Here is a 138698-nt window from a genome sequence, read left to right as displayed (position 1 = left end):
TAAAGAATCTAGCTACTATCTTTAGTATTAGCTAGAGGTAGAGTAGCTTAACTTTAGATAAAGTTATATAGAATTTTATTTAAGAAAAAATAGATAAAGTAAGTTTTACTAGTAGTATTCTTATCTCTATTTCTATTTTAAATATTACTTTATATATTAAGTTTTTCTTACTTCTATCTAGTAATAGTATAAAAAAAGATATATAAGTAAGTTTAGAGTTAATTTTTAAACTAGTTATTATAGTAAAGTATTAATATAGAGTAGAGTAATAAAACATAGTTAGTAACTCTATATAGTAATCTTAATATAAGTATATTTTCTAGATACTTTATACTTACTATATTTAGCTATAATTATTAGTAAAACTCTCTCTATAATATTTACTATAAATATAGATAGTAATAATATACTTATAGTAAGTAATAGTAATACTAAAGAGGCTTTTTTAGTTAACTTAGAAGTAAGCTTAAAAGTAGACTTAAAAGTAGTAATAAGTAAGCTATAAAGCTATAGAAATTTTTAAAATCTTTTTAAAAGTTAATATAGAAGCTTTCTAAGAGAAAGCTCTTAGTAAAAAAAGTAGAAGTTTTTCTTTTAGCTATAGAAGTAGATAGAAAGAAGTCTAAGTAGTATAAGTAAACTATAGATTTAGAGTAATATTAAATTATAGTACTATACTATAATAAACTATAAATAATATTTACGTAGATAAACTATAGTATAGAGAATAGTAGTTTAGAGAGAGTTATGTAAACTTTATATATAAAGAATACTTTTTTTTTTTTTTTTTTCTATCTAATAACTTTCTATCTTAAAGAACTTCTTATATCTTAAAGAAATCTAAATACCTAGACTAAATACCTAGCTTAATATCTAGCTAAATACTTAAGTTTAACTTTTAAGCTTAATACTAATACTAATATTACTTTAAAGATATTAACTACTACTTTTCTCTTTATACTTACTACTTAGATAAGTACTTTTAACTCTTTAGTACTTAGTCTAGATAATAGTTACTTAGTACTACTAATAAACTTAGTTTCTTATAAAGTTAGTATTACTAATACTAATATAACTTTTAGTACTTTATATCTTAAAGTATAAATATATAAAGATAATCTTAAAAATATAGTTATAATATTTATAGATATTATTTTACTAAAAGAATTTAGCCTAAATAATAAATTACTATATATCTATTTTTATATAGATATACTTTTTATTATTAAGCTATTTTAGATAAATATACTATTTATATACTATACTATAGAGAAAGGCTATATTATGCTGCGCTCTACCTTCTGCTCTTTTTACTAAGACCTTTCTATTATTACTATTAGCATCTATACTCTAGAAAGCTTATTTCTATATTAAATTCTAGAATTAAGAATATTTTAATATTTTTATAGCCTAACAGCTCTACAGCTCGCCTATTACTACTTCTAAGTCTACTTTTAAGTATACTAGAGAAGCTTCTATTACTATTACTCTCTATAAGTATATTATTATTATTATTATTATTAAAGTACTATATCTATAGTAAATATTAGAGAGAGAGTTTTATTAAATTCTATAGTTGTATATAGTAAGTATAAGGTATTTAGAAAATACACCTATAATAAAATTACTATATAGAGTTACTAACTATATTTTATTACTCTACTCTATATTAATACTTTACTATAATATACTATACTATAAAGAAGAAAAAAGTTAAAGTCTTTGCTTAAAAAAAATTTAAGCATTAAAAAAGAGTAAATATAATATATATTATAATAATAGTACTAGTATAAGTAGTAGTAAAAAGATAAATATATTTAAATAGACTCTATCTTTAGACTTTACTCTAAAAGTTAAAGACGCTTAAAATTATTAGAGAGATAAGAATTAAGCTATAAGCATAAGTATAGTAGTATTAAAGCTAGTAAACTAAGAAATAGTAGTAATAAGTACTCTAAAATAATCTAAGTATTATTATAAAGTCTAGACTATTACTATAAAAGAGCTAGAAAATTATTAGTATAAATAAAGAATAAGTAAGTAAGTAATAGTAAATATTAATAGTAAGTAGTAGTAATATAATAAAGTTAAAGTTATTAAAGCTTATAAGTAATTATATATAGAATATAGACTACTAGTAATTATATAGATATTATATAAGTATTATAAGTTACTTTAGAGAATTTATACTAGCGTAGCTAGACTAATATAGTTTCTTTTTAGTATTACATAATTATATAAGATAAGTACTAGTACTAGTTAATAGTCTAGATAGCTATTAGTAATATATAATAAATATAAAATAGTTAGCCTATTATAATTATATATATAGTAATTATTATAGAGGTAGTATAGATATAAGTATTATAAGTTATAAATCTAGGCTTACGTTAGAGTTTTTTTAAGTTTACTATTAAGAAATATAGTAATATATTATTACGTAATTATAAAATTACATAATTATTTAATTGCTTAATTTTAAAAAAAGTAGGCTATAGGCTCTATCTCTTAGGCCTAGAGAGAAAATAAACTAGTTATAGTTTTACTATTACTAGTAATATATTAAAGAATAAAAAGAAATTATTATAGTAGCTCTTAAAGGAGATTTTATTAGTAAATTAATAATTATATAGTAAGCTAGTTTAAAAAAAGTAAAGTCTATTAGTAATATATAAAAAAAACGCTTTTCTTAAAGAGTTAAAAGTTTTTATTTAGAGGTATAGACGTTACGTTATATAGAGTAAAGCTTAAGTTTTTAGTACTACTACTTTTAGTATAGTAGTTAAATCTTTTAAAACTTTAAGTAGTAAGATAACTTTTCTATAATAAGTATTATCTACCTATACTATAGTACAAAGAATTATAGAATAACTTTATATTTTTAATAACTTATAACTAACTAAGGTATTAATTATAAAGTAATAAAATACTAAAATATTTAGTACATAAAATTAATCTTTACTATATATATACTTTCTATTCTCTATCTCTACTTCTATTACTATTCTCTTTTCTATTCTTATTTTTATTCTATATCTTTAGAAAATAAAATATATAGAAACTTGTTAAAGTAGATATTAGCTTTAATCTAACTCTATAATACTAAATAAGCTTTTAACTATATATCTAATATAGTATATCTTTTTTTAGAGTTTTTCTTATATTAGTAAGTCTAAAGCTAATCTTATTTACTAGTAATATTACTTTACTTACTAAAGCTCTATTAAGCCTTTTATTATTACTATATTAATTCTTTATTCTTTTAAATATAATACTACTTCTATAAAGGCTATTATACACTACTATATTTATACTATACTTAAGACTATTATAAGCGCTCTAAAGCGCTAGTTTACTAGTACTTTAAAGCTATATACTAAATCTATTAATTTTTCTATTAGTTTTATCTTTATTAGTTTAATTTTTATTATCTTTACTATATATATAGTTAGTGTAAGACTTTTTTTTTTTTTTTTTTAGCCTTAGTTCTAGAAAGCTTATTAGTAAACTATTTAAGCTTTTTAGTAGTTATAGTTTTTACTTTAATATAGAAATAAGTTAGAGAGATTATTTTATTAACTTTCTTACTATAAGAATACCTTTAATTACTTATACTATTACTATTCTTAACTAAAGATATAAAGTAGAAAATAAAGTAATACTATTTTTCTTTCTAGCTTTTTATAATACTTAACTTTAGTATAAAAGTACTATAGCTAAAATACTTTATAGAAATAATTAAGAGTAAAATATTTAGAATATAGTATTATTAAATTTAGAGAGTAGTTATAATTACGTAATCTTAGATATATAATTGCTTAGCTTTTAGATATATAGCTAGAGATTTTATTCTAACTTTCTTTAGTAGTATAATAATTATAATATACTTAAATATCTCTAATTATTTATTATCTCTAGCTTTAATAAGTATTTATTATAGTAAAGTATTAATATAAAGTAGAGTAATAAAATATAGCTAGTAACTCTATATAGTAATCTTAAACTAAGTATAATTTTTAATACTTTATACTTACTTTATATAACTATAAGTATTAATTAAACTTACTCTCTAATATTTAATATAAATATAAATAGTAATAATATACTTATAAAAGGTAATAGTAAGAGATGTATTTCTAGTATACTTAAAAGTAGACTTAGAAGTAAACTTAAAAGTAGTAATAAGCTTATAAAGCTATAGAAATATTAAAATATTTATAAAAGATAATATAGAAGCTTTTTAAAAAAGAGCTCTTAGTAGAAAAACTAGAAGTAAAAGGTTAACGCTTTTTTTTTAAGCTATAAAACTAGATAGATAGAAGTTTAAGTAGTATAGATAAACTACTATATAAAGAATAGTAGTCTAAAAGAGATTTATATAAAGGTTTATATAGAAAAAATACTTTTCTTTATTCTTTATCTTTTTTAATATTTCTATATACTTTTAAAAAATCTACTAATATATCTACTAAATATAAAGATCTTTCTATACTAAACTTCTCTTTTAACTATTAATAAAGGCTTTAGTTCTTATAATAATATAATAATACTTAGTATAATAGAATATACTACTTTAGTAAATCTTACTAGTTATACGCGTAGCTTATTTTACTTTCTAGTTCTTTTAAGAAACTTTAAAATAAAAAGCTTATAGTATATAGCTATTAAAATAAAGCTAAAGAAGAGCTACTATTAAAATAAGAAAAAGTAGATAAAAGTAATTACTACTAATAAAAGACGCTTAATAGCTTTATATATTATAAATATATATTATCTTACTTAAATAGCTTTTTTCTATAACTTTATAATAATTCTAAAGAAATAGTTTAATTAGCTTAGTATATTAAATAAAAAGCTAGCAAAGTAAGTAGATATACTAGTAATCTAAAATAAAAATAACTTTATCTAAAATATAGTAAGTAATATTTTTCTTAGCTAAAAATAAATAGTACTTTACTAGCTATATAAAGAAAATATTTATAGTATAGTATTAAGCTATACTAATAAGCGCGTTATAATAGATAGAATAGATAGTTAGTATAGTTAAAAATAGCGTAATATAGCTACTAATATAGCTAGACTTATAAGTAATTATATATAGAATATAAGTTTACTATATAGATATTATATAAGTACATTTAGTTAGTTTAGAGCTTTATACTAGTAGTAGACTTACTAGATTACTTTTAAGAGTTACGTAATTTTATAAAGCTAGTATTAGTACTAGTTAATAGTTTAGATAGCTATTAGTAATATAAAGAATAGATAGGTAACAAGAACTATTCTCTAATAATAGAATATAGCTTTGTTAGAATAAAGTAGTTAAATACTATAATAAATAGTATAACTAATAAAGATTGTAATAAAGTAATTACAGAGTAGATAATAGATAAAAGGTAATAATATTATTACTAGGTAACAAATAACTATATAGAATTACTATTTCTTTTATAGAAAATAGCTACTAGAATAATTATATAAATATCTACCTATTTCTACCTAAAGATAAAGATTTATAACTAAATCTACTTAATTCTTAGATTTATAATCTAAGTCTACTAAATTCTTTTTATCTTCTTAGATTAATAATTTAAACTAGTACTAATTATATTAGTCTATACGTTATATTATATAGACTAATAATTAGTTTATTACTAGATCTTTTAGTAATTATAGAAAGAGAGATAAAAAAGATAAGAGTTATTATCTTATGTAATAATTCTAATAATAGCTAAGCTAAAATAAATAGAGGTGTTTTAGAATCTTCTAGTATAGTAGATTAAAACTAGCTACTAAAATCTTAATTACGTAAGTATTTAGATTTACTAGGAATTTTTCTTATCTATTAAGAAATAATAATAAGTGCAATCTTAACAAAGCTTAATAAAAAGATAATAATAACTAAGTTATTATAATCTTTACAAGTAATATATACTAAAGATAAAGTAGTTAGCCTATTATAAGTACACGTATAGTAACTATTATATTAGTAGTAGTAGTATAAGTATAGGTATTACAGTAAGTTGTAAATTAAAGCTTATATTAAAGATTTTTAAATTTACTATTAAGATTAATTTAGTAATCTGTTATTACGTAATTATATAATTATATTATTATGTTAATATTTAATAAAAGAAAAGTACGCTATATACTCTATCTCTTAGGCCTAGAGAGAGAATATAGTATTTATAGTTTACTTTGTATAGTAAAATACTAGGTATTTAATAGTAGCTATAATAATCTACTATAAAAACCTTTATTAAGATAGAATAGTTATTAGATAATAGTTATAAGTTAGTTAGAGAATATATATTATAAAGTCTATTTAGTAGTAGTATTTCTATTACTAAAATATTATATAGTTTTTAACTACTATATAAACTTAGAAGTTATATAAATAAGTATATAGTCTTAGTCTATATAGAATATTTAGTACTAATAGTAATATATACTAAGTATATTATAATTTTTAAATCTTCTAGTACTTCTAAAATTATATACTAAATATCTTATAATATATTTTAAACTCTATTTAGAAATATATATTATAAGTTACTTTTTAATAGTTTCTTATTTTTTCTACTATAGTAAAGACTCTAAATTAGACTTAAAGTACTATTCTAAGATTTTTATAGATAAGTACTTTACTTTATAGTTAACTAGAATATTATAATAATATCTTAAGTTTTAAAATAGCTTAATATAGAAAGGTATCTATACTAAAAATTCTAGAGATAGTACTATAATACTAGAGTATAGCCTACTCTATAAATAATAATAGAAAAGACTCTATTCTTAGACTTACTTTATATATAAAGTTATAGTAATAAATAGTAATTATAATTTATTAGAGCTAGAGACAATTAATAATTAGAGATAATTAAGTATATTATAATTTTTCTACTACAAAAGAAAGTTAGAATAAAATCTCTAGCTATATACCTAAGAGCTAAGTAATTATATATCTATAATTAGATAATTATAACTACTTTCTAACTTTAATACACTCTCTAGAGTAGTAAGAGTATTAATCTACTCTACTAAAATTAATTCTATTAAATCTACTATAATTAGTATACTCTAGTAGAGTCTAGGCTTAAGAATTTAGAGCGTAGTAGTAGGTTATAGCCTAATTAAGCGTTTAATTATACTTAACACTAATAGTAGTAAGCTCTTACTTATTTAAATAAAGTCTAATAGCTTAGAAATTAACTTTCTTAGTTTAGAAATTACTTTATAATAGCTTAGAATATAGCTAATAGCTATAAAAATTTAGGTATCTAACTAGTAAGAGATAATTCTAATAGTAAGATCTAGGCTTCTAGTCTCTTCTAGGTAAAGTTTATAGCGTAATTAAGAGCTTAATAAGCTACGCTAGCTACCTATATAGGTACACGCTTAGGCTAGAATTAGAGACTTTATAATAATAAGTTCTCTAATTCTTCTCTTTTTTACTATAATTATCTACTTTTATATTATTAAGACGTTTAAGCTAATAAGCTAGTAAGCTATCTATCTAATTAACTCTTCTACTTAAGATTCTTAGCTCTTAAGCCTTAGCGCTCTTAAGTTCTACACTTAATCTTCTACTTCTCTATTACTATAGTAAGTTCTTACTCTTATACTTAAATTAATAGCTAACTATTATAATTTAGTCTAATAATCTAACTTCTAACTCTACTTCTAGCTATAAGTGTTAGCGCTTTAGCTTCTACTATAATAGTGTCTTATACTCTAATTATAATACTTCTAGTAGTAGTAATTATAATATATAAGCTAGTACTTAGCGTAATAGTACTTAGCGTAATAGCGCTTTACTTAATAATACTTTATAATTAAGTACTTAACCTTTCTACTACGCTTAACTTAAAGAGGCTACTAATTAAGTTCTACTTTCTTCTTCTAGAATACTAGTAGCTTATAGTCTATTCTCTAGTAGCTTTATATAAGATAATTAGGCTTCTAATACTTAACTATTCTAAAGCTTTATAAATTCTAATAATTAACTAGATTAGAGCTTTATAGTATCTAGTAACTTACTTAGTAATAATAATCTATATAAAAGTTATAAGTAATTAGAGTTATATATTAAGTATATCTACTTAGGTTATAAAAGCTCTTAGTTTAATAACTTTAATAATAAGAATGTCTAAGAGACTATTAAGCCTATTTCTAAAAGTAGTATCTTTATTACTAATAATACTTTCTAGACTTAGAATTCTAATCTTTAGTAATCTAACTATATTAAGAAATAAAATACTTAAGATTAAGAGAAGTAAGTATCTCTAAGTAAAAGTTATAGTTATAGTTACTTTTCTAAGAACTCTAAAAGTAAGACTTTTATAACTAAAACTCTTCTAAATTATCTATACTTAATATATACTAGTTATCTATATAAGTAAGTTAGATTATTACTTAACTATAATACTTCTTAATATTTCTAGTATAAGCGCTATATTTATTAGTAACTTCTTAATTTTATTCTAGAGTCTAATTACTTTAAGTAGCTCTACTAAGTTATATATTATTTATTCTACTACTTTTATAGCTACTATCTAGCTAATTAAGACTTTTAAGATTACTATATAAGTATAGTAGATTACTATAGTACTAAAGTAAGTTTATAATCTTTTATTCTTTAGCTTTTTTAATTCTTTACTAACTAGATAATAGTGCTAAAGTACTAAGAATACTTAAAAGTATTATAAGTAGCTTTACTAAGATCTTTATACTTATAAGAAGTAGAAGAAAAAAGCTAAAAGTAGTTTTAAAATACTAGCTAAATTATTAAATAGAACTTTTAAGTTCTTAAGTAAGAAGAGCTTAAAGAGTACTTTACTTATAACTTCTTAAGACTCTAATTAACATAGTACTTATAGTAAGTTTATAATACTAAGTAAGAGAATAAAAGAGATTAATATAGATAGTAGTTAGATACCTCTATCTACGCTTTCTACTTAGAGTTATCTACTTATAGCCTTTAATTTATTATTATAATACTTAGAATATTACTACTAGAGCTTATTCTAGTAGCTACTACTACTAACTTTCTAGCTATAAGCTTTTTAATTTTAAAATTAGCTACTATAGAATTAGTAGTAAAATTAGTATAGTTATTATTAGTCTTAGTAGTATAACTATTAGTCTTAGCTATATAATAATTTTTCTTAGTATTATAATTCTTATAATTCTTAGCTACGTAGTTACTAGTCTAATAGCTTTATATCTAGTATTATAAGTAATAAGTTCTATTACTATACTTAGTGTTAGCTAGCTAAGGCTAAGTATTAGAAAGTGTTACTACGTACTAAGTATAATTAGATATAGCTTAAGATTTATATATAAACTTAAGCTACTAAAACTACTTATTTATAAGCTTAGGTTAAGAATTTTAAGAATAGCTAGAATAGTAAGCTAGCCTTTAATAAGAGTAACTATAAAAGTTATAATTAAAGAAATTAGCGCTATAGTAGTTAGTAAGTTAGTAGCTATATAAGTTAATCTAGTAGAAAAGTTTAGTAATTTATCTACTTTATACTTATATTAATTATTAGTAATTACTTCTCTATAACTAAGCGCTAGTTAGAGTAACTAAGATCTAGCTTAGATATAATTAATCTTTATAGTAGTAGTCTAAATAAAGATCTCTTTACTCTATCTACTTCTTAAGAATTAAATATTATAAATCTTATAAGTTAAGTAGCTATTTAAACTTCTTAAACTATTATTAGATAAGTAATTTAGTTAATCTATCTATAGGCATAATTATAGTCTCTAAATACTTAACCTTAAATAATTCTTTAGTATATTTCTACTATAGCTATATATTCTAGATATTAATATATCTAAGCTAAGTATTAATATACTTATTCTTTCTAATAACTAGCTTAATTATCTACTAATAATTATACTAGATAGTCTAAAGTTCTTTAAGATTAAGCGCTAGCTTCTTAAGAAAGCGCCTAAGTACTATAGCTTTCTTAGTAGTATACTTAAGAGTAAGTAGCTTTACTTCTATAGTAGAAGTAGTAACTATACTCTACTTTATAGCTTTCTAAAAAATTACACTTCTATATAATATAGTAATATAGCTATAAGATAATTAGTAAGTCTTTAGATTATTAGTAAAGAATACATCTTTAGTAATTATTAGATTAGGTTTATTATAGTTACTATACTAGATTATATTAAAATAAGTATAGTAGAGATATATAATTACTTACTCTATAGCTTTCTTATACTTATTACTTAAGTTTATAAGAAAGTATAAGAGCTTTAAGGTAGTATATACTATATCTAGTTAGAGTATAATAGCTATATATAGAATAGAGCTAACTATTTTCTAATATTTTTTAATCTTAGGCTTAGTTACTTCTCTAGTATTCTTAATTAGCTTCTCTAATAGTAGAAGTATTAGAGAAAAAGATTTATCTCTAAGCTTAAACTTCTTAAGTATTTTATTTATATATATATTATAAATAAGTATAATTATTTTTAGATATTAGTCTCTAATTATATAAATACCTAGAAACTACTCTATATCTCTTTAATCTTAAATCTTATACTTACTAGAGATCTTAGTTTATATAGCTATTACGTATTACTCTATATTTTTATAATAGAGTAATAGAATATTATTAATATAGAAAAGAATAAAAATCTTATATTCTTAATTAAAGAAAAGGTAGAGCTTTTCTTAAGAAGCTATTATACTAATAACTCTTAGTATTTCTAAAAACTTCTTATACTATAATAGTAGAGAGTTTTATAATCTATAAAGCGCGTAGTTAAGCTATATATATAATCTTAGCTTTCTAAAGCTATCTAGTATTTTATAGATTACTAAGTTCTCTACTATAATCTTTGTATTAAGAAATACTTCTATAATATTAAACTATTTAATCTCTAGATTACTCTAAGTAGTAATTACTATTATAGTATAGAAGAACTTTATAGTAAGTATTACTATATAAGTAGAGTTAATTAAGTTCTTCTTCTAGAGATTACTATAAACTATAATTTAAGCTTTATATTTAAAAAGATAGCTATTCTAATTATACTTATAAGTCTATACCTATTTTAATAGAAGTAGCTAATCTTAGACTTATAACCTATAGATTTCTATCTAGATTCTTTTCTTACTTAGCTAATTAATTTCTCTTTTAAAAGTATTTTTAAAAATTATACATATTAGATACTAGATTAGTTATTTCTATAATCTAGGTAGCTCTTAGAGATTATTATAGTATTAGTAAGTAGCCTTTAGCTTATACTTACTAAGTATAGTAGCTATAATAATAAAGTTTATAGTCTTATAGCTAGCTTAATTATTTTAGTTTTTTTAAAGACTAGAAAGGTAAGTCTTATAAAAGTTAATCTAAGCTTACTTATTAACTAAGTCTATAATTACTATATTTACGCTACTTATATTATTACTCTTTAGTTAATTACTAGGCTAAGTAGACTACTTACTTTTACTTTTAGAGTATCTTAATAGTTAATAAATATTTATAGAAAGAGAGCGCTTAAGCTTTTTATCTATAACTTTTCTACTATAGCGCGTTCTAGAGAATTTAGCTACTAGCTAATTCTATAGCTATATTAATTATTAAGAAAAAGCTACTAATTTAGATAGCTTATCTCTTAGTTTTTTTAGCACTTACTCTAGTTAAGCTAGTTTCTTATTTATTTTTACTAAACTAAAGTCTATTATAATAAGCTTAATAGATAGAGTTAGATCTTCTAATCTATATATAGAAGGCTTTCTACCTCTAGACTCTAATAGGTTAGCTTTCTTAGGCGTATATATTACTCTTTAACTATTAGAAACTCTATAATTACTTTAATTACTAATCTCTAAAAACTTATACTTAGGCATAGATTCTAGAGTAGTAAGTCTAGTAGAAAGCTACTAATTATTAGAAATTTCTAATAGAATACTAGCCTTATACTCTATTTCTATTAAATTAATAGAGCTTTAATTATATTTAATAGGTAGACTAACTTTATTACTTTAATTATAGTCTATATTACTTCTAAAATCTTACTTAGTAGTTAATAGCTCTACTATACTTACTATTTAATTAATAGAAAGAATATTAAACTTCTTTATAAAATTAATAAGCTTACTATTATTAAGTATTTTAATCTACTTAAGTACTTAATCTCTAGTTAGCTTTTCTTTACATTTACCTTAATAGAACTTCTACTTATTAAAAGTAATATTATAAGTTATAATTATCTAATTAATTACTAGTATCTATATATAATATATATTAGAGACTTAATAGCTAATAAGATATTCTATATAGCTATAAAGCTTAACTTTAAAGTCTTAATAGTGCTTTCTAGCTACGTAATTACTATTAAGTAGATACGCTTAATAGCTATAAGTATAGATTCTACTCTAATCTAGGTAAAGATTAGTAGTCTAGTGCTTAATCTTAGGTAGCTAATAATATTAGAAATACTTTCTAAACTACTTATATAATATCTAATCTAGAGATTAATAGCTATAAAGCTATAATAGACTTATTTTATAGAGTTAAGCTACTATATTTATAATTACTAGCTAAAGTCTAGCTAGAAGATTAGCGCTTATACGTATTTTAATTAACTTAGTAATAAGCTCTTAGCTAGCTCTCTTTACTAAGCTATTAGACTTATAAGTATATAGTAGAGGCGTTATAATTATAATTCTCTTCTCTTCTACTTATTTCTTAAATCTTAAGTACTCTTTCTAAGATAATATTATAGTATTATTATTCTAATAGATTTTTATAATCTTCTACTAATAGTAGTACTTAACTATAACTATAAAGCTTATAATAACTTCTATTATAGAGTTTAGCGTCTTATTCTTTAGATTATAATTATATAGCTTATCTAAATAATCTTTCTTAATAATTAGAGTTTATTTATTTAGCGTATAGCTTATAAAGAAGTTAAATAGATTCTATAATACTCTAAAAAAGAGACGTAGTAATAGCTTATAAAGCTAATAAGAGATTCTTTAAGATATATAAATAGTAGTATAATTATTATACTTACTATACTATATACTTATAATCTCTATATTCTAAGTAGCTTTTATAAAAGCCTTAAAGGCTTACTTACCTAGATAGCTAGATCTTTAGTACTAAAGATTAGTGTTACTAGTGCGTAATTATAAAACTTATAAGTAGGTAATAGTATTTATAATAATAGAATTAGAAGAATAGATAGAAAAGTTATATTTAATAAATAAGAGATTAAATCTATACTTAAAAGTTATAAGAATAATAAATACTTCTAGTGTATCTATTCTAATTATATAATTATAGTCTATATACTATATACTACTATTTCTAAGAAGCTTCTCTAAGATAATATTAGTATAGAAACTAAAAATAACCTTAATACTAGTAAGTATAAGATTAGTCTTTCTAAGTTCTTTAGAGGTACTAAGAATAAGATAAAGTATATAATTACTAATACTAATTACTAGAAGAATCTAGCTATCTATCTTAACTATTTCTTTATTAGTCTTAATAAAGAAATTAGGCTTAATTAAAGCTTTATTATTAACTAAGTAGACTATAGCTTTACTATTAAGAATTATACTAGCTAAGAGCGCGTAAGGCTTAAAGTCTATACTAAAGATAGAAGACTTAAACTTAGTAATTAGCTTTTTTAAGTAAATAATTATTAAAACTATATTACTTAGGTACTTAGAAGCTAGAGCGCTTATCTTCTAGCTAGATTACTTAATCTTTTTATATAGGCTACTTTACTTTTTTTTATAATAGTGCTTTTAGATCTTTTACTTATCTTAAGCTAAGAGTTCTATTAGTAAAATGCTTAGTAGTCTAGATCTAGTAATTATAGTCTATAATTAGTAATATAAAATAGACTTCTACTTATACTTTATATTAGGTTTATAAAGGTAAAGCTTAAGTAGTAAGCTTAACTACTTCTTACTTAACTTAGTAGAAGTAGAAAGTTAATTTATAATAGTATTAAAGATTATATTAGCTTTTTTCTTTTTAGTAGTAATTAATATCTTCTAGAAAATAATACTAAATACTTTACTAAGATTACTAAAGCTTAATATATTCTTTCTAAGAGCTATAGTAAATAATTAATTATATTACTACTAGTAGGCCTACTTAGAATTAAACTTCTTAATTATAGTAAGAAAGTTAGTAATTATAAGAGGTTCTTTAACTTCTAAGAGCTTAAAGATCTTTACCTTTTAGTAGATTATTAGCTAGTTATTAAACTACTTTTTAGTAGTTTCTTTTTAAGTCTTTTTAAAATAAGTATAATACTTTATATAAACTATATATTATATAATCTAATTAGTAAAAGTAAGTATAGTCTTAAGAGTCTTTATAAGAGACTAAACTATTCTTTTATTATTACTTATTATTATAAGTAATAGATACTTAGGCGTAATAGTATATATAATCTAGTTCTTAATATTATTAATCTTTTTACTCTTTCTTAACTACTACTTAGAATTATAGTTCTAGTAAACTATAAGTATAGTACTATTCTTAGTTTTATAGTTATAATCTTATAAAAGAGTATTATACTTATAAGTAGCTTTATTATACTTATTTTTTTAATTCTTAGTTAGCTCTATAGAAAGAGAAGCTAAAGCTATAAGCTCTAGAACTAGAAAGTTAGAGAACTTAAGCTTTTAAGTATTTATATATTTAATATCTAGAAAATTAGAATTAATCTCTTTCTAGATACTCTTTTTATTATAGTACTACTTAAGAAGTATAAACTAAGTGTTCTAGTTAGATTACTTTTTAAGAAGTATATCTATAGCTATAATAGCTATATTATAATTACTTATATTTATAGAGTTAGAGCGTAGAATTAATATAGAAATATAAAGAATAATAAAGAAGTAAGTAGTAATTAAGTAATTACGTAAAAGAAGTTCTAATTATAGAATATTTAGAGAGAGTAGAGTAGAATTAAGATTAATTAATCTATCTTCTAGTAAGCTTTAATATATAGTAGAAATTAGTTCTATAATTAAGTAGCTAGGCTTATAACTATTAGAGCTAGAGATAATTAATAATTAGAGATAATTAAGTATATTATAATTTTTCTACTATAAAAGAAAGTTAGAATAAAATCTCTAGCTATATACCTAAGAGCTAAGCGATTACGTATCTATAATTAGATAATTACAACTACTCTTTAACTTTAATATAATTTATAGCTCTTTTCTAGTTAGCTTACTAATAAAATAGTTCTTTACCTAGCTCTTTAAAATATAATAATTGTACCTATATAATATATTATATATCTTTTTAGTAAGCTTTTTATAAATAAAACTAATAGAAAAAACTATAAAAAAATCTACTTTAGCTATATAACTCTTGTAAATAATAAAAGTATTTATTTAAATTTTAATAAAAATATTAATTAAAATATTAATAGCTCTAGAATATATATATTTTAAGTAAAAGATTTAATTTATATCTTTTATTCTATAAATAGTATTTTATACTATAGTTACTAGAATAGCTTCTAAAATATTCTTTCTAATAGATATTCTTCTAATTATAGTAAATATAAAGTAGCTTATAGAATCTTTATAATAATAAAGTAACTTAGTAAAGCTTCTTAGTATATTAGTAAAGTAACGTAACTAGTAAAATAAAATTAAGATATAGCTTTACGTATAGTACTAAAATTCTTTATAAAACTTAGATTAGATATAGACTCTAGAGGTCTACGCTACTAGCTATTACGTAGAGTTTTTTTAGCTATATACCTTACACTATATATAATATATTTACTTCTATCTTATATTATAGATATTATACTTTATACTATACGTAATATATTTACTTTTATCTAGTTAATATAACGTATTATATTAGCTTACTACTATAGTATATATAATTATCTTAAGTTTTAATATTTCTTACTAAGACTTAGGCGCGCTATAGTAGTAAGCTAATATAATACGTTATATTTACTTACTATAGTAGACCTACTATCTAAAGTTTTAATATTTCTTAGTAGCTTATACTACTACACTAAAATATATACTTTTATAATTACCTTATCTTAAATAGCTAATTAGTACTTATACTTCTATTTTATATTAACTACTTATATAACTCTACTTTATAGAGAATTAGTTCTATACTTATATTTACCTAGAAGACTTTTATATTATTTAGACGTATATATTAATATAGTAATATAGTGTTTAGTATTAAATACAAGCTACTTATATTTTTTATTTTTAGAGTACTAAATATTATTTTTATTATTTTACTTATAAAGCTTTTAAAGTTAAAAATTACTAGTAAAAGTATAAGTAGTAATTAGCCTAATTAGAAATACTTCTAATTAGCTATACTTACTAATAGTAATTATAGAGATTAGCGTTTTAGAGCTACTTAAGTAGTAAGCTAATATAATACTTCTATTAAGTTACTTTACTCTAAAACTTTAAGCCTTAGTAAGAGATATTAAAATCTTATATAATTATGTATACTATAAAGTAAAATATAATATATTATATTAATACTCTAGATAGAAGTAAAAAACACTTTAAATAAAAGTAAAATAATTATTTATACTATAGTATAAATTATAATATTCTTAAAGCTTAAATAGCTTAATATCTTAAAGAATATAGTTACTTTCTTTAGTATTAGCTAGAAGTTAAGTAGTATACCTTTACTAGAAGTTACTTTAGATTTTATAAGTATAAAAAATAGAAAAAGTATACTTTTACTAAGATTCTAGTATATATATTTTAACTATAAAGCTTTAAACTATATTACTCTATTAGTTATAAGATTATAAGTATATATAATTATATTATAGTATATTTAAAGTATTTAGTATTAAAATATTTTATAAAGTACTTTAGTATTAGAATAGCTTCTTAGCTAGTTTAAAAAATTTAAAAGCTTTAACTACTTTATAAATAGTAGTACTAAATTTTTAAGCTTTAGCTTATATAATATAATACTTTTAAAAGTAAATAAAAGATTAAGTTATATATTTTTTAAAGTACTAGTAATAGTTTTTATTTCTTTTAAATTAGTAGCTTCTTAAGCTAAAATTATACTATAGCTCTATATATAGTACTAAAATTCTCTACTTCTAGTCTAAAATACTAATATCTTAGTGTAGATTTTATAGTCTACTTAGTAGCTAGCGTATAGACTTTTATTAGCTATAGTGTATACTTTACGCTATATATAATAAATTTACTTCTATTTTATATTATAGATACTATACTTTATACTATATATAATATATTTACTTCTATTTAATTAATATAACGCGTTATATACACTTACTACTATAGTATATATATAATTATTCTAAGTTTTAATATTTCTTACTTACTTATAGTAGTAAGTATATATAATATATTATATTAACCTAATATAGTAAGCTTATAAAATATTAACCTCTATAATTATATTATTTTAAATAGCTAATTAGCTCTTATACTTCTATTCTAAGGTATTTAGATATAAGACTTTGCTTTACAGAGAATAAGTATTACTACTTAAAATTTATATTTCTACTTAATAAATATAAAGATATAGATGCAAAAACTAGCGTAATAGTCTACCTAGAAAAGGTGTAAGCTGCATGCTACGACGCGGTCTATGACTACCTCGGTGACACGGCGTTGAGCGTGATGTCATGAGCGGTCCGTTACCTCTTCTCTGCCTAGCGCCCCGTTGCCGAGTCCGCGGAACGTAATGCTTCGCACCACTTGACAAGGCTTGGTCTGCCGCTCTGCCTACCGCCCACCAACCAGCGCGACCCAGGCTTTCGGATTGCGACGGAGATAGCACTGCGACCCGTGTTCTGCTCAGCCGTTGCAGCAGATGTGGAGACATATGCGGAGAAACCTGGGGATACACTGCCTGAGACGGGCGACATGCCTCGGTTTGTTTGAGACATGACGACGACAGGGTGTGAGTTCTGAGCCGTGTGCCGTCTCCTGTCAATCAGAGCCATCTCTGTGTTGCGATATACCTATCATGCCGCGACCCAGGAAGATATCATCTCCAATCTGCTCTCACCGCCAGCTGCCATCTGGTCCTGCGTTCGCAACTTAACGACATCTACACAAAGAGCCACCTCCTATCATGTCAGAGACAGCAAAGATAGATCACGAGATGACTGAGCACAACGGCGTGAACATCGCAAGCAATGGTGCGCCGTTGAGTCGCCAGGTCACTGTCGCTCTCTCGCCCGAGCAGTACGAGCGTCTCTTCTTCCAGCCATCCGCACCCCGTCGTGGAGATCTCGCAAAGCGGTTCGCCAATCCAACGCTGCTTGGGCTCATCGGATTCTTGGTTCCGTACACCTCAACTATCCTCATTTTGTGCGGGTTCCAAGGAGCCGTCGCGCCGCAGAGCTTGGTCGGCATCAGCGCCGACTACTACTTTTTTGGAGCATTAGCCATGAATCTCGCTGGCATCGCCGAGTTTATCCTAGGTAACAGTACGGTTCACCTGTGTTCATAGGCGCCCTTCTATTGGTACTGACTTGTTGCAGCGTTCCCCTTCGCGGTTTTCATCATCTATGGTAGCCATTGGGGCAGTTTGGCGTACCAGCAAGACCCCATACACCAGACGACCTCCGCCTTCGGTGAGCTCGGAGGCGCGGAAGGCGCAGCCTACAATGCGTCTCAAGGCTTCCATAATGTGTCTATGTGAGTAACACCGGCTCTTGTATGTTGAAAAGCAGTCTCTGATGAGTGTGCAGGGTCCTCGCCAGCTTCGTCTTCTTGATCGGTACCCTTCGCGTCAATCTCTTCTTCACGTTTACGTTCTTCGGGCTCGTCATGCTTTTCGGCTTCATCGCTGCCGCCGACTTCTCCATCGCCTCCGCCACGACTGAAGCCGATCTTGAACACATCAACACGTTGTTGCGATGCGCAGGAGGATTCGGGTTTCTAGGCTTGATCTCTGGCTGGTACCTCGCCATTCTTACCGCTTGCGAAGCCGTGGGAATCCCTTGCCCGCTGCCCGTCTTCGATCTGAGCACCAAGGTTTTCCCGGACAAGTCCAAGAATAGCCACGCTAGTTAAAGCAATGGTTAAATGGCTTACAGCCGTTCTTTGTGGAACGCGGGAAGGAGCCATCTTGCTAGCTAGCTACGCGTCTCGTTTTTCACACAACGCGAAATGACCAGTCGCTTAAAGTTTACCGAGGCACTACCGCCGTTGCAAATCCATGCGAAGTGATGTGATATGACATGCGCGTTATGTTCCGTTGAGCCCGGTGGCTGAATGTCGTTTATTATCGCGGGTCGATCGAGAGACAGCATCATGCAGATCCGGGGCTCGTATACGCGGGCACGCGGGGTAGCACGGTCAACCCTCACTATGGCTTCACGGGAGAGTAAAATAGCGCGTCTTTGGGTACCTGTCCGGCTCAATTCGCATCCTTGTCTGCATGGTGGTCTTGGGCATCTCGAGTCGTGAAAGTCATAAAGAGTCGGGTGCCTCAACGTGACAGTTAAGGGCAGTCTAGCAGCGGCAGTGTACACATCGTACCTGTGTAGCCATGATGCATTCCGCCTCATCTCTTCTCCTTCTTGGCGCCGGTTTGTTGTCGACCACCTACGCTATCGGTCCCGATTGTGTCAATGGTCCATTGAAAGACAACAAGATCTGCGATGTCGATGCCGCGCCCACGGAACGGGCAATGGCCCTCGTTGCGGCTATGGAAAACGAAGAGAAGCTCGACAACTTGATGAGGTAGGCGTTCATGGCGATTTTCTCATTCCAGTAAACTAATTTTCGCAGTAAATCGAGGGGTGTAGCGCGACTGGGCCTTCCTGCCTACAACTGGTGGGGTGAGGCATTGCACGGTGTAGCAGGAGCCCCAGGAATCAACTTCACCGAACCGTTCACGAACGCCACCTCTTTCCCCATGCCATTGCTCATGTCGGCTGCATTTGACGACGATCTTATCTTCAAGATCGCCAACATCATCGGAAATGAAGCGCGTGCCTTTGGCAATGGAGGTGTGGCCCCTGTGGATTACTGGACTCCAGACATCAACCCATTCCGCGATCCTCGCTGGGGTCGGGGCTCAGAGACGCCAGGCGAAGACATTCTGCGCATCAAGGGCTACACAAAGAGTCTGCTCGCTGGACTAGAGGGCGACCAAGCTCAGAGGAAGATCATCGCGACATGCAAACACTATGTTGGCTACGACATGGAGGCTTGGGGCGGCGTCGATCGCCACAACTTTGACGCCAAGATCACTATGCAGGATCTGGCCGAGTACTACATGCCGCCTTTCCAGCAATGCGCGCGAGACTCCAAAGTTGGTTCGTTCATGTGCTCGTATAACGCTGTCAACGGCGTCCCTACATGCGCCGACACGTACGTTCTACAAACCATCTTGCGCGACCACTGGAACTGGACAGAAAGCAACAACTACATCACCAGTGATTGTGAGGCTGTCGCTGACATTTCCGAGAACCACAACTACACAGATACGCTCGCCGAAGGTACAGCAGTCGCCTTCATCGCCGGCATGGACAACAGCTGCGAGTACGAAGGATCTTCCGATATCCCTGGAGCTTGGAGTCAAGGACTCTTGAACGTCACTGTTATTGACAGGGCGCTCACGCGGCAGTACGAGGGTCTCGTTCGTGCTGGCTACTTTGACGGTGCTGGAGCTATATACGCAGACCTCGGTATCGCTGATGTGAATACACCAGAGGCACAGCAGCTTTCTCTCCAAGTCGCATCGGAAGGTCTTGTCATGCTGAAGAATGACCACACGCTCCCTCTAGCTCTCTCCAATGGATCTAATGTCGCTATGATCGGGTTCTGGGCCAACGACTCGTCGAAATTGTCCGGTATCTACAGCGGCCCTGCTCCCTACCTGCGCACCCCCGTGTGGGCTGGTGAACAGCTCGGATTGAACATGTCTATTGCCACTGGCCCTGTTTTGCAGAACTCCAGTGCCCGCGATAACTGGACAACGAACGCGCTCAATGCGGCAGAAGGATCTGACTACATCATCTACTTTGGTGGTCTAGACACTTCAGCAGCGGCAGAAGGTTTCGACCGTACCGACATCAGCTGGCCTAGCGCGCAAGTCGAACTCATCACTAAGCTCGCTCAACTTGGAAAGCCGCTTGTGGTCGTTGTGTTGGGCGACATGGTCGACAACTCTCCCCTGCTGTCGATGGAAGGCGTCAACTCCGTCATCTGGGCTAACTGGCCCGGTCAAGATGGTGGACTGGCCGTCATGAACGTCATCACTGGCGCGCATGCAGTCGCCGGTCGTTTGCCAATCACGCAATACCCCGCAAGCTACACCAATCTCTCGATGCTGAACATGAACCTTCGTCCTGGTGCCATCAGTCCAGGTCGCACCTACCGCTGGTACAACCAATCGGTACAGCCCTTCGGGTTTGGCTTGCACTACACCACCTTTGCTGCGAACTTCAGCAGCAGCGAAGGACTCACCTACGACATCCAGGATATCATGAGCGATTGTTCGCAGATGTATCCTGATTTGTGCGACGTAGCGCCACTGGAGATTGGCGTGACCAATAAGGGTAACACGACTTCCGATTTCGTCGCTCTAGCTTTCATCAAGGGTGAAGCTGGACCAAAGCCATACCCGCTCAAGACATTGGTCTCATACGCGCGATTGCGGGACATTGCTGGTGGTCAGACAAAGATGGCATCACTCTCTCTCACGCTTGGAACGCTGGCGCGGGTCGACCAAACGGGCAACACGGTTGTGTACCCGGGAGAGTACACAATGCTTCTTGACGAGCCTACGCAGGCGGAACTGAAGCTCACGATCACGGGTGAGGAAACAGTGCTGGACAAGTGGCCTCAGCCGCCAGCATCTTCATAGATGATGAGATTGATACCGCTATTGCGTTAGATGAATGTTAAACATCGTTGCAGCCCTGCGCATTGCCGCTTTCTTCTGTGTATGATGTTTCTGATTCTGATTAACAGCGATCGAAGATTTCTTGCTTGAGATCTGTCACCGATTCGGTTCATGCAGTAAATGCTTAGCCGGAGAAGACGTCACCTTGGGCTTAAGTCATTCCCTAGGTAATAAGTATATAGTTGTTTCCTAGGCACAAAGTACTTTTTACCTAAGCATAAAGTACTTTTTACCTAGGTAAAAAGTCTTAGATTTTATACTTAGGTACAAAGGTTTATACCTAAGAAGTATATACATACACTAATGTTATAGTATCTTCTTAGGTAAAAATATTTAGATATTAGAAGATAGGTTTATACCTAGAAATGAGAGTTTGTACCTAAAGAAAAGAGTTTATACCTAAGTAGAAGAGTTTATACCTAGGTAAAAAGTAATTTTTACTTAGGTAAAAACGTTTCTACCTAAACAAAGTCCGCGACTAGGCACAGATTGTCTACTGCGCCGCTCATGCTCGACAAACGGCGCGTGCGGTACGTGCCTCTTGAGTGCATACAGTCACATGATTTGGTGGCGTAGCTTTCGTGACGCAGAAGCCTGCGGAATCTCGCTATTGTTGCAACACCGTCCTCCCGAAAACCTATGTCATATCGCGATCCACACTCGACATCGCAGGGCAGCCTGAATACCAAACTATGATGGAGACAGCCACTCCACTCCAAGTGTCCATGGACAAGTCTCGCGTGGACAGCCTAGTCTACGACGGAGACTTCAAAGTCGACGACAACGTGCTCAGTAAATTCCCAAAGGGTACAAAGGTCATCTCTGCGCACCGCTTTGGAGTATCAACCTGGACTGTGACCGCCCGGCTACATCTTCTATTGCCCAACGGTACCGAGCAACGCTACTTCCTGAAGTCGGCTTCAGCGGCTCATGGTTGCACCTTAATAGAAGGCGAGTTCAACGCGATGTCTGAGCTGTACAAGTGGGCGCCGTCGCTCGTGCCTAAGCCGCACTCCTGGGGACGATACCGAGATGACGAACCAGAGGCGTACTTCTTCCTTTCACAGTACATCGACATGAGCAACCAAATGCCCGATTCTGATCAGCTGTGTGAGAAGCTGGCTCGTCTGCACCGCGAAAGCACCTCATCTACTGGTCAATACGGATTCCATGTAACGACATGCCAGGGTCGCGCGACGCAGTGTGTAGCATGGGAGAGGGATTGGACGGTCTTCTTCATCAAACTCCTGCAACACGTCATCGATGTCGACTTCGAGTTGAACGGAGCTTGGAATGAGCTCGAAAAGGCCGAGAAGCGGCTCATTCAGTTTGTGATTCCGAGACTGCTTGGAGCCCTTACTACGGAAGGTCGTAAGATCAAGCCGAGCTTGATTCATGGTGATCTCTGGGAAGGCAACATCGGTACAGCCCTTGACGGCGTTGATGTGCTTCTTTTCGACTCTGCTGCATTCTATGCACATAGCGAGCTAGAAGTGGCGGATTGGAGACCTTACTACAACAAGATCAGCAACAAGGTATACTTAAAAACCTATTTGGAGTACCAAGAGCCTAGCGAACCGAAGGAGGAGTGGGACGATCGGAATCGACTCTACAGTATCTACTGGAATGTCATCTACTCGGTCAACCACGTTGCCCAGGGTAAAGCGATTCGCCAAGTGTAAGTCGAGCAGGAAGTGATAAGGCATAGCTAACACCCGAAAAGCGCTTACAATGATATGCTCTTTCTCATTGACAGATACGCGCCTTTCCCAGAAGGCGAGAGACCTGCGACACTACTAGAGGCTGAGATGGCTTCTCTGTCATCTGAGCGGGATCATACTGTGTAGGGCGAGCTGCTTGGTGAGTGGTTTGAATGCTAGCACAGAGAAATAGTATTATAATCTGCTCTCATACAAAATCATCCGGAAGCTTATCAGTGATGCCTCAGTTTCCAGCCTTGGTCTCCATCGATGCAATCGGTCCAGAGATCAGGGAGCCGTGCTGAGTTACGCAACCGTTCCGTACTTGTCTCCAATGCATGCCCTTCCATTGTAGCAGGGCGACGCACAGTGCCGACAGTATGCCACTCCACAGACCTAGAGCCGTAAAGTACCATCCTCTACCAGCTGCGTTCAGCAATGGTTGTAAGACTGCAACTCCCGTCGCGGCCATGGCGCAGCGTGTAATGCTCGTGGCAGCTGCGGCAGTACTGGGGCTTTGAGGGAAAGAATCCACCAGCAAGGTGCTGAATGTCGTGTAGCCGTAGCAACCCCAGAAGCCTTGCATGAGCTGTAGGATCAATGGAATAGCTGGATGTGCGTGATACTGTACGCTCCATCCATAGCCGATCATAGTCGCTGTCGATACCATTAGCATGGCGTAGCTGTATCTTGTCCGTGCATGCTCGATTGGAAACTTCAGAAGGTCATCACCAGATACCTTATCGATGGTCCAGCCGATGCTGCGAGCAATGGCACGGTAGTTGTAATCCATCATCTTTCCAGTGAAGTAGGCTCCGGCGATGGTGCCAATACCACGCGGCAGATACGACAAGCCAATGTAAAGCTCATTCCAATTGTATATATCTTTGTAGATGTCCGGGCCCGCTGCGACAAAGGAGTAGTCCACTGTGTAAAACGATCCGTGAACCCATAAGGTGAGGAAGGTGTCCCTATAGAAGATGATGCGAAAGCAGGCGAGCAAGTTAGACAGTCCGTACTTCCGCTTAGTCGTCTGGCATGGAGCTGCCGCTGATGACACTAGAGTCGAACCTCCTTCATTCAGTCTCTTTGCTGCTTTTACCTTCATCCGTTCTCGTAAAAGCCCTACCCAGCTGTACTGCCACCACTTGTATCCAGACTTGTCACTGCCATTGCCGACCATGTTGCGAGCCGTCTCGGGGAGTAGCGCGCCCACGCCTCCGAGCAAGACTCCGCCGACAATAAATAGGGCCCAGAATACCCAATTGATGTCTCCGCTTATGTATGCCACCAAACCTCCTACGACTGGACCTACACAAGTGCCCAGATTCATGGCCATAGAGATGGGGCCTAGCATCTGTCCTCGTTCGCTAGGTACACAGACGTCTGCAACGACACCGAAGCTGATTGCATACGCTGCGCTTGCTCCAAGACTCTGCATCGCACGCAGAACTAAAAGGACAGCATAGTTGCGCTTGTTGAGAGCTAGTCCCAAGTTACCGATGACGTACAGGGCCAGAGTGGCCACGAAGTAGGGTCGCCGGCCATGTACATCAGATAACGGTCCGAATATGACGGGTGAAATGGCTTGGAAGATGATGTAGAGGGTTATTGTAAGATTGATAGCCTGCGCTGTAGTACTGAACTGTGTGCGCAGCAGGGGAAGAAGGGGGAAGTAGATGGTCGCGGTCAAGGGTGACGTGATAGCTGCCAACCCAAGAAGCGGCCGTAGTCGCCGCCGCTGCGACTGCGTGAAGGATGTGTATTCGAGCGGGCTTGGTGCAGGCGCTTCGTCGCACCTGGATTCTTCAGCATCCTTACCCAGTTCCGCATCGCCGAGTCGCGTTGGGGGTGAGGCAGTAATCTCTCCGGACATGACGCCGAGCTGGTGCTTGGGCGAGGCTGGACGCGCGAAGTCTGGCGGGGTAAGGCTTCCGACTGGCGCCTTCCGGCTCGCGGCCATGGCTCGTCACGCGTCCGCCGGCAAACCTCCACCTTCTCCTCACCCCAACCCCAGAATACAAACACCCCATCCCTGTGCGCGCATCTCGTACAGCTGTCGATCACTCCCTTGAGCTGGTGCGCTATGTCAAACGGTGCAGGCCAAGACGTGCAACATGATGCATCGCGACCAATTCCTCCGTCGCCCGCGCCCGTAGCCAGGAAACGCTGCCTGCTGTGAGGTCATCCAGTATGCAGCACAGCGACCACCGGATATTATGAGCCCGTGATGCGAGGTAGAAAACGAGCGCGAAGACTGGTAATGTTCAGCATCCAGCTCTGATCACCATGGCTACCACGATCTTGCTCTCGGCATGCCTTGCCCTACAAGCAGCAGCCAAAACAGTCAGATCACCCACACCTCCCATGGGATGGAACTCGTACAATACCTGGAACTGTCTACCCTCTGAAGAAAAGATTCACGAGAGTGCTCATGGCCTCATCGACCTGGGACTCAGCAACGCTGGCTACAACTTCGTGACAGTCGACTGCGGCTGGAACGCCCATGATCGAGATGACGAGGGGAGACTTCAATGGAACGAGACCCTCTTCCCATCTGGTGGCAAGGCACTTGGAGATTATCTTCATGACCTGGGTCTGGACTTTGGTCTTTACTCTGGCGCTGGGTATCTACAGTGTGGGTCAGAATCGCTACCTGCGAGTCTGGGGTACGAACAACTAGATGCAGAGAGTTTCGCTCAGTGGGGAGGAGATAGCCTTAAGTATGATCACAAGCCTCCTCACTACGCTTTCGCCCCTGCTAACGGTATGCAGGTACGACAACTGCTACTCTACTTCCAACACAACGATGGTCGACTCCAGCTCCGCAGAAGCTCAATCACCAGCACGTTTCCAACACATGGCGGCCGAACTAGACGCGGTAGACCGCGACATACACTACTACGTCTGTCAGTGGGGCATTGGCACTGACGTCGGTGACTGGGCGGCTGAGGTTGGCAACACCTGGCGAATTAGCAACGACATCTACAATGGCTGGCGCAGCATCTGGCGCATTACCAATCAGGTCGTGCCATACTTCAGGCACACCACTGCTGGTGCCTTTGCAGACATGGACATGTTGACGTAAGTAGCGTGATCTGTTTCTGAAGTCGTCGACTGACAAGCCTAGTGTGGGCCTCAATGCCCTTTCTGAAGAGGAAGAGCGCTTCCACTTTGGCATGTGGGCTATCAACAAATCTCCTCTTATTATCGGCGCCGCCCTCGATCCCGAACGCATTAGTCAGAGCTCTCTAGACATCCTCTCGAACAAGGAAGTCATTGCCATCAATCAAGACCCACTTGCCCAGCAAGCCATGTTGGTCCGACGCGATACCGAAAACGAGTGGGATATCTGGATGGGAAAACTCTCGGGATCGAAGCAGGTGCTGGGTATCGCGAACTGGAAGAACGACTCCCAAGCCGTGGACTTTGATCTGGCAACACTGGGCATAGCTTCGGCCGATGTGCGCGATGTCTGGGCTGCGAAAGATCTTGGTACCTTGTCTGGTGCCCAGACGGCTGACTTGGCCGGACATGAGCTGCGACTATGGGTTCTATCCAACATCGTCGCAGCCGCCCCTCTCACCTCCGGCTCGTACCATTCCGTTGCTAATGCGTCGCTTTCCGGACCAGCACACAACTTCTCCTGCGCGTCCGGCGCATGCCTTCCCACTGGCTCGAAGATTGAGTACATCGGCCGCGCCAGCAGCGTCATGTTTGCCAACGTCAGCTCTCAGTCCACTGGCAAGAACCTCATGGGTATCGACTTCGTCAACTACCACTATGCATTCACCACTGCATGGGAATGGGGCGACAACACACGTAACATGACCATCGCAGTCAATGGTGCTGAGGCGAAGCGATGGGCCTTCCCTCTCTCTGGTGGCGATTGGGAGGAGAGTCTACGACTGCAGATAGAGCTCGACGGCTTTGTGGAAGGTACAGAGAACATGATTGAGTTCCGAGGGTACGGAGACAGTTTTGGGCCGGATCTTGTCGGCTTCGAGATCTTGAGCAGCGCTTAGAGTTTCCCCTTGGGTAAATACTTCTTGCTTTGGTACAGTTTATACGATTTTTACCTAGGTATAATCTACAGGCTTTTTACTTAGGTATAAACTATGCTTTGTACTTAGGTATAAACTACATGCTTTTTACTTAGGTACAATCTATGCTTTGTACTTAGGTATAAACTACATGCTTTTTACTTAGATATAAACTATACTTTGTACTTAGGTATTAATTATACTTTTTACTTAGGTATAAACTATTTTTTTTTATTAGTAAACTAATAATTCTATAGTAAGCTAGTTTAAAAAAAGTAAGGTCTATTACTAGTATATAAAAAAATATATTTCTAAAAAAGTTAAAATTCTATATTTAGAAGTATAGGCGTTAAGTAAACTAAAGCTTAAGTTCTTAATACTACTACTTCTAGCGTAGTTAAAGCTTTTAAAATTTAGAGTAGTAAAGTAACTATTTTATAAATACTAACATCTACTTATACTATAGTAGAGAGAATTATAATATAATTATATATTTTTAATAGCTTATAACTAACTAAGCTATAAATTATAAAGTAATAAAATATAAAAATCTTAGCTTATAAAATTCTTATTCTTATTCTTATTTTTATTCTTATTCTATAGCTTATAGTAAATTAGAGATCTAAAGACTTATTAAAAATATAAATAGTAGCTTAAATCTAATACTAAAGCTATACTAATACGTACACTAAATAAGCTCTTAACTATATCTCTACTTATACTTTTTTTATAAGTTCTTCTTACGTTAGTAAGTCTACCTAAAGCTAATCTTATTTACTAGTTTTATTATCTTACTTATTAAAGCTTAATTAAGCTTTTTATTATTACTATATTAATTATTTTTCTCTTAAATATATTACTTTATAAGTTCTTCTAAAGTTATTATTTTAGAAGCTATTATAAAAGCTATTATAAACTACTATATTTATACTATACTAGAGGCTATTATAAGTACTCTAAAAAGCTACTTTACTAGTATAGAGCTATACGCTAGGCCTATTAATATTTCTATTACTTTTATTTTAATTATTTCTATTTTTATTATCTTTATTATCTCTATTATTTTTATTATATATATAGCTAGTATAAAACTTTCTATTATTCTTTATTATAGCTTTACTTTTAAAAAGCTTATTAGTAAAATTAATAAGCTCTTTAGTAGTTATAGTTTCTTATTTATAAGAGAGAGAAACTAGAAAAACTATTTTATTAAATACTATTCTATTAATAATCTTACTAATAAGATACTACTAATTATCTACTATATTATTATCTATAACTAAGTATATAAAGTAAAAGAAATAATAAATTTACTTTTCTTTTTAGCTTTATAGAAAGCTATACTTTTATAAAAAAATACTTTAACTAAAATACTTTATAAAAGTAATAAGAGCTAAGATAGTAAAGATATAGTATTTTTAGATTACTTTATATAGTAAGATACTATTTATTAAATAGTAGCTATAATAGACTACTATAACTTCTATTAAAAGCTAGAAAAATAGTTATTATATTATAGTTATTAGAGAATAGATACTATAAAGCTTAGTATAGTATTTCTATTACTACTATATTATCTTAGTAGTTTTTAACTACTATGTAAAGAGAGTATATAAATATATAGAGTTATAGTCTATATAAGTATTAGTACTAATAGTAATATATACTAAATATCTTAAAATTTTAAAATCTTTTAGCTATTCTAAGATAATAAGCTAGATATCTTTTAATATCTTTTTACTAAATAGAGTCTACAAAATTAGATATAAGACACTAAGATATAAACTATACTTTATACTTAGATAAAATCTAAAGTAAGCTTATTCTAGACTTAAGATACTTTACTTTCTAGCTAATACTAATAAGTATTATTTAGATTTTAGTAAAGCTTAGCTATTATATAAGTCTTAGAGCCTATACTACTTATATTACTTATATCTTATACTACGTATAATTATTTTACTTCTATCTAAAGTTTTTTACTTTTATCTAAAGTATTAATATATTATATCTTACGCTATATACTTATTATATTACTTCTATCTAGTATTTTAGCTTACGTATCTTATAGTGTATATAATTATCTAAAGTTTTAATATTTCTTACTAAGACTTAGACGCTAGCTATAGTAGTAAGCTAATATAATATATTATATTACTTAAAACACTAATATACTATACTTATAGTAATAATTACTATAATTATATTTTATACTTAATTAAATAACTACTTCTAATTTACTAATTAGTAGCTATACTTTTATCTAGTATAAGTTAAGTATATATAGCTCTATAAGTAGAGTAATAAACTATACTTTATACTTAGGTATAAACTATATTTTCTACTTATATATAAACTGCGCTTTTTACCTAGGTATAAACTATTAAGGTGTGCTTTCTACTTAGGTATATATTATACTTTCTTTCTAGGTACAAAGCACACACTATTTACCTAAGGATTAACTACACTTTTTACCTAGCTCTATAGTTTTTACCCAAGTCTGCCGTTTTTACCCAACTCTGTCGTTTTCACCCAACTCTTGTGGTTTTTACCCAATCCTTTACTTCTTACCCAACTCTGTTGTTTTTACCCAACCCTATAGTTTTTACCCAACTTCGTACTTTTTACCCAACTTCGTACTTTTTACCCAACTCTGTACTTTCCACCTAACGCTGCGAGTCTGCGGAAGAGGTGGATGCGAGAGGATGTGACGCAAGCGCATCGTCGCGGCGGGATAAATCGGCCTCTGATGTACATCCGTAAGTATGGCCGTGCCTACGCTTGTGTTGAACGAAGGAAGCTCCGTAGTCGTTGATCAGCGTTTCACCCAAGCATCTTGAGGGGCAGGTACCCCGCATGTGTTTACCCGCGGGTGAACAACCACCGAACGTCCATCATTTAGCTGTCACATCGGTCAGGCTCATCGCTAGTCTACAACTAACGGACAAGATGACGCCTGTTCCGTATACCTCATCGCCGCTAATCACGGGTTGGACGTTCAAGCAGGGCGACCGTTCCTCGACTAACGAATACCTACCGGCCTGCGATGCACCAACTGAAGTCTATCGCGACTTACTCAAACATGACAAGATTCCAGACCCCTTCCATGACCTCAATGAGCTAGCAGTGCGTTGGGTTGGCGATGAGATATGGACATATCGCACGACCTTTGCTGCGCCTTCCGACTATGGAAAGGCGAACGCGGCCACCACCCTTCGACTTGAAGGGCTTGACACATTTGCTTCCGTCTTTCTGAACGACGAGAGGATTCTGGAGTCCGACAACATGTTCATCGAGCACCAAATCGACGTTTCAGGCAAGCTTCAGGCTGAGGACAACGTGCTGGAAATCGTCTTCGAGTCAGCGCGCAAGAAGGGTCTCGAGTTGGTGGAACAGCATCCAGAACATCGCTTCATCGTACACCAGACAGAGATCTCGCGGGGGCCGGTGCGCAAAGCGCAATATCATTGGGGATGGGATTGGGGCCCTATTCTCATGACATGTGGACCTTGGAAGCCAGCATCGATCGAGACGTGGGAATGCCGCCTATCAGCCCTCAATGTGCAGTACGAACTGTCGCAAGACCTGAAGTCTGCAAAATTGAAGATGAGCGTCGAATGGGAGGGTACGACTACGGGTATACTTCTCATGGTCTCGAAGGACGGAGAAGACATTGACGGTATACGGACAACCATCAATAACCGCAAAAGTCCTCTGGAAACTACTATTACCATGGAAAATATCGAGCTCTGGTGGCCGCAAGGCTATGGGCAACAGAGTCTTTACACCATCAGAGCAGAAGCCATTGTGCAGGGTGTCCCGAATCCCATCCACCTCATATCTCAGCAGTTTGGCTTTCGCCGCACTGAGCTGATCAAAGAGTCAGACGCACACGGCACTTCTTTCTACTTCCGCATCAACAATGTCGACATCTTTTGCGGAGGCTCGTGTTGGATACCCGCCGACTCCTTCCTCACACGGCTCAAACCCAATGACTACTGCGAGTGGGTGAAGCTCGCAGCCGACGGTAATCAAACCATGCTGAGGATTTGGGGAGGCGGTATCTACGAAGCGGATGCGCTATACGATGCCGCCGATGAGTATGGCGTGTTGATATGGCAAGACTTCATGTTCGCATGTGCCAACTACCCAACCTACCCCGAGTACTTGAAAAGTGTGGAGATCGAAGCAAGACAGAATGTTAGACGGCTGAGAAACCACCCCAGTTTAGTCGTCTGGGCGGGGAACAACGAAGACTACCAGATCGTCGAACGATACAAACTACAGTACGACCCTGACGACAAGGATCCAGAATCCTGGCTCAAGACCGACTTTCCAGCTCGCTACATCTACGAGCATCTTCTGCCAAAGGTTGTTGGAGAGGAATGTCCAAACATACCCTACCACCCCAGCTCACCCTTCGGCGATGGCAAGTCGACGGTCCTAGGAGTGGATCCTACAATCGGCGATGTTCACCAGTGGAACATGTGGCACGGTACCATGGAGCCGTATCAACGATTGCCGCAGATGGGCGGCCGCTTCGTATCCGAATTTGGCATGGAAGCATATCCTCATGTTTCCACACTTGAGATGTGCATCAACGATCAGCACGACCTCCATCCTGGCTCGATGGCCATGGACTTCCGCAACAAAGCTATTGGTCATGAGCGACGTCTCATCAGCTACGTGTCTGAGAACTTTCGCGTTCAGTACCTTGTCAAAGGCTATACACATCTCACCCAGGTTATGCAAGCGGATGCGATGTCCTGGGCGTACAAGTCCTGGCGCCGCCAATGGGGGTCTGCTGGCGATCGCAAATGCGGAGGCGCGTTGGTTTGGCAGCTGAGCGACTGTTGGCCGACGATTTCATGGGCTGTGGTGGACTACTATAAAGTGCCGAAGCCAGCGTACTATGCCATCAAGCGCGCGATGCAGCCCATCACTATCGGCGTTCAGCGCAAGTCCAACAGTTGGACTGCGCGACCGGCTGATCGATTGTGGCAGCGCGACACTGGGCATATTGATATGCGTAAGCTTTGGCAAGATGTCGAATACGATCTCTGGGTCGCTAACAGCACTCTGATGGAGGCTGAAGTTGATGTTGTGATACGTTACATTTCAATCGGCACAGGAAAGGACATCAGCACTGAAGAGCGCAAGAAGATACGCATTGCGGCGAATGGAACAACCGAGATACTCACTGGCAATGTCGTCAAGGTCGACGACCCACAAGAGCCAGGTGGCCCTTACCGTACATCAAGAGCCGACCCTTTCGTCATCCACGTGTCGTTATTTGAGGATGGTAGGCTTCTTGCTAGCGACGTGTCATGGCCAGAGCCCATCAAATACCTCACTTTTGATAATCCAGGAGTACATGTGCGCTATTCGGAAGACAAGAAGACAGTGTTTGTTTCTTCTGCCAAGCCAGTCAAGGGCTTTGTGTTCGATGAGGATAACGAACACCGTTTGAGTGACAATGGCTTTGACTTGGTACCGGGGGAAACGAAAGAGGTACAGGTGGAAGGTCTTCCGGGAACGATGCTGAAATGGAGATACGTTGAGATGTGAAAGCTATTGTCTGCTCCTTTGTACTTCATTTCAACTAGTACTTCAAGACATATCCCAAAAGCTGTCTTCAGAATCGCTGTCCTCATCTGCAGAATCGACAGGCCTCTCGCTGACCTTCCAGAATGCTGTTGGTCCGGCAGGGCCATGACTAATGTTTACACGAAGTTAGCGCGTGTCTCACATCAGTCCGCACACAGCTATCACTTACGCATCGAAATCCTTGTCAAACCACGTTCCCACAACACCGCGTGGGCAGCGCAACCCGCCAACTTGTATGCCATCGCTGCGCCATCGCTCCTCACCGCTGTCGCAAAGTCAGTAATACTCTGCTCATTGTATGCCCACAACTCTCCGTACTTACCCTTGAAACACCGAGATAGTCTGCCAGCGAACCTCTCCTTCCGCTGTCAGGCTAACCGTACCGCGAATACCAGAGTTGGCATTTGGATCCCAATGCGCATCTACGGACTTCGATTTGCCTCTGAAATGCACAATGGGTAGCTTTGAGTTGTCAAAAGGCCCTGGCGCTGTAACGTCTGTGATGCGCAAGTCCATGATGATGTGTCTGATGGCTTCGTCGGTGTTCAACGCATCTCTAGGCTCGTCGGAAGGAACTTTCATCGCCTCGGTGCTAAAGTTGTAATGGTACAAGTCGTTGTAATCGAGGAAACATACGATCTAAATGTCGTTAGAGAGGATCTGAGCGTCCGGGCGATGTGCAACTTACACGTGACCAGATACCTTCCACTGCGTACGGATCCTTCATGTTGAGGGAAATGTCCGGTTGCTGTACCAACGCTGTATAGTTCCGTTCTGTGCCCATCTGATGATCGTCTTCCGGAATCACCCCATCAAGTGGAGCAAACCATGGTGGCCGAAGTTTATTCGATACTGTATGGGTGCAGTAGCAAGAGTTATAGCCGATGACAATCATGATGCTTTCGATCATCTCCCAATCCACTCGCATGGTGCCATCGTCACGGAAAGGTCCCCACTCGTTGTTATCGGTGTAGTTTCGTAGGTCGTATACACGTGATCTGGCATACGGGTTTGTTGAGAGATCTCTTCTTCCAGCGTTGGATGGCGGGAAGCCGAATAGACTGTGCAACTTTGCGCTGAGTTGTCGACTCTCTTCATCCCCAGCCGGTCTCTGCTTTCCTGTACCGGCACGGTCGAACAGGGAAGATCGGCACATGAAAGCGTCGTGATTCTGTGCGATACGTTGGAACTGGTTGGTCACTAATTGTTTGTTGTGAGTCACGCCATCTTCATCAAGTGACATGGTGGCGATAAGCTCGTCGACGCACGTTGCGACGAATGTGAACTCTTCTCTCTGCTACTGCTTAGCAACATTGCCATTAGATAGAAACTGGAAATATACCTTGAGATCATTGTTGGCAGAATCGAGGATCTTTTGACATCTCACCACCCTCTGCAACGCTCCTACCCATTCTGGCTCAGGATCGGCCGGTCTTCGGCGTCGAGGGTCGTCCTACCACAATATTAGACTGCATGAAATGCGATGAAAGGAAAGGGTATTGCATACAAAGTGCTTCAAGTACAGGGTTTTGTAAAGTCGCTTGTTCTCTTTGATGAATTGGTTGAAGCCCTTTGACGTTTGTGAACATGCCGCGAGATCCGGGGGATCTATCTCCTCCAGGATCCCGATCAGAACATCGTAACACAAATCCAGTAGTTCTATCATGGCTGTTTTCGAAGGGTTTGAACGCTCAAAGCAGTTGGTAGCGAAGGTGGAAAGCGGAGACAGATCAAGGGTCCAAGTGGTGACGATGTGGGGTCCGGAGATAAGGCCTGTCACCGTGTAGTTCGCAGCGGGCCGACGCCACTCTAACAATCCCTCGTTCTTTGAGGATTGCGCGTTACTTGGTGCTTGCTGAGATGCTTGTGTAACATGAGAATGTCTGTGTAACGAATGAAGACGTCACTGTCTCGAGCGGCAAGCTGAACACCCGCAAACGTCACAACGGGCGCTAGCGCAGCTTTTAGTCAGCAAACAGCCGGAACGCCGAAATCCATCAGTTTCTGCCGACTCTCCAACTGATATTACGCATCATGCAATTTGTCAGAACGCAGCTAAAGTTGCACAAGAGAGGTCACAACATCACCCGAGAGGAAGACATGTTGAACATGAAAGCAATGCAATTGGGGTATCTAGGTCAAGCAAGCTACCACTCTAATCGATCATCACACGTCAACCGTACATCCCACCTATCGTCTCCCTTCCAAACTTCACCGCCCTTGTTGTTCTTCGCGACTATCCGCCTAAGATTGCTGATCATACCACCAGGTCCCGAAGCGAACACCTCGGTGCCACCTCGTACAGTGCCGGCAACGAACTCTGACACTATGGTATCTAGATCAGGCCTGGCTTGGATGTGGTTGAGTCCCAACTCCGACTTTGCGACACCGTGAACTGACAGCGCTGACGATGCGTCGGCAGATGAAGAATCAGAGGCGGAATTGATCTCCTTGGAGCACTCGTTGGGCGCGGCCTTCTCTGAGACTGTGAGATCGAGGTTTGCTTCTTCTGCGGCGCGGGTGACGTAGATGTGAATACCGGTTCGCAGGTTGCGGCACTTGCGCTTGAGGGTAGCAAGTTCTGGGCCGACCCAGTCGATGTCGCTCCTTCGGCGTATGCTCCAGATGAGCGTCATGTGGCGGTCAGGCGACTGTGGGCTTGAAGCAAGGTCAAGGAGTACGGGGAGGACGTAAGCGATACCGGTGCCGCCAGCAATGCAGAGGATGTTGGAGTTGGCAGCAAGCCCACGCATGGTGCGCTCGCCGTAGGGTCCGGTCATGACGACAGAAAGGCGAGCATCAGCCATTAGGCTCTCGTGCGATTCTTGGTGGCTTGACATGTTCGCAATGCGCTTCATGGACAGGTCGGCAATCTTCTTCGTCTCTCCGCCCCTTGCGCGGAAAATGTACGAGTGGCGCTGGGAGTCAGCACCGTAGACCGGGCGGCTGATTGGTGTAAATGGGTGGGACTGCCAGATGGAGCTATCCGGGAATGTGAGGTAGAAGTGCTGGCCGACTGCCCAGGCATCCTGAGGGTGGTCGAAGTCTAGACGCACGACATCGCCGTTGACATCGTCCTTAAAAAGCGCAATATTTGCAGAAGCGGCACGGAAGCCCATGTGTCCAGAGGGCAGGAAGTTGTAGTGAAGCAGGGCTGATCTAGCAAGCCGGATAGCGCGGTCGATGAACCAGACCAGAAGTCCGGGGAGGAGGAAGACCTTGAGCTGCGCCCAGTGTCCCCAGCAGGCTCCAATGTACACCATAGCGAGGACGTAGTGGGCCTTGCGGAAGAATTCGTAGCCGGTGAGACGGATACCCCAGGGCGTCGAGAGCAGAACAAGGAGAGTCAGGAGAAGCATTGCGACTACTCCCCAGATCATGTACTCTTGGACAATCCATTCCGCGGCGACAGTGGGCTGCGGCTGGTAGAGACGAATCTCAATGACGCACCAGCCGATGGTGTGAAGAGCGGATTGGGCGAAGATGATGTATCCCAACCAGCGATGGAGGAAGTTGAAGCTCTGGTATGGCAGGCCAGTGACGAGTGACAAGATGGACTCGCGTGTCGAGAGCATAACGGAGAGAGGCGTGAGGGCGTATGCGATGACACCAATGCGGTCGGACCATGGCCCGAGGCTGGTTCGTGTGTTGTAGACGCCGGGCATCTTCTTGACGGGCGTTACCCATTTCTTGTAAACAATGCCGATGAAGGTGAAGATGGTCAGGTAGCCGGTCAGGACAACGAGGGTCAGGACCTGGGTGCGGGTCACCCGTCCGAAGATTGGTCGCGCGGCATCAGGAAGAAGATATCGTCGTGCGTATGAGGGAATCGCCCGTTGAATTCTTTCGAATGCGCTGCGTCTTTGGGGTACTCCTTCTCCTATTTCTTTTGGTAGTTGCACGCCGGATGGTTGCGAGCGTGCAAAGTGTCGGCCCACAGCCCACACCAGCAGGATGGCGCCAATGGTGGCCCAAATGATGCCGCTGTAGTACATGCCAAGGTCATGACTGCGGTAGACAACGTCGAGGTACTCGCAGGAGCCAGGGTCGCTGGTGCAGGGGACGAGGCGATCTGCGTAGCCCCAATGCGGCTCGACAGCGCTCGCCTCGGAGTAGTTCTGGATGTGCGCACGCGCGACGAGCATGTCAGCGGCCATGGTCAAAGCAAGAATTGAAGATGCGATGCGTGCTGCATGTTTCGGGGTGGAGTGCGCCGCATATGTATATGACCTATCGCCGGCCGGGCATTGCACACCGGAAACGTGGTGAGCACGTTTCGCAAAAACGCGGGCCAAGGCTTCGAGAAGTGGGCGGCGACGCTTAGGCGGGTCTTTGGGCGGTTCCCGCTCTCTTGGGGCCATCAAAGTGGCTAGTGCGAGTGTGTTTGAGCAAGTTCCCCCATAATTCGCGGCGCGATTGCCGGCTTGCTTGCTCGGGCCAGACTGTCGTGAGACGGCATCTCGTTCCTACATATCATGGCGTCGCATCTGCAGTCGCAGGGTCTGGTCCGACGTCTGCTATATCAATTTGACAGTCCTGTTCCGTGGTTCAGCCTCTGACATCCATCCAAACTTCGCAGGCCCAAGAACATCATCGCCATCATGCACGGAATGTCAGGAATGGCCGGAATGGCTCCCAACAGCACCTGCGTCACAGAGGTGTGCAATTCATATCTTGTCAATTCGATATCACGACTCACTGTGTTTAGATGCTGTGGAATTGGCGTGTCGAAGACGCCTGCTTCCTCTCCGAATCATGGCACGTGACCAACAACGGCATGATGGCCGCAAGCTGCATCGGCGCAGCTCTCCTAGTCGTCTGCCTCGAATTCCTACGAAGAGTCAGCCACGAATACGATGCTTTACTTCTCCGCCAGTTCCAGCGCCAACTTAACGCACAACGGGCGGCTCTCGCTGCTGCGACACCCACCAACTGCTGCGACGGCCCCACCTCGACTCTCGGTCTCCAACATGCTACCTTCCGAGCCACGGCACTTCAACAACTCGTTCGCGCTTCTATTCATGGCTTAACTCTCGGTCTTGCGTACATCATCATGTTGCTGGTCATGCACTTCAATGGATACATCTTCATCTCCATCATACTGGGTGCTGTCTTGGGCAAGTTCCTGTGCGACTGGATGGTGGTCAGGATACCATATGGTCAGGTCGATGAGAAGGACACAAGACGCTCTTCTATTGAAGCGGCAGGGCCGACTGGTTGCTGTGCGTAGAAGGGAGCATGAGCTGGTTGCGGCGAACTTTGACGATTAGATACCCTATGATTGTGATATTGCGAATAAATTCTTCTTTCTTCTAAACTTCAAACTCATCTCAATCTCTTAAGAGCGTGAACGGTTCCTTCGATTTCTGATACTCATGCTACATGTCCCAACAGCCATCAGAATTCGCTAGGGAACGTACGTCGCTCTTTCCGCGGAAATGTGTAAAACGCACCTGCCAGAACATCAGCTGCAGGGCAACCCCATACAGCCAATATGACCAATCGGAGACCCTCCGTATAGATGATCCACGTGTGTGATTTCGTGGGACGGAGCGCCCGCATTTCCGGATGACAGCCATGGTGGCAACCAAAGTCAAGGCCTTCTCGGCCCTACTATTGATACCGCAATAAACTACCTCTGCAAGTCTCGCCCGGTGGTCTTTGTCGTTGAGCACCTTGTGCATCTTGGCCGCAGAGACCAGGACACAGCTAAGAAAGGGTGGGGTTCAGTGGCTAAACCTTACCCACGCCCCACAATAGTGTGGATATGATATCCAAGAGCGTTCTTTTGCGCAAGTTGTGGCTGTGGGCCAAGTATCGATTGAGGGCTTGGTTCGGAGGTAGTGTCAAGAAAGCGAACGCCAGGTGGCGAGTGACAAGCCGGTACTTTACAGATAACTTAGATTTTCTGTGGGATGGTATGCGCAAGCTATAGCCAAATGTCGAGTGCGGGTCGAGAACCTGGACCGACGAAACCTAGGTAGCGGTCAAGTCTTTTGCACTGGGTTATCATTCAACAAGTGGCTGGTTGCTGCCACTAATAATTCTCTCTTCCAATGGATTTCTCTTCTGAGGTCATGATCTCGCATGAAAGATAAGTTTATGTACTGAGGTCGTTGCGTGATGTCTGCATTGCGCATTGACGCTGGTGCTTGGAAGGAAGTCATTCGGATTTGTTAACTGCCGTTTACGTCCACCGGTGAACATAGCTTTCTTGTCCGCGATCATTCGACGACTTTTCTCATGTCTGGATTGGGAACTGTATCATTAGCGAAGCCAAGGCTTAAGATATATCTAAGTATCCAAGTTGATACGAATAATGTTATCATCGCAGTACTTGCGAGCTTTACGTTGTTATGTTCAAATGCGAACAGCTGTTTGAAGTCTGCATGTCGGTCTTGTTAACCACTGCAGAATACGCCCGCTCAAAGTCACCTGGTCCCCGCCATACGACGAAGTCTCTTTTGATATTTGATGACATGTTCGCATCGAGTATGAAATGTGGTGTGTGAGGGTGACCTCATGTTGGACAGTAAATACACTCTCACTACGTGGAAAGATGAGAGCGCGACGTTCTCTCACCTTACCCGGCGGACGCTGGTATATCAAGACTCAGTTTCTGCTTCCTACTCCCACCTTCTACTTCACCAAACCTTCAACCACTACCGATACCACCAGATATAGCAACAACATGGCGACTGGATCCGCGAATCCGCGAGGCATCGAGCATTGCACTCATGGAGAGGCTGTCTTGAGAAGGTATGTTGCTAATGGAAACCTGTTGACAAGCTATCACTGACTCAAAGTCACATTCAGTACACAAAACGGTACAATTGATAGCATTCTCCATCGACAAACAGGCCGAAAATGGTCGATCCACATGACCCTGGTCGAGAGCGAATGCCAGGCCGGCCGGTTTAAAGAAAACATCTACAAGGACTGCTATATATTGGGCAGTGAGCACGACCCGGCAACATTCGACTTGTTTGTTCAGTGGCTGTATACCCGCAGGTATCAAGAGAAACAAGGACTGGTGGTGTCTTTGGCATATCGAAGCTCTCTAGGATCACCGAAGTCTGATTCGGAGAGCATGGATCTTGAGGGCTGGTTTTTCGGTATGATGGACTGGACCGTCAAAGCAGCGATCCTGTGCTGGCAGCTCGGCGCTAGCCTGGGTGCGAAGGGATTCCAGAACTACGCCATGGAGCGCCTCTTCGAAGCCCTCTCACGTCCACTCTTACAGCCACTGACGGCCAACTTGATCCTACGCACCTGCGACGTCGAAAAGGTGGGGGCTGTCCACGGTACGTCGCCGCTGCAGAGGCTGATACAAGACGTCATCGTTCGTAACTGGGGCGATGATACTATTGTCCAACACGGGGACCAGGAACAATGGTCGGACACGCTCGAGGCTTGTCACTTTTTCCGCATGAACTTTATCGAAGCGACGAGACAGTCACTTGAGAGGAGGCGGGAGCACCAGATGAGCTTGGCGGATTATCTCATTCGTTAGGCCGTCGAGATGTCGACACACCGAAAGTGGGTGAAGAAGATGTATGACGCAATGAGCAGAGCATATGATCGGAGAGGAGGGGTCGGGTTGGAGCGGTACCTAAGAGTTAAGGAATCAGCTTGCTAGAAGGAAGTTATCAAAAGGTCGAAGAACGCAAGGAAACAGACATGGCTATAGCCGACCATGCAACGGAAGGAATCAAATATTGAGTATAACCAACGCTTCAATGTGCCCATAATAGTGTCTCGACAACTACACAGCTCCACTTGATCGGCATGATCATGCGCTCAGGAGCCTTCACTTCATGCGACTTGCTGTTGAACATCAGTGGTGGTCCGAAGGTGTACGTTCCGGTACTCACGACGCCATACATCGTGCCCGGTACGTACAGTGTGATGCAAATGTCGTGGCAATCGCATGCTATAATAACAAGATGCAAAGTAAGTGACAAGCCACCTATCTGGGGCGTACGCGAAACATGCAGTGTCGTGTGCAGGTCGACGTAGACATGTACGCAACCGATCGCAGCTGGCAGGTACGCGACGCGCGCATGTCCGATTGTCGGCCGCTGACATGACTGGTGCGCATCGAAGTTGCACCTCTGCGCGACCACCGACGGACGACGCCATCGCTTCTTCTCTTTCTGCTCCCCGGCATCACACGGAAAGCATCACGTTCGGTTTCCAGGCTGGTGGATGGGTGGATCTGCGCTCAAGAAAGCCTTTCCTGCTGTCGGGACCCGAGGAAGAAGGATTAGCCGCCGTTAGCACGTCTTTCGCACGAGCACCCCAACCGTCAGCCCCACCTACGCCAACCTGCCAGACCCTTGATTTCGTTCATAGCAGCAGCGACGATGGGATGCGATTGGACCCCGACGATGGCAGGAACGGTATGCCTGCAAGCAAAAGCTTCCCGTATTCCAGTTGACCCGTTTGTACCTTTCCTCCCGCTCCATCCCTCCACTTCTATCCTTTCCTATCTATAAGGCCGCCACCACGGTACGAGCAATGAAGCAAATTCTGCAGAAACCCCGAGCAAGCTCCACCACATGCCCGGCGGCTATCGACTATTGGAAGCACCATCGGCAGGTCCGTAGTCGCAGACTAAGTACCATCATCTCCCTCGGTACCCCCGCTTTACGAAGGCATGACGGAGCAGAGGGCAAGCAGTGGAGTGGTACAGGCAGGCGTCGTGGCTTGCGGGTTTTGATCAGATAATGATTAGATCGAAAATTTTCATCTGATAACCCACGCGTCACGCCACCGCTCGCTCCTATTGGCCCGAGATGCCGGCTGATTATCGAGATAAGATTTTGGAGGCTGTCTGGGCCGTGCTTGGGAAGGCTTAATTCCGGGGACCCAACTGCATTCAGGAAAGTCAAGCTTCGGTGCATGATGCTAACAGGGAGCGAGCGCGTGATATTCACAACTATTTCCTTGTTCATGGTGAACGTGAACGGAATTCCCCACCCAGCGACGAGGAGCCGGTAACCGGGCGCGTCTCGGAAAGGTCCTGCGGTGGAACTGCGTGGATCAGTGTTTTCGGTATATGAACCTGAGGCGCGCGCGGTACCTTGTCTTATCAATCTCTTCGTCTCGTCTTCATCACAGCCTCTCTTTTGGTGTGCCTTTACACCTATCGCCAAGATGGGTTTCACTTTCAAGGGATTGACTACCAGTGCATTGGTCTCTGGCAACACCAAAAATGCCGATGCCAATGAGAAGGACATTGCCGACGTGCCTGCTTCTTACCAGGGCCACACCAGCATGGATGCTACTCGTCCTGACGAGAAGGTCGGCAGCCCGAGGGAGTCGGCCAGGAGTCGAGAATCGGATGAGGAACTGAACAAAGTCGACACCACCGCGGAGGCAGGTGTTCAGCATGTACAAGCTGCCTCGCTCCTGTGGAAGAAGCGAGACTTGATCCTCGCGTACATTGCGTAAGTCACTCTCCCCACATTGCTTCAGAACTACACTAACGACAACAGCATGTGGTTCATCCAATTCTTCACTGCCTACGCATCCAGCACCTCAAGCACCCTCGCGCCCTACGTCACCAGCGACTTCCAGCTGCACTCCTTGACCGCCCTGACCAGCGTCATCTCCTCCATCGTCGGCGGTATCTGGAAGCTCCCTTATGCCAAGATCCTCAACATCTGGGGCCGACCTTTCGGTCTCGGTCTGGGTGTAGCCATCTACGTCCTCGGCCTCATCCTGATGGCGAGCTGCAACAACGTCAAGGCCTATTGCGCGGCACAGACCTTCTTCTACGTTGGCTCCAACAGTATCGACTTCTTCATCACGGTCTTCATCGCCGATACATCCAAGTTGAGGAACCGAGCACTGTTCATCGGATATGCGTCCTCTCCATGGCTCATCACCACCTGGATCTACGGATACGGTATCAACAGCATCACCGCTCCTGGCGGCATCGGCTGGCGATGGACGTTCGGTATCTTTGCCATCATTGCGCCTATCGTTACATCACCTCTCATGCTTCTGTTCATCATCTATGAGGGCAAGGCAAAGAAGGAGGGTCTCATCACTCCCCGCCCCAGCCGTGGTAACTTTGCTCAAACGCTAAAGTACTACCTCCGCGAGTTCGATGCCATTGGTCTTCTGCTCCTCGCCGCTGGGCTCTCCCTCTTCCTCCTCGCCTTCAACATCTACTCCTACCAAGCCAAACAGTGGGCTTCACCCCTCATCATCTGCTTCCTCGTTTTCGGCGCCCTCCTCGTCGTCGCATTCGGTCTGTGGGAGAAGTACGGCGCACCCGTCACCTTCATCCCATGGCCGCTGCTCAAGAACCGAACCGTCATCTTCACCTATACCATGGCCGGTTCTTTGTACATCGGCTGGTACTGCTGGGACTCGTACTTCTACTCGCTTCTCGTCGTCTTGTTCGACCAGAGCCCTGTACACGCTACTTGGATTGCCAACATCTACACCATGGGCAGCTGCTTCTGCTCTATCGTTTACGGACTTGTGCTAAGATACTACGGAAAGCTCAAGATCTACTCGTTGTTCTTGGGTGTGCCGCTCACCATGCTTGGTGTTGGTCTCATGATCAAGTTCCGCCAGCCTGACGAGAACATTGGCTACATTGTCATGTGCATGATCTTCATCGCCTTCGGTGGTGGTATTTTGGTCATCTCTGAGCAGACCACCTTGATGGCTGTGTCTAAGCAGCAAGACTTCCCTGCGCTCTTGGCTGTCGAGTCTATGATCATCTCCATCGGAAGCGCTATCGGCTCTACTGTTGCGGGTGCTATCTGGACCGGTGTTTTCCCCGCTCGTCTCATGGCCAATCTGCCTGAGAGCGCCATGGACAACTTCGCTGCTATCTACGGCGACTTCAACGTTCAGGACAGCTACCCTGTCGGCAGCCCCACTCGCGATGCTATCAACCTCAGCTACGGTCAGACACAGAGATACATGCTCATCTCGGCTGTTTGCGTCTACTGCATCACGCTTTTCAGTGTTGGCTTCTGGCAGAATGTCGATGTCAGGACCATGAAGCAGAGGACTATTGGTCTTTTGTAGATTCGCTGTGGTCTTCGATATCATTTCGCATGCATTGCATTGTCGGCGTCTTTTTCTGTTGATGGTTGTTGCATTTACTTGCAAAAGGCTTGGGAACGCCAGTGTATCTTGCATGTCATGATGATAATGGCTTCATAGTAATGAAAGAGTAATGTTCGAATTCCATCCAAGACTTGTGATGAACACCATGTACGCCGTGTGTATATGCTTGTTGTATGCTTCCTCAACTCCTCAACTCGTCTGTTAGATATCTAAACAATGATGCTTGTGATACAAGCTCTCGGAAAGAAATGTAGGGTATGACGCTAGAAGATCACGCGAACGATCTACAAAAAGAAAGCTACACCCAAAGCCAACCCAGACATATAGCCAAAGGTAGCAGTCAGCGAGCTGGCAGCACCCGTAGCGCTAGCCGCTGCAACCTTGGTCGCATCGTCAGTTGTCGTCGCAACAGGTGAAGGGGTAGCGGATCCAGATGGGGTGGCTTGAGGTTTCGCGGGCACACTTGTCGAAGAGGAAGACTGGCTGATTACGGGCTTGCTGGGTTTCGCACTCACATCACCACCTGACTTGGCCATGCCGGATACCCACTTGATGACCTCTTCGTTGTGCATGAAGAAGTAGTTCAGGTGCTCGTTTGTGTCTGGGGGCGAGGATCCAACAGCGCAGATAGGGTCGCCGTAGTGGCAGTAGTCGAGGAGGACGTCGGCGTAGGCGTTTAGTCCTTTGAGGTGTTCTGGGCTGCGCGCACTGGTTCCGTCGTAGTCTACGCCGCGGCCGACGGTGAAGTTCTGGTCACGGGAACGGACGACCGCGCCAAATGTTACTGCTGCGACGACTGGAGCGGAGGAGTTAGTAAATTGGTGTAGAGCGTGACTTCTTTACACGTGCGTACGTACCATTGGAACCAATCGAAGCATCCAGAGCTGGGTTCATGTCTTGCTCACATGCAAAGACTGGACCTCCTCCTCCACCGAGCATGTCCTGTGCGACTGATGCTCCCTGCGAGAAACCCAGTACAATCAACTTGCTGTCTGGGCACTTTTCGCTGTACGCCTTCATCTGTTCCTGTCCGCTCTTCGCACCCTTGCTTGCTGATTCACACCACGCGGTTGCTCCCCATGCTGAGCTCTTTGCAGGATACTCGACATCCTCGTAACCACATTCTGATGATCCTCCAATCGCTGCGCAGATCTTCGAGGTAAGGTTACCTAGGCGGCCAGGGTAGGGTTCGTCGGAACCTCGTGCGACAAATACGTGGAAAGGTTTGCAGTCGTCCGCGTGGTAGGCGAGAATTTCCGTCGAGTTGCAGTATATGCCTGGCGAAGGCGCGTCGCAGCGCTCTTGAGCGAGCACGAGGCTGGCGCCGACGGTGATGGCGAGGAGGGGAAGTTGTGAGACCCTCATATTAGCGTAATTACAAAGTTCGGTATAACGAGTGACTAATGTAGGTAGCCGCGAAAAGAAAGGTAAACTGAGCGTCCTGTCCCCAAGAACGCGTAATTAGTAATAAGTGAGAAAACCCCGGAAGCAGCTTCGACAAAGGCAGGGCAGACGGGAGATATACACGACACCAAGCGGGCACCTGGGGCAGCCCTGAGAAACCTGATACTACGAGGATCAAGAAGTCCCAGGCGATCGACGCCCATGATGTGAGGGCACGGCCCCCACAGATGGCATGCATGGGCTTGAGCCTGCTTTGGCATGTTTGCCTTGGGGCTATCAATGCTATTCGACAGAAAGGCTGCGTTTCGACAGAAAACGTCGATTCCGCCCCGTCGGCTAGCCGCAAGCGGCAAGACCCCACGCGCCAACTCGGATTTCGGCATCCGGCCAAGCCGCCCTGTGCCACAGAAGCCACATCAAGCCGCCTGTCTGCAGGAACAAATCTCGCCCAAATCCTTGGGGCTTGCGCGTCCCGTCATCGAGGCGTCAAAAGGGGGGATTGGTATCGGGGGTTCTGTGGGTGTTGTGCTGGATTACTATTCAAGGCGCGTCGCGATGTACCTAGGTATGTAAGCAGCGCTATCCTGTCAGCCTCAGAGGACTGGCTTTCTTCAGTGAACGCCACACTTGACGTGCAACACCGAGTGCGAAGGACTGGACGTGCGATCGATCCGTACCGCAATACGATGCAAACGCCGGACGCCTGACTGCCCATGGAGTAGGATTTGGTCGAGACTTCTGGTGCCTGAGTCGTGGGCACTATTTTCATTTTGGGGTCCCCACCTGCATTGGTCTGGCTTCTTCTGCATCCTTCATGGCTGCATCTTCACCTCAGTGTGTTGTTTTAGAGGCCCCTGGGCGTCTGGAACAGTTTGAGTGCCGCTGCTTCCGTATCCGTGGACTTGAAGACGCGCGGCAGGTGAGCAAGGGGTCGTCGTCTGGAATCACTCTTCCCTCTGCCTCCGTCTCTCTGGTGTTGACAGATACACCATCTTCACCCCTTCATTCGAGGCTATCAAGATTGATGCATTGAGATGGGAGCGTAAGGGCAGCACGCGGTGTAGAAACGTGGCGTAGAGTCAATGGCGGCTTCCGCTTCGACACAAATGGCAAGTGCATTCCCCGACGTCCTTGATTCGACGTTTGCTGTATCGAAATACTCAGCTCTACCCACAACTTAACCCAAGGTTCTCAATGTCTTTCACTCCTTACACGAGTACCCACACCTCTCTTCCTCCCCTTCACCATCCCATCTTCGCACGTGGCCTTTTGCTTCATCTCTACATGACCCTCACTCCGCATGCTCTCACATTGTTTGTGTTTTCTACTGTGGGGTGTGTAGTACGTTGGATTCAGGCGTCTCAGGGCCGACATTTCACTGCAGCTCCATGGGTGTGGTGTGGAATACCCTTGTGGAGACGACCTCCATGTCAGTCCACACTGTCTTGAACACCATCTCAGCATGCACTGTCTACCAACACCTCTACTCACCCCGACTTCACGATGGCGGAGCATTGTAGCCCGCCTGAACTTTTCTTTGCTGGTAAGACTGTCACAAGGCGCCAATGCCGCCACAGTGAATGCTCGCGCGCAAGAAGGTCAATCTCGAATCACAAGACCCGTTTCCCAGCCTTCTTAACCCTCTCCTTTCCCATTTTTCCTGCCTGTCTGACGTGAATGGCTCTTCTCGCCGCGGTGACTGGCGTTTCGCAGCTGTATTTCCAATCATTTCGTCATAACTCCCCCATTCACTAGTATTCACTTCCGTCAACGACGCCAAGAACCCTACATCGGTTAAGCGCGATTTCATTAGCGTACACCGACCTGGCTGCCTTCCTCTCCTCTAACGAACGTTTCCCCCTCTCGATATCAACTCTTTCCAGTACGAACTGCCTCTGCTGTACATTGACTTCACATCTCGATCGATATCTCCAAGATCCAGACAGCCTAGCAGTCACCCAATCGTCTAAGAGCTTTTTCCCAATCACTTCCACTTACACTTCACTCATCTTATCCACCCCCACCAACTTCGCCGCCATGGCTTCCATCCGCGAGACCATCCGCAACGGCGCAAGCTACCTGGTAGGCGTCATTAGAGAAAAGGCGCAGATCCAGTACGAAGAGGTATACCTGAAGCTCGAAACCCATGCTCGCGTATTCAAGGTTTGTACATCCCATCAGATGGCGTCCAGACTACGACTAACCATGGACATAGCGATCTTTTCAAAGGCCAACCCCCTACATCGTCGCAGCAGGACTCAACAACGTCCGCGACAGCTCTGCGCGTACAGAACTCCGGCCGCGGGTCAAGGTTAGAAGACTTGCTGTTCAGACTAAACGCCATCCGGCTGACACCCCGAAGAAGCAGCAGAACTACCACACCGTCGCCACAGGCCGCATTGCGAAACCCAAGCGGGAACCCCATCCCCGAGAACTGGATCCTAAATGGTACGACATGGCCATGAAGCGGAAGTCCGCAGAAGAGTACCGCGAGCGCGAAATGCGTCTCCGCGAGAACGAGCGGAGGGAGTTGGCGGAGCGCAAGCGACGTCAACAACAAAAGCGTCATGTTCCGTACAAGCGAACCTCAATGGAACGCACAACCGGTATCAAGGACAAGCGTCCCCGGTGGACGTCGCAGCCAGCACTCCCGCCGCCAAAAGCTTTCAGCAACTTACAACACCCGGCCGAGTTCTATGAGAACCAGACCTCCGAGGAGCGCAGGGCGTATGTGCGTGAGAAGCTGATCAACGTCCTCGGCGAGGAAAAGATGAAAGAGCCCATCCTTCCTTCCGGTCACAATCCCATGGAACCTGTGATCGCCGAGCACAACCAGCGCATGGCCACGATCAGCCTTCTCAGCCAGTTCGAAGCTCACAAGGTGGATGTACAGCGCCAGTACGACGAGCAGATTCGCCTGGCTCGCGAAGAAGAGGTCACTCGACTCAAAACACAGATTCTCCTTGGTCACTACAAGGACGTCTACAAGGGCCGTATCAACGTGCTAGCATGGCATACCGGCCACATGCTCGAAGGCATCGACCGACTGGAACATCTGCTCCAAACCGGAGAACAGTGGGAGGTGGCCAGGGTTGTGCAAGTCCTTACTCACCAAGTCTTTGAACCCGTCAAGCGTGTGCTTGAAGAGTTTGACGCTGACATTCCCTTGGATCCGGATGGCGCCCAGAAGCTCAAGGAAGCCTGGCCCATGGCTCGTCTACAGGCACTCTATGACTTCTTACTGGGCAGGTCCAATAATCTGGATTTACAGACTATGCGCATGGCTCAGTGCATTGAGGAAATCCTTCGTCGTCTTAACAACCCGACGGTATTTGTCGACCCTCTTGCGCCCAAGCCGCAGCCGTTCAGCGACCTCTACCAGAGCTTCAGCTCTACAAACGCCAACACGATGGCGAACACTACATCTCAGACCGCCTCTTCCCTCCCTGGCGCAGTCCCACCACCCGCAGGAGGATGGTCCTTCCGTGGCCGCGCCTCCACCTCCGGCCTCGACCCCGACGCCCCCCAATCCACGCTCACCAACGCCACCACCTCCGCACCACCCGGAAGCGGCATCTCAAAACTCTACGCCGCAACCGCCTCGAACGCCGCCTCCAAAGCCGCCGCCCCCCAAATCCCATCCATAACCATCGAGCCCGGCGACAGCGCCGCCCGCACCTCCGTCCTCCAGTACATCAGCACCGACAACATGGTCCTCCAAGCCGAGATGGATGACATGTTCCGGCACGCCGAGCCCAAGAACAGTCACCGCCGCGCTGTGACCGAGTGCATCAAGGGCCTTGTGAATGCTGCGGGTGGTGAGGATAAGGTGCTGGGTACGATGGATGCGTCGTATTATCGCGCGCAGATTGAGGAGTGTGTGAAGAGGATCGATGGGTTGGCGAAGAGGTATAAGGAGGTTAAGGAGACGAAGGCGTTGAGGAAGCTTTGTGGGCTGGCGTTGAAGATTTGGGCGGTGCATGGGTGAATGGGGATTGGAAGAGAGGCCATTGAGGCTCAAGACCGTAAGATGGAGACCACCCGCTCAACCGTCAAGGAGCACAAGGATCTCATCAGGTTTGGATGGTGGGGGCGAGAGATGGAGAAAATAGTCTCTTCGCTGGACGCCATTCCTGAGCTTGACTCTGATGTCTTTCGCTATCATGAGACACCCGGAACGATGGCGGGAAGGGCTAAAGGTGCTCTTCCTCACGAAATCATGAGTTCACGACACTCCGGCCTACGAAGCCACGACGATCATGTCTGCTTTCTCAGCGCTGCATACCGGAGGTATCTAGTCATGCATTTCCAGCGCGCGAGCGAGTTTTGCCTTTCTTGTCTTTTTGATAGTTCTCTTTTCCGATCACATTGTTTCTGTCTTTTAATACCCACCGCGGACCAGAGGTTGATAACTCATACGTCAACTACGGCTACGAGCGAGATAGACGACTGTGAGGGTGTCACAGTTCGCCGCCGCTTCCATACACAGTAATGACAGTCAATGATACATAAGTTCAGATAAATCCTCGGTGCCGAACGACGGTTGTTGACTTGTGGTTCTTCGGTAACCTAATGCTTCATTGCCGTAGCTGTTGCAGGCCTGGGTCTGATAGGCGTGGAGTTGTTGTTTGCCTAGGTGATGCTATGTGTCGAAGACCTTGGAGGCTTCAACAATTCAAGCTGCAACTTGGTGTGATAAGAGTTCTGATCGATGGTGAATTCGAGAAATGCTTATGGGTAGCTCTTCATAGACGGGATGTCGATTGGCACCGTGGGCATGAAGAGGAAGGAAGCGGAATGGGTGCATGCCGCAAGACGATGTGTGGATCACATGTCAGAAGCCTTGATGACCCTGCCATGCACTTCGCTCCGAAATGAGCTCCTGCAAAGTTTCCAATCGCACAATGCTGCATCATGTGACCCCCTAGATTGCTGCTTCTCAGGCACAATATCTTGGACAACGGTTGTGATGAATCGAGGCACATGAGTGCTGCTGATGGGTGGTCGGCTGAAGGCTGCCCAGGTGGTGAAGACGCGCTAGTGACCGGATCCCGGTCGCGTTCCGAAGTAGCTTGAGGGAGCGCCATCCTTCTTCCAACAACTCCATCGCGCCATGAACAGCCATCCTTCGCCCATGGAGCACATGGACGTCGAGAGGAGGTCGTCGTCGCCCAAGCGCAAAAAGGTCCGCCAAAAGTACGCGCCCAAAGCATGTAAGTCGCGACACTCGCTCTGATTCGGCGCATCTCGAGCTTCCTATGCGGCATTCCGATGGTTCCGTAGTGGTTCGACGCAGCTCGCGCGACAGGACGACGAGGACATGCCATCAGCCGGCTGACAGATTGTGCAGGTGTATCATGCAGGCGATCCAAGCTCAAGGTATGTACACTCTCTTGTACATTGGCTGCCTCGACCACTTCCCTCGCGACTGCATCGCGACTTCCTCATGCGCCAGCGTCGCTTCCGCATCTACGAACTATCCCAGCAACAACAATGAGAGTCAACAACTGACGTCAGCAGTGTTCCGGTGAAAACCCATGCCAGCGGTGCATGGACAACGGCAAGCGATGCTTCTTCTCTGAAGACCAGACGGCCGCCGAAGCCCTGCAGAACCTCAGTCGACCCACGCCTGCCCTCCATACACAAGCCTCAAATGCCAGCGCCAACGGCAACAGCCACAACGTACCGAGAAGGAGCTTGATGCCGTCGGACAACGGCACCGAGCGGAGGGCGAGCGACGCCAGCACACGCGGCATGACCATGGAAGCGCGCATGGCCAGGATCGAGGCTATGATGGAAGCTCTCATGCGCGACCGAGGCCTAACCATGACGCCAATGGGCAGTGTCGAGCGCGAAGAGAATGGTAGCGATGCCTTCAGGGGTGACGCCGCCTTGTCTGTCCCACCGCTGGATCCCATCAACCCAGCTCTCGCCTTCATGGGACAACCCTCGCTTTTCTCACAAGAGTCGGCAGACCCAACAATACCCGTCCCTCCAGTCTCGGGCTCCCCCATCAACGGCGACCCATCGCACCTCGTTCAAGTCGGCAACAGGAAGCTACCCTTTCCTAGCCCCGCCGATTACCAACAGTACCTAGCCTCCTTCTTCACCGACATTCACCTGTCTCATCCGTGCATAGATGAACCCGAGTTCCGCAACCGCAGCCAACACATGCTAGCAAGCACGACCATACCATCAGAAGATAGCGAGTTTCTCGCGCTGAACTACACCATCTTCGCATGCTGCGACGTACTCCTCAATGTCGCACCCATCGACACTGGCAAGCCTAAGGGCTGGCGCTGGCTTGAAATGGCTGACGAGCTCGTCGACAAGAGGTCGCTACTAAGCGGAAGCGGCGATCTGACGCTGATACAGTGCGTTCTATTCCAGGTACGTGCCTAAAAGCTCCGAACTTGATGCGCATAGACTGATAGTTGTAGGCCCTCTACTACCAATACGCAGACATGCCCGGTCCAGCTTACAACACCATCGGCGCCGCTGCAACACTCGCTTTCCAGTCCTCCTTACATCAGCAATCCACGTGGACAAACATCACGACGGTTCAAGCATATGAGCGCATCTGCACCTTCTGGAATATATTCGTCCAAGACCGATTTATCTCATTGACGTGTGGAAGACCATACAGGATCCACGAAACCGACATTCAAGTCGAAGCACCTGTAGACCTCTCACAAAGGGTAAGTAAAGTCCACGACTCCTATCCTTCCTCCCGCTGAACACGTCTGGAGACTACATCAAGATGAACATGCAAAGTGGGTGTCTTGACGTCGATGTCGCCTCCAGGGTGTTCAGTTTCTTCCTAGATCAACGTGTCCTCCTCCTCCTGCTACCTCACGCTCACGTTCTATAGGCAAACCTCTACAAAGCCGAGGATAATGATGACCCCAGGCCTTTCATCGATCACTACATCCACTATGTCATACTCTGGGCGCGTTATGCCAGCAATGCTGTCGACGGTCGCAGTCTGGATAGCACAACCCAGGATATCATTGATCGGCAGATCTCCCACTACCTCGATCACGACTTACCAGTACTGGGGATGCCATCATACGCTCAGCGGGATGGTGATGGGGATGTACCACTGACGATGTTCATCAAACAGAAGAAGACAGACTTCGTTCTTTGGGGGCTACGTTCCGTCATAATCTCCCTGCAATACGACGACAATCACGCTGAACACCTCAGCCAACTTGCCTGCGATACCCTCACCAGAATGACCTTCTTTACGCGGCAAGCTCGTCAGCCTTTCAGTCTCAGGCATCGCATGACATCGGCCCTGTCGAATGCACTTCTAGTATTTTGCTCTCTTCTCGTCCGCGACTCTGCTGGAAGGACGCATCCTCACACCGAGGCCCACATCGAGGCCTTCCACCGCGCTAAGGGCATGCTACATGACTTGTCCTCCAGTCAGCCGTATGCGAAACGCGTCTTGTCTGATTTTGAAGGCATTGTGCGTGTGGTGGAAGATTGCCTAGATGGGAAAGATGCTCCCGAGAATGTCGCGGAGCTGTTTCCTTACCAGTCTTCGAGCGCTGACATCCGTGGCGTATTGTGGCTGTAGTGCACAAGGAATGAGGGGGGAGGTGGCGTTTTTACGGTTTTAAATGTACTTTACTCTGTGTACCAACGGCCTGCATAGATACCCATTGCCCTCGTACGGGCTAGGAGATGGCGTTTAGGATCAATCTACTTTCATGATATTACCTGTTGCTCAGATCTCATTGTCATTAGCTGCATACACCATAGTTGTCCATTAGTGACTGGAGAGCAAAGACGAGAGTTGCTGCATACAAGGGTTATATGCTCTGACAACACGCCCGTCAAAAGACAACGAGTAGCTCTCGGTTGTACTGTAGAAGAGACATCTGAAGAATAACGAAGCGCGGTAGTCTCCCAACAACAAAAATGCCATGGTGTGCAGTGCTCATCTCCTGCTCCCAAATGCAGATTGGTGAGCTTCTTCAACACGTTGACGACTAGACCTAGGCGCATTCTCGTTGCGAAGTCGAGAGTAGAAGCACTGGATCGGTGGCGCTGGAAGGAGATACATGCAAGGCTCATCGGCATGAAGAGGGTCTATGAGGGAGATTAATCACGGCGAGTATGTGGGTTGAAGGTCTGAGTAGTTCAAGCAGAGGTGCTAGCTTGTTGTGGTCAGTCTTCACCTGGGCAGTGCGCCTACCCGGTCGATCACGTGCCAGTGCTGCTGCCTGGAGAGATTGAAAGAATAACAAACGGGAGCTAGTGTCACGCTCTTAATTTTCTCAGTTGTGCCGAGACTCTACCCAAATTGCGACACCTTTGGAACCTTTGCGGCGCAGCCCGTCAAGCTCGACCATGGATAGGGATTTCGTCCACCGGTAAGTAAACATGATCGCGGCTGCCAGGCATCCTACTGATTGATTGAATGGCTCTTTGCGAAAAGTGGCACTGACGCGCCACGTTTCCACTCTACTCCAACGCCGCGAAGCAGACGAGCAACGAGCGACTTCCAAAACCCATCTGTACCCATCCAATCAGGGCCTCTCGATGAAAGAGAGGTATCATCTATACACACTCTGGCGCCGCGATCGCCCCAGCGAAGACCCCGAATCAAGGCGCATCGGTCAGGCAGCAGAGAAGCTCGACGACGAACTCAACACGTACATAGCGACCCACGCAAAGCAAGAATGCATGACACTGTCCAAGATGATGCAGAGCAAACTACCACGGGAACTCCGCGATATGGTGTACGCCCATCTACTCTCACGAGAGACTTACACCGTCGAGCGCAAAAAAAATGAACTTTACTGGCTTTGTCCCCTACGGCAGATCAGTTGCGATCATCTCTTCACGCGTGGATACGTTCCGCTTGATACCATGAAAGAGATCGGCGAGATGTGGTACAAGGTATCGACTTTCATAGTCTGCGCCTCTGACATCCCCGAACGAGCTTCAGAAGCCTTGAACTTCCTCCACGATGACACTTGGGGCTTGGACATTGATGTATACCAACATGTCAAGCACATCTATGTCGGCTTCGATTATATCCACGGCGTCGACGAGATTCTTGGTCATCTAAACGCCAATCTCCGGAAACTTCTCTCACTAGGAGCAAATGCGCGCGTCGTTCTATATCTTCAATGTGAACACAAGCCCTGGTCGACGCTGAGAGAGCAACAAATAATAGCTTTTGTGAGGAAGCTTCGGCCAATCTTCCCTGTCCTGGAGGAACTCGTCAAAGAGGGAAAGAGAATTATGGTCAACGTGAAGGGCCATGATGTGTTCGAAGTCAAGGTTGAAACACTGAATGCGCCGAGTTGGATCAGTCAGTTGAGCCAAATGCTCTCAGACAAAGATTTGAATGATATCCCCAGCTATAAGCTGAAGTGAAGCATCGGGACACACTCATAGCTAGCAGCTTGTGCTGAAGAGCAATGAGATTGCGTCACATATGAGTAAAGGTCTACCAGTCTACATTGGTACAAAGCTCGCTAGGATTATTGCATTGTACCATATACGAGCACGCAAAAGTATTGCAGTAGCTGTCTTGCAAATACAAAACAGTTCTCTACATAGCATCCAATACTACCGTCCCCATCACACCCATACTATCACGACGATGTGAAACACACATCCAGACTACGTTGTTCTACAACTTCGCCTCCCTTCTCAGGATCGGATCAACCCACTTCTTCCACCCCTGCTGTACCCCAGCATTCTGCCACGCCTTCTGATTGATAGGCAACTGTTCAACCCATCGCATGATGTTCTCGTATACATTGCCGTCGTACATACCCAGCGCACTGCAGAGACTAGCATCGGAAAAGTCCCACGCGTCTGTCAGAGCGACAGCCTCGGGAAGGAGTTGATCGAGCAAGCCATTGACAAGATGCCGGATGGTGTCGAGCTGTCCCGAAGTGAAGTAAGGAGAACGCTCGTCAGCTGTCTCGATAAAGGATACTGCGTCGACGGTACGTGGGTTTATTATAGTTGACAGGGCGTAGAGGGAGCGCATACGGTTCAAGACGATGCGTAGGTAGTTGCACGTAGAATCAGACAGGCTTGAGATGAAGTCGGTGAATGACTTCAGGATGAAGTACTCGATATGGGCCCGCGAGGCGGAGATGAGCAGCATCATGTGCTCGTTCCACGCATCGGCTGGCAACTTGCTTGATGCGCGAATTGCCGAATGCGCCTTCACGACCATGCGGTGGGCACGGTCGCGATAGATGGCGAGTTGTACTTTGGGGTCGAGAAACTGCGTTGCGGATGCGCAGCATGGAATGTTGGGGTCTTCGATATCGGTCAGGTATTGTACGTGGGGCTCGATTGGCTCGCCATCTTGTAGGCGGTCAAGTTGCTTGAGGAGGTGTCGCCCGAGTTGTTGCCACAGAACATAGTTCTCGCCTTCGAACGTCGCGCCACCGACTAAGGCACCGACAATGTCTGGTAGGCCTGAGATAGACATGTAGCCATGGCCACCACACAGCTTACGTGCGTCTTCGGCCCCATCAGCGGCCTCAGAAGTTACATATGCCTTCATCCCAGCCGTCAGTGCGTGAACAGCCGGCAGAAGAGAATGATCATTCTTGCTCTGCATCTCCCGTAGTTTGTTATACTGTTCGTCGCATACCCGAGAGCCGAAGAACATGGCGTACGTCTTAGCAATCAAGCTCAAAAGACGGAAGTGCTGATGCTTGTAGTGCAGGATGCTTCCTTCGGTCTCAAACGCATCGGCAGGGCCGAGGCCTTGTTGTCGTACAACAGAGTATCGTGTCGCAATCGTCAAAGCTTGGGCTAGCTGGACCGTAAAGACACTGGGCATCCTGCCGCGGACGAGCAGCATGACGGAGTACGAGAGCTTAGCGCGGAGGGGATCCTTGGTGAATGTGCCATCGGATGTGAGCTGGCTGTGAGCCATGAGCATCTGCGATCGAGAGATGCGAACGTTGTCGAAAGAGGCGAAGCCATTGTCAGCTTCGTTGTAGCTGGGTCCTGGTAAGCGACTGAAGTCCTGACGTTCTCTGCGATCTCGTTACTTACCCAAGCTTCAAGCCAACATCGCCCATCTTCACACCAGGCATTGGTGTGCCGTCTTCGATTGATCGAAGTTGTACAAGAAATATATGTGGGCCATGATCCTCGTCGCCAACAATGAGTCTCGCCATGACTGTGCCGTGTGTGGTCGAGAAGCCTAGCCCCGCAGGCCAGAACTTTGTCGACGAGATTGTTGGCGAGTGAACGACGAACTCATCCATATCGGGATCGAAGGTGGCGGTCGTTTCGATACCTCGCACGAAAGAACCATGACCAAGCTCGGTTTGTGCGTACGTACCAAGTATCTTGCCGGATCGAGCGAGCGGGAGCCACTTTGCCTTTTGTTCCTCAGTACCGTTGTGCTCCATCCCGGGCTCGAAGAGGATGGCTTTGTGGCCGAAGGGGCTGTTGGAAGTCAGTTCGTCAGTCGTGGAAGATTCTCCTGACTACCTCAACATACCTGGCGTTCATGAGATTGTATCGCGGCGTAATCCACACAAAGTGCTCATGGTCATGTTCGAGCATATCATCAAGACACGCTTTCCCCATCCCAAGGCCTTGCTCGAATAGATCCTCGCGTGAGGTCTGCGCGTAGCATCGAGGGAGCTTTGCATTGTCGTCGGTGCCGATTGCTTTCTCAACTCGGTTGAAGGCGGCCCGTCGCTCCTTGACAACTTTCTCACTGCAGATGGGTCAACGAGGATGTTACATAGGCTCACAGATTGTACTCACCTTCCCCATAGTATGCACGTCAGCTGAAACGTGTCGAAAGAGGCAGAGTCTCTAGCTTTCTGCAACAGCGCGTTCTGGGCATTGGCTACCATATTGGCCATTGTTGCTCTAAAGGTATAGACAACAAAATGTGAAAATGAGAGGCGAAGATGCGGGGCGAAGACTAGGGTTGAGGGTGATCGATGAATATGACCGTTGGAAGACGTGTTGAGCAAGCCGAGATGTAGCAGTCTATTGCTGGGTGAACTGGGCTTCCCCCATTCATGTTGGTGTGCTTCCCATGGACTCTCTGGGCAGCCACGCAAACCGCGCTTGCCATCCTCCAAGCCATATGTCGCCGTACTTTTACCCAGTATGAACCATATCTGCATTTATGCGGCGTAGAAGTCCAGATCAAAAATTGCGATTGGCCAGACCGTCAAGATGTCCTCACGGAGATATGCATACATGGTCCTTCCGTTCGCCAGATGCGAGTTACGAATCTCCATCTGGAGTTTAGCTGATACGGCTCCTTCACTGTATTGGGCGATCCCTTGATCTCGTGTTTCATAGCTTTGGCTCGTACAGTTGGGACTGAACACGTTCCAGCAATACGAGCCCGTAGCCCCGGCTATGGTCTTCGTTCGACATCCAGCTGAACGTGTTTGATGCTACTCCATATCGCGCGCTTTCCTAGAGGTCGCATGTCGGCCAGTCAATGATATTGGACTCTGGAACCGAAGGACGCGGGCCGTGATTGTAAGGGCGGCCCTTGATGGCGCCGCCACGTGGGGAAAGTCCTCATCTTCCGATGGCATATCGAATCGCGTTCGTTCGACGTTTGATCCTTCCTCGGAAGGGACGCGAACTGAGATGCTATTCGATGAGATTTCTTCGATTAGATAGTAAGGACATGGAGCGCCTGAGAATGACTAGCAAATGATCTGCTCCTCTAGCACGCAGGTGCTTGGCTTTGACTGATGTTGTGAGACGCATTGACATAGTTTGACGGGTCGGAATCCTATTCCGTGGTTGGAATGAGCGGCGTAATGCCTACAGCTGAGGTAGCAGCAATTCTATAGGGGTGCACTCCATTGCGCTACTAGCTCCGCGTCCGCCATTGCGAAAGCTGAGTAATATCTGGGTGATCTGCGCTGGGGTTTCAAGAGATGTCGTTGCGGCTTCTTTGTTGATTAGCCATATCGAATTCAGACGTGCGGAGACTGACGGATGTCTGGAGGCTGAGATCGTGGTGTCCTGCGGTGACATGACGGCGGGCAGAAGCTGGCCAAGCCCTTTCGGGTTAGCACGCCATGCAACTTGCCGAGGCGACACGTGCAGAACCTGTGAAGCAACTGCCGCGCATTTCCATGCGTGCATGCCAACTCTGGCCATCCCTTGCTCTGCAACAACGATAGTCATCGCGCTGCTTTCCGGTTTTGTCTGCAGTATGCCTGACCTGACCCCTGGGATGAAAATTCCCGCTGGCCTTCCCGAAAATCGTCGGCGATACAAGCGAGCCTCTTCGAACTTCTCGTATGCGGCCTGCATGTAATCAGCTCCGCATCACCGACTAGAACTGGTTTGGTTCACGATCACTACGCCAAGCGCGCCTGTAAGCAATGACTACTAATAAGAAGCATTCTCAAGACTTTAGCATTCTTACTCATCAATCGCATGCGGGTCGCACCGTTTCCATCTTTTCTCCGGCATTTGCCCTGCCCATTCTCGGATTTCGGGCTTAACGATTATTGGTTCTAGGCGCATCGTACGGTCCCAGGATGTGTGGCAGCTCTTCAACGTTCATCATGATGACGCAGTGGTGTATCTTTTCCTAACGCTTTTGCGGAGCTTGCGGCATTTTCATTCGTGGATCCAGGTAGACCACGTGCTGGCACGACGATGTACAGGGGTTGCCTGCAGTGCACGTTATGGCAGATCAGTGTAGCCCATGATTAAGTATCAGTCACCTTGAGGTCATGACATAACGCACATGGGCTGGCGCGTCCACTCCACAATGCGACAGTCGCGCGCATTTGTAGGGGGATGCATCCCCAGCCTCATGCTAGATCAAACTTCTCCAACTCCACACTCCGACCATGGCGCCTGCTGAACCCAACGCAAAGCCTTTCGAGCTTTTGACAGCCGAAGAGCCGAATTTCCCAGAAGAGCGAGAAGGATGGAAAGGATACATCGAGTGGGAGAGATACCCAGAAAAGAAGAAGCAGGCGGCGGAAATCCTGGCGAAATATGACTTCCCTGTACCTCCCGAATTCCAGCTGAAACCGCTGCCCGATACCAACCCGGTGCTCGAGGGTGTACGATGGAAATACTACCACTACGCGATGGGCAAGACGCTGAAGGACATGCCGGCCGACTCCTGGGAACACGTTAAGAAAGAAAAGAGCGAGGACATGGTCCATGTACTGCAATTCCCTTACAACGGAGAGCCGGAGCGCAAGCGCCTTGTCGAAACCGAGATAACCAACAACAAAGACCACTTTGTGAGAAACCACGGTGGCATTCCTGAGATCGATCCGGAGAAATACTTCTTCGAAGTCGAGGGTCTTGTCGACAAGCCAAAGAAGATCACGTTGAAGGAGCTACAGGACGAGAGCATCTTCCCACGCATGGAGACCTGCGTTACTCTTCAGTGTAGTGGTACGCGCCGTATTGAGCAGATTCACGACTACCCTGGAGACGGAGACGAACTCATCAATGCGCCGTGGGGAGAAGGCGCCATCGGTACGGCCCGTTACGTGGGCGTCAGTCTCAAGAAGGTGCTCAAGTACTGCGGGCTGAAGCCGGAAGGAAAGCACGTCGAGTTCTTCGGCGCCGACACCTACTTCAAGAAGGGTCACGTATACAACTACGCTGTATCAGTACCGACTCGCAAGGTGAAGATCAACGAGGTCATGCTGGCGTGGGAGATGAACGGAGAGCCACTACCAGCCATCCATGGCTTCCCACTCCGTACTGTCGTAATGGGCTACATCGGCGCCAGAAGCTGCAAATGGCTCACTCGCATTAACGTCATCGACCAGCCGTCTCTGGCTCCCGTTCAAATGAAGGAATATCTCTACTATACTCCGCAGAACGGCAAGCAAAACGTCACATACAGCAACGGTTTCAGTATCCAGACGATGCCTGTTGCGAGTGCTATCATGACGCCTGTCGACAAAGACGTTATTGTGCACGACGGGAAGATCCGCATGACTGGCTGGGCATACAGTGGAAGTGGCTGGCCGGAACGAGTCGAAGTCAGCAACGATGGTGGCGGTGTTTGGTATGAGGTTCCATACGAGAACTTGAGCAAGAAATACTACCATGCCTGGCGCACGTGGTGGGTCGATATTCCAGTCGATGCTGAGGGATGGCTGTAAGTCTATTGTCGTCGGTAGTTCTCCGACAAATGCTAACGTTGCTCAGTGAATTCTGCGTGCGTTGCTGGGATGACGCTTTGAATGTAAGCAAAGTTCGACTTCCGTTGCGAAGGCCCCGCACATCTTACGCGGTGGTTGTCTCAATGTGGCGTGGCAAAGTCTCGCTGTAACTACCAGACGGCATTTGCTGACTTTATTCGCAGACGCAACCGACCTTTGTGCGAAGTGCATGGAACTGGGATCTCCACGTGACATCCTCATGCCAGTAAGTATCTCTCGTTTGAGTGATCTCGTGTGCCCGATAGCAGGAGGCTAACGTTACTGTAGCCGCGTCAAGCTTTACAGCGTCAATCGCACCAAACCCGCCACGATGAAGCGTCTCAAGCAACTCGAAGACCACGGTGCTTCGATTCATCCCATCACCAGGCCTTTGCCATTTGATCTCGAGACCGAGGAGGAATACCTTGAGGAAATGAAGAAGCGTGGAGGTCGCGATCCGGAGGAATAGATTGCTGGAAGAGAGTTGCTTGGCCAAAGTGGCTACGCGAGTCGTGTTCGAGCAAGTTTGACTTGACTGGATAGTTTGGTCGTTTTAATAGCCGGTATATATGATAATGCAATGAGTAATGCCTCTTCTCCGAAAAGCAGCCGTGATTAGTGAGGTACCCGGCGGGTAGAGGTGGACGCAGCGGCAGCATTTCGCCACGTCGTATCACCAGTCTACTTGAGCTTTCCCGGTCTCGGAGTGCATGCAGCAAAATGTGTATGAGGCACAGTAGTTCCGGGGATTGAGTCTAGTCGGTGATGGACTGCGGCGCAGTTGAGACATTGCCCCACTGCGGGCGGGAACATGATCACGAACCCTTTGAAGCGGCTCTCTTATCGTGTCAGTCAACGACAATGCACATTGTTGCTATTGATATCAATGTACTCTTACATCGCGGATTGGTTCAGACGCATTAACGAAGATCTGAAGTTCTCAAGACCGTAGAACAGATCAAGTCCAGTCTGCCTCGCCACGCACGTGCAGCGCAGGGCATTCGGCCCCTGTATTGCATCGCAGGACATCTGCATGAACTATCGGATCGCGCGAAGAAGAGGCAGGAGCGGGCAGATGGGTCAGTTCTCAGTGGACTATGTGGAGTACACACGAGCATAGTATCTGCGCACGTCAGCCGGGCGACATCCGCAAGCGCCTGGGGGCCAGGCATTTTGCTTCTCACGAAGCCGTCATTGGATATGTTTGGGGGGTATATGGGCTTTCGATTCTTCCGCCGGTAGTAGCCTGGATTGAGGGTGTGCGATAGAGCAAGTCGAGCTTGGTATCCTGGGTCGCTATAAGTATGCGGAAGCGTTGCGATAAATCTTAGGCCATCTCCATCGATCTCATCTTCCAGGCATTACTGCCCCTCTTCTTGTCTTTTAAGATGCGATTCTTTATCCGTGCTCTTTCTCTTGCCGTAGCTGCCGCATCGTTCCTTGCTCATGCGGCACCTCTTGCAACTCGCTCAACCAAGGATTCGATCGCGGGCCGATACATCGTACAGCTGAAGCCGGACGTGGACGTCGCGACATTTACCGCTCATCGTGAGAAGGTCCGCAGTATAGTAGCTCGCCATCTCGGACGAAGAGACGACATCGACCTGAACGCAGGGATCGATCAGGAGTACAACTTTGGAGACTTCAAAGGCTATGCCGGGGCCTTCGATCCAGTCGTTGTTGCCGAATTGGAGGCATTAGATGATGTGTTCCTCGTCGAAAAAGACTTCTTGATGTATCCTACGGCTTTCATAACGCGTACGTATAAACATCCTGGAGCCCGCATCGACGTTACGTCACCCACTTTGTCGTTTGCAGACCTGTTCGGGGTTGTTTTCTTGTATGAGGTGTGTGTCGCTAACACTGAGTAGAGACCAGCGCACCATGGGGTCTTGCAAGCGTATCCTCCAGGACCAGAGGAGCTACCAGCTATGTATACGATTCGACAGCTGGCAGCGGCACCTACTCGTATGTACTAGACAGTGGAATCCGAACGACCCATGTCGAGTTCGAAGGCCGCGCTTCCTGGGGATACAACGCAGCCAACACCAACAATGCCGATGTCACCGGTCATGGCACCCACGTAGCTGGTGTAATTGGTTCGAAGACCTACGGCGTTGCCAAGAACACGACTCTCATTGCGGTCAAGGTAATAGGCGATGATAACGTCGCAGCTGGCTCCAGTGTGCTGGCCGGCTTGAACTGGGTGACAAACGATATCGTTACCAAGAGCCGACTGGGTTCAGCCGTGGTGAACTTATCGCTCGGTGGGCCGGCTTCCTCATCCATGGATAACGCTGTGAACGCATTGGCGAACCGAGGTATACTGCCTGTCGTCGCTGCAGGAAACGAAAACCAGCCGGCTGCAAATGTCTCGCCAGCTCGTGCTGCCAACGCACTGTGCGTAGGGAGCGTTCAATCGAACGACGCTCGTTCTTCGACATCGAATTACGGGTCGGCCGTAGACATCTGGGCTCCAGGTGGTGATATCATATCTACCTGGCACACCTCAAATACGGCAACCATGACAGCGAGTGGTACCTCGGCGTCTGCACCTTTCGTGGCTGGTCTGGTATCTTATCTGCGCGGTCTCGAAGGGCAATCGATCGGCCCGGCCGCGAGGGCAAGAGTTTTGGCATTGGCTACTGTAAGTGATTCCACACCGACTGCATGTGAGACCTACACTGACTTCGCAAACCTAAACTTAGCCAAATCGCCTTACAGATGTAGCAGGCGCACCAAACCTACTGGCTTACAATGCAAGAGCTTGAAGGCGATGGTCGCAATCGGCTCGTATTGCGTCGTTATATAGCAATACAGCCTCTATTCAGCTTGATCCATCTTTGACGTTATATCAGCGATGAAGGCTGTGTTCAATGGTGCCTAAGACGCGATACAACGGTCGGCGCGATGATTGGCCTGGTCCACAGGTGTTGCGACACGCGTTCTTCACGGAACTTTAGAAGATGTTGAGGTGTCTCAAAAATGAGGAGTTGATCGCCAAGATCCGTGGTAGCAAAGTAAGTATCTGCTCGGAGTACTTGAAGTCGTAGTCGCGTCCGACGACGAAAAGTGTTGGCGGCTGACAGTGTTCTCAAGGAAGGAGAGCATGCCATCCGGATTAGGCTAAGACTGACTTAGTCATCTGGTGAGTGGGGCCTATCAGGGGTTCGCGACTTCGATGACGTAAACCACCCTTCTGTTCACCCCCAACCTCACCACAGACACCACCAGCATGCCATCTACACATCTCCAAACTGCCGTTAATGCGCTCCGGAGTCCGGATTGCAGCTCTGGGTATGGTGAGGCGCTGGCAATTCCGCGCGTAGCACGGACTACACTTGATCATCATTGACAGTTCTTGCAATGGCGTCTTCCCACGCAGTTGCTTCATTAACAGCAGACACCTTGGTCTCTATGAAGCCGATGCACCTGCATTCCGGTCGCACCGCGGCTTTAGCAGTCTGTCAGGAATCCTCATTGCGATGGAAGCAACATCAAAGTCTCAAGATGCATGGGCGGGTAAGGGATAACCGTCTGAAAATGACATCGGTATACAGGAACCTACGAATAAGACTTCACTTGCTGGAAGCGGCAGTCGCGTCTCATACTTGGCAACGTTACTCATACAGATCCTTTCGACAACCACTACCCAAGAGCTTCAAAGCAACTGCGACCCTACCGCCTGCTCGGGACCTGCGACACGCGATGTGTGCACCTTCGAGACCACAACCACGGCGATCGGCGTGTCGTCAACCCTATCGTTACCTCTGGCTTACAGCCTATCGCAATGGTCATAGTCGTGCTTCCGAGTTGCGGATTAAGAGGGCTGGTCAAATCCTTGCTCTCACCTCAGGTCACGACAAGCCATCACACCGAAACTTCGGCTCCACGATACGTCTGCGCGCGCAAGAAACAGCAAAGTGGAAGAAAGGGACGAACATGCGTTTACCGAGTCAGCGGCGAGCGTACAGGCAACGGCGGACGCAAAGTCAGGCTATATACGAATGTGGAAGGTGTCGATCTCGACGACGACGAGCGGCGGAGTTTCGCTGGGATTCAACGCACTATGCGCTACACCAAGAGCCGTAGCCCAAGGCCGGAGAAACATAACTCCCCTCGGATACCAGACTCTACGGACAAAGAGCGACTGAAGGCCAAGAAGCTCGTGGACAAGGCTCACGATGCAACCGCTGAAGGCTCTGATAGTTGTGTTGAAGGCAATGGGATTGCACCGTCACGAGCCAGACTTCTGAGTGCAAACTCAGACGAAGTGTGGGACGTGCCCAGACATCTCAGATTTGGGGACAATGGGAAGCATATGTTCTGCAAATCGCATAATGGCTCACGCAGCAGGACACGCGATGTCAATCCCCGTGAAGGCTCACAAATCCACAGACGAGAAGAAGCAGGTCGCTTTGGTGAGCCGACTTCGCAAGCCGAAGATCGCGTGCGAAGACGTCGAGACCATTATTGCTCAGGCACGCTGCCGACCCCAGAGCATCGATCAAATAGACCATCCCTGGAGTCAGCACCGATACTTTCTTCAAGAAGATCTCGAACAGTCGCAGCGAACAGTACCATCAAACTTGTCATCAACCCCGAAAAACATACGTCCAAATTGGAAGAACATGAGTCACTCGACGGAGAACAGAACGCATTTGGGGTGTCAGAGGCGCCTGGAAGCCCATTCAGGCAACCCGGGCTGACGCCACAGGAGTCGTCCGACTTAGTCTTCGGAACAATCTCTCAAGTCGAAACGCGGAGACGGGTGCGAGCGGGTCGGGCAGACGATCACATTGCGCCAGACGTGCATGAGTCCGCATCCCAGCTCGCACGCGATCCTTCACTAGGCAAAATACAGCAAAACACGGACGCATACAGCCTGTCTCGAAATCCACCTGCATTAGACCTCGGACACACTGTACTGAAACATGATGAACATGAGACTCTTACAGGATCGCGAGCACCGGCTCTCGTCAGGCTTCCCAGGACAGTGTTGTCAACACAGGGCGACACGCTGGCAACAATGCCACGGTTTCCTCCAGAACAATCCCTACAACCAGTCACTTCAGGTATATCTGGACCAGCCCATGCTCAGGCCGGTGTACCATCTGATCGGTATCTATCAAATGTCACCCCTGGTACCCCACCATATACGCCCGGAAAGGCGACATGATACGGAAAGGATACAGCAGCGTGGAATGGCATATGACGGTCAGCCCGGCCGTCAATACAAGTGTCTGAAAGAGGAACCTTGAATGGAAAACAACAATTGGGGTATTATTAAACGCCGTTTACCGAAGGCAAGATATTAGCCAATCCAATCAATCCACGTCCTCGATCAAATCATCATATCCGCTGTTCATTACGGGTATTGCCTCATTTCCTCCGTCCAACAGATCACTTCCGCTATGTTGGCTGATGTCGTCGTCCAAATCCTGATATTCCTACTTAGCATCAGTTTCGGTGTCGACAACGTTCACGTCTCCTGTGCGACCGGGGTTACGATGATCTTCGCCCCCATGACGGCCGGGGAGTCCGCGTCCTCGATGTCGGGATAGATGTTATTTACCAGAAATTGTCCGACCTGCCACGACTACGACTTTGTTAGCTATCAGCACTCTTATTTGATTGGAGACACGCGACGTACCAGAAGCCCGCCCTCCACATAATGTCTCCACCTCTCTGAAGACCCCAGGTATACCAAGATCTCCCATGGCAATTCCTCGCTATCGAACTCCCAAAACGTCATGTACTGGTACACTGACGCCTTGTCCACTTGTTTGTACTTCTCGTCCTGGATGAGCGAAGCGTGCTCGAGCTTGAAGATGCGCGTGCGAAGCAGTCCAGGACTCTCGAGCATACCGGGCGTGAACTCTTCTCCGAACCACTTTACGAATTCGTCGTGAACCTCCGGGGCGGGCTGCCAAAGGACTACGACCCACATTTGGACATCGCGGGGATCTGACGCAGGGTGTTAGCTTCCATGGTGCATCCTTGTATCGTGATCTTGAGGATGACATACCTCCGCGCCACTCCTCCCCAAACCAGTTCTTATGCTCTGTGTAGAACCGTGTGTCTACCTTCGCCTCATTCGGAAGTTTGTCCAGCGCAGGGCATATCCGCGCATCCAGGTCTTGCGCGCTTGGTTGTTTTGGTAGGTCGTAAATGGTCATGAACCTGCCATCAATCCCAGGTACTTCCTGGAATGGGCTGTCTTCCACTTGCTCTGCATGTCTGGCGGTGGACCTGATCTTCACCAGGGCGTCGGGTATATGCGTGGTTTCGTACCAGTGATAGGCGTCGTTAGCATCCTCGCCTAACTCCGCCCAGGCACAAGCAATTCTCGACATGATTTCTTTTCGCGAGAGTTGGTAATTCGGTTCCGCGGACGTGGTCAAGAAGGATGAATGCAGAAAGGTAGGTGAGACTTGACAGAGCAAGAGAGCAAGGTAACACAGCGGTCAGCATAAGGAGTACGCGCAAACAGAGCACACCTGGACTGTGCCACGAAAGTTTTGCCCTGCATCCCTGAACCATGTGCTCTTCAGCAAGGGTTACTCCGTCGGGGCAAGTAAAGCTGTAAGAATTTCCCCAATCAGTATGGTGTCGTGGCGGCCCGTATCCGCCTGACTGCGGCCATGAGGGTGTGTCCGCAGTACCGCCGGGGAAGTTCGCATTGCCGAAAGCTAATTTCGCGACTACTGCCAATAGTCACGATCAGTGTAGTTCGCGAGCTGATCTCAATCAATGCGAGGCAGACTGCGAATCTAAAATGATGATCCGCTGGTATCAGTCGGAGGCAGAGGTAGGTCGAGTCATGTGAATCACCGATGCGCCGGGAGTCGGACATGGGTCGTACGCAGGAAGACCGAACGGGTGATCACACGTCCGGAAGGAGAAGCGCGCAGACAGGAATCAGGTAAGTTAGCCAGCTGATTAGCATGTATTGGCTCGCTAAGAGTAGATGATGCTTTCGATTTGAGCGGTGCAGGATCGCTTAGACAGCATGAACGCCACGTAGTAAACAAGACATGGCAAGACTGCGCCGTAACCCGAAACCTCCTCGTGCTTATCTCCCACGTGGCGCCCCAGACTGTGCGACATATGACGCAAGTGTTCGCAGCTCTTACAGCGGAATCGTTTTCCGCTGCAATGAGGTTTTTCTTGGGCGCGTCACTCCTAACACTTCCTTCACAATAACATGCCATTCCCAATGTCGATGTGCATCTTCTTCTCATGTACATCTCTCTTGTCTCTGCGCGGAAAACCACGTATCGCGCGTTCGCAGCCCAGAGCTCTGCAGTTGAATCGACGGTCCTCCAGGTGGGATCCTCGGTAATGGCGTCGTAGGTCCGGCATGCGTGTGTACTTCTTGTTGCAGTCGTCATAGGTGCAGATGTAGACCCTCTTGGTTTCGACTCGGTAAGGTATAGTGGTAGCAGTGCCAACGGCCGTTGTATCTTGTTGCCTTGCTGAAGAGCATGTGGATCCTGGAATAGGAGATAGCCGGTACCTACATTTAACCGTGGACTCATCGGCAACATCAGCAAAGTGCAGATGTTGCCGATGGGGCTGATCCATTTGCTGGGGATATCCGATATTTGGCATGCGAATGTGGCAGCCAGAGGTATTGTCGCCTGAGTCCATAGCGTTGTCAAGGATGAGCGGTTCCGGCGTGGCGGGCAGGTTGGGCGTATTCCAGTGGTTGGGAGCGCCTGTAATGACCTCGCCTAGCCAATAGACAGGTTCTTCGAAGATGTCTTTGTGGTCAACGGAGGTGTGCCACGGATAACGTGATCTGTTTATCCTAGATGGGGGCATGATCTTGACTAAAGCTTTTGGGCATTTGGTCGAATTACATACTATGCGCAATAGAAAGTTCTGCTTAGATCAGTGTATATATCGTATTGAACTTGTTCCTATAAGGAGACATCGGTGTAATGAAAGAAAAAGACCATACGCAAGGAAATACATCTTTGGGCATTTTGGGGGAAGCTTTTAGACAGGGACAAATGAGAGTCTAGCCGGAAAGAGTCGTAAAGACATGCCCCCATCCATGAGTGTCAGTCTACCTTCAACGATAAATAGAATTCGAACCAACATACGATGCACAGCTCTGGAGAATCCCACCAGCGGTCATGTACGGGGGCGTCGAAGCTGCAGCTTCCGCCCCTTCGACTAGCGTTCTGCAACTGCAACTCCAGTCGGGCTGCTCCGAAGGCGCCAGGTACCAATCTCTTCGTTCGGTCTGCCTGAAGTGGAATCCGAGTTGAGCTTCATCGTCGGGCAAGGCAGCAGCGTATAAGCTGGGGCGGAGGGCCAACGGAACATCTCGAACGGTGATATCTTCGTTAATATGCGTGTATGAATCCATATCGAAGTAATGGAGCTTGATCCTGAGGATGACAACGGCGAAACTATAGATCTGGAAACAACGAGGATCACGGATGATCATATACCATCTCGAGCAGTGATAGATCAGGCTGTGTTGCCCTTTCATGCAAGCGCCCTTCGGGCTGAGAGGGGCACTAGCACGTGTCCACGTAGGCTACCAATAGTGAGCATTCGTAATGTGTCCTTCAGCTTGTCGTAGCATAGCACGCAAGAGCCAAGAATTGGTAGCGTTTACTACGAAAGACATCATCAATGCGGCCAATGGCTGAGATACATTCCTACATGCGCGTGACGATACGCGAGGCGTCCAAGGATCAGTTGTGCAGGCGGCCATTAATTACCGAAATGCAAAGGGCGTGGAAAGCAGCTTTAGCATAGAAAAATAGCGCGTATTAACTGATGGCCGCAGTTGGCGGCTTAACAAACGAACATGAGGTAGTGATGCTGATGTGTGGTTAGTGCAGGTGCAGCTTGGGATGGTGTGGCAATCACGAAGTGGGGCGGCGCAGTTTACCCCCGCGGAAGGCTGGACGGTCTGGCACCATTTCGCCGTCCTGAACGCGTCCTCTCCAGATCAACCACACATCAACGTCGACCGGTTTGTGCCCTCACGCAACACTCGAATGCTAATGCGAAATTTCATGTCACTTCATACAAAAGCGTATATAAAGGGGAGTTTTCCAGGGCTTTCTTAGAAGCTCGCTCCCTGCGGAAAAATGCTGTACCTGTGCCGTACAGTTCTCTCCGCGGCGACGCTGAAGCCGCGACTCGATACAGGTACAACAAGGGGCGTGTCTCTCGGAACTCCAAGGCCTGTGTCAGCAACGTCTTTACTGCGGAACAACTCACCTACGATGCGTCGTCGTGGACTTGTCCGGTATATTCGGTCGCACATCGATACTCAAAGTCCACTCTTGATCCTTGCTTTGGGTAGGACAGGATGCGGTCTCTGATACGTCTTTGCGAAACTTGGAAGACACTTCGTCGTCGTGATCCAGCATTTCTACGCGCTTCTAACGCGCGTCTCGACCTAGCGCGCATTATTATCCGATGCGCAACCTCCAACACCGGTAGGCAATACCTTCTATATTTGTTCTGTTCTATCAATTTGTTTTCCGGCCGAACTTGGCAGTTCAATGAATCTTCCGAAAATCTCGTAGTAAGCTTCACGCGTGGCTACCAATCAGTTCACCACGGTACCTGCCCAGAACGAGTGATGGCTTTCACGATTACCCTATCGAACTGACCCTTTGCCTTCGACTCACGTCCGACCCATTGTATCGGTAACAAGGATGCTAGTGAACTACATTTCCTTTGTTCCACAATGTTGGAATTGGTGGAGAAGCGGGAAAGACCAAGGGCGCTCCTTAAACTAACAACGGCGACAAGTTGGTGAGGCGCGCAATTCACGCATTTTCACGAAAGTTTGCCGGTATCTGAAGTCCTATAAGATCAAAGTCTACAGTATGGAATTCCGTACTGCATCTGTTGCTCATCGGATCGAACCACAACAATGTTGCGCAACACTCTTTCAACGGCGACCGCCCTAGCGGCCTATGTGGTTACCACTCAGGCTTCGCTAAACATGTCTGATTCATCTTTCAAGCTTTTCAAGTCTTCGTTGAGTCAGCTTGCGGAAGTCTACTTGCCAGGCTCAGAAGAATTTGCCAATGCCACTGTACGATGGGGCGCCGGGCAGACTCCGCACTACGATATGATCGTGAAGGTTGCGACGGAAGAAGATGTTCAGGAGACTGTCAGTAAACTCCTACTATGGTAAACCTCCCTTAGCTAACATCAAGCCAGATACTCTATGCCAATGCCAACGATAAGCCGTTCCACGCCATCTCGGGCGCTCATGCGACGACAACATACCTCAACAACATTACCAACGCCGTTGGAATCTTCATGCGGGGTATGAACGATATCTTCATCGTCGACGATGGCGATACTGCTTTGATTCAGGGCGGTATCCTCAATGGAGACGTCATCGACTTCCTGGGGCTCCATGACAAGCAAACAATGACAACGGCTTGTGCCTGCGTCGGCTACGTCTCCCCTATCCTCGGTGGAGGCCATGGCTGGAACCAAGGACGTTACGGCCTAGCATCCGACCAGCTCGTTTCCGCGCGTATGGTCCTAGCCAACGGTACCGCCATCACCGTCAACGAGAGCAGCCCAGACCTGTTCTGGGCGATACGTGGCGCTGGCCACAACTTTGGTCTAGTGACACAGGCTGAGATCAAGATCTATGACAAGAAGCCAGTTGTGGATGGATGGGCTGTCAGCGGCTACTTCTTCACGCACGACAAGATGGAAGACGTTGTCGCAGTCGCGAATACCTGGATGACTGCTGCTAACAGGTCGGTGAGCTTGGAACATTACGTCGTCTTCTCCTTCGATCCCGAGGTAGACCCAGTGAACGTAAGTATAAATGCCTTCTAGTACTACTCAATTACTAACATCACCAGCCTATCGTCATCATCTGGGTAATTTACCAAGGTGCCGACACCGTCCCAGCCCAATACACCGACCCCTTCGTCGCGATGTCCCCCATCAACACCGAATCAGGCATAACCGACCTCGGCGGCGTCAGCAGATTCACCGGCGCCGACATCGACGGCCCCTCCTGCACCAAAGGCTACACGCGCTCCCTCGTCCCCGTCTCAGCAGACACATACGACGCACCTTCCCTACGCGAAGTCATAGACATCATGACCACCTTCCCAGCCGAGTTCCGCAACTCCGCCGTCCTCCTCGAAAGCTACTCCACCAACCGCGTCGGCGAAATCCCCAGTGACAGCACTGCATACCCCGATCGCGATGGCCAGCTCCTCTTCTCTCCGTTCATGACCTACGACAAGAATGCTAGTCTAGATGCACTCGCGTGGAAATACGCTGGTGAGATTCGCGACACGATGATTAAAGGGACGAACAAGCCGTATGAGTCTTACATCAACTATGCGAGGGGTGACGAGACGACAGAGCAACTGTACGGGTATGAGCCGTGGAGGTTGGAGAAGCTGAGGAAGCTGAAGAAAGAGTATGATCCTTTTGGCAAGTTTAACTTCTTTGCTCCCATTTTGGGTGAGGATGGGCAGCCATTGTAAGGCTGAGCCAAGTGGCTGGGGGGATATTTGGCTGGATACGTTGCCATCGCTCGCTGTATACAAAGGGGAAGTAGTCGCATGCGAGACTGTTACAATAATACATTCATTCGCTTCGCGCCTTGCGTTTTGTCTCGCTTCGGATTGCTTTGTGATGCATATGCGAGTAGCCGCGCGTAGTCAACTCGCGATCTGCGCTTATTCACATGCTTACTGAGAGCTCAACCCGCCACATCCGCACAATGTAATCTTTCCACACCAATCGCTTGAATGATAGAAGATGACTCTGCAGACTTTCCTTGCGCAGGCGATTCACACATCGCATTCTAGTGTATGCGACGTGCCGATAACGGCTGATTTAGACGCCCATGGTGGCTGATACATCTACGACGTGGAACACTCAGGGACATTGTTGGTGGTTATATAGACCTACAGCCCTATGCCTGACAGTATAATGATCTTTTAACCTCGTTCACGAAGCCGCGACGATGTTCAGCCGCCCGTTTGAGTTCGCCGCATCGGGTGAAGACGACCTGATCCCACTCGTTGACCCTTCTTTCTCGACCAAGACGTATACGAAAGAGACGAACCCATTCGACGTTCTGACGGGCGCAATTACGCATGGTGAAGACGCGCTCTTCGACGAGGCCATATCTCCATCTAGCATGTGGTCGGCATCAAGTCGCCCAAACAGCAGCCCGTCCGCAGCACCAGAGACGATGCTGCTAAGCGCCAACATTACAGCTCGTCGCCCGCTCGCTAAATCACACACGTTTCCAAAATACAAAGAGGAATCGCGATCGGAAGTCCAGGGTCGAGGAGAAGCGAAAAAGACAATACTCGACCTTGTGTCCATCGAAGAAGTGCAGACCTTCAGACTAGAGGGCTCTTTCATCTACGCCACCGCGACGCAGAACATCCCGCGATACCAACTGCAACGCGATCGCGACCGCGACGGGTCCGTATCGAAGTTGCGTATCCGCGCGGTCCATGCACGCGAGACGCGGTCATGTTCAGTACCAACCACACATACGGCACGTGACCAACCGATCCCCTACAGTAGCGAGGAAACGTTATATAGCATAGACGAATTCGAGATGCGCGGCAAGAAAGCTGGAACACTCCCCGGAAGCATTCAGATGACTTCTGGGGAGTCATTATGGGGCGGCCAGTGGACGCGTATCTGGCATGTTACTAAATGTAAAGCTCGGCATCATGTGTGCGATTACAGAGGTGTGTGTGAGCCCGAGAAACATCTTTTGTATTGTGTGAAGAAGCGCGTGTGGGAGGATGCTGAGGGTGTGGTTGTTGCACGGGAAGAGACTGGGAGGGAGGGGCTGGGTGCCGCGAACGCGTCTCGATCGTTGATGGGAGTCGAGAAGTATAGAGAGGAACTTGTACTGGAGACGACGGATGGAATCGAGAAAGACGGGAAGAAACGCGATCTGGTAATGGCGTGCTGGGTGATGAAGTTGTGGATGGCGGAGGAACTCCGGTGGGAAGGAAATTGAACGCGGGAAAGACGCCGAAGAGAAGGCAAGGCAAGGCGTCCAGTCTCAGGCCGAAAAATAATTACGGACCTTTAAGGGTTATCTCAACTAATCGGTGAAACATTGCAATCGCGTTGCATGCGTGCAGTGTTCTTGATGCAAAGGAATCATAGTGCGTCACGTGAGTAGGCATTGTGAGCTACGCGCGCCCGCACCACGTGTTGACAGCTGTCAGAAGCCCCTGCATAATACAGTATTGTAGTAGATACGATTCCAAGTCTCCAGTTGTTATTCCAAAAGGAAGCATCTGCGTCAGCATCGAAGACCGAAAAATGGAGTTGGGCAGGTCAAGCGTCGTGATAGCGCGTCTTCCGGCGCGCCTGCTAGACCGAGCGCCACAGCCAAGGGGTGAGAGCCACCGCCTCATCCATCCATCATTCCCGGGATCATCGCTCAGAGGGGCATTCGCGACTTTGGCGATTGCGACCACAATGACTTGATTATTTTCACTCAAAGACTTTGTCTACTTCAATGCCATAAAATTCCCTCAAGCAAACCTCAACTTCCAAGTTTGGCGGTCGAAGCCCTTTCGCCGCGATGCCGCTCATCACCCCCTCACGGCTCGCCATCATCATCGTCTCCTTTTCGCTCTTGACTTTCTTCTGGACTTTTGGCCTGCCGCAACAGACGCCCCAGCCGACGATACCCGTCATCGACCATTACGACCACAAGAATGTGCATACCGAGCCGATAATACCGCCGCCCGTCATCGAGACTCCGCACGCGACATCCACGCCGATAGCACACGGAGATCATCCGAAGGAGACAGATGATCACAGATGGGACGATAAGGGAGCGCAGGGTGGAAAGGGGAAGACAACACCATCCGCGCCTACCGAGACAGGCGTCGCGGAGTACGAGGAAGATGGCGGAAGATGGGAGGATAAAGAAAAGTTGAAAGGTGGTGATAAGCCCAAGAGCATGTTGGCTTCAGGCGCAACGGCCGCACCTACAACACTGGCCACTGAGGCGAAACCTGCATCGAAGACTCCGATTGCGGCCAAGCCGGATGTTGCGCCCACGAAGCCTGCCGAAGCCGCCGTCCCTACACACGCAGTCGAGAAGTTCTGCAGCGACGCCGACGGAGCGAAAGACGTCATGGTCGTCCTCAAGACATCGAAAGCCGAAATCGAAAAGCTCAACAGCCACCTCAGCAATCTGCTAGCCTGCGTTCCCACCTTTGCCATCTTCAGCGACCACACCGGCGAGTTCCAAGGGCACAAAGTACACGATGCGCTCGATTCAATAAGCGGCGAGACCAAGTTCAAGCACAATGAGTTCCAGGAATACCAGCTTATGCATGCTGATGCGGAGCACAAGCCAGACACGAAGAAGCTGGAGGAGCTTGAAAAGTGGAAGTTCTTGCCCATGGTGTACAAGGCATACCACATGAACCCCAGCGCCAAGTTCTTCGTCTTCATTGAAGCCGACACAAGTCTGAGCTGGACGAACCTGTTGCAATGGCTGAACAGGCTGGACTACCGGATACCGTACTACAGCGGAGCGCCCTACTACATCGCGGGCACGCAGGTGGCGCAACGCGGAGCGGGCATCATGATGTCCCAGGGCGCATTACGCCGGTACTCCAAATCTTACGATGAGCTCTACACAACCAAGTGGGAACCGGACAACGGCGAGCAATGCTGCGGCGACTTGATGCTAGCAAAGGCGCTTGGCGACGCACACGTGGAATTCTACGCTTCTTGGCCACTTCTCCAGAGTGAGCAGCCAAGTACACTTGATTACACCAGGAAGCACTGGTGTGCTCCTGCCGTGTCATGGAATCACCTTGGCGGTGACCAACTCACGAGGCAGTGGGATATTGAGAAGAAGTGGACCACCGCGAATGGCTGGAAGAAGCCATATCTGTACCGCGACGCCTATCACGATTCAGTGGAACCGCACATCGAAACGCAAAAGGTGGGCTGGGACAACCTGAGCCAGGACACGAAGATCGTTGCACCAGAAGGACGTCGGCAAAAGCTCAAAGACGACGCTGCGAAGAAGGAGAAGGAGAAGGAGAAGGAGGAGCAAGACGCCGAGAAGAAAGAGAAAGAGAAAGGAGAGCAAGACACTGCCAAGAAAGAGGAAACCCCGAAGGAAGAAGACAAGACCCAGCAAGACGACAAGAAAGAACCCGCAAAACTCAAACTCGACACCGCCCCACCCCCCGACTCCCGCGTCTTCCAAGAAGCCGGCGCCCTCCCCACCTCGAACAGCATCTCCAAACGCGAAGACAAGAAAGGCGACAAAAAGGACGACAAAAAAGGCAAGGAAATGAAGGAAGACAAGAAAGAACCGCCAAACTGGGACAAGCTAGCCGAGAAACACCCCGATGCAGCAGATAGCTCCGAGCGCTGCCAGGCCGTTTGCTCAGAAGTGGAAGACTGTCTGCAATGGCGGTATACGGCGAAGGGGGAGGGAGAGTGCCATCTCAGTAAGGTGATTCGGTTGGGTGGGAAGGTAGGGGATGAGGAGTGGACGAGTGGGTGGGAGGTTGAGAGGATTAATGGGATCAGGAAGGAGTGGGCGTGTAAGGAGGTTAAGTGGAGGTTTTATCAGTGAGATGGGTGAGATGGGTTCGGAGGGTAGATTGAGGAAAAGAATGGCGTTTTTGGTGTTTGTTTGTAGGAAGTGGGATTGAGATGAGAGCTTTTGTATAGTGTTGAGCTACTCTTTATTAGAAGCTCGGAAGCTTTGGAGGACGCGAAGTGGTTGTATATACCCTTGTTTTGTTAATGTATATGGTCATGGCATGATGTCTTTGGGTTCAGGAGCTGAGTGAAGGTCGTACCGCAGACATGAAGTGGGTCTATCTTTCCACAACCACGGCTGTGTTCCGTCGCTACCACGTCACGCATATATAGCCAAACATTATTTCACCATATATGTGTCGCCGCGTATGATATTCACTTTTCGCTTTTCTCAATCACAAACGACATCAAACGGCGCCACTTTCACTCTTCGACAACGACGACTTTTCTGTTCATCAACTTACATTACAAAACTACTTCTCGTTTCTGTCGACACTCCGACGTCACCCAAAAAAAAAGGTACAACCAGTTTGTATAGATACGGAAAGTTTCACTCACAACCTAGTCCTTTCAGAAGTAACGGACGATGCTGCTAGCTCGACTCTTCGGTCATATCCAGATGCGAGCACTCTACGGACGGTTTCCTCCTCCCAGAGGCTCGATAATCTTTGGACTGGCATGCTGCTGGGGCCAATGGAAGATGGACAGGGCACGGTTGGAGAGAAAGAAGGGAAAGATCGCGAGCCTAATGGGCGGGGTGTAGACGATGCCCATGCGGAATTGTCAGTTCAGATCAGCGAGCCCACCATCAAATTCTCTTCAACTCATCAAGATCACCATACAAACGTCGTCAGCCTTCCAAGTATACCCCTGGCGCATATGAGCAAAATCATGCACCCCACCGTTCCTGCCTTCCCGCGCTTGACCTGGAATGGCAGGCGCGATACGCCTTCTTGGCTACTTGCATTCTGCCGGCATATCTATCATAGATGCCGTATCATCGTCAACGTCAGTCAAATCTACTCACGAAACTTACTCTCCTTCTTTACCATCCGCATATCATGGAGTCCACCGCTCTCTCCCAACTCAAGACCCTGCTAGCCGCCGCCCCAACCCTCCGCGCTCAACTCAGCAACACCGAGCGCCTCCAACTCAGCGGTCTAGCCGAAGCGCTTAGGAACGAATTGGAAAGACCAGATGAAGCTGTCTTCCGGGTGACGTTTAATGAGGTACGTCTCATAAGTTATGGTGGTCTTTTCCAGGTTTGCGGGGTTGTGGCTACTGCATCTGGTTGACTAGCGCTAACCACGAACGGAATGCATTCAGCCTGGACATTATCTCGCTATTCGACTCGCTTTGCAATGGGGAGTTTTCGAGGCGTTGGGTGATGTTGGGGAGAAGGGGGTGTCGTGTGAGCAGATTGCTGAGGGTGCGGGGGCGGATGCAAGGTTGGTTGGTATGTGTGCACTATCGCAAACTATAACAAATGCCCTCAAGATTGGCATGCGGAACTATTTGGAGGGACTGGAAATCTTTGTCTCATGAAATGATACTAATGAAGAACGTACAGCACGCTTCCTACGCCATCTAGCAGCAAACGGCACGATCCGTGAAGTCGATCATGATACCTACGCAAGCACTCGGCTCTCAGCTTCTCTGAGGCAGAAGTCGTTCAAAGATGCTGTGCACTTCATGTAAGCCCCAAACTCATACTCTCACGCACATACATACGTCTCAATACTCATACCACACCCACAACAGGTTCGACGACTTTTACAACGTAGGCTGGCGCGTCCCCTCCTTCCTCGACTCAATTTCCCACCAGAATCCATCCGACATCAACAATGGTCCCTTCCAACACGCACATGGTTCCTCTAACAAGTCGCTATACACGTATTTTGACGAAGACGCAGCTATGGGAGAGCGATTCGGCGGTATGATTCAGATGTACAACGCTGGTAAACCTTTCTTTTGGGAGGATGGGTACTATCCATTCAAAGAGCGGTTGGTTGCAGGTGGACCTGTGTCTGACGATGAGGTGCTACTTGTTGACATTGGAGGCGGCGATGCGGGCGATTTGGGGATGTTGAGGAAAGCGCTTGGAGGAGATGTCAAGGGGCGACTCGTGCTGCAGGAATTGAAGCATATTGTGGATAGAAGCGAGCAAGATGGATTTGAAGCACATGTTGGGGACTGGAATGAGGTTCAGCCGATTAAAGGTAAGTTCCTACGGTCATGCCGCAACCCTACTCATACGGCACTAACGGTCCCTAATAGGTGCGAGGGCCTATATGCTCCAACATATTCTCCATGACTTCAGTAGCGATGACGCATGTCGCCGTATCCTGAGCAATATCGTCTCCGCTATGAAGCGCGGGTACTCCAAGCTCCTCATCAAAGAGCTTCTAATACCCGATCGAAACGCACCGTGGGCGTTTACGGCCATGGATGTCAACGTCATGCAGTCACTTTCTGGTCAAGAGCGGATTGAGTCGCAGTTTCGCGAATTACTCGAGTCGGTGGGGCTCAAAATTGAGGGTATTTGGAGTCATGCGAACGCGTTGGACGTTGTTATTGAAGCCTCTCTGCCTTAAAATGACGCCTCTCCCTATCTACACCAGTTCCCAATCGCTACCAGATGCCTCTTTACTCGATATAACATACTTCCTCCATCCCTCCTCCTCCTCCTCACCATTCCCCTCCTCCTCCTTGTCATTCTTGTAGTCGTAATCCCACAACATATCTTCAAACTCAAACATGTACTCGGGATGAGACAGGCCCTGAACCCAGTAAAAGAACTCAGGGTAGAATCCTTCTTCTTCTACGCGCGGAATCTGGACTTGCTCGAGGAATTGGACTAGGTCGGGTGAAAGTGCAGACCGTTCGACTTCGGCTTCCTCGCCGAATACTTGGAACCAAGATTTGCTGTGCGACGCGAGTGTATCTGGGGACCGGTCTGAGCCGACCCAGCCATGTCGTACGATTTCGTTGTGGAGAGAGATGCAGCGTTCGACGTTCATGGGTGATGGGACGATGGGGCATTGAGGGAAGGCAAACAGAGATATCGGAAGCGGGTTACAATACATGTCTGTGCTACCGGCTCTTTGTATGGCAATTGCGATTGATAGCTTTATCGAGAAAGATGCTACGCAAGACTACAGCGCATAGACGAAGACCTAGGCTGCAAAGGAACTAGCAGCCAAGACGGGCGGCTCGGAAGTCAAGTTTAGGAGAAGAGGGTAGCGAATATATGGAAAGCCTAGAATATGTGCGTGTGGTGAAGGCGGCGATGAGCGAAGCGGTGTTCCCGTCTCTCAGGTGAGATTGTCTCGGTCACAAGGTGAATGCTGACCACCAGGCCTCGCATGGCAATATTTTAGCGACAAGGTAAGAATGAGAAGTCATCTCTCTCACTCTTTGGGAGTCTACACCTCGAAGGGCAGGTAAGAGGCAGTGGACTGCAAGTGATTGTTTACTTAAAGTCTTTGGTATTTCTCCTGATTCCTACACTCCATTTCTCCCTACCTCTGCGATCGGATCAACATCAGAGTCAGGCAACAGTATGCCACCCAAGAGATCCCACGCCGAGATGTCGGCTACAGGAAATGAACCGCCTGCGTTGGATGTTTGCCCACAAGGAGAACATCTGGTCGCTTTGTGAGTGGTTACGTTCTTGCTTGAAGTACACTCCACTGACCATCTTCGACAGTGCACAACGAGAGCATGAATTTGTCAAGATATCACTAGGTACCTATGACGCCAAACTCGGTTCCATCTTCCTGCCCCGTAAGAAGTTCGAATCCGTCTATCCCAGTGACCACGACTTTTTCTACCATCAGCGTGGACCCGAAACCGCACCGAAACTGTTGCTTTCCGGAAGGAACTGCCCCGAGGTACTTGGTCTGTTCGTACAATGGCTCTACACTGGAAGATACACTGAGTTGAATGGCCCAGTAAAGAAGCTGGACAGCATTACCAGGACTCCGCGCCTGGACATGTGCAACTCTTACGAAAAAGACACTATGGAGTGGACAGCCAAGGCTGCGGTACTGGCTTGGACTTTGGGTAACGACTTGAGATTACCCGAGTTCCAGAACTATGCTATGAAACGCCTCTTCGCCGCTTTCTCACGCCCTTCCAAAAGACCGCTACTCACACCAGCCTTGTATAAATACGGTCAAAAAGTAGACCAACACTGGTTCTTCGGAAGTCTCGCCTCCAGGAGTAAATGGATGGACAAGGGACAACTGGAGCAGGCGCTGGGCGTAATCATCATTCGAAATTGGGGCGACACGGCTGTTGTTGATCAAGAGGAAATGGAATCGTGGTCCGATTTGCTCAGATCATGCGACGCACTCCGGGACAAGTTCCTTGAAGGATCTTTATTGTCGCTCGAAGAACGTCGTGAGAAGGTCTTGGTGGCAGAAGATTATTTCGAAACAGAAGTCTAGAGGGAGGAGGAGATATTAGGTACGGATGGCGAGTGCGAAAGCCTTTAGTTACCTAGATATCGTACGAGGAGCTCATTGCCGGGCTCACGGAAGGCCACCCCAGGGTTTGGTCAGCAACCAATGCGCGAACCTCAGATTGATTCGTTAATGATTCGTGATGTGCGTATACATGACAACGGTGGCAGTACAGCTTATTAGCAATGCGGAAAGGTGGTGATGGAGTCGTCACCAGGCCGAGCAGTCAGATCGCTCTCCCGCCCCGAACGCGCCAAGACCCAGAACACCTGACCGCGCGCCTTCCCATTCCCATTCCCCCATCACCAACACAAACCTCATCTCTATACCCTGAATCAATTTGCAAAAACAAGCTTCCCTCAACAAACGCATCACCAGGTACTCAATTAAATCAACTCGGTCAACCATTGTTTCGAGACCAGCCTCACCGCCAGTAACGCCGGCATCCCAGCCACTCTGCCAGCATTCCAGCCCCTCGGCCCATGGACGCGACCCAACCACCCACGCGGCGCACGCACTCCGCCACGTCTGTACAAAAGTGCCTGCATGCCACCTGCAGAATGGACTACGACTTGGCTTGCAGATTTCCTCGCTGATATTATTAACTCGATTCCCCTCACACACACTTACCATACACTTGTACTTCGTCACACTTTTCGAGTTCCTTCGTACTACTATCGCTATCCTTGATCATTCGATTGCTTCCAGGATACCATCACTTGACTACTGAGTGTTGCTTGGACGATAGCGAGCTTGGACACCACCACGACCGCGTTATACAAAACCATTGCTTGTTTGCGCTGAGATTACAGTGCGCATACAATCATTGCTCTGTTTACGAAAGGACGATTTACTGACTTTACTACAGAAAACTTGTCGCATCACCCACACCAACACCAACACCAATACCACCACCTCCACCTCAACCACTCCAACCAACGAGACACCCTCGTTCCCACCACCCACAACCGCAACCATGCAGCGCAACATCGTCATCTTCCTCATCATCCTCATCCTCTTCATCCTCATCGCCGCCATCGCATACCTCATCTACTACCTCCAGACGCGCATGGCTGTCGGCGGCACCGCGTCGTCTGTTTCGGATATGACTGAGAACGTGTAAACGTCCCACAGTATACCACGACGCACACCACACCACACAGCGCAACGATACAACAAGAGAAAAGAGGAACAAAAGAGACATTTTAACGACGATATGAAAGATAGTACAACACACCAATAACATATGCATGGCACCGGCGTTTTTAGGCAGTTGCGATTGCATGGCTATGCGACTTGCGCCTTGGAGTTTATTGTACGCGAGAACGAGATAATGCGATTGAAGAAGTCATGTTGATTGGCATGGACTGGGCCGAATTGGGATACCCGAAACGTTATTACGGAGCTTATTGTTATGTTTGTATATACAATTGCGCATGGAATGGAACGAATCACATACTCAAAGTTACTTAAAACCACTTCTCTTGATTATCATGCCCGTGAACTGATTCGACTTGATTTGACTTGAGCCTCTGGTCACAACTTGGGAGAGAGAGAATTTAGTACAGGAAAAGCGCATGCCAACCACAATGGTGTGCTGACATGGACTTGCAAGGCACGCGATCATGTTCACACTGGGCGTTGTAGGTCATATCTTAGGCGTATGTATAAACGTTGTAAATTTTGAACGATACCAGATACACAATGCGAAACTGGAACCGCTTGAACGAAGCCTTGATACTCCAGTATTCCCTTTCCGTACCTATCCAAAGAAGTTCTTATAATACATTTGGTGCCTATACGCCATACCCAGCAGACACATGTGTACCCTTTTGCAGCTGATCAGGGTCCTCCCCAGCCCCCAAGCGCATCAGAGGATTGGAAGAAGAAAACTGCTCCGTGGGTATCAACCGGGACACGGTTGGTGGTTTGCGCAAAGGTGGAGGAGGTGTGATGGGAGATACGGTCGGCGACTGGAGGAACGATAGAAGAGGTGTGATGGGTGACCATGTCGGGGAACGGAAGTTTTTGGGTAGCATCTTCGCGTATGGCATCGCGGGGGCGAAGTCGAATCGAACTTCACCGGAAGGGAATATCTTGATCGGCAATTTCGGTTTCGGGTACTACTCGACTCAAGCGGATTAGTCGTCGTTCATCACTGTGTCGTTGGTGTCGTCACCGTTTAGAGGCTCGTCCACGTTCTCGGTGAAGACTAGGTGGCTTTCGTAGTATTCGAGCATCTGCGAGATGTTAGTATGGTGAATGATATCCAGAAAACATGTTTTGACGCACTTTTTGTGGACACTTTTGGTAGACGTGCTTGAGAGGGTGCTGTGTCTTTTGCTTATTTGTCCACACCAAGTATGCAAACTTCTCCAGTTGGCCCGTCTTGGGGTCCTTCGTTTGCTCCACCGTGTCGATGTGGTCGACGTCGTGTTCCCATGAGCCTGGTGGTGGGCTCCATTCTACCACTTTCTTCTCTGGCTTGTCTGCCTTGGCGCGCTTCGTGGAGGAGGACGGGGTGCCAGACTCGGATTTGATGCCGGCGGTCGACGGTCGTCCCTTCCGCTTCTGGCCCTTGGGTTCTGGTCGGCCTCCGATCTTCTTAAAGTACTCGTTCAGGACATCAATGGCTCCCTCCCTGCGACTGTCAGTCTCAACCCAGTACAGAGCAATATCGCAACGTACATGTTCTCCTCTGCCTCCCATGTCCGGTCCTTGGGGTCGTCGTAGCCTTCCCATTTCACGTCGAATTGGAGGACGCCCTGGTGTTGTCAGTGTTTGCGCGTGGGAAAGAGGTGGTGTTTGCGCGCACCTTTGTGAATCTGTGGCCGTGAATCGCCTCAACGACATATCTGTCGCATTGTCAGCACGATGCGATCCGTATACATATGGGTGTGCGCGTACTCGTCCTCTCCCACCTCACTGTCATCCTCGTCCTCTTCATCGTCTATGGGATCCTCCTGCACCGGCTGCTTTCCCTTTCCCTTTCTTGGCTGCGCGGGGACGTCTTCGGCGTCCGAGGACCCGTGATCGCTAAGAGCAGCTGCGCAAGTTAGCAGCTGGATATTACGCGTATGGTGATTGTTTGGGCGGGCGGGCGCGACTCACGAGGCATGTTGAAACGCGGTCGCTAGAAATGGAGAATGGATATGACGGAGACGTCAAGCTTCGTGGAGCTTGAGGCGATTCGGATAAGCGCGATTGGAAGGCCGCGATGCGCTGGGGATGGGTGTGGTGGCAGCTCGGGGCAGCAAGCGTCAGGGCAGATCGGAGAGTTGGAGCTGGCGGAAGGCGCGTTCGCGACTCGCGGCCGTGCACCCTGATGCCAAGCCCCTCTGGGGAAATTTCAAGACCGACATGGCAGCTGTTTGGACATACCCCACCACCCCTCACTACCAAACATACCCGGGATTCCCTCCTAGTGTGTGTCTGTAGTCTGATACTTCTTCCGAGTCGTGCATTTGTTACTTCAGCGGGCATTTTCACACCGCAAAGATGCGTAAGTGCGGGCAGCAACAGCTCCGAACTCCCCAACCCTCAGTAGTGAGTTGCATACGCTAACGTTATATAATTACAGAGGTCGACCTTTCCAACGGTATGCGTCCGAATCAACTACGAAACGCCCACGAATCAACGACTGACAAAGTGGGGTATAGCGCAGGTGATGAAGGATGAATCGGGCAGGCCATTCATCATTGTCAGAGAGTACGTGGAATATTGTGGAGAAAGCTCAAGGCTCTATAAGAGGCAGCAGCTAATATCCGGGGCAGTCAAGGCAAGAAGCAGAGGCAACACGGCAACGATGCGGTCAAGTCCCACATCCTCGCGGCCAAGACGGTCGCGAACATCGTCAAGAGCTCTCTGGTACGCAGCACCGCTCTAGTGGAAGGAAGTAGGACACAAACTTATGAAACTAGGGACCCCGAGGACTGGACAAGATCCTGATTTCACCCGACGGAGACATCACAGTCACAAACGACGGCGCCACCATTCTTTCCCAGATGGAAATCTCCAACCACGTCGCGAAGCTACTAGTCGAACTATCCAAATCACAAGACGACGAGATTGGTGACGGAACAACTGGTGTCGTAGTCTTGGCGGGCGCGCTTCTCGAACAGGCAGCAGACCTTATCGACAAGGGCATCCACCCCATCAGGATAGCAGACGGGTACGACCAGGCTTGCGAGGTTGCCGTGGCCAAGCTCGACGAGGTCAGCGACGAGATCCACTTCTCCAAGGACAACACCGAAGAGCTATTCAAGGTCGCAAAGACAAGTTTGGGCAGCAAGATCGTTTCCAAGGCGCACGACCAGTTCGCCAAAATCGCCGTAGATGCTGTGCTTTCGGTCGCAGATCTCGAGCGGAAAGACGTCGATTTCGAGCTCATCAAGGTTGACGGCAAGGTCGGTGGATCGCTTGAAGACACATTACTTGTCAAGGGTGTCATAATAGACAAGGACTTTTCGCATCCCCAGATGCCGTCCGAGGTCAAGGACGCCAAACTCGCCATCCTCACATGCGCGTTCGAGCCACCGAAGCCCAAGACCAAGCACAAGTTGGACATTACCACCGTAGAGGAGTTCAAGAAGCTACAAAACTACGAGTCAAACAAGTTCACCGAGATGATTGAGCAGATCAAGAACACGGGCGCCAACGTAGTAATATGTCAGTGGGGTTTCGACGACGAGGCCAACCACCTTCTCCTCACAAACAAGCTGCCCGCTGTACGGTGGGTAGGAGGCCCAGAGATCGAGTTGATCGCCATCGCAACCAACGGACGCATCGTACCCCGTTTCGAGGACCTCAGCGCAGAGAAGCTCGGAAAGGCTGGCATCGTCCGGGAACTGACCTTCGGAACCACTCGCGACAAGATGCTGGTCATTGAGGAGTGTGCGAACACAAGGGCTGTCACTGCCTTCATTCGCGGTAGCAACAAGATGATCATCGACGAGGCCAAGCGGTCACTACACGATGCCCTCTGTGTCGTCCGAAACTTGGTGCGCGACAACCGTATTGTATACGGTGGAGGAGCTGCAGAAATAGCATGCTCGCTCGCAGTTGAGGATGCCGCGGTCAAGGTAAGCGTTACGGAGCTCCGCGATAACAACAACTAACACTTCGCAGAGCCCTGGCCTCGAGCAATACGCGATGCGCGCCTTCGCCGATGCCCTTGACGCCGTCCCCATGGCGCTGGCTGAGAACTCCGGTCTTAGCCCCATCGAAACCCTCGCCAACATCAAGTCCCGACAAGCCAAGGAGGGAAACACCAGGTTAGGTGTTGACTGCATGCAGACGGGAAGCAACGGTAAGTGCACTTCGCTCTTTGTTATCCAACCATCTCCCCACGGCTGTCTCCTTGATTCCCGGCTGCCTCACCGCTATCAAGCATAGCTGCAGTACGGACTATCTCCGGGAGACCCGAGACCCGTGATGCATCCAAGTTCCCGCATTCAGTTCCCGCATCCAACGCCCCCGTGGGGTACGGCACATTACCCCACGCCACGCCACTTGCTGCGCTGGCATGAACGCAACTACAAGTGGAGATGAGCAGGAGTCATCTGAGACCTTTGCTTTGCTGTCATTGTTATGCACAACGTCATGGGCCTCATTGGTGGCTGAATTACCGAAGATTGTGCTAACGTGGCGTTATCACAGATATGAAGGAGCACTTCGTGATCGATCCCTTGATCTCGAAGCGGCAACAACTGTTGCTCGCTACACAGCTGTGCCGTATGGTACTCAAGGTACGTATCGTAACTTTCCCGCCCCTGTTCCGTAACGAATTGTCGTTTGTTGCACCGCACACCCTTGGTGTGACTCCCCTTTCCCGCTATCCCTTCCGCTTCCCTCCCGTCTGTGCAACCTCGCTTTGCTCACTTCCCCTCCCTTGCGTCCGTCTTCTGGATCGATTTGCAAGGCCGGGGAAGCGGGGAAGCCGAAGATAAAGCGTCGCACGGGGGGTGCGCTTTATGCAGGCTGCATTGTTCTCGTTACACGCGAACAAACACCACCCTTCCCTTTTTTCGCTTTGTGTTACCGTTTATCCTCACCGCTGGATCACGGCCTTGTTGCAAACAACTACTGACACCAACGCACAGGTCAACAACGTCATCATTGCTGGAAACGACGACCAGGACTTCTAGACGCTGATAATGTCACCACGCCGTACCTATCACACCGATTGATCTGTGCACTTGTGTTTGTGACTGTGCCTGTGCCTGGTCCTGGGCGCGTCGAGAGCGAGGCGCAAGGGCATGTTGGATGGCAACATCTAGAAGCCATGTCTAAGGCGTTGATACCCATAGACTATTCAAAGTAAAATCAATACAAGCATCTTGGTGCTATCATGTGTGCCTAGCATAATACGAGGATTAAGTGACTCTCGAATAGCGATATGTTGCTGACGATCGATGCCGGCGTCACACTCTGATGCCATGCCGTCTTTACGTATCTGGTGATTCGAGTCGTCTAGCTTTGCGTATCATGTTTGCATCGCTGTGTCTCTCCGCGGCATGAGGCCCAATCCTTTGATCCTACGATCTTCGTTCTTGACACTCATGTCCGGTTCCCCGTAAGCGAATCGAATCCTTTTTACATGATGCGAACGCATACCGCTTATGTGCATAACATAGCATACTCGATCGCGTGTTGATCAGATCGGGAAATTCGACTCCTGATTTTTGTCCTCACCCTCGATTCGCGCCGTCGCGTCGACGCGTCGACGCTGTTCGGTCCGAAATATCTGAAGCTACAATACGCAGGGGATTTGTGTGGTCTCGACACGAGAATCAATTGGTATGCGAGGTGGGTTGTTTGTTGGATATTGGAAGCAATCAATCGTGGGCTGTTTTTTTTTCGCATCGGCGTTTGATGTTTTTATCTTCTCGAGAGAAAATGAAAGTAGGAAAGGAATGAGGGGAAGCTTGAGTGTATGCAATGCCACTACTGGCTTCAGCAGAATAAGATCAGACTTGTTAGATTGGAAATGACTTTTGAGGGGCATAGACGTGGAGTGGAGCATCATTGTGATCTTATCGAAGTGGGAGGAAAGGAGAGTAGTCGCGTATACGCTTGCTGAGATGTACACTGCCAAACATAAACATCGTGAAGGTAGTAAGAAAGACTTGGTGTTCTACTTTTCATGTCGAAATCTCAACAATCTCTTCATTCTATTCGAAGAGAGGCTGATCATCCTAGGGTATACAGTGACATTAGGCTACCCACTTTGAACGTTCTCGTTTGAATGTAAGCTGTAAACCTATTTGATGTTTTCTTCGTGCAATGCGTAGCATCCTCGCTCGCTTGACTGATCCGCCCATATTAAGAGTACTCGTGACCGGACCAGGTAGATGTCGCCGAGAAAACATGCACTTTTAGTTGACCGACAATTCCACGATAAGTCATTTCCTATATCCACATGTCTCAACACACACACTTCGCTTACACTAACACCATAACTATCACATCATCCACGTTGTACTCTACTATCATCCACCCTCGCTCCACCTCGCTTCATCTCGCCTCGACATTTAGCGACCGGGTAAACCCTCCATTCCCACGTTACACACGCTCCTTCGCTGCAGTATTCCTGCATATCCAGAAGCGCTGCACGTCAGTAGCGCAAACAAGCTTAGTTGAAAGGAACCCTTTCCTTGCGGATATGTCCGTCCTGCATACGACAACACGAGGGAAAGGATTAGACTAGCTACTTCGGTGCATATGTTGCTGCAAGGCGTTTATGGGTATAGTGGTATGGTTAGTGGTATGGTGTTGTTGAGGTGGAGGTGGGCTGTGAGAGGTCGGGATGTGGAGATGATTTGGGGAGAGTGGAGAGGAGATGTATTGACGGGTGGAGGGGATTGTGAGTATGGGGGTATTGTTAGGACGGGTGGTAGGCGGGTAGAGAGTGTGGAGTGGAAGGTAGCGGGTAGAGGATAGCCGGTGGAAGATAGTGCTGTTGCGACGACTTATCGATTCGATCGCTGTGTGGAACTATGATGTAGTTCTGAGATAACACTCGCATTCTCTGGTGAGTACTGCAGTCGCATGTTTGGATCGTCGGCAACGTCGAACTCATCCGCAGCAGCTTTGCCATCCAAATCTAGACATGCAATCACCATACCAATCCTTCGAAACGAATTGCTCATTCCAACATTACCATACGGAAGTCGCCGCTCCAGTCGCTCTGATCTCTCTTATCAAAAGATTAGTGCATATAGTCTATATCAAACAAAGACTATGCATTCGCGTAACTATACCGCAGCATTTTCTAAATGCAGCTAAGCGATCGCCCGCAGTATTCAGGCACGCGCCCAATCTTACTATCAGCATGGCATGGCCATTCGCCTTACCGATACCCATACACGAAGGATCGACTATGAGGCGAAGCGGAAGCGCGTGACGAAGATATCCCGGGAGCAGGGCGGGATCTCATGCTAACCTGGTGAATGTGCATGAACGTAACGAGAGTTATTATAACGGCATTGTGATATACTGCGCGTGTCGATGTGGAGATAAACGTGGCATGCAGGGGGCCGAAAATACTCGACGACGGCATGGGTCAAGAGCGGCAATGGAGAGGATCATGTGAGAGCCTTGGAGACGTGTCCGGACGCATGGAGCCTCAGTTGCGACAGGTGACACTTTTCTCCTTGACTGCGCCCGAGGTGTCAGCCCGGATCAAGGCTGTGGCGAGATGAGATCTGGGGCTGATATGCGGGGGTGGAGATGGGGTCTCCAAGTTTCCAGTCTCGCAAATAAAGCATGACATGGACGCTGATGACGCTATCAGGGTAGTTGTGTTGTACAGCGCAAAGTCAAGTCATCTGTCACAGTAAGCAAGAGCCCCGAGCGTGATAAACGCAGGGCAAGTAATATCGCCCTCTCGCCCCGAGCCTTCCCTCCCTCACCGTTGGCCATACAGCCGTCTGCCGTCTGATGTCAGCATCATGTTCCGCCCGAAGTTCGTGTTCCGAAACTCGTCGCGAGATATGGGACCGCGGAAATAGCTTCGCATGTGATGTGACGGCGGATCAACATAGCATAAAGTACAGCCAGATATAATACCCCGATACGAAGGAAGCGCGTAAGCACCGGTGAATGCGTATGCAGAACCGAACCACGCGACGACGTTTGTCTGGGGTAATTGCGCCAGGCATGCGGACGCGGAGGCTACGGAACAGATCCGAAACGGAAGGTATCGACCGAGCATGCGTTCGCTGATGCCGAGAGTCCTGTATAACTACGCCTCGGTTGTCTGTCAGTGGAGGAGAGGTTCTGCCTATTCTTCCAGAATGTGGAATTAGACGTTGCGTTTGATTAAGGTTGGTGTGCTACAGCAGGTAGACTGCGTGATCGAAATCGCGCTTTTGGTGCGACATCCTGCCGGCCACGTATGGGGCTATGGAGGAACCTGCAAAAGATGGGAGCCGAGTTTCTCGCTTGCGTCTATTACCGACTTTGGGAGTGAGTGGTGGTGGCTGGAAATGACATAGGATGCTGGGGGCTTGATAGGCTGGATATTTGTGCTTTATCCATGAACCATGCGAACCGCAACCACGGGATGAAGAGCCATGTCGCTCGGGCCGTGGTAAACCATGGAGGTGTAAGGCTGCCGAAAGTCTTGGTAAGACTCGGGCCGTGTGATAAAGTACCTTGGTATACATGTGGTTGTGTGATGAATTGTCGGGCGTAACGCGTGGGGTCTGCTGAGATGATACGGCAGTTGTGTTATTAGTCTTGAGCTCGTTAGTGATATCTTTGAGTGTTGCACAATCATAGTCTTGTGCGGACTGGCATTGCGATCTTCGTAAGCTATGCGCGGCACTTGAATAACAGAGTCCAAATTCAGCTCCGTTTTCTGGCGGTGAAGGGGTATACGAGCATCCTGCCACAGCATTACAGCACCCCTAGGTAGACTTGTACGACCATAGAGTGAGACCTTGGAATCAGGGTTGGTATCTGGGGTCAGCGCGTCGGTCCCGACAGCACGGTAATACGCTCTCGCTGGCTGAGTGTAATGAATTCAATATGGGAGCGGGTACATCAGCGCAGGCTGACCACCACTCGAGTTGGCACCGTAAGCGCGTTCGGGTAGGACGAGATAGATGAAGACGCGCAGATGACAGTCAGCACGCAGTGTTACCGAACCAGACTTGGAACTGGGAACCATAAGCCCGGGACGGGTGAAAGAGCCTCGCCAACCGCCTCTTTCTGCAACAGCCTGTAACTATCATGTTCGAGGCGTTATATTGGAAACTTTCAAGACGTTTTGTCAGCCGCTTCCATTGAGAAGACCAGTCATACAGGCGTCTGGAAGGGTTGCCAGAGACGGTAAGGTGCCGAGTAATGGGATTGCAACCCGTCTTCAGTCCCACGAGGTCTCCAGACTTTGCTCACGGCTCGACCGATAAGCTAACCAAGGTAGGTGCCGGAAAGAGGGCCCATGCAAGGCGCAGCCTGAATGCAGAAGGTGGAACAAGATGGCCGTTAGCGAAGGAATCTGCCACAATCCTACGGGAAAACATCATCAAATCGACCTATCTCCATTCGCCCGTTACAAAAATCATTGCTAAGATATCAGACGTGCAGTTGCTTTTGCACACTTTTACCCCCATCTTTGGGTTTCAGGTACGGTCTCATGAGCAAAGAGCCGGCCCGTTTGTCGCTGCAGAATCCTGCGGGAGTAGGGCGTTCTACTCGGATAAGCGATGATAAGCTGCACACGTGGGAGCAGTATACACCACACGGCGTTCGCCAAGCAGGGGGCGTGTCCATGTGAACTCGATGCCGGCTGGGGTAATGAGCCTGGAAGACTGTCGTTGGTCTCTTGGGCCCTCGCTCCGAAGTGCGGGATACTAGGTCGACATTGCACCGAAGGCCAACAGATGAATGACTTTGCTTGTGACATTCGGCGGAAAGACCGGCGCCTTGATCCGCTTGATGTCGCGTTGCCATCGGTGACCGGCGAGACGTCCGGATGTCATTTGGTTGGTTATCAGTGCGGAGGTGGACGATGCGACGAGCTCGTGCGTGCACGCGTGGGATGCCTGCGCGTCGGGCCCCACCGCCAGGCACTGGGGAACGTGTCGCTGCTTTGGGCAGCCACAGCACCTCGTTCAGGCAATCGACGATACTGAATGCGCGCCAGAATGGAGACCCGACTCACTGGAAATGAGGAATAATTTCTCCCTTGCTATTTGTTGGGCGCAACGTCCGCTTCCGGGGAACGCACAGGACTACTGCGATTCGTGCAAAATCCCTCATGTCGATTCGTGCAAGACGGCGGAGACCAGCATCAAGTTCCCCCCGTACGCTAGAGATGTGATAGAAGCGCTGTAGCGACAGGAAAGGCAAATCTTGCTATTCTCTGCGATGGTGATGTTTCAGTGGCATTGCGCGGCATTGCACTGACCATCAAAGCCTCGGTTAACTATCGCGACGAGCAGCACATGTGAGGGTGAGCACGTTGTTGCGCATGATTGGACAGTGAGCGCTGAGAACGGCCGGCGCCGCCACAGAAAGGGATTCTGCGATGCGCGAGCCGGGAAAGCACCAGGAAGGAGAAGGAGCTGCGCGACCCAGAGCATGATCACAACGTGACACGGAAAGGTGAGTGTAATGCTATCACGACCAACCGATGTAACAGCCGGTGGTTGCAAGCCAGGCAATTGGTGCACCTTGGTAGCAGCCACGCGACGCCCGCGGGGAGCGGCTGGACGCCCCGGATCCGATACGGTTAGCTCGAACATGGTTTCCAGGCTGTCGGGCTCTTTGCATTCTCCAGTGTCCGGTAGAGTGGCACTGTCAAGCCGCCATCGTGGGTGCAGTATGTATTATCCTATAGTTAGTGTGGGTTGTATGCGAGATCGATGTGTGCGGCTTGATAGCGCAGCTCATATTCGCAGTGCAGAAGAGTTGTTCGTAAAAGGAAAAAACAAAATGTACCGAGATCGTTTGCCGTCGAGCATGTGACGAGTAATCATACAGCGATCGACTCTCCGGCACTTGTCATAACCACGGATGACAGGCTGATGGCTACTCCCGACGCAGATACGAGCCCTCATCTCAGCTGGAAGCTGACGAACTCGATCGCTTCGATTTTGTGCCGAAGAGAGGGCGACGGCAGTGAATGAGTAGAGTCGTCGAAGTTGGGCAGTGCGCAGCCTCGACAGAATGTCGTTCGTATTACGACGTGTGCGCATACCGATCACGTAGGTGCCACCGTCGCCATATGGACGTGCATGCTCGTTGTAGAGCGAAAAGCAACGGCAGACCCGATACCACACTTGCTTGGCAAGCGTCACAGCTTGCTATGTCGTGATCTGGGGTACAGTCATCGTCCTGCTGATGATCAAAGCAACCCGATTTAGGTCATGATACAACATATACGCAGTCTCGGAACGATGAAAGGTGGTTACGACTAATGCGAACATGAAATACACATTTGGCGTATCGCTCAGTCGTACCAGCTTTGGTGGCGGTTCATTCCGTCGCGATAAGCCGATAGATGTGGGAGCTTATGGAAGTTGACGGTTGTATGAAGATCGTGAGAAAAAGCACACGACAACCACGACGGGGCCACGGTCCGGGGAACTAAAGTTCAGCTCCATGTCATGTCACGAGCGAACGACAGACTTTGGGGTGAACATGGCCCCGTCTTTCCCCATGCTGACGTTTGTTCTTTGTACCAAAGAAATCGCTGTGCATAATGATGTGCGATCGATTGCATCGTGAACCGGGTGGCTTTCAGGAGCGACGACCGGTTGGATAAGCAGAGCGACAGGCACTCGACAGTCCAGTGCCACGTAGAGGTAGCTGCCGGTGTACAACTCATGAAACAAGCATCACGCCGCATTCAGCGATAATGTGCGGTCGCACCTGATGCTTTTGCGGCTTTGTGATTCGACAGGCGCCCCAGATGACCTCGAGAAATTGCCGTGTACTGGACTGACGTAGCATAACAGCCAAGTTGGAAGTTACTGGAGGACGAGTGGGCGCACAGTGCACCATGGCAGGGTACCTGTCGCTACCCCAAAGTCTGGAGCGGAATATCTGGGGTAGCTGGCATGTCTCAGAGGCGTCGAGGACAGCACTTTAACCAGGTGGCCACCGGGCTTGTACCTCGTGGCCTGGCACCCTTGCGAATAACCAACGCATCTAGGAACCTAGCGAACAATGGCTTGCCGATTCACAGTGGCAGGTCAGCGTTGGTGGTAGGCGGTAAAATTCGCAATCGCAGAGACAAAGGCGGAGTTGACCACACCGAAAGCAGCCCTGTCACCAGAGCGTGCGAAGGCTGCTCTTGACCGCCACGGAAGAATTGAGGATCCCGTGTTGCCGACCCCAGTGCGGGGGATTTGCGCAGACGATGCAGACGGTGCAAACGACAGAGTGTCGGATGCGGACCTGAAAACAGGGCTGTCGCGACGTTCACGAGTACCTGTCTCGTCGAGGGTGCCAAGTTGCCTGTGAGGCTGTCTAGTTGGTGTGTGTGGATGGGCATGAGGATTGACTCAGGGTCCAAGAGGCACAGCCAAGGGCGCAGCCATTTGGGCAAGGGAAGCACATGGGCTTCAAAGGCTAGACTCGTGCAGGGGGGAATGTCGGAAGAGGCGAGTTAGGGAAAAGAAGCGCCGCGCGGAAGTTTTCAGCTGCTTCCGCGAGCGCTAACGGGATGCGACAAGCAGCATCACATGGCGTGCATAGGTTTTCGAAACCGCTGAGTTAGCGGTATTGTATTACGGCGGCGTAACTTTCTCCCAAGGTTCGCCGGGCAGGTGACTTGTGGTGCAACGGGTCCGCCAGCGACAGCAGACAGTGCTACCAGTCAGCCAGGCAAGCCGACCATGGGCGCCGTAGGAGCAGAGGGTGCCGTGGTCAGCATGGCCCCGATGGGCTCGACGCAGCAGCGCGAGGGATGGGCATGAGTCTTGAGGGAGGCGGTAGAGACAGCGAGTCAGGCAGTGTTCTGGAAGTACCAGCGTGCACGGCCTGTGTTGTTCAGATCATGTGCCTCCCCACGCCCAGGCCGTCACCACGCGGGCGGCGACGCAGAGGTGGCATTCGCTGGCGCAGGTGGCGGCGGCCCTGGATGCGTTGTTTTGGATGAGTGAATGCGGCCATGTCTCTGGGGGGGATGACGATGGGGACGAGGGCCACGAGCGTCGCAGAAACTGACTGAGAGGATCCATGGTAGACTCTGGACTCCGGGCAAAAGAGCGGTAGCCCGAGAAAGGCCGCAAGGGCATGGATCAAGGCTCTGATGGCAATCTGCCGGGGGAAGGAGCGCGTTGCAGGGGTCTCCTGTTAGTGTGGGTGCCCATCGCGCCTTCCATGTCGGCCCAGGTCGTAGGTCGTCGCTGCCCCCCTGCACCTTCTTAGTGGACCTTGCACGCACACCAGTACTTGGGCTTATACATACAAGATCCACTCCCACTTGCATGCCCTCTCTACATACCTCGCCCATAGCATTACACGCCTGCTCCCATTCACCCACTACGCTCTCTTGGACCTCCCCACATATACACCCATTCACTCACCACCGTCTATCCATGTATCTGTCAGCGCTGTAGCATCGCCGGCAACTCCCTCTGCTCGGCAACTCCATTGACGCACCCGGAACCTCATCGTCACTGACGCAAGCGGAACCACCGTTAACGATCTCCCCCTCAACCCCAACACAACGCCTACGATGCCTCTCCGCGCCGAACGGCCCATAGTGCGTGTCGAGCACAGCTCCATGCGCACCATCGAAACCCGCAGCACCGAGAACCTGTTCGGCCTCTGGTCTGGTGAGTGACATGCATGCCGATAGACACATGATACATCGCCATGATAGCATGTGAAGCGCACAACAGCGACTAACCCACCCTCCAGTATTTGCACGATGCTCGCCTGCCATGGAAGACGGCAAACGCTACGAGAACATGGCCTGGCGGTTGTGGTCCCGCGAGACCTTCTGCTGCCAGCCAGACCCCGTGGCTGCTCCCCAGTGGACCTTCCAGCGCCAGTTGTCGGCTAGCGCCGCGGACATGCCCGCGCTGTCTACCAGCGTCGCCTCCGACGACTCCAATGTGGAAAGCGCCATCATCACCACTTCCCGTTCTGATCTCTCGGCCGACCGCCCCGACCTGCGCCGCCACGACTCTGCCACCAGCCAGGCCCGCGGCAAGCACATGACGCCCATCGGTCTCGAGAAGGTCGTTAACTCGATCCAAGAGAAGAAGTTCATTGAGCCTCTCTCACCTCTGCCCGCACAGCTTGCCCCGCCCGTACCCGAGCAGAAGCCCGCCCAACACAACACCTCGCCCCCCACCACCGCCCGCCCCATCCCCGAAGCCTCGACTTCCACTGTAGCCACCACGGTGAACAGCGACATCATGAGCCCCGCCGTCAGCTCCGAAGCGAGCACCTCCACCGACGTGAGCGAGCACAGCGTCGTTCGCGGCTTTGAGCCCGGCCACATCTCCACCTCGGTACGGTCCACCACCAACCTGAACCCCACCCCCATCCTCAAGAAGACGTCCAGCTTTGTCACCAAGCCGCTGCCTGCCAAGGCCGACTCGAGCAAGAAGAAGCAGCCCATGTTCACTCTCGGTGGCTCCTCGGAAGAGGAGAACGGCAGCTCCTTCGAGGCCTACTCTCTCCAGCGCAGCTCGCTCTCGCAGCAGCTGCGCAACGCCGCTCCCATGCGCAAGACGACCTCCTTCAAGAACGAGGTCAGCACCCGCACCTTCCACGACGTCTCCGAGAGCAGCGAGGCGGCCATTGAGACCGACAGCGAGGACGACGTCGACGAGAGCGCCATCGAGGACGAGGACTCCGACGAAGACGAGTGGGAAGACGACGACAATGAGGAGAGCGGCCCCCCCAGCGTTGCTGAGCACCGTCCCCTGTTCTCGCGCGTCGACTCAAAGCCCAACCTCACCTCCCGCCGTTCCCTACTCACCACCGCGCTCCACCAAGGTGACCGCGCATCAGCACTACAGAACGAAGCATCGCGATCATCGCCTGCTATCCGACGCTCCCGCACCAACGCACCCAACGGTCCATCGACCGGCAACTCTCCCCACGAGGACAAGGGTCTGATGATGCGCGAGCCGGCTTCCCGTCCAAAGCCCATCATCATGACCACCTCCAACGTCCACCCACCCGCCATGTCCCCAAAGACATGTCGTCGCAACATGCTGACTTCGTGAGCTTACACTTTACCAACTGCATACATAACATATACTGACTTTTTGTAGTGAGCTCACTGGATCACTCCGTCAGAACCTGCTGTGGGAGAGGCAGCAAAAGAACGCTACAACCAACGCTGTAGCAAAGCGCGCTCAGAGCGCAGTCAACCTACCAGCCCTACGCCGGGCCATGACCACCGGGGACGTAAAAGGCCTCAACACCAACGAGCAACAAGCTCAAATTAGATCCACCACCTTCCGGGACGACAACAAGCCCGACAGCTCATACAACCAGTTCTTCGACGGCGGCGACGCCCAGGAGTACCACCGCTCCGGATGGTAGCACTTCATCATTTCTTCACATTTGCACTTCTAGCGGCATCTATGGTTTGGCATTGAACCACGGCGTTTTGTTTTCCACACTTTAGCGGCCACCATTTTCCAGAGCACTGGTCAGGCGATAATGGGTTATGATCCTCCCAAAATCTTCTGATACCCCCAGGGCATCGGTTATGCCCAATGAGGCTACGAATTTCTTTCATGCAGTTATATCGGACAATGGGTGCTTCTTGGTCTGAAGACGGGTTACGGCTCACGCCTATTTGGTCTGTACTATCACCTGCACTGTACTTGTATCGGACTCTTTGCCCGACCCATTATACCCCGGCATGGGACGGCTCCATGGAGCTGTTGAACCACAGCAACACCTAGCTTGGAAATAGCAGGTGTTTGCCTAGATACCTAATGATAAAAAGCGGATTCTTCACTATCTCACACTCTTACATGATGCCTACAGTGACTGTGGCGGCAAGGTCATGCACTAGGCCGATGTACCTCGAACCCTCCTTGACTCTCTAGCTGTCACCTGTTCCGGGGTTCGAGGTCCCAACAAGACGCATGTTCGATTGTAAAGAGCCACTTGTTTGGCAGGTTCCTTTACCGCTCTTCTGAACCAGTCCAAGCTAGTTGCCCAAGAAGCGCTTATGCACGCCTTGCTGTAGGCTTCATGCAGTGCCGGATCGCACCACCACCAGACTGATTCCCCCCGTTACATCTGCCGCGCCTAGAGGGCACGCTGTCTGTGTCACGATGGCGATCAGCCTGGTCATTGTTTATTGATGATATGGCGAAACTTGGATCTGCAATAGCCGCGACATTGCTCGTCGCTCGTCACAGCCCAAAGTCAAATTGGACTGAGCCGCGCCGCCCTTGCTTCGGCCCGGCTTCCTGTTCACCGTCACGAACTCTGTGTGCCTGACATCCTGCTGCGCCGCTGCTCATCACAGGAGATCACCAAGGGCATGCGGTACTCGAGGGCGCTGCCCCGTGAGGGCCTACCCTTGCGCCATATAGGCCAGGGCGCAGGCAACGTGCATCGTGCATCGTGCGTGCATCGTGGCGAGCACACCCACCCTCCGTCGTGCGTCGTGGGATCGCGGGCGAGACTCGACGGCTGCAGACGCCGCTCAGCCTTATGACTCGAGCTGCGAACTCAACACCAACAGCTGCCCCCGCGCAACGCAATCTCGACGCTCGCAGTTTCAGCAGGGCAGAGCACGAGTCGGACGGCGAGGCTTTTCGCAGACACTGACACTGACAATAGTGAGCGACGCCACTACGTCATGCTAGCTGAAAGCTACCGCACTTCCCCGCGCGCCGTTTTGCTCCTGCTCCAGGCGTCGTCGCCCTCGCCCCTCGCTGCTCAATATGCGTTGCATCAGCATCACTCAACCACCATGCAAGCCTTGCCAGATGACTCCGGGAAGCGGCCTCGCCAATCGTCCCTCGGTCGTCGCTCAGCAATCATCACCACCGGATTGCGCGGGCTCAATCAGCGCAGCGCAACGCGGCCCCGGTCGCTCCAGCAGCTTGCATTGTTGACGCTCACTATTACCACTGATTTCAAAGTCCTCTGATCATCCGGATGCTAAAAACAACATTCATCCCTGAAAACGGCGGAAGGCGACGCTCTATCAGGCACCCGCAGCGCTACCCCGCGACCAAGTCGGTCTGGAGGTCGATGCGTTGGCATGTTAGCGCCTGCGAGTGGTCATCTGAAGCCAGCCTTGACGAGTCAACTTGGAGATGCTTCAGCCTCATGTACGAGGAACTCCGCCACGCCAAAGGGCTCCCTGGCAATATCTGGCTCAACCGCTTACGTCCCTCGTCCTGTGACTGTGATTATCGCTTCCGTTGGCGGCTTCGGTTTAGTATCACTCCAGGCCTCCTGTCTCCGCAGTCTCATTTGCTGCCCCCGTGGGGGTCCCGTCACATGAACACCTATCGTCACACTTTGGTGACGTCCCTTCTCGCCAATGCCGCTGCGTGCAGATCTGATGTCTGCGTCGGCCTACGCGTCGAACGGATCTCGGGATGCTGGTGTCGTTGAGGCGAAGCAGAGACAATCAATTGCCGCTGTGCAGGACGCCATTCTCCGCTGATCAGGTCGGCGAGAGCGCCGTCCAAATGTCGTGCTTGAGGTCGTGGCCGCGGAAGTCTTTCCCATTGCCTGGATGTAGAGTCCCACACGCAGCGCCATCGTTCCGTCAATACTTCCCGCATTACACATACTTTAATCACAATACTCGGCTTGCGCACCTAATGTACGAGAGGATTCGGTCATACCAATGGCTTATTGGCCTTGAATGCAGCCATTGGCACTGCCCATAGTCCAGCAGGGCACATGGGAGTAGCAACACCAGAATCAAGGCACTATGACTTCTCCACGCCAACCTAGGGAAAAACTGAACAGCCTGGAGCCTACCTTGACGTTGGGTCACCTACTTTGCAAGGTTTTGGGTCAACGTAGTCTGCAGACCTGTTCAGTTTTTTTCTTGTATGAGGCGTCTCTGTCGTTGTAGTGACATTCTCTTTGCTTCCTGTCGATTCTCGTCCCTAGTCTTCAGCCGTACCCCGACCCTCTACCTACACATCAGCCTAGCGGTGCACCATCATGCTTCATCCGGTGGTATTCTTTACATCAGGCGCGCGGTGCAAACGGCACCCCACAATCTACTTTTTATCAGTTCAACCGTCATATCACTAACTCGAAATAGTAGGAGCAGACACAGGACTACTCACGCTTTGACTGTTTACAGATGCATCACCTGTCTCCAACACGTTTGAACGCCAGCTATCCCCGCTCAAACCTCGAGTCTTGCCAGCGCATCGCCCAAGCGCGCTCATACCGTCTGTTGACCTTCACGATAGTTGGCTCCTAGTCGGTAAGATCTTCGGCAGTGGCTCTGACTCCGGGACATTGCCCTAGCCTAGCGTCAATTACCCCAGGCTTCGCTGGCATGTTTCAGTCAACACCATCGCGATATGAAAGGGCCGTTTGACGACAATCAGGATATTTACATTCCCGAATGATCGCGATCTCTCGATCGTGTCTGCGATTAACGGGCGCATCAGATTGATCACGATCAGTCTCCTCATGCCAGGGCAGGCTTGCAAAGATCGAGATCAGGCATGCACCATCTTTTTTCCGAAGTCTCGGTAGATGGACACCTGCTCCACTCCATAGAGGCGCCACGGTAGTATGCAGCCCTAAATCACCCACATGTCCATCGCATTCACAGATGTACGTCATTGCTCACCAGCCTCTTTTGTCGCCCTGACTTCTCTAAAGTTATGAATGCAAACGACAACAGCGATCTTGCGGTTTTCGCCGTGCTGATGCATGCTCTAGCCTCCAGCTATTGACATAGCAAGCCGAGGCATTTGCATGACGGCGCTATCGAAGCTCAACCAACTTGGGGTCCAAGAGGCGGGGGAGACATTGCGCTGGACAAGCGGAACAACCCCCGGCCACTCTTCGACAACACCGAGGCTTCTGAAGATACGAGCACATGGACACCGTGCTGCTCCTAGCACTGCCCGTGAGAATGGACGGTCCTCATGCCGCGCAGAGACCTGTTGCGACAAGCTTCGATGCACGCAGCCATGACGATATCGAGAGTACCCCGGACATTTGCTAAAGAAGGTAAGTCGCGATGGCCAACCACCACGAAAAGCAAGATGATCATACGCAACGGTTATCACGAACCAAACAATAACACGGCGATCTTGAGACTTGAGGCAAGCATGATGCAAACCGTTTCTCAGGAACGGCACCCATTGAACCGGTGCTGTGCGTTAAATCTACGATTCGATCGAGCGGCGAGTGAAGACCATGGTACGCTACCGGTAGAACCAAACCTTGGAGACTATCCCCAGACCCCAGATTTACGTAGTATCGGATGGCGCTCCCGGAAACAGCATAACGCTGCCCAGTATTTGTTACACCTCATTTCTTTTGTCTGCTGTTTCATTACACGTCCCTGCAGGGCTCAAGTCTGCCAGAAGGTTCGGGAGTTCGTCGTGGTCAGCTGTCTCCTGATCTTGCAGCGGGCACGTCTTCCCCGCCGTCGTCGCAGGCATGCGCTTGCTGCTTCAGCTCTTCCCACGCGACGCATCCTTGCGTAGCGTGCGCCTCAGCAATAAGCTGCGTGCGGCACCGCTTTGCTCACCCATCAGCTTACAGACATTATCAAGAATCTGGTGACTCACTATGCTGCGCAGCAAGGACGAGCCTACTACCAGAAGTCAGCACACTATCGACAGAGGCCGCCTCGGGTATCTTCGGATACTCAGACGTTCGGCGCAATACAGCTCGGATGAAGCACTTTCCAGAACTCATTTTGCGCATCATGCCTTACTGCCTTACCTCATGATCTCCCTGGTCTGCAGACCCGGCCCCGCACGTGTCAAAACAACGAAGATGGACCGAAGTACCCTGAAAATCAGACAGCAATAGTCGGCGAGAACACCGCTCCATGGCGCGATTGTCCACCAATCCGCGTTCTTGCTATCTCGTGCCGATTATATCGCGGAACGTTGCTTAGCTTCCCCACGAACGCCGCTTACCCCGCAAGGACTCAAGTCGAGCGGTTAGCTAAACAGAACAGGCAATGCCCGCCCAAGCACTGATTCACGACTGACAAACAGAGTTTGGAGCGAAGGTTTTGAGATGTCAGGTGTGCTGTTGAAACTGTGGAACTGGTGGTTACACTTCCCCAGACTGGCAACCCCGGACGTCGCAGGTTGCTCAAATCCATACGTGTCAAGGGTACCACTCCACACGCCCCGTAACTTCGACCCTCGACGCGAAGACCCTTTTCGCATCAGTTGCTTCCATGGTTGTTCGCTGCATCAAAGATGCTGTCATCAATGCGCCTCACTTGCCAGAAGCCGCGAGATCCTGGTCACGAATCTGTTACAATCTGGAGACAATGGGTCGCAACACATCATGGGGTAGAAAGCATATCTCTTTTCTGGGGTGAACCTGCTCGAGCTTCGTCATGGAGTCTGGGATCTATGACGTACACACCGGATCCAATGCAGGTACCAAGGCCCAAGACGTCGATCATGAAGTTACTGGATTGGGTAAACCGGGTCAAACCTCTACCCAGGCAGGCTAAATGCAGAACACTGGTAAATTACAGCGCGAAAAATATGTCTTTGTCAGCCTCAGGGTTGTTCAGCTCCCCAACACAAGACATGTTGCGGCAGGACTTTTGGCTTGCTTCAACAGAGCTGCTCATACGTCACACAAGAAATCCAACAAGATCGCGCTGACGAAATAGCGATGGTAGATTGCTGATTGGCATGGCTAGGCCTCACCACCAATATCGATGTTTCTCTCAACAAGACCTCTGGTGCCCGCAAGTGGTGTGGAGTCGTTATCGCCAGCGCCAACAGCCCCTCCGCTCCACCGGATCGATTGGCTGCCAGCGGATCTCAGCCCTTTTCGCCTTTTGCCATCGTCACACACAAGCGAAGATTTTCTAGAAGCCCCAGAGAATATTACATCGTTTGCGTCTAGAGCTATTTGGCATCGCCGCACAACAAGCTTTTTTATACTTCCGGTGGCCATTAGAGACGAGTTTTCCGTATTCGGCACTCGCGAGGCTGGCGACGCGTTGACGCGCATGCGTGCAGGGTGTTGAATGTATCGATTGAGCTGATTGATGCGTCATTGTGTTCGCATTGGGCATGCAGTATGCACAAATCACACAATCGTATCCATTTTCTCATGAACAGCGTCACTCATGCGCAGCTGTCGACGCTGCAGCACAATCATGTCGGTAAATCCGACGGACGCTGACTTGCGAACGCATGCATGCATGAACCGAGTTTCACGTGCCAAACCTGCGCGGGCGCGCATGTGTGCGGTGCTTGCCGAGCTCCACCGACACGCAAGCAACGCAAGTTCACGAGCGCAGCCAGGGTTATCGTTTCAAGGGAATCAAAATGGCAGGTACGTACCTGCATTGCTACCCAAAGCACTGTTACATCGGACGTGATATCTGCACGAGTCTGAATGAAGAGGAGTTTTTTCTTTTCTTTAGTTGGTTTTGCAAGTCACATTGTCATGATCCTTCCCCATCAAAGTAAAGCTCGCATGCAAAATCTCGGTTTCTACTCGCTCTACAGGGATCAATATCTCCACCTGGGGGGCGTAAATCCTCGCATAGTTCCCGTTGTCTTTTGCTGTCACATGTCTGGCTGTACTCCGCAGTTAAGGGTTGCAGATGCGCGGACGAGAATAATTCTCAATCTCACCCGTACATTTCCGACAAAAAGGTCCACTGTAAAGCGCACAACGAGTAGTTCCCGCGAGTCCAGAACTTCTCGGTTATTTCTGTACATGTGGATATGGCATGGAGTTGAAATGCCATGTTCCATGTCCGCAGCTGACAGCGTCGTGATCCACAACGGTGAATGCTCGGCTCGAGCCTCTCGAGTATCTGAGCCACAGCCATTTTTCACCGCCACGCAAGCGGTGGTTTCGGGGGCAACGTTACACCGGTATCAACTTACTCGCAACGAGTCTAGTTTATCTTTCTGTTCGTTTAGACTGCGATGGATGCTAGTGGGCTACTCCTTCCGGCATGGTAAGACAACGATAGTCTATCCTCGGAGGCTCGGCTCGGTTTCTCCAGTCCCAAGCGAAGTAAAACCCATAGCCCTACAAACCACCGATGCCAGCTAACCTCCGATGCTCTGCCTCCGGCTTACGCCTGCCTACGCTTAGACAACGTGTTCGGCGTATCGAAAACAACGGCAACTACGCGCAAGTTCCCAGCCTATCCCAATCCTCCCGAGAATAATCGCGCAGTAAATCGCATGTGGCATGTATTCTCACGCCCTTCTAGACTCTGCATTAGCGCCGCTTCGAGAAGAAGCATCACCCTCGCATAACGCATACAACACAATTAGGTGGTGTAGAACCTCCGCGCACTAGTTCACCGGCCGGGAATATCGAAGCTTGTAACCTAAGCCTCATCGCGAACCACCGTTGCCATCGCTGTCTCACGTCGACTCCGAGGTGGCTGGACTGTGGATACAGTAAAGTATTTGCCTTCGGGGTCTGGTGCGATGGCACGCTATCGAACGATAGCTGGTGTAAGAACCCTTGCCCGTGCCGACTCCGAACGAATGAAAGGTGAGACGATGGGAATTGGCACTACTGGATATTGGATATGGAGGCGGCTGGTATCGGGGGTCGGAGGAAGGTGTTGAGGCTCTGCGGGTACGTGCATGACCGCCGATGTGGGTCCTGTCGGTGTCGCGAATTGAGCATTCAAGTGTGTTCGCTTGGGTGGTGCGTAGGGTTTTGGGTGTAGTGCTGACGGCCAGCTGTGAACTGTTGAGGTATTGTATTTTTTGATTGTGAACAAGTGCCTTTTTGTTACACGCAGGGGTAAGACTGCGATAGCGAAGGTGGCGTGTGTTGTGATGGGATGTGTATCTGGGCCTGATGCTAGGTGTGGAAGGTGTGCAAGTGGGGTATAGTTGTTGCTACCTCTGCGTTCTACTCGCGCGTCTTGCTCATTCGTAGTATTGCCATGTGTACATGCCATGTGCTCGCATATCAACATGATGTTCGCTCCATGTTGGAATACCTTCCTCAAGTGTAGCCGTACATCGGCCGAAAGAGAAAAAACTTCAACCTACCTTTACCACGCCCAACTTGAACCCCCCACACCAGATGCTACAAGCCTCCTGCGCCCGTACTGTTTCAATCCAACCTTCACAACAGTCAATGAGTACACGTTAATTTTGTCGAAGCCAATATATCAGCCCGGCTAGCTCAATCGGTAGAGCGTGAGACTCTTAGCTTTCACGTCCTAACTAGACTCGATTGGTTCATCTCAAGGTTGTGGGTTCGACCCCCACGTCGGGCTTGCAGTAACTCCCATCGTTCACACGGCGTTGGAGTTGCTTCTTTTTTGAGGTCGTTGGTGATGGTGTTGTATTTTTGGACTTTTTGGAATTCGGTGGATGCCAAGAAGGCGAAGCGAGGGTAGGATAGCATCGAGCGGCGAGAACATGTAGAGGTACTAGAATATGTATGACTGCAGTAGGATAGCAGTGTAGAGAAGGAAGCGGATGCTGGTCGCTGAGTCTGGTACATAATGCGGCATGCATGGTACTGTCTACTTTGTGCGCCGACTACAAGCACCAACAAGTATAGTAAACCACTTGATACTACGCGCTTTCGTAGATCTACTCCTACGGTGTAGTATTTAGAGAATATTAAGAAAACAAATCTCGCTTTACTAGATCGGGCGTTGACGTAGTAATGCTTGTCAGGGTCGACAACATCCACAAGATCCCACAAGATCGCGTCCTCTTGTATTAGGATTCGCCAAAGGTTTCATACTATGTTCGTTCGTGGTTTGTGTACTCTGCGCGTACTCCTTCTTAATTACAACTTAAAAACCTTCCTTCTAGTAGAACGCATATCGCAAATACAACCTCCTGGCAACGTTCCGCGAGTCTATAATACACATGTAAGCCGCCTACTTCCTCTTCTACTAGCACAATAGTAAGTAGGCGATATATTGTAGCGTTCTGAGCACTGCGCGAAGGAACATCTAGCAAACAAGTTCAGTTCAAGTTGGAGTTTTTTAGTGAGCACTCACGGCAGAACAGCGTTTTGTAGAAGAATGGACATTCTTCTACTCTATCTACTATCTACACCCATACCACAACTTCAACCCTCCAACCCTCCAACCATATCAAAACCCCCTCCACCCACCCCATCCACAAAACACTTCATGTCACAATCCCCTCCCACCCACCCCATCCCTCAAGTACATGTCATCACGACTGGCTACCGTTCCCAAGTAGGTGGGACAGATCAGCCAAGATGCGTGAACCCATGTCTTGTCAATCATGCCAACCTTGCTCATTTCTCCGAGTGTGCGAAAGAATGAGCTGGATGGTCATGAAAGCTTCTCCCTATCCCTCCCACCCTCAGCAATGGATCAACAATACCCTGCGAGACGACGCCGTCTCGCAGCTTCTCGCGACTGACGTAGCCGTCAGTAGCCCAAACAGATGAAACGCCGACGCTCCCAAGTGTGTGGAATTGTCAGCCAAGGGATCCGTAGATTCTTGTCTCAGTCAAACCACGCATACCGGCGTAGCACTGCTCGTAGCAGCTTTTGCGTACGCCCCGAGTGTGCAATCGTATGAGCTGAGAGCTCCAAAACAGCTTCTCCGTGGATAAGCGACACCCATAAGGATGTGTAGGTATGGGTTCCGATGAAAGTGTGTCCATTGAACCCCGTAAGGTCGCAAAGCTTGTCCCTAAGGCCAAGCGACCGCCGTAGCGGTATGACCTTGAACAACCTCACTCTCTCACGTCAGCGCGAGGGAGCGAGGAGTAAAACCGCAATTGGGTCGTCTATGCGAACAAGAGCGACGATTGCAGTTTTGCGTTCAAGGTAAGGAAAAGAAAAGAGGTGGGAGGGAGGAGGCAGGCGAGATTATATAGCCAGTGTGGGCGCACGGCGCAGGATTGATCCGGCGCCGGGGCTGAGTAATGGGTGGCGATGACGCGGTTTGGAAATGCCTAGAAGGGCGTGATTGTTCTGTTTGCGGAAGGAGCGCGGCGGATTTGGGGGCACTGGCGTGGTGAAGGTGAGTGACCGGGCAACGCGGGGACGCGCGCAGGGAAAGATCAAGTAAAGGGGATCTTCAGGTTCGTTCAATTTCAGGTAGGAGACGACAATAACACAATACGGTACAAAGAAATAACATTTGGTAGGTGTAGCCGTCTGGCTGCCCTTTTGGGTGTTATGTACTTCGTCTAATCAGGCCTGATAGCCTCCAGCTTCTCCTCCCATATTTGAGAAGTAAGCTCCTCCCTTCGCATTTCGAGCGGCCCCATACTGGAGAACACTACCGATACCCTACACTCCCTATCTAGTAGATCTTGAATCTTCGGGAACATCTCCTTCAGATCTGTTAATACAAATCGCCTGTAATTGTCGTGATACGTGGGAAGTGAGGTAAAGGCTGCATCAAAGTCGAATATGACACGCGTCAGCTTAGGCAGATGTTTGAGATTATCGAGATCGCCGGTCTTGATGTTATATGCCTTCTCTTCTCCCCTGTATATAGAGAGGACACTCTCCGTTGTCGTAATCCTGATGATTTTGATCTTGCGCACCCACTCTCGCGGTGGTACTCCGTAGCCGAAGCGCGGATCGTTGAGGAAGTCAGGGACGAGACGACATTCGACGAAGGAGAACGTTGTATTGCGGTACCAGGCCTCGATAAACTCGGAGTAGAAGAGCTTGCCGGAGTAGTCACGATCCCAGAGGTGCTCGTAGGCAATATTGGTGCGATTTGGGAACCCTGCGGGGCACATGGGTGTGACACCGATTTCGGAACAAAAGAGGAAAGATTTCAGTACCTTCTTATCAATCCTCACGATCGACTCCCCGATGATGTATTGGTATATCATGTCGCGAAGCTCGCGGGGTAATTTGGCGCAGACCGTAGTGCAAATGGGGAGACACTGCGCCGCTGCATAGCGCCTCATACGGTCGTCGATCTCCCTAGCAATATTCCGGGCTTCTTCCTGTAGTCTGAACATCCGTTGGTATCGACCGGGTTCGTGAGAAGGCTCTTTGACTGGACAACTGTTGCGTAGACAGAAGATGTGATTCTCGGCGTTCAATTCTCCGACGCGCGCGTCTATAATTCGCTTGAGAACTTTCAGCTTCTTTAACGCGCTGTTGGAGGTTAGTTGTTGTCCTTCCACAAACAGATGGCGCATACGTTTGAAGATACTTCCGATCTTCGTCTGGAGTGGCGGACACGATATCCCCCCCAGCGACACTGCTATTTGTATGATTCGTTTTAGACGGCTCGGGGTATCTATTGAAATTCATTATCGCTGCTTGCAAAATGTGTTTGACGAACTTACCCTTCTACGGCAGAGGTAAGTCGCGCACCGCTGGGGACTTGAGTTGGCGTTACCTCTGTGACGCTGCTGTCGATGCTCACTGACATGATGTTTTGCTGTCAACTCAAGTGTGAAATTGGAGAAGTGATAAAGAGTGCAGGTGGTAAGTGGTACTGCGGGTCTGCTGTTCGTGAAGAGGTATAAGCGGAAAAGCTGGTGATGCCTAGCGGTGACACGTGCGCACAGCTTTCATTCCATGTCCTACCATCCCCTCCGACGCATTGATGCAAGAGCTTTTCGTTCGATTTCCTGCAAGGAAGCTTGAGCGCGTGGCGACTCGATCGCCTTATGGAACTTCTTGGACCATTCTTCCACGGTAGTCTCCTCCGGTACCACCACGAACTTCAAGTTCAACTCGGCTCGAACTATGAGTTTGAACCGCAAACGATGCAGTGACAGCAACGCTGGAAACATGTATGCGGCGTGTTGAGCGCATGTCTGCGCATCATGACCGTCATACATATTTTCAACGAGATTCTCCAATATAACTGTTACGATCGGGCACGTCCTGTGGAAATGCCTGAGCAACTCAAGTTTCTCCGCGAAGCATTCCTGGTCAAACGTTTCGCCACCGATCCGTACTTTGATCTCAAACCTCTTGATGAATCGGGGCGGGTTCAGATTGGTGGACTATCGCAATCTTCTGAGAGATCTGCAAATGAATTTGGGATGGATAACAAGGAAGGTCGCATTTCGATACCACGCTTTGACCAGTTCGAGCCTGATTGGGTCGTCTTGAGTGAAGTAGCCGGGTGCCAGTAGCCAGGTGTCAGACCGGCACTTTAGGTTAGCTTTGCTAATACCTCTAATGCTCTCGTGTCCGCTGATTTCATGGTCTTCGTCTAATTCGACTCGTTGGCCTTGGAAGAGGAACCCGTATATCGCGTCGCGAAGTTCTTGACAGAATCGCTTGCGTATTTCCTCGAGTAACGCACGGCAGCGCGGCCCCTCGTAAGACCTGATGCAAGTGTCGACTTCGCATTTCGTTTTCTTGATGATGCTCTTAGCGATGCCGTCTGTTTTTCCAAGGACTGTTTGCTGTTCGGTGGTCAAAAGCGCAGGCACGTCTGCGTCGGTTTCTGATAGCCGGACAGCGTATGAAAGCCTTTTAGCATTTTCCAATCGGAACGATGCTCTGGTCGATGTCAATAACTATCTCGATCGCAAAGGAAGCGTATTACATACTCTTTAAGGTAAGTGTTTATCTTATCCTCGGAATCTTCATCATACATGGGGTCCCAGAGATTTGAAGGTTCCATCTGGGCTCTTTTCGCTCGTTAGCTACCAAAATTTGGAGGACTGTCATTGCTACTCACTGTTGCGCCATCTCGTGTCAAGCAGTATAGTCAATCTCTAAGATGTATTGCTGATTCTGTGAACGAGGAAATCTGTGTGTTCATAGCTCGATACACAAAAATATTAGGGGAGTGCGAATTTAAGTAGCAAAAGTGGCGCACTTAAACTCTTTTTTCTTGGCATCCGAAATGACTGTGTTGTACTTTGGTCGTTGAATTGAGATTTTATTGAGAACCATGGTTACGATGCACTGAACTAAGGCTTACACGTTCGACACCTGATGGCATTCGATAGCCTATGGGCCCGGCCTCCAACGAATTGAATTGACAATTTTTAGGTCGGTGCCGATGTTTTTGAGCGGGTCGCGCAATACGAGAACTACGTTCCTCGCGGCTGTTCCAAATGTTACTCTTGTGATTCGTCCGAATCATCCTCTTGTGACCCATTTGAGTCATCCTCTTGCGACCCGTCCGACTTATCCTCTTGTGAACCGTCCGATCCATCCTCTTGTGACTCATCCGAATCTTCTTCTTGTGGATTATCCGAATAGTAGTGCTGCGAGCTATCCGAGATATACTTCTGTGACGCATCCTCCATTTTGTCCCACTCCCCAAAATCTTCACTATACTCCGCCTTCCAGAGCTTTATGCGAGCCTCTTCAACAGCCGCTTCGCATATCTTTGTCTACTCTTCTACAGTAGTCTCTTTAGGCTCGACTAAGAACTCTAGGCCAAATTCAGAACGCACAGTCACCTTGTATCCCCTGCTTCTCAGTTTAACCAATTCTGGGAAGAGATATGCTGCCCTCTGCGCACATGTTCTTATTGACACAACAACTTCTGCGTCTTCAAAATCTGGGTAGTGAATAAGGTTTTCCACATAGATCGTAATGGCTGCTTTGGTATTGAGAAGAAGCAGGGGCTTTAATGATCGTTCTAGTTCGTCGGGCTTATCGTCGGGTTCGTATCTAGTATATGCTACTACGAGGACGTGGCTTAATATTGTGAGTGGTTTCAATCCAGCACTCCACGGAAACTGAAGGAGAGAAGAAGCGATGGTTGAGGGATCCTGGATGCCGAATTTTGAAGTTCGAAACTACATGTAGGCTATCTCTTTCCTTATCTCAGCGTTGTTGATGAAGTAGTCGGGCTCGAGTAGATAGCGGTAAGGGATGCGCGTCCCGGCCTGTAGAGGCAGAGGCAAGGAGTCAGTATATATCTCACACGCGCTTGATACAGCCAGAACTTACCTTTGCCCTAACATAAGTGCGAACGGCGAATCCGAAGTATTCGCGTTCTTCCACTATTAAACACAATGCTGAGTCTTCGAAGATAAACCTATACATCAAATTGCGAATCTCCCTAGTGCTGCTAAAGAAATTCTAAAATTCCTGCAATAGTTAATTGCATAGAGGAGCTTCGTGCTCTATAATCTGCTATTCAACATTAGCCCTAATCCTACAGATCTAGTTTATAATGCTGCAAGCAGCCGTGTAATAGGCGGCGAGTTTATCCTTTGTCGCATCGCCTAGTGCTATCTAGTTAGAGTAGTAGGTAAATCGATAAAGAGATCTTAACTGTTTTAGTAAGATCGGAAGCCGTTTAGATGCTCTACTCAATGTTAACATTGCTAGATTACAACGCAACGCTACTACTTACTTAGCGATACAGCTAAGATAATAACTGCGCGTATTAGAATCGACATCGTTATAATTAGGAATCTCTAGCAATTCTAATTAACGCCTTGTTATTTCTTAGCTGTTAGGATCTATAAAACTGCTATAGCTACTTACTGTTGTGCTATCTTTCGCAACGTAGTACAGTTAACAACTATAGAAGTGTGTTGCTGTTTCTTAGACTGCGAAAGTCACTAGGTGGAAGGTCGATAGAAGTATCCAAAAGGGACACGAGGGTTTAAATATTAAACACCTGCATCCGAAGTTGCTCATATAGCTATACTAATGATAATACCTAGGTAGCTTACCAATCTCTTACTCGTCCGTTGTAGCTCTCTCGTTCGCTTCTATAGTAGCAGAGATTAAGCCGCGCCCATAAGAGCTGTGGAAGAGCAATCACGGCTGGAGGATACCATGGGTTTAATAATCTCAGATATTTGCGTACATACGCCCCCACTTGCATCTAGTTCCCTTCACGTAATCTATCACCCAACCCGGTTTGTCCATTTTCTCCACCTGAGTACTGCTGTCGCTTCCGGAACAGCGTTTTCGAGGTCCATGAATATAGCGTCATGATGTGAGAGCCAATAAGGAAAAAGGCAATCATTATAACCGCGCGGTACCTAGTTTCAAACCGGGCATGCGCTGTTTTCTGGGATGGTATGGACGGATGAGAGCTCCACTACATACAAAGAAAAAGCCAGATAACCGTGACAAGCCAATGTCAGACCCAGAAGTCTACATTGCCTGTACGCAACCCTGTCCTACTCTTTTCAAACTCATGCAGGCCGCAGACATCACTCGTTTTCCCTCAGCCATCTCTCCACCCAACGAACCCCTCGTTCCACCACAATCTCACAATTAAGGTAATTCAAAGGTCGAACTATCATCTTGTATCCTAAACTCCTCATACGCAGTGATACTGGGAATAGACACGCTGCGCGATCCTCGATCTCCTGCATAGTAGGCCATCGAGGGAACATATCCACGACAATCTTGATTATTGTGCCTGGCTTGAGACATTCGAGAGACTCTAGATCTCTGCAGATGGCCTCGCGCATCAAGGGGGCTTCCAGCGGCTTCGTCTTCAGTTCGACCCGTTTGATGAGTTGGACTGGGTCTAGACCAGCGCTCCATGGGTACTTTTCCAAGAAGGGGCGAATAAGTGCGGCATCCGTGATGATGAAGTTTGACGTCCTGAACCATGCCTCGATAAGCTCAGTTCTTATCGCAGAGTCGTGTATATATCCCGGCTTGAGTAGGTGGCTGTAAGGATAGTGTCTTCCAATATCTGACTTCTCACAGACCGGAGTGTCGTCATCGTCATCGGCTTCGGCATCCTTCGCTTCCAACAGGACATACGTGCCCTGGAAAATATATCCAAAGACCATCTCACGAAGCTCCTTCGGCAAACGATCCCGCAAAGTCTGGAACAACGCACGGCACCGTGGACCTTCTTGGATCATGATGCGTTCGTCGATTTCGGCTGGAAGTCGAGCGAGGATATTCGAGAGACTGCGGTCTGCTGCATCGAAGGTTTCACACTCTGTTGGCGTGGCGAATTTAAATTTGCCTGTTAGCTTCGGTGAATAAGCCAGGAATTCTGCACGCCCGCGGTAATCTTCTAGCCATGCGCTTGCACTGAGTTGTGTTAGCATGTGTCTTGACGACAAGGGGATTGTGTTACACACTCCCTAAGATAGTCGTGATACTCTTCCTCTTGAGCATCATCGTAGCCGTTAAAAGAATTGTCCTTATTAAATAGATCTAGGTTGCGTCTTAAGACTTAACAGTGTATTATACTTGCGATTTCTCTTATTTATAAAAGTATTTTTTTATTAAAGTTATTAATATTATAAAAGTTATAAGTAGCTTATTTTACTCTATATTATTATAGTACTATAAAATAAAGTAGATAAAACTAAAAAATAAAATTATATATAAGTATAAGTTAAAAAAGAGAAAAAGTAATAAAAAAGTAACTACTATAAGTACTACTTCTTAAGTATACTATATATATATAACTATAGTTTTTAATACACTTACTATTAATTTAGCTACTAAGCTTAGCTTTTATAGTATATTACTACTATTTAATATTTTAATAATACTTTTATTCTTTATAAAGTTTACTATAGTAAAAAAAAAAAATAGTAAAGCTAAAATTTACTTATTACTATTCTATTATTATTTTTAAACTTATTTTTTTTAAAAATTTTACTACTATACTATTATATTATATAAAAACTTAGAATACTAGAAAGTACTTTTTCTTTTTTAAGAAGATCTAAAGTATATTATATATACTAAAAATATAGATATAGTATATATAGCTAATATCTTATAAGTAATAACTTAGTAGCTAAAAACTTTCTAATTACTAAGAAAGTAGTAGTATTAAATTTAGTTTATTAACTTTAGCTACTAAGCTTTTAGCTAATACTTTATAAGTAAGCTATTTTAAGCGCTATATTTAATAATAAAGTATAATATAAGTAAGTACTAGCTATTTTAGCTAAATATAAAATCTTTATTTAACATTAGTATAAATAAAAGAGGTAGAGAGATATAGTAAAGATAGCTAAGTAGCTATTATAAGTAATAAGTTGTCTAGTTAATTATTTAGATTATCTAGTTTATCTAGTGCTAGTACATTAAATGTAAAGTCTGTCTTGAGACTTGTTAGCTACCATATCTGAAGCAGAGTTATAGCTACTCACTGGTGTGCCATACTGTTCAGCGTAATGTCGTTGTGGAGCTGTGTCGCAGGTTGAAAAGTGGAAGTAAAAGACGCTTTTGTGGGCATGAAAGAAATTTATAAGGCAGAAGTGGAAAAAAGGTACGGCTGTATGCTCTTTGGTCTGGTAACGTTGGGACTGCGAAGCCTGTGAGTGGCTTACAGTCGCCAGAAGCCATTACAGTACCACTGGACGAAGTGGATAGCAACCAATGTATGCGCCAGGGCCCATGGTAGCGACGGTAAATTCGGATTGCGCACTCGTGTCGGTCGCAGGTACGTTGGCAAGCGCATATATTCCAGGGCGCTAGACAGCGGCCTCCCCATCTAATATAACAATATAATACTATCCCAGAGTATTCATCCGCGTCTTGTTCGCCTCGCATCTGAACCCTACTTCCCCCTCCGTGTCCTCAACACCCTTCCCCCTCTACTCGTATCGCTCTCCACAGCACCACCATCCCCACTCTTTGCTTCTCGTCTGGCTCGCCCCTTGTTTCGCACCCTCTCTTCTTTTCTCGAGACCCTGCCGCCTCTACCAGCATTCGCTTCAGGATCCCCACTTTGCTCTTCCTCACCCTCCGTTCCGCGCTTGGCCAGCGCCTCATTCTGGACCCGCTCTTCTATCCTCAACACCTTGATGCGCCATATGCGCTGCTCCATGCTCAACTTTAGTTCTTCTAATTCCCTCTTTTCCGTTGCCGTTGCATTTGTAGGAAGTTCAGCCAGAGAGGCGAGTAGGTTCATAGCTTCGATCTCGGCTTCTTCCGTGGCATTTATCGGTTCGTGCGTTTCACTATCTGGTGCCGGATCTTCGTCATCGTGCGCGTCGGGTATGGTCGCAGCATCCTCTTCGTCCTCTACAGCAGAAATCCCGGGCGGTTGCGTCGGAGTCGGAACATCAAGAGTGATGTTATCGTTATCCAACTGCCAATGCGGTTCTCTAATACGCTGCTGCTCAAGTCTCGATAATCGCTTCTTCCTCTTCCTGCTTTTCTCCCTCGCCTCATTGCCTTCGAGATCTGAGAGGAAACCAGTGTCATCCGGTACCCGGGGGTCGGGGTCCTGGTGCACCAAAGTCGGGAGTTCGACTGCCAGAGGATCTGGCATTGCGTCTTCGTTGGCTTTCCGTCTCTTGCCTCTTGGTGGCGGTTTGGGTCGCGTTGGCTTCTTCACGGCGGATGCATCGGGGTTTAGGTTGACTTTGACGGGTCGGACGCCGGAGAGGTACTGGTATTTCCCGCCAGCGAGTGGTTCAGATGAACCTTCTTCTTCCTCCTCTTCCTCATCGTCGTCGTGGTTCACTGGTGTTTTCGGCATCTGTATACGGGTATTCCGAGTGGTACGGCCACCTTTCCTTTCCTTCGCGTCTGACTCCGGACTTGCTAGCCCAGCTCCCATCTCCTCGGCGTCTCTTTCATATTGCTTCAGAACCGCCTTCAGATCTACAGCTTTGGCCCGGCTCGATCTGCCAGCCGCAGACTTGTTCTTCTGTTGACGCATCTTTACAACTTCCTTCAGTCTCCTAGTGAAGTCTGGGAGAGTAGCGCCAGGTAGTGATGAGATCTCGCTTAAAAGCGTAATGATGTCGGCACCCCATTGAGGGAAAAGGTCCTGGGGCCATAGTGGACGTGGAATGCAGTCTTTAGCGTATTCGAGGTGCCAGTTGGTCATGATGGTGGTGACATGTTGTTTCAAGGACCTTGGAAAGATGCAGGTGAGCTCTGATTGGATGGCTTTCGATAGATCAAAATCTTTGGAAGGGGCCATGTTCGCGTCTGGGGATAAATGTCGTAAATCGTATTGGTGTTATTGAATAGTCGAGTGCGAAACATAAGAATCATGAGATGGGGGAGATGGGTTTCGCAATTCTGGCGCGTGTCGAGGCAGCATCGTGGTTTGGGGTGAAGACATCGAATGAAGCGGCAGGTGCAGTATTTCCAGGGTAAAAAAGGCGGTCAATGCTCATTGCCGTCAGCCACGCTGACTCGAAGAAGCTAGCAGCAACCTGCAGCTGTAGCAGACTTCGTTGAGAGTGGCTTCTTCACGCGTGCGTTCTAGCCTTGGAGGCATTTGCAGTGTCCCAAACGTCGCAGGATGCCGGGGAAGCTCAGAGGATTGTTTACTGAGGAGTGGGTCGGATGATGTCATCAAGATATTTTAGGCGGGTTTTGAGTTTAAACTATTGCGGTAAGCTCGGATTCAATAGATTGGGTGCGCAATAGCTGATGAACATTGAGATGTGTCGTATCTTCTGAATTCCGCACACTCAAGCTTTCGTCTAGAGACGCCTCCAGATGTTGTACAAGTCGTGTCGCGTATATGATACAGATATAGCACAAAGCTGAGGAGAGTGTGAACGCCGCCCGCTGCCGAAACCTGCCTGCGGTATATGCCAAACATCCCAAAAACACCGCTTGCCAAGACATCAGACATGTCGCTGCCCGCCCGTGGCCTGATAACGGTTCGCTCTGAAGAGGTATAAATCGTGAATCGAAAACGTTTTACGCGGCCACAGCCATGCCGCCGCCGCCCGATGGTGCACCCACGTCGGCTGGTGGTGGTGGGGGCGCATCGAGCCTTGTGTTGTCCGCCATCATGCGGTTGAAGCCAATTGAGACACCCTCGATGACGGCCAGCAGAATAGCACATGATATCGCGCCGTTGCGCATCGACCGGTAGCCTCCTCGTACTGCGAGCGATCCACCTGTGAAGAATCCTGCGATGATGGCGTTCCACGGGTCCTCCTTCTTCCGTATTCCCTTGACTGCGCAGTCGTATGTGTTGAAAAGTCCTCCCCAGACACCGAAGTTGCCGCCGAGAACAGGCGCGCGTGCTTTGATCGCTGTGATGGCGCCGATGCGTCGCTCGCCGTAGGGTGAGTTACGGAACTGCAGATTGTAAGCGCAGGTCTTTGTGATGTTGAAAAGATACTTACACCCTTCACACCATGCCATACTGCTCCTCCGACAGCCTAATGCGGTATTAGTATACGGGCCAGAGATGCAGCGCTGGCGGGGACATACACCCATGGCAAAGGCACCGCCAAAGTCATTGAGAATGACCCAGGGACAGGGATCGCGCGAATGATCCATTGTGTATTATTAGAGGATGTGATGTGTTTTGGGCGATTCCGGGGGTGAGGCGAGGGCGTGGGCGAGCTCGTGGTCGGACGGTAGCCACCGGTGACGATGTGCTTCGATGGAATTTCTTGAGGACCCTTGCTGCTTTGGCGCTAGCGGCGAATCTTCGGGACTGGCGCGACCACTTCTGCCGTCAAACCTCCTTCCGTGTCTCGTCACTCACCATCAGAACCATCTATGCGGCGTCATCTTCTCGCTTGTTTGGATTCATATGCTACTTTCTCTGTCATTTGTCAGCCATAGCAGCTCTGTCTAACAGTGCAGCTACGAATCGCTCCTCCGCGCGGCACGCATCATCTGCGACTGCATTCGGCATGGCCAATGAATCCATACTGCAACATCCAGACCAATTGGCGAAGTTTACTACGTCTATTTTGTGTTAGTAGCAGCTCTTCGGCATCTGTGTGACGCTTCTCCTCTCTGTCCTCCTCTTTCTTCCGCCATGAGTCCACAGCTTGTCCATCAACTCTGACTATTGTCGTTTCCATATCTTCAGCATCAATTCCTTGCACTGTTTTCGGGGCTATGTGCATAGCCTCCGAGGTGAGAGTGTGATCTGGACATCACTCTCAGATCACGTACAAAAAAGATGATTTCTCGACGGAGTTCTCAGACCTACATGCAGGTAACGTACAAGCATCTGTCGTCCATCCAACTCATGTCTTCTCCTCGCTGCAAACTGAGCTCATGCGTATCATGCATTCACCGTTCACCGCTCCAGAAATAGTACCAGACTCGCGCTCACTACAACATTTCTGCCCTCTCGTCCTGGAGCTTCTACACTCGTCCAATGGTTTCCGTTTGCGTACTGCTCCTGGACCCTGCTTTGGAGTCTGTGTCACCTCGGATTACTGCCTAGAGTCAAGTCTTGGCGCTCGCGCTCTCGTTGTTGTCAACTTTGCTACCACACTCACCTACTTATCTCTTACCACTACACCATTTGACTTTCTGTACAACCTCTCAAAATGGTGGGCGCTACTCGCCGCGGAGCACTCAAGGAGACCATCAAGCGCCCGGTCACCCCCAGCGATGATGGCACGATTGCCGACGCACCGCTCGACACTCAAAGCAATACTCACCTGCCTGCACAACAACCGGTACTTCACCCCGCGCGCGACGACGTATCGCGACTGAGTGAGGGCCTTGAGCCGCTTCACTTGGTCGGGCAAGATGGTAAGCTACAGACTACAACCCGGAGCTGAGTACTCATTACTTACTACTATCTAGATCCACAGCCCACAGACGACGCATACGCAGCAGCAGAGATTGACCCGCTTGGACAACGAGTAAAAGAAGTGATGGCGACGATCAACCGACTAGAGGGCCTTGGCTTACAGAGGCTGAACATTCCTCTGCCGAAATGTATCGTCCTGGGTACGTCTCGCGTAACAGTATTTGGTTGCTATGTACTAATATCGGCGCCAGGCGAGCAGTCTACCGGCAAATCTTCTGTTATCGAAGGCATCTCCGGCATCAAAACTCCGAGAGCGGATGATACATGCACCAGGTGCCCACTCTACATCAATCTCGAGCCCTCCAAAAATTCCCGTGCCAGCTGGAGCGCAAGCGTTTCCCTGCGCCGCGACTTTGGCTACTATAGTAACAAGAGCGGAGGATCCGAGCACCGATTCCCAGGCTGGGTTGAGCTGCTTCAGCCAAACGTCGTACACTTCGCGAGTACAGAAGACCCTAATGAACTCGAGGAAATAATCGCCCGCGCTCAACTGGCGATCATCAACCCTATGATGGACTTTACGGACTTCCTCGGATCGACCGTTGCCGCGCTCCGAGAGAAGCCGCACTGCGATTTCAGCCCCAACGTCGTCTGCATTTCCATTTCTCATCCAACCCTACCGTCGCTCAGCTTCTACGACTTGCCAGGTATCATCAATCAAGCGGAGACCCAAGACAAGGAGTTCCTGGTAGATTTCGTTCGCAACCTTGTGACGGACTATGTCAAGGACGAAGAATCTCTCATCCTTGTGACCTGCTCGTTAGACACCGACATCGCCAACTCGTCTGCAGGTGGCATTGCGCGGAGGTTGAACGCTACAGACCGGTGCATTGGTAAATATCCTCGCTTCTCATGATAGACATATTGCTAACAAGTTTAGGTGTGCTCACCAAGCCAGATCTTATACCCGAAGGATCCCGTCACGACAAGCTCATGGAGGTTTTCGACGAGAAGCGCTTTGCATTGGGGCATGGCTACTTCGTCGTAAAAAATCTGAACCAGGTTGAGATGGGGCGCGGCCTGACCCATACGCAAGCTCGGCTCAAAGAGCACCAATTTTTCAGTCAAGGAACACCCTGGTCAACAGAGTTCAGCCACTACCAACACCGATTTGGTACACTGAACCTGCAAAGCTTCCTTTCCTGCAAGCTTGCTGAAGAGATGACGAAAAAGCTTCCCATCATTGACCAGGAGATCAATGCCAGGCTGGAACAGGTCCTAGCCGAACTTCGAGAATTCCCAGATCCTCCTACGCACAACGCCCCTAGAATCATCTCGGATGTCGTACTCGACTTCTCGCACAATGTACGTAAGGAGCTTGAGGCCGAATTCCCTTGCAAGGCGTGGCGCAACAACTGGAAGACACTGCAGAAGGGGTTCTTCGATGCCCTGGCTAGCATGAAGCCCACGATGTTTACAAGCGGAAGTAGAGACGCGACGGTCTACATGGACGTCCTCGGAGTTCAGCCTGGCAGCTCCGCTAGTAAGGCTATTGCTGTAGACGACGACGATGATGACGATGAGGACTACGTGGATGACGGAGATCGCGATACACCGATGTCTAGCAATCCTGAGACACCTACAAAGAAGCGCAAGCTCGGCGATACTCCAGGTCCCTCACCAGCTAAGACTCCTAGCCGTCGCGGTCCTCCAAAGACCCCGGAAGGCAAAACAGCAATGCCAAGCACGGACTTTAGCGAGCTGAGGAAGAAGTTCTTCCTTGATCAAGTCACGCAACATCTGGCGGAGAACTCTCAGAGCAAAGTGCCCGGGCAGATCGAACCGCGCGTCGTCGATAACATGATGCTTGAGACGCTTGAACATTGGTCGGAACCGCTTCACGAGTTCTTCAAAACGCTCGAAGGTCAGATCGTCGATCAAATCAAGGTTGTGTTCCACAAGCACTTTTCCAAGTACCAGGGATCGATCTTCTGGCGCACTGCTTGGGAGATCGTTGAACAAATGGTCAGCTTGAACTTTACTGAGCAGCGCAACACCATGGCCAACGAGAGTCTAAACGACGAGAAGGAAGGCCCTTTCATCTTCCATGACGAGCTTTTCGAGCTTGAGAAGGAAGCAGTACTAGAACACTATCGTCAAGCTCGCTTCAAAGCTCGCCTCAACATCTACAAGCGCGATAGATTGAAGCGTACAGGGAAAGAGACTACCCCGCAAGAAGAGGACAGGATGAGGAAGGACGCCAGGGTCATGGCGGTGTTGAACCATGAACCCTACGTCGTCGAGCTCGGAGTTGTGGCGCAGGTTACTACATACTACATGCTAGCAGCCCGCCGCTTCCACGACGCCGTATGTATGAGGATTGAATCCAAGTTCTTCAAGCAGCTTCGCACCCAACTTCGCGACGAACTTGAGGGTGGGCTGGGCATGAACGACGGCAGCCAAGGTAAGCCTCGTTCTCTCTCACTACGTTAGCCTTATACTGACTTCCGCAACGCAGCCTACGACAACGCCGTCCGCCTCCTCTCCGAATCCCCACACCGTTTCAATCTACGCAAGGAGCTCAGCAGTCAGCGTGACTCTTTGCTCAAAGGCCAAGAGATTCTGCGCGACCTCCAGAACAAGAAGTACGGTACCGCCAAGTCTTCTACCGCAACCAACGGTGGCTCGCACACTCGCGGCTCCAGTGCTTCCGGCGGCATACCCACACCGGTGTCGGCAGATATGGAGGATGTCGATATGGCAGGCGTTCCGCGTCATTAGTCTGTTGGTTGTACATCCGTGGCTATAGCCTTGTTCTGGATACGATACGATGCGCGAAGCTTGCGACTTTGGTGGGCAAGGAACACTGTTTGCAGGAAGGTCTCTTTGTTATGCGTACGCGCGGACCAATGGTCAAGCGAAGCAGTTGCATAGCATGAGTATTGTCGCATGATTCATTTCTGGCGGCGTTGACTGACGACTAGCTGTCGAGCTAACACTCATGTATGACGAAGTATACGTAGCGAAAGCTTCTCGTTTCTTCATTATGACTTGCTAATGTGGCATGTGAAACGTAAGTATATGACAACGTCTTGACATTCTAGTATACAGATCTTGAGCTAGGAAGGAGCGCTACTTATGACGTCCGAGACATGGTGTGGATAGACACTCCTGCTACTCTAGGCTGCCCCTCCGTTCTCGTCACCTTCTCCGTTACCCTCTCCTTCCCTAGCGCCCGCTTCATCATCTCCACCCTCCCCAGCTCCACCTTCTCGGTTCTGGTCTCGTCCTTCTTCCACACCTCCGCCATCACCACTCCGTCTCTGCCTGTGCTCACCCCCACCCGGCCCAACCGTCTCACCCACTCTCTGCGGTCTTCCGAGACGCATCGCTCTCCCGTATGCCAGAGAAAGACGATGTTCCTGCTCAGTAACATTTAGTCTGAGGATGTCTTGCTGTAGCGGATCTTCGTTCTGAAGAGCAGCTACCACACGCCGGGCTCGCAATACCCCGAGTGTCGTTTCTTCGATGGATACTTCGTTCCAGGCTAGTCGCAGTGCGAATGATTCAGCCTCGGTACGTGCGGTGAAGCGGGGGTGTAGGGGCTGTTGTCTTTCAACATGCGTTGGGGATTGAGGCGCTTGGGGGCCTGGTTGGGGCGCTGGCTGCACTGGGTCATTTGGAAGGACGGGCTCGGGCTCGGGCTCGTCTTGTTGGATGTTGGGTGATTCTGGAGTTGGCGAAGGTAACCGCTGCTCCAGCTCCAGCTCTTGTAGTGGGCTTGGCCGTCCATCCCGTGGCTCATCTAGGAGAGGAGCTGGTGTCTCGAGAACATCCGAATCAGCAACTTCGCCTCCTTCCTGCTGGACTGCAGACTCTGAGCGTTCCCTAGTCGCGGCCTTTGCCTTGCTGCCCGACTGAGCGGCGCTTGATGCTTCGCCAGCTGTTGGCCCGCCTGTTCCAAGTGCACCGGGGGGTACTTTCAATTTAACTACCAGTGACTGTGAAGAGTTGTTTCCTGCTGATTGAGCCTGTTTACGAGCTTCGGCTGCGACACTCGCTCTAGTTCTGCGCGAGGTGGTTCGCTGACTTTGAGCTCCGTTTGATCTCGTACCGGCTGGCCGCTTCTCGGCATCTTCATCTTCAGCTTCGGCTGCTGGTCCTTCGCCATTGTCCTTGTTGTTCGCTGCAGCTAGCCTTTGGCGTTTTTCTTCGGCCACTTCCTGACGTCGTCTTTCCTTTTCTTCCTTTGCTCGTTTCTCCGCCGCAGTATGATAGTCCTGACCAGTAATTGTTATCCTGCGATGGAGAGACGCCAGGTCATACTCATCCATCTCTCTCAGGTGTGCTTCGAGTTCATCCCTGATCTCTTCACCCTGCGCGTGGGTAGCGCTAACCTCGGACAAGTCGCGAAGCAGCTCGATGACGCTCCATTCGATATCTTTGTCGTCGCTAACATCGTCTTCGTGCAGCCTGGCGTGGAAGTGCCCGTGCAGCGAGCTTATCTGCCAGTTATGATATATCCGTCGAAGCGCAGCATCTCTCTGTGCTTCTGACGTGATACTGGTAGTAGAATATTCGTTTTCGTCGGTCTTTTCTGCATCGTTCGCATTCTTCCCTCCCTTTGTCTTTCGTTTCTCCTTGATTGGTTCTGTCGGGGGTATCTCATCTGGAGATGAGTCGGAAGTTTCCTCATCATCTTCATCAACTGGTTCTTGACGGCTAGCCTTGGTCTTCGCTCTCTTCCGGGGTGTCGTCTTCCGCGCAGCTTTCCCCTTGCGTTTCTTTGGCTTCTTCTCGTTCTCTGGCTTCACCCACTCCCCTTCACGCAGTCTTCTCAAATCCTCGCGCAAGCTCACCTGTTTCTCGTGCCGGAATTTGCCTATAGGCCGCGCGCGTCCTTTGGTCCATCGTATCAGGTAAAACTGTTCGATTTGGTGTCTTATGTCTCGACCTTGACCCTTGGTCAACTCCGACAAGCTTCGGAACCCGCGAATAGTGTCGATCTCACAGTTCTGTTCCGTGAGATTGTCTGTTTTACCCTGGAGCCAGTTGTTGTCTGCTATCCAGTTTCCCATCGTGGCAAAGTCTGGACCCCAGTTTTGGCCTATATCGACGATCGCATCTGCTCGTTCCTGATCTTCCGCTTGTTGTTCAGCAGCCGTTAGGACGGGGGGTGGGGTTTCGGCAGGCGCTGGCTCCTCTGCATCGTTTGCAGAATCGATTGGGGCGTTATCCGGCTGTTCTTCACCACCTGCGTTGTCAGGCGGGTCGCTGAGCATGTCATCCGGCAACTCGTCGAATAAGTCATCAAACTCATCTACCACTCTCTCAGACTCAGAACCATGATTCTCTCCGTCTTCCTCGGCATCACCCCACAATCTCCGCTGCATAGCCAACGCTATTGCCGCGTCCTGAGCGTTTTGAAGCCCAGCAGTATCGTCATCCATTCCCACATCATCCATCTCCCCAAGCGTTTCATCAAGTGACGGCGAGGTAGATTTCTCTTTTCCTTTTGGCGGCATGATTTGAACGACTGTCGGTGAATGTGTCTCAGGTCAATGTAATCGAGACTGCGTTTAGTGAAGTAAAAGGTTCGATAGCTCCTCTATATTCATTCCTCCCCTCCTTTGATGCTCATGTTTGCATCTGAACAAATACACTCTTTGATCTTTCCCGTCCGCATGATCACTGGCCATTAATGCTTTCTCTTACAACAATCTACAATCCAAACAATCGTATCTTAAATGTGCGTCGTCATACTGGGGACGTTGCTGGCCGGCCACATTGAACAGGCAAGGATAGCCCACTGTACCTTCTGAACATACTTAGGAATCTGGTTGAGTCTTTATAGACTTTGATCACATCTATTGATGATTGAACGACTTGATGAAGTCATACTTCTACCATAGGAAGAGTGCGACATGAGAGTATCTTGGTAAACACTGAAAGCAGATCCATCTGCCACTCTACCCTAATTTCCTCCTCCGTCCCCGTTGCCTTCACCACTCCTATCTCCTTCGTCTCCACTCTTGCCACCTTCTCCTGTCTTTTGCCTTTTGTTTCTTTGATGCGGCTCTCCATCTTCTCCTCCCTCTTCATCTCCTCCCGCGTCTACGGCATCTCCCCGACGTATCCGCCGGAGCTCTTCCTCACGCTGCCTCGCAACCTCTCTCCGCCTCTGCATCCCCTCTCTATTTCCCTGAAAGCTATTCGCCTCCATCTCCGCTTCTGCACGTTGTCGTTCCTTTAACGCGACTTCAAGAGAGGCATTTGCTTGAGCATATGCGGATTGTCCTTGGAGAGCAGCGATGTCACGCTGGATTTGCGCTACTCTCACGTCCGCCTCGGAGTTGCGCACTCTGCTTAGAGCTGATACCAATCTGAATGTTATGTCGTTGTCCCTTATGGCGGCAGTGGGGCGCGAGGGTCGCTGCTCAGCAGGCTGTGGTTGAGGTTGCGGAGGTTGAACTTGGCCTTGCGTGTTGTTCGCGCCTGATGACTGACCACGAGCGTTCACGGACTCAGCTTCTCCTCGCGTGGTGCGCTGCTCAGACGGCTGAGCTGTACCTTCGTTCCCAGCGTTGGGTTTAGCCGCAGGGGGTTGCTTTATCTGTGAAGGCTGCGGTGTCGTCGCAATCGCTCTAGATCTGTCAGTCGCTGCTGCTGCTAATAAATCTAAGGCTGGAGCAGCAACAGCTTGCTGACCACCCGCTGGAGGGATTGCGGAAGTGTTGTGGTTACGCGGCGACCTGCGTGTAGTTGGTCCCTCTGTCTGCAGCTGGGCAGCAGCGCTCTGAACTATCGGGTGCCGTGCATGCCCACCAGCTGCTCGAGCTGCATGGTAATAAGGCTCGCCGACTCTCATAATGTGTGCCACGATATCTTCGTTAGTGAAGGTGGCATCTCCCGCCACCTGATCTTCCAGGTCTTGTCTGAAGGCAGCGAGTTCATCTGGCGTACGTATAAAATTGGAGAGATTGCGCAGAGCCGCGACGATTTCGTAAGCCAGGTCTTGATCTTTGGTCGCTTCTACCGGGTGCAGAGCATCTGGCAGGACATGCAAAAGCGAGGTGGTTCGCCAGGTGGTGTAGATGTATTCGAGTGCGGCGTTTCTCTCCTCTTCGTTTTGTATTATGGTGACGGGAGGAGGCTCGTTCGCAGGAGTTTCGTTGTCGGCGGCTTCTGCCTCAGCAGCGTCGGCTTTTGCCTGTGCATTCTTCTTCGGTGGAGCTCGCTTCTTCTTCACTTTCACACCGGCTTCTGCGTTTCTCTTCGTGCCTGGGTCGGTTGAGGGTACCTCGTCAGGGCCGGAGCTAGACTCGTCTTCACTATCTTGTCGTGATTTCGAACGATTTGCACTATTGCCGCCTGGTCTCTTGCTGCTGCCCTTCTTCTTTGCCATCCTCTTCTGATACTCCTCGAAGCTAATCTCTTCTTCCGACTTATACAAGTCGTCGTCGAGATCCACGTCGGAAGACTCATCAGCTTTCGCTTTCTTCTTCTTCTTGGGTTTACCCGACTCTCCATCCTTCTCATCTCGTTCTTTCCGTTTCTTCGTATGCAAGGCCGAGATAACCGTCCTGAGATCATTGCGCAACCGGGGCTCTTTTATGACCCTCTGTGATCCTGTTCTTTTTCCGTGCTCATCGTGCTTTCTATAACGGAGCGTCTTGGCTAGCCTTGACTTTGCATCGTCGAAGTCGTTCCGTGTTAACCGGGATAGGTCTCGGAAAAGGCGGAGGGTGTTTGTATCCCACTCTTCGTCTGTGATATCGGTCTTGCCGGAGAGCCACGTATCTTTGAGCTTTGTCTTGTTCTTCTCGTCGAACCCCGGCTCCATTATACTCCTTAGGCTTGAGATGTTCCAGTTCTTGTTGATCTGATCAAGTAGTTCTTCTTTCGTCTCTTCTGCTTCTTCTTCGCCGTCGTCGTCCCAGTCAATTTCCATGTCGTCGACGGCTTGCTCCGGTACATCTTCAACACCGTCCCCCTCTCCGACCATTGCCTCGTTGTCCTGCTCGTCCGCCTTATCCTCTTCATTGTCAAAACCGAAATCGTCGTCGTTCAACTCTAAGTCTAAGGGTACGTCTGACATTGGGCTTGTGTCTGGTTCTGGTTCTGGTTCAGGGTCTGGTACAACTGGTGCTGCTGCCTTTTTCTCCTGGCTTTTGCTGGGTCTGACGTACTTGATCTTTGCCATGTCGAGATCCGATTCTTCTGTGTTTTGCTTGTCTTTTCCCATAGAAAATGAATAGTAAGATGTGTGAAAGATCCCAACTCACACTCTCCCCTCTTCTTGATAAACACCCACCCGTTGCTCCATCTCCTTCCACGTTTGCTCATTGGACAAACCTCTTTCTTTATCCCTCCCTTCCTGAACGCGCTGGAAGAGCCAGGTCGGTAGAAAAAACAACCTATATGGTAAGACGAGAAGGAAGAGCTTCCTGGCGCTGCCCTATCGTCTGGGAAGAAGACACTTGCGAGATTCAAAAAATTACATTATCTGTAATCCCCCATTCCCCATTCCCATCTTCCAACCGTCAAGCGTAAAAGCCCACCCATCTCATACCATCTGCCCATCCATCCGTCTCTCTATGCCCATCCAGCCTCAACGCCAGCCATCGCTTTAGATATTAAACCCCCAAAATATACATACAAGTAAAGCGAACCCACAAAAGATCAGAGAAAAAAAAGATGAAGAGAAAAGGCGTAGTTAAAAAGGAGGCTGTATATCCCTACTCCGCCCCCTTGCATCTTCCATGCCTCCACCCATCTTTCATTTGATTAACTCATCCACAACCATCCATTTCACTACCACATATCATCATCCCCCCTCTTCCCCCCCTCTTCATCGCTATAATTACTATACCCTCCTCCTCCTCCTCCCCCTCCTATCCCACCACCCCCACCCCCTTTACCAGATTGTCCCAGATAATTCTGCGTATTCGCTACACTATATCCCCCACCACCACCACCGCCTCCACCGCCGCCGTTCGCACTATGATTCGAATGGTGCGAATCACGCGGATTCTGGTTATAAGAATTACCCTGCTGAGATCCGCCTCTTACATGCTGTTGTTGTTGTAATTGTTGTTGCTGGTGTTGGCCGTTTTGTTGTTGTTGTGAGAGGGCGCCGTTGGCTTGTTGTTGGTGTACAGAGGGCCATTCTTGTGAGGATTTTTCGGAGGATTGCTGCTCGTGTTGTTGTTGCTGCTGCGTTCTTCGTTAGTTTCACTCTTCTAAATATTGTTGCCTTTGAGATCTCTTACCTGCTGGTACCGCTGATACTGGGCAAACTCCTCAGGCTGCGACTGTTGCTGTTGTTGCTGCTGCGGTTGCTGCTGCTGAGATTGCTGAGCGGCCTGCTGCTGATGTTGCTGCTGTTGCTGCTCCTTCTTCTGCTGCGCGGCTTGTTGCTGTTGCTGAGCCTGTTGAGCTTGCTTTGCTTGCTTGGAGTTGCCGATGGAAATCTGCGGGTGCATTTGCTGGACCTTGGCGAGGTACGAGTACATGAAGTTGGAAAGCAAGACTTGGGAATAGAGCTCGCGGCGGGGGTTCGCAAGCTTGATGTGGGCCATGCGGTAAATAGCGCGCTCTTCTAGGATCGAAAATCGTGTCCAGTTGTAGTCGATGTCGGGCTTTAAGATGCGTGGCGGGGGCTCGGGCGATAATCCACGTGAGGCGTTCTTCTTGTGAGACGACTCTTTCTCGCCCTTCTTCTTTCCTCCTCCGAAGATGGAGGACAACAGTCCAGGCTCCTTCTCTTTCTTGCCTTCGCTGGATGTTTTTCTGGCGCTCTCCTTCTTTCGCTCTTCTTCCAGCTTGACGCTTTCGCGATCCAGCACTACGCTCTCCCGACCACGACCCCCGCCCTGTATCGATGTCTGCAGGAGGTCCAGTCTCGTGTCATCGTGGCCCTTGTCCTTCTCCTTCTCCTGGGACTTGCTGAGCTTGTTCTTGACCTTCTTCGGGGCTTCTTTTTCTGAGTCTTTGTCTTTTGACTTCTTGTCTTTTTCCTTCTCCTTATCACCGCCAAACCAGCCCCAGCTCGTCTTCCTTTGTCCGCCCTCAGAGCCATCCTTGTCCTTCTTATCTTTGGCCTTCGGTTCGAGCTTCTTCTCTTCTGGTGCGTTCGGGATTATGGACAACGAATCGACCCTGTTGTTCTGGCCGGGCATCGCCGAAGGATGCGCTACTAGATCATCGAAGGATTGCGCGGGCTTGATCGGGGACGACTGAGCAGCTTGTGCATGACGGTTCGGTCGACTTGACGACTGGGGCTGGCGCTGTTGCTGCGGAGGTTGCTGTTGAGGCTGAGGATAATGGCGAGGGCCTGCAGGTTGTTGCTGGGCTTGAGGCGGAGGTTGACGAGAGGAGTGACGTTCGGGTAGCTGAAACTGAGGTGTTCGGTTCTGTTCTTGTGGCGGTGGTGTCTCGATGATCTGGGGTACCTGCTGCGGCGGAGGTGTGTAGCCTGGCAAAGGTGCGGTCGTGCGGCCGTTGGAGGCGATTCTCGAGTGGAACTGCCTGGGCTGCGGCGAACTTCGCTCCTGCTGTGAGATAGGCTCTGTAGAAGCTGACCTGGGGTACTCCTCGGATGAACCAGGTCTCTCGCCGCCATAGCTGGGAGATGCCCGCTTGCCCCCAGGCCGCGAGAAGTTGTTGGACGATCCTTCAAACGCCGAGTTAACGGGTTCCGACTGAACGCGGTTGAGACCTGGGAGAGGAGGGACTTCGGGAATGCTCTCGGTAGAGTGGACGGGCGAGGTGGACGGGGAATCTTCCGTGTCGGTGTCTCCTTGTCGACCAGAAACGAGTCGCCGTGAGAGGGGCGGGCCGCCTTTCCGCAGACTGCCTCGTCTGTACGTAGTGTGTGTTGATCTCTTGAGCGTGCCCAGACCACGCATCTTGCTACCCGGCACAATGGGCATCCCGTCAGAGCCCTCTTCCCCTTCCCCGGCCATGCCCTTTTGATCGATGCTCATCCGTCTTATTAAGGCCACCGGGTCCTCCTGTATGTGCTCGAGCTCCTGGAGGTTCGACAAGCCCCCGTTGGGCTGCGCGCCGGATCGCTTCCTCTCCAGCCTCTCGGCGCCGTCCTTGTAGCCAGAGCCAGTATCAATCTGTCTGGACAGCATGGACTTCTTCCGCCGCAGCCCTCCCCCCGAGCCCTGACGCCCCATGGCGCCATCCGGAGATAGCGAGTCTGAGTCTCCGGAGCGTCGTCTCGTCCTGTCAATCTTGTCTTCAATGAACGTCTTGAACTCCATGGGCGCCAGTTCGGGATGCAGCCGTGCGGGTACCCAGAAGAGTTTCGACTCGTCCTCTTCCGACATGGCCGGTGGGGAGGGCGGTGAGTTTGCGGACTGGAACGAAGGCAGATCGGGATCGGCATTGTTAACGCCCATGGACATCCTCCGTATCGCCTGCAGGTTGCTCAGCTCCTGGGCGAGGCCCGCCGGGCTGTTCTCGTAGTCGAGGTTGTTCAGCGGGAACTGGTGCGACGCCGTGTTGGAATTCGAGCGGGACAGTGGAGGGGACATCTGGCCGCCGTTCGACGGGTGCCGGGCGACCGAGGCCCGCTTCTGGCTCATGGGCGCGGTGCCATTGGGGCTCGTGGGCGTTTGGGGCTTCTCGAAGGACATCTGGGGACGCAGCGGGGACCTCGCGGGGGGCGCGTTGGGGAAGGGGTCGAAGGCCTCGAAGGCGCCAAAGGACTGGATCGAGTCGCCGTTGGGGCTGGGGACGAAGCTTAGGGGTCGCAGGCTGCGGCGGTTGGGGGCGTCGGTGTCGCTGTCGCCGCCGTACATGTCGCCTATGGCCTCGGTGACGTGGTGGCTGTCATCGCTGATGGATATCTGCGGCGCATGCCCCCGGCGCGGGCCTGGGTTTCGCATCTGATATAGGCGGTCCAGCTCTCTGGCTCTGTCGGTTGCCTGTGGGGTACGAGACTTGGTCAGCTTGGGGGCTCCTTGGAACGTCGGGTTGGCGCCGCGGGCCTTTGCCGGGGAATAGGGAAACGAAACAATGGCGACCTCAATTGTCACCACAGTATTTGGTAGATGTTTGCCTGAGGCTACTAGGTAGACATGCGCTACTCACCATTTGCGAACCTCAGAGAGTGCGGAGGTGCGGGTTAGCACGATTGCCACGGCTTGCTTAGGGCGCCGAGGCGGTGCGGGCATCCAAGGGCCCAAGATTTGCGAGGCGGACGGGTCGGGCGTGTTGGTGCTGCGGCGAAGGAGTATCAAGCACCATGGTCTCAGGGAGAAATAGTAGAGGTACACATTCGCGCCGTGATGCACATGTCCAGCCAGCACCCCAACTAACTGCAATGTCACTAGCCCGGAGCGCGCCCAAGATGCACGACTCGGCGCCCTCCAGCTGCTCCGCCACACAGGGGGGCATCACCACAAGCCGAGTGTACGTCTGCCAGCAGCCGCCCTCAACCACGCCAGACAGCCAATCCATGTCCGCCTTACCCAGCCGGGCGACTTGGATGCCGCATCCAGGGTCCTGCTCAAAAACAACAGAGACCGTTTCAACGTCTGCACCCAAAAGGAACCCCTACTGGAGTCTTCACGGTTTCGGCAGCACGCGGGTGTTCACGTTGTCACCGAATGTGATGCGTGCGAGAGACAAGAATAGCCGTCTCGTCTCAGACTACTCGCAGATCCCCGGACTAAGTCACGGAAGTGCACCATGAAGCACGTCGCTAGCCCACACCATTGTCAAGCGAGCTGTCACCCTCCCTCGCTCCCAGCCCAACATCGTGATCCCATGCTAACTCACCGATATCATCTATCCACATATTGGCGCTACTCCCCGTCAGGCCGAAGCGCCAGGGGTAAATGTCCCTGCGTCTACCTATTCGCTCGTGCCGCTGAGACTGGTCTGTTGTACAACGTAGCCGCACGCCAAGGTGATGTCATGCTTAAGCGCTGACCCTCCGCGCCGCTGCCATTATCGTGAGTGCTGCATTGCCATCATCTCCGACGCTTGGGATTTTTCCTATTGCGAGTAGTTTGTCTATAGGGGTGGAAGTGGTGTGCTGCCATGGTATATACAAGAAGCAAAGATTCACATTCATGCCTGGCCCCTGGTCTCAGATCTCAGCACCTCATTCAAGGGAGAAACTGAATACCTAGGAGCCTACGTCGCCGTTAGGCCACCAACTTCGCAAGCTTTTATCTTGACGTAGGCTCTTGGGTGTTCGGTTTTTCCCCTGAATAGGGTGTCAGGTCGATGCGCTGCTGCGTCTCCAGACAAACATCGCCGAGGCCACTGCGCACGTGACGGCTCCGAGCGCTAGGTAAAGATTGAGATAATCGTAGCCGTCCTCTTCCTGCTTGGGGAAGGCTGTCGAGGGGTGGGTGGCGCTTTCAGCCAGCTATACGGTGTTAGCTCGTGGAATTAATCAATGGATGTAGTACGTACGTGAACAAACAGCTCCGATATGCTGTTCCACGTCGTGCTGACGTGCAGTGGCGGTGCCATTCTCAGGGCGCTGGTGTACTCGTCGGGCTGCTGCTCGCATCGCTGCATCGTCTTGTCCTGGTCTGCCTTCAGGGCTGTGTAGACCGCTGGTAGTTGGTCGAGATGGGGGTACTTCTTCCGCAGCTCGACAACATGCGCAAAGCTCGTGGGGTCGCTCGAGTCGTACGTATAACACAACAGATCGCACGCGTCTAGCTTGGCCTGGTTCTCTAAAATCGCGGGTTCGAGTTCACCGAGCTCCTCTAGGATCAGATAGCATTGCTTGCCACCTTTCAATTCCACGCTGTTGACTGCCGAACGCGGTTTTATCGTGGGATGGTAGGTGTGACTGAACGGTCGCTGGAGGAAGGCAGACAGCAACGAGCTCTTTCCACTCCCGCTCGACCCTATGACATAGCATAGGAAGACGTTGCGCTCGACGCGGCCAGGCTTCTTCCGCCGCTTCCTAGCTTTGGTCACCTTGAGTGCGCTGGTTGTCCCTCCGCGCTCGCCGCTCTCAAATCCGAGGTATGCCAGGTACGCTAGAGTCGTCTTAGGCTCTTCAAAGGTAGTCATGCTCCATTGCGCGAGCCAACCTTGTAGTGTGATGTATCCGGCTTCGTTGCGCACTGTACATGATGGGAACGACGAGTCCACCCACGATGTCGGCATGCCGGGGGTCGGTGCGAATAGATTCGCGAGTTCTCTGTCGTTCAGTCCTCCGTCATTGTCCATATCAAACTTCAGGAACAGATCGACGAAGAAGCGGTAGCCGGACGGGCTGAGTTCGGCGGAGGAGAACTGAGGAACGTCGAACTTGGGGTGGAGGAACGTGTCCTGGAGACTGAGACTGTCGGTGTAGTGGAACTTCCGCAGTATGATCCAGATGGTTTCGTGCCGCCCCTTCTCCGCAAAGATCTTGTTCAGAAGTAGGAACCCCTTCTCGTCCATGCCATGCTCGCCAGTTAGACCAGGAGCAAAGCGCTCCATCGACCTCTTTATGTTCATCAAGTCGTCGTCCCCCAACGGTTTCTCGAAGCACTTGATCTGGAAATCGTGGATCTCCTGATCGTTCCAGTACCCATCTTTGTCTGTGTCGCATAGGTGGAAGACGCGTTGCAGTGCAGACACGGCTGCGGGCTTGAGTGCGTTCTCTTTGGAATCGTATAGCGGGGCTATCGGGTGTGTGACGGCCTTTTGGCAGAGAAAGAAGACCTCATTGATGTTGTGGTGGTCCTTGGCGCTGGTGCGGATGCAGGAATCGATCTCCTTGAACTCGTTCATGACGGGCAGCATCTCCTCCGACACGACTTGGGATGTTGTGCCATTCGAGGCTATGTCGGACTTGTTCGCGCACAGCACCACCGGCACGTTGACGCCTAAGGAGCGGAAGTAGGGCATCCAGAACAGCGCCACCCGCTCATAGCTGTAGTGGTCTGAGTATACGAGGAGTATTACGTTCGACTTTCGGAGCTCTGTGCGGAGGGTGTGTCGTTCGTGGGGGAGGGCGGAGGTATCGACGATGGTGGTGGTGACATTGTCGGGCGTCCCAAGCGTGGGCGGGAGCGTCACCTGTGGCAGGACGGGCTGGATTTTGGCTGTGACGAAGACGTCCTTGACAAGAGACGTTATGATGGAGCTCTTGCCGACGCCGTCGTCACCGCAAAGACAAATCCGTACTGCGCATGTTAGTGAGTGCGTTGTCGGGAGGGAGCTCCACATACCGGTCGCCATTTCTCGGCGGCATTATTGATGCATTTGGGCAGGTGTGAGGGATGTAGTGGAGGTAGTGAGTGGTTGGGAAACTGGGTCGGACCTGCCGTGAGAATATTCAGACTTGTGCAATGTTCATAGCACTCCGAGCGATTCGTGGTCAGGGCAGCACCAGTGCTGTCAGAAGGCTTGGCACACGTGGGAGACGATCGCAGCCCTGGAGCTTCCCCGCCAGCAGCCCCGCAAGATTGGCTGCTGGGAGGTGCAATGCGTCGACCGTTGTCGAGTGGCCCTGCAGATACGCCGGACCCATGTCATGTCTCGTCCTCTCCACCAACGGCCAGCGGCATGGCAGGCAATTAATAAGACAGCCCAGTGCACGGAGCCATAAGGCGCCCGTCTCGTCTCCGCTTTCCACTTCCCCAATGGTTCCATGGCCCGCGCTCCCATGCCAGTCCCAGCCTGCCTGCCGCGGGCCACAAGCTTCCTTCTCCGCGCGCGCCCAAATTGACGTATCCTGCCTCTTCACACGCCGATGCCATAGCCGCGGTACTTGCTGGTGCTAATGTCTTACCCTTAACTCTACCCTGTCACTCCTAGCCAGGCACCGCGACTCCACCAGGCCGTATTTAGCCCGCAACTGATTACACTGCAGCAGCTATGTTGTGAGTACCTGTCCTATCTCTGGCTGACCGCCGGTCGCCCACCAATGGCAGCCCTATCGTGCTCCACCCCCATCGGACGCGCGACTGATGTGTGTACAGCGTCCTCCCTCCGCCGCCGCGCTATCCTGTCGGAGGCTACCCGGGCGCGCAGCCGGGCCAGCTTATCGAGACCAACAACACCCTCACCCACCCCAGTGGCCCCGAGCACCAGCTCGTCGTCGGAGAAGGTAGTTAACCAGCCTGGACCCTGCATTCCCTGCCCTCACTGACGCTATGAAAGGTACCTATGTGCTGCGCGACGACCTCCACCTAGCTACGCCCCCGCCGCATCCCTCAGAGGCCCCCATCCACAACCCGAACCCGCTTGCGACGACAGTCTCTCCTCCCACAGCCGGCACCAAGCTCTCGCTGGTCGCCCTTGCGCCCCGCCAGCCCTCGCAGTCGCAACTCCACCGATTCGGCACACGGACGAGCACCCGGTCGCAAGTGCCCCCGAGCATACAAGAGTCGCCGCACGAGAGCAACAGCCAGGCGAGCGATGGTGGGTCATACAGCGCCAATGGCATCGTGTCGTCTCCGCTGGATGGGCTGAAGACACCCGTCTTCGGCGAAGGCAACGCGGCGCTGGCAGTCATCAACGGCAAAGACTCCAAGGATCCTACTAAGAGGCGGAAACCGAAGAGCAACATTGTTAAGAGCAACTCGTCCTTCGTATCCAGAGTCATTCCGCACGAGGCCCTGACCAAGCGATTGCAAGAACACAACCCCAATGGTCTCTATGCTTTCGCAAACATCAACCGCGCATTCCAGTGGCTAGACTTGACATCACCTACCAAAGACGAACATCTGACCAAGATCCTCTTCACGAAAGCGCACGCGCTGTGTCACGACATAAACCAGATCACAAAAGGTCCAAACCACCTCGACATCATCATGGGCTTTTCGACAGGCGACATAATATGGTACGAGCCAATGTCGCAAAAGTACGCGCGCATCAACAAGAACGGCGTCATCAACAAGACCGCCGTGTCGGATATACGGTGGCTGCCAAATAGCGAAAATCTGTTCCTGGCAGCGCACATGGACGGCAGTCTGGTGGTGTATGACAAGGAGAAGGAAGACGCCGTGTTTGTGCCAGAAGAAGCCGTCACATCTCCTAGCGAGAATGGGCTGACGGAGCAGGAGAAGAAGCTGAAGCACCTTTTAACCGTGAAGAAGTCTGTCAACTCGAAGAACCAGAGAACGAACCCCGTGTCCTACTGGCAAGTCTCCAGGTCAAAGGTCAATGCCTTTGAATTTTCGCCCGACCGACGTCATCTTGCGGTTGTGTCCGAGGATGGGTCCTTCAGGATCATGGATTTCCTTCGCGAGAAGCTGCTCCACCACTACATGAGCTATTACGGCGGCATGATGTGCGTGTGCTGGTCGCCTGACGGTCGCTATGTCGTCACAGGAGGACAAGACGATCTCGTCTCGATATGGTCTTTGGAGGACAGCATGCTGGTAGCGCGCTGTCAGGGCCACAATTCGTGGGTGACGGCAGTGCAGTTTGATCCATGGCGATGCGACGAGCGCAATTACCGTATCGGCAGCGTAGGGGAGGACTGCCGCTTGTTGCTGTGGGACTTCAGCGTCGGCATGCTGCACAGACCGCGAGCAGTGAGTGCAGTCGTTGAAAGCGACAGTTGTGATGGCTAACGTTGATGCAGGCGTCTGTGCGACAGCGCGGTAGCATCGCCTCGTCGAACCTCAAGATGCAGCGCACACAAACGGGAGGAAGCTCGGTCAATAGGCTGCGATCGAACTCCAACCTCACATCGGGCAGCATGGCGGACGAGGAAGAAATAGTGGTGCATCCCGTGGAGCCTCGGGCACGCACGGCCATGCTACCTCCAGTGCTGGTGAGTTTGGCTTCAGCTGAAACCTCAACATCAATTTCTAACCGCCAATACCCATAGGCAAAGTCCGTCCACGAGCACCCACTGTGCTGGCTAGGCTTCGAAGAGGACTGCATCCTCACCTCATGCAAGAACGGTGAGTCGCAGCAGCAAGCAAAGTTTTCGTTCAAATCACCTCATATCCACCCGTTACGCGCACGTTGCAGTAGAAACCCGCCCTTATCGCAGATCATGGTGCGGCGCAGGTGGCCGTGCGCAGGAACACCCGTCTTAGTGGCACACAGGGATCCGCCCGACGCATTTGTTGAGTTCGCGATGGGCAAAATTGAGAGATAAGGAAGTGGATCGCTGACAGCTTTGTATTGCAGGCCATATCCGGACTTGGGACCGACCGAAAGAAGGTGCTGGGAATGACGACAGCAGTACGTCTGCGAGTGCAAATGGGAACCATGCATAGGATGCGGGATTTGGATCTGCATAGGACGTTATCGCGCGATTGGGTTTTGGTCGTGGTGGTGGCGGGATCGAGGTCGAGGTCGGAGGTCTTGGTGCGCTCCGAACACTAGCCAGCGTTCAGATGCACTTTGCTGCGTACTCACCACTACAGTCTAGGAAGTAGACGATCTCTATGATAATGTATACTTCTACTGAGAGAGTATAAAATGCAATCTTTAAAACTGTGTATCTCAGAAAACGGCGCGCCACACGAGTTCCATCGGAGGCAGGTTGGACACCTCCGATATATCCCGACATCAGTCTGACACATGCCAGACGCCGTTCAGCCCTACATGCACGTCTGTCTTCCTTGCATGCTGCGCGGGCGAAGAAGCTTACTTTGTTCTAGAACACCCAGTCCATCCATCTGCACACACATATGCGTCACCTAAAATCAAGTTTCCTTATCTCCACCATGCACCCTTTACGGCAAAAATCACGACCATGAGGATACCACTGGGTTTCCGACCGGTAAACTAAATTGACTAGACCATGTCGATTGCGCTCACGATGTCGGAGCTGTGTGTAACTAGGGCGGTGGATACAATGCGGGAATTATGTGTAGTTGAGAAAGCAAGCGATTGTGGGTCTCTATATACTTTAATGTACGTACATACATGTACATGGGACATGGCTATGATGAGGCTCTGCTCGCATTACCCACAGTTGCGGCAATGCAGGTCTAGCCGCAGATTTTCGTGGCCGTGCATGCTCGGACCGAGATTAAGGTAGGGGAAGAGTTGAGTGGTGTAGTGTAGGGGAGGCTGGTGGCTGGTTTCAGCGTGGCGGTCAAGACAGTCGTGACGGCGACGGCGTGGCTGTATCGGCGATGCGTTGAGTTGAGACCTCGAGATGGAGGCAGGGTGAGACGGAAGCAGGAACGATGGTTCACACGAATAACACCGCAACTCAAACCTAGATAACCATACCCCTCCATTGATTGAGCAACGACACGCAATACACATGCATCGCATGCACACCCTCCACCCAATCCCTCCACGTCAGGCGACCCTCGTTCGACTCACAAATGCCAGTCTCGACGATAGTATTCGTCGAACAATGGAACCGGCGAGGTGCATTCGCACGTTTCGGAATTTGAGCTGCAGGTTGGCCGATGCTGCAAGATGGGCGGCAACCATGCCAGGTGTGGCGCAATCGCAGCTACTATCCATGTGCAATGCGTAAGAGGTAGAAAAGCCACTAGAAGGCTGGGTACCATGTGGAGATACTTCGGGAGAGCCGCAAGCAAAACCCTGAAGAGCTTAGGCTTAGTTAGAGCTTGACGGCGATGTGACTCCAAGCGAGGGATATGAGGAAAAGTGGATGTTGTCGGCGGCGGTTTGTTGGATAGGCTGTAAGACGGAGGTATTCATGATTGTATCGCAGTGAATTTCTCTGGACGCGCGTAATCAATGTCTCTGCACATGTGAAGGCTACTTGCACATGCGGCACTGCTATCGCCATGGCCGCCGTTCGCGGTGTCTTCTTATCGGAAGACCTTCTTTGGGACGGCCCCTGCTGCCAGCCCCGGCCTGCCAATGCGACGCCTAATGATTGCGCCAGAAAATTCTAAGACGTGAGCGCAACCCAGGAGCCGCGCTAGACAGGCGACTACAATGATGCGAGCAGGCCTACTGGACTTGTCGCGTCTCCACTTGCAGCCCATGAGCTCATCAGGGTGCAGGCCGCCCTTGCCCGCTTTATCCCACGCGCAGCCAGCTAATGTGGTATATCTAACGCGGTACCTACACGCGGCCGCGGCCAGCTGGGTAGAGTCCTGCCCTTACTTCACTTTGGTTGCATATCTGTGACGTGCGGCGCTTTCTGTGTCTACTTCCTCCCACGCTTCGAATCAGCATCTCTCAGCTTGCTGACTGCATCGCCGTCCACGTTCGCATATTATACCGCCTACGCCTGCTAGAAGTAG

General features: G+C 48.2%; 36 protein-coding genes and 1 non-coding gene across 37 annotated transcripts; 22 read left to right on the top strand and 15 right to left on the bottom strand.

The window, feature by feature from the left end:
• Window positions 1–18137: 18137 nt before the first annotated feature.
• On the top strand, window positions 18138–19084 carry J4E83_010865 (uncharacterized protein; the record flags this gene model as incomplete). Its single annotated transcript, XM_049337743.1, has 3 exons — window positions 18138–18495; window positions 18550–18706; window positions 18760–19084. 3 exons carry the CDS (start codon window positions 18138–18140, stop codon window positions 19082–19084), a joined length of 840 nt encoding a protein of 279 aa, XP_049183184.1.
• A 478-nt stretch (window positions 19085–19562) lies between these two features.
• Window positions 19563–21887, top strand: J4E83_010864 (uncharacterized protein; the record flags this gene model as incomplete). Its single annotated transcript, XM_049337742.1, has 2 exons — window positions 19563–19756; window positions 19805–21887. The coding sequence occupies 2 exons, from the start codon at window positions 19563–19565 to the stop codon at window positions 21885–21887; spliced, it is 2277 nt and encodes a 758-aa protein (XP_049183183.1).
• Window positions 21888–22618: 731 nt separating this feature from the next.
• On the top strand, window positions 22619–23608 carry J4E83_010863 (uncharacterized protein; the record flags this gene model as incomplete). Its single annotated transcript, XM_049337741.1, has 1 exon — window positions 22619–23608. One exon carries the CDS (start codon window positions 22619–22621, stop codon window positions 23606–23608), a length of 990 nt encoding a protein of 329 aa, XP_049183182.1.
• A 262-nt stretch (window positions 23609–23870) lies between these two features.
• J4E83_010862 (uncharacterized protein) lies at window positions 23871–25589 on the bottom strand (the record flags this gene model as incomplete). The annotated part of the gene is made up of 1 exon (XM_049337740.1): window positions 23871–25589. The coding sequence occupies one exon, from the start codon at window positions 25587–25589 to the stop codon at window positions 23871–23873; it is 1719 nt and encodes a 572-aa protein (XP_049183181.1).
• A 404-nt stretch (window positions 25590–25993) lies between these two features.
• J4E83_010861 (uncharacterized protein) lies at window positions 25994–27651 on the top strand (the record flags this gene model as incomplete). The annotated part of the gene is made up of 3 exons (XM_049337739.1): window positions 25994–26349; window positions 26402–26710; window positions 26757–27651. The coding sequence occupies 3 exons, from the start codon at window positions 25994–25996 to the stop codon at window positions 27649–27651; spliced, it is 1560 nt and encodes a 519-aa protein (XP_049183180.1).
• A 2967-nt stretch (window positions 27652–30618) lies between these two features.
• On the top strand, window positions 30619–33237 carry J4E83_010860 (uncharacterized protein; the record flags this gene model as incomplete). The annotated part of the gene is made up of 1 exon (XM_049337738.1): window positions 30619–33237. The coding sequence occupies one exon, from the start codon at window positions 30619–30621 to the stop codon at window positions 33235–33237; it is 2619 nt and encodes an 872-aa protein (XP_049183179.1).
• Window positions 33238–33441: 204 nt separating this feature from the next.
• J4E83_010859 (uncharacterized protein) lies at window positions 33442–34519 on the bottom strand (the record flags this gene model as incomplete). The annotated part of the gene is made up of 3 exons (XM_049337737.1): window positions 33442–33541; window positions 33599–33915; window positions 33965–34519. 3 exons carry the CDS (start codon window positions 34517–34519, stop codon window positions 33442–33444), a joined length of 972 nt encoding a protein of 323 aa, XP_049183178.1.
• Window positions 34520–35423: 904 nt separating this feature from the next.
• Window positions 35424–37433, bottom strand: J4E83_010858 (uncharacterized protein; the record flags this gene model as incomplete). The annotated part of the gene is made up of 1 exon (XM_049337736.1): window positions 35424–37433. The coding sequence occupies one exon, from the start codon at window positions 37431–37433 to the stop codon at window positions 35424–35426; it is 2010 nt and encodes a 669-aa protein (XP_049183177.1).
• Window positions 37434–37877: 444 nt separating this feature from the next.
• Window positions 37878–38506, top strand: J4E83_010857 (uncharacterized protein; the record flags this gene model as incomplete). The annotated part of the gene is made up of 2 exons (XM_049337735.1): window positions 37878–37934; window positions 37985–38506. 2 exons carry the CDS (start codon window positions 37878–37880, stop codon window positions 38504–38506), a joined length of 579 nt encoding a protein of 192 aa, XP_049183176.1.
• Window positions 38507–39967: 1461 nt separating this feature from the next.
• Window positions 39968–40789, top strand: J4E83_010856 (uncharacterized protein; the record flags this gene model as incomplete). The annotated part of the gene is made up of 2 exons (XM_049337734.1): window positions 39968–40035; window positions 40093–40789. The coding sequence occupies 2 exons, from the start codon at window positions 39968–39970 to the stop codon at window positions 40787–40789; spliced, it is 765 nt and encodes a 254-aa protein (XP_049183175.1).
• A 1646-nt stretch (window positions 40790–42435) lies between these two features.
• J4E83_010855 (uncharacterized protein) lies at window positions 42436–44331 on the top strand (the record flags this gene model as incomplete). Its single annotated transcript, XM_049337733.1, has 2 exons — window positions 42436–42728; window positions 42777–44331. 2 exons carry the CDS (start codon window positions 42436–42438, stop codon window positions 44329–44331), a joined length of 1848 nt encoding a protein of 615 aa, XP_049183174.1.
• Window positions 44332–44657: 326 nt separating this feature from the next.
• On the bottom strand, window positions 44658–45738 carry J4E83_010854 (uncharacterized protein; the record flags this gene model as incomplete). The annotated part of the gene is made up of 2 exons (XM_049337732.1): window positions 44658–45169; window positions 45231–45738. 2 exons carry the CDS (start codon window positions 45736–45738, stop codon window positions 44658–44660), a joined length of 1020 nt encoding a protein of 339 aa, XP_049183173.1.
• A 2076-nt stretch (window positions 45739–47814) lies between these two features.
• On the top strand, window positions 47815–49765 carry J4E83_010853 (uncharacterized protein; the record flags this gene model as incomplete). The annotated part of the gene is made up of 2 exons (XM_049337731.1): window positions 47815–47940; window positions 47993–49765. 2 exons carry the CDS (start codon window positions 47815–47817, stop codon window positions 49763–49765), a joined length of 1899 nt encoding a protein of 632 aa, XP_049183172.1.
• Window positions 49766–51327: 1562 nt separating this feature from the next.
• J4E83_010852 (uncharacterized protein) lies at window positions 51328–53359 on the top strand (the record flags this gene model as incomplete). The annotated part of the gene is made up of 3 exons (XM_049337730.1): window positions 51328–52167; window positions 52218–52475; window positions 52649–53359. The coding sequence occupies 3 exons, from the start codon at window positions 51328–51330 to the stop codon at window positions 53357–53359; spliced, it is 1809 nt and encodes a 602-aa protein (XP_049183171.1).
• Window positions 53360–54327: 968 nt separating this feature from the next.
• On the top strand, window positions 54328–55170 carry J4E83_010851 (uncharacterized protein; the record flags this gene model as incomplete). Its single annotated transcript, XM_049337729.1, has 1 exon — window positions 54328–55170. One exon carries the CDS (start codon window positions 54328–54330, stop codon window positions 55168–55170), a length of 843 nt encoding a protein of 280 aa, XP_049183170.1.
• Window positions 55171–55429: 259 nt separating this feature from the next.
• J4E83_010850 (uncharacterized protein) lies at window positions 55430–57641 on the bottom strand (the record flags this gene model as incomplete). The annotated part of the gene is made up of 4 exons (XM_049337728.1): window positions 55430–56768; window positions 56824–57222; window positions 57278–57499; window positions 57550–57641. 4 exons carry the CDS (start codon window positions 57639–57641, stop codon window positions 55430–55432), a joined length of 2052 nt encoding a protein of 683 aa, XP_049183169.1.
• A 1986-nt stretch (window positions 57642–59627) lies between these two features.
• On the top strand, window positions 59628–61419 carry J4E83_010849 (uncharacterized protein; the record flags this gene model as incomplete). The annotated part of the gene is made up of 4 exons (XM_049337727.1): window positions 59628–60907; window positions 60958–60994; window positions 61115–61176; window positions 61239–61419. The coding sequence occupies 4 exons, from the start codon at window positions 59628–59630 to the stop codon at window positions 61417–61419; spliced, it is 1560 nt and encodes a 519-aa protein (XP_049183168.1).
• A 919-nt stretch (window positions 61420–62338) lies between these two features.
• On the top strand, window positions 62339–63605 carry J4E83_010848 (uncharacterized protein; the record flags this gene model as incomplete). The annotated part of the gene is made up of 3 exons (XM_049337726.1): window positions 62339–62708; window positions 62822–63350; window positions 63482–63605. The coding sequence occupies 3 exons, from the start codon at window positions 62339–62341 to the stop codon at window positions 63603–63605; spliced, it is 1023 nt and encodes a 340-aa protein (XP_049183167.1).
• Window positions 63606–66432: 2827 nt separating this feature from the next.
• J4E83_010847 (uncharacterized protein) lies at window positions 66433–67306 on the bottom strand (the record flags this gene model as incomplete). Its single annotated transcript, XM_049337725.1, has 3 exons — window positions 66433–66549; window positions 66604–66917; window positions 66979–67306. 3 exons carry the CDS (start codon window positions 67304–67306, stop codon window positions 66433–66435), a joined length of 759 nt encoding a protein of 252 aa, XP_049183166.1.
• Window positions 67307–70863: 3557 nt separating this feature from the next.
• On the top strand, window positions 70864–72460 carry J4E83_010846 (uncharacterized protein; the record flags this gene model as incomplete). The annotated part of the gene is made up of 3 exons (XM_049337724.1): window positions 70864–71106; window positions 71157–71774; window positions 71822–72460. 3 exons carry the CDS (start codon window positions 70864–70866, stop codon window positions 72458–72460), a joined length of 1500 nt encoding a protein of 499 aa, XP_049183165.1.
• A 2084-nt stretch (window positions 72461–74544) lies between these two features.
• Window positions 74545–76572, top strand: J4E83_010845 (uncharacterized protein; the record flags this gene model as incomplete). The annotated part of the gene is made up of 1 exon (XM_049337723.1): window positions 74545–76572. The coding sequence occupies one exon, from the start codon at window positions 74545–74547 to the stop codon at window positions 76570–76572; it is 2028 nt and encodes a 675-aa protein (XP_049183164.1).
• A 1030-nt stretch (window positions 76573–77602) lies between these two features.
• On the top strand, window positions 77603–79135 carry J4E83_010844 (uncharacterized protein; the record flags this gene model as incomplete). The annotated part of the gene is made up of 5 exons (XM_049337722.1): window positions 77603–77770; window positions 77868–77997; window positions 78112–78235; window positions 78303–78760; window positions 78819–79135. 5 exons carry the CDS (start codon window positions 77603–77605, stop codon window positions 79133–79135), a joined length of 1197 nt encoding a protein of 398 aa, XP_049183163.1.
• Window positions 79136–79153: 18 nt separating this feature from the next.
• J4E83_010843 (uncharacterized protein) lies at window positions 79154–79561 on the bottom strand (the record flags this gene model as incomplete). The annotated part of the gene is made up of 1 exon (XM_049337721.1): window positions 79154–79561. The coding sequence occupies one exon, from the start codon at window positions 79559–79561 to the stop codon at window positions 79154–79156; it is 408 nt and encodes a 135-aa protein (XP_049183162.1).
• A 585-nt stretch (window positions 79562–80146) lies between these two features.
• On the top strand, window positions 80147–80992 carry J4E83_010842 (uncharacterized protein; the record flags this gene model as incomplete). Its single annotated transcript, XM_049337720.1, has 1 exon — window positions 80147–80992. One exon carries the CDS (start codon window positions 80147–80149, stop codon window positions 80990–80992), a length of 846 nt encoding a protein of 281 aa, XP_049183161.1.
• A 2156-nt stretch (window positions 80993–83148) lies between these two features.
• Window positions 83149–84125, bottom strand: J4E83_010841 (uncharacterized protein; the record flags this gene model as incomplete). Its single annotated transcript, XM_049337719.1, has 6 exons — window positions 83149–83247; window positions 83300–83648; window positions 83696–83772; window positions 83823–83862; window positions 83915–84053; window positions 84119–84125. The coding sequence occupies 6 exons, from the start codon at window positions 84123–84125 to the stop codon at window positions 83149–83151; spliced, it is 711 nt and encodes a 236-aa protein (XP_049183160.1).
• Window positions 84126–84505: 380 nt separating this feature from the next.
• Window positions 84506–87153, top strand: CCT5 (T-complex protein 1 subunit epsilon; the record flags this gene model as incomplete). The annotated part of the gene is made up of 8 exons (XM_049337718.1): window positions 84506–84509; window positions 84588–84605; window positions 84667–84715; window positions 84781–84874; window positions 84928–86088; window positions 86135–86315; window positions 86666–86754; window positions 87109–87153. The coding sequence occupies 8 exons, from the start codon at window positions 84506–84508 to the stop codon at window positions 87151–87153; spliced, it is 1641 nt and encodes a 546-aa protein (XP_049183159.1).
• An 8549-nt stretch (window positions 87154–95702) lies between these two features.
• Window positions 95703–97531, top strand: J4E83_010839 (uncharacterized protein; the record flags this gene model as incomplete). The annotated part of the gene is made up of 3 exons (XM_049337717.1): window positions 95703–95802; window positions 95888–97205; window positions 97258–97531. The coding sequence occupies 3 exons, from the start codon at window positions 95703–95705 to the stop codon at window positions 97529–97531; spliced, it is 1692 nt and encodes a 563-aa protein (XP_049183158.1).
• A 7783-nt stretch (window positions 97532–105314) lies between these two features.
• Window positions 105315–105419, top strand: J4E83_010838. Its single transcript has one exon. It is a non-coding gene; the product is annotated as a tRNA-Lys (tRNA).
• Window positions 105420–107332: 1913 nt separating this feature from the next.
• J4E83_010837 (uncharacterized protein) lies at window positions 107333–108543 on the bottom strand (the record flags this gene model as incomplete). Its single annotated transcript, XM_049337716.1, has 2 exons — window positions 107333–108334; window positions 108538–108543. The coding sequence occupies 2 exons, from the start codon at window positions 108541–108543 to the stop codon at window positions 107333–107335; spliced, it is 1008 nt and encodes a 335-aa protein (XP_049183157.1).
• Window positions 108544–114597: 6054 nt separating this feature from the next.
• J4E83_010836 (uncharacterized protein) lies at window positions 114598–115878 on the bottom strand (the record flags this gene model as incomplete). The annotated part of the gene is made up of 1 exon (XM_049337715.1): window positions 114598–115878. The coding sequence occupies one exon, from the start codon at window positions 115876–115878 to the stop codon at window positions 114598–114600; it is 1281 nt and encodes a 426-aa protein (XP_049183156.1).
• Window positions 115879–116708: 830 nt separating this feature from the next.
• TIM17 (translocase of the inner membrane) lies at window positions 116709–117299 on the bottom strand (the record flags this gene model as incomplete). Its single annotated transcript, XM_049337714.1, has 3 exons — window positions 116709–117095; window positions 117143–117178; window positions 117231–117299. The coding sequence occupies 3 exons, from the start codon at window positions 117297–117299 to the stop codon at window positions 116709–116711; spliced, it is 492 nt and encodes a 163-aa protein (XP_049183155.1).
• A 1013-nt stretch (window positions 117300–118312) lies between these two features.
• J4E83_010834 (uncharacterized protein) lies at window positions 118313–121302 on the top strand (the record flags this gene model as incomplete). Its single annotated transcript, XM_049337713.1, has 5 exons — window positions 118313–118520; window positions 118575–118721; window positions 118773–119414; window positions 119462–120985; window positions 121040–121302. The coding sequence occupies 5 exons, from the start codon at window positions 118313–118315 to the stop codon at window positions 121300–121302; spliced, it is 2784 nt and encodes a 927-aa protein (XP_049183154.1).
• A 398-nt stretch (window positions 121303–121700) lies between these two features.
• Window positions 121701–124046, bottom strand: J4E83_010833 (uncharacterized protein; the record flags this gene model as incomplete). Its single annotated transcript, XM_049337712.1, has 1 exon — window positions 121701–124046. The coding sequence occupies one exon, from the start codon at window positions 124044–124046 to the stop codon at window positions 121701–121703; it is 2346 nt and encodes a 781-aa protein (XP_049183153.1).
• A 449-nt stretch (window positions 124047–124495) lies between these two features.
• On the bottom strand, window positions 124496–126766 carry J4E83_010832 (uncharacterized protein; the record flags this gene model as incomplete). Its single annotated transcript, XM_049337711.1, has 1 exon — window positions 124496–126766. One exon carries the CDS (start codon window positions 126764–126766, stop codon window positions 124496–124498), a length of 2271 nt encoding a protein of 756 aa, XP_049183152.1.
• Window positions 126767–127763: 997 nt separating this feature from the next.
• Window positions 127764–130421, bottom strand: J4E83_010831 (uncharacterized protein; the record flags this gene model as incomplete). The annotated part of the gene is made up of 1 exon (XM_049337710.1): window positions 127764–130421. The coding sequence occupies one exon, from the start codon at window positions 130419–130421 to the stop codon at window positions 127764–127766; it is 2658 nt and encodes an 885-aa protein (XP_049183151.1).
• A 1340-nt stretch (window positions 130422–131761) lies between these two features.
• On the bottom strand, window positions 131762–133734 carry GEM1 (ERMES complex Ca(2+)-binding regulatory GTPase gem1; the record flags this gene model as incomplete). The annotated part of the gene is made up of 3 exons (XM_049337709.1): window positions 131762–131914; window positions 131962–133679; window positions 133725–133734. 3 exons carry the CDS (start codon window positions 133732–133734, stop codon window positions 131762–131764), a joined length of 1881 nt encoding a protein of 626 aa, XP_049183150.1.
• Window positions 133735–134651: 917 nt separating this feature from the next.
• J4E83_010829 (uncharacterized protein) lies at window positions 134652–136076 on the top strand (the record flags this gene model as incomplete). Its single annotated transcript, XM_049337708.1, has 1 exon — window positions 134652–136076. The coding sequence occupies one exon, from the start codon at window positions 134652–134654 to the stop codon at window positions 136074–136076; it is 1425 nt and encodes a 474-aa protein (XP_049183149.1).
• Between the last annotated feature and the right edge of the window lie 2622 nt (window positions 136077–138698).

This window comes from Alternaria metachromatica (genome assembly GCF_023757995.1).
Source record: "Alternaria metachromatica strain BMP 0045 chromosome Unknown scaffold_53, whole genome shotgun sequence".
Taxonomy (NCBI): Eukaryota; Fungi; Ascomycota; class Dothideomycetes; order Pleosporales; family Pleosporaceae; genus Alternaria; species Alternaria metachromatica.
Note: the sequence above shows the minus strand (reverse complement) of the source record. Positions and strands in the feature narration are given on the sequence as shown.